The sequence below is a fragment of the Prionailurus bengalensis genome, chromosome D1, assembly GCF_016509475.1.
Source record: "Prionailurus bengalensis isolate Pbe53 chromosome D1, Fcat_Pben_1.1_paternal_pri, whole genome shotgun sequence".
Taxonomy (NCBI): domain Eukaryota; kingdom Metazoa; phylum Chordata; class Mammalia; order Carnivora; family Felidae; genus Prionailurus; species Prionailurus bengalensis.
In genome coordinates, this window is record NC_057346.1 from 55812641 (window position 1) to 55956819 (window position 144179).

The 144179-nt window shown below is 38.9% G+C and overlaps 1 protein-coding gene and 1 long non-coding RNA gene across 29 annotated transcripts; one reads left to right on the forward strand and one right to left on the reverse strand.

Annotated features, from left to right (window-relative positions):
- Positions 1 to 7459: 7459 nt before the first annotated feature.
- Positions 7460 to 95152, reverse strand: EMSY (EMSY transcriptional repressor, BRCA2 interacting). 28 transcript variants are annotated; one of them, XM_043580168.1, is made up of 22 exons: positions 94761 to 95152; positions 92886 to 92994; positions 86869 to 86968; positions 85303 to 85377; positions 83898 to 83939; positions 80175 to 80350; positions 78430 to 78582; positions 75620 to 75879; positions 66361 to 66637; positions 53946 to 54200; positions 42836 to 42985; positions 40103 to 40273; positions 33789 to 33925; positions 31224 to 31397; positions 29210 to 29408; positions 22888 to 23052; positions 21037 to 21192; positions 19947 to 19988; positions 17347 to 17498; positions 14898 to 15461; positions 13419 to 13919; positions 7460 to 9506 (listed from the first exon to the last, which is right to left on the reverse strand). In XM_043580168.1, exons 2-22 carry the CDS (start codon positions 92953 to 92955, stop codon positions 9312 to 9314), a joined length of 4014 nt encoding a protein of 1337 aa, XP_043436103.1. In that variant the 5' UTR covers positions 92956 to 92994; positions 94761 to 95152; the 3' UTR covers positions 7460 to 9311. The 28 variants fall into 28 exon arrangements, with proteins under 28 accessions (XP_043436103.1, XP_043436099.1, XP_043436100.1 ...); XM_043580164.1 differs by having other exon boundaries at positions 17347 to 17546; XM_043580165.1 differs by having other exon boundaries at positions 17347 to 17546; positions 78430 to 78579; positions 94761 to 94877.
- LOC122483314 lies at positions 95011 to 102829 on the forward strand. Its single transcript, XR_006297384.1, has 2 exons — positions 95011 to 95613; positions 100509 to 102829. It is a non-coding gene; the product is annotated as an uncharacterized LOC122483314 (long non-coding RNA).
- The last annotated feature ends 41350 nt before the right edge of the window (positions 102830 to 144179 follow it).

Sequence of the window (144179 nt, forward strand, 5' to 3'; positions counted from 1 at the left end):
AACTGAAAAGACAAATGCATAAAAATAACTATAAATCTATTATTGGACACACAATGTCTAAAGATGCAATTTGTGATGACAACAACATAAAGAGGGATAAAGCACATTGGGGCAAAGTTTTGTATGCTGCTGAAGTTGATTGGTATCAATTCAAACTAGACTGCTATAAATTTAGGATGATAAATGTAATCTCCATGGTACCACAAATATCTAAATACAGAAAAACGTTGGTTTGGGAGCACAATTTGCTTGTAACCCAAAGCACTGCACTTGTAATATCAAAGCATATTTCAAGAATCATTGGCTCAGTTGTGATCATGTACTACTCATATGGCAAGACACCACTTGTTTATCAAATTAAAATTTATTAGAAATGTTTGTTTGTCTTGCGGAACACTCACAGACCAAGTTACTCGCAATCCAAAGTTTTACTGTACCTAAAAAATGTGCACAAAGGAAATGAGAAGGAAATCAAATATTTAAATAAAAAAAATCAATTAAACACAAAAGAAGGCTGTAATAGGGGAAATGAGGATTAAAAAGTATTAGACATGTAAAACAAATACCAAATGACATAAGTAAATCTTCCTTATTACTAGTTACAAGAATGAAACTCTCCAATCAAAAAGCACAGACTGTCAGGGCACCTGGGCGGCTCAGTTGATTAAGCATCCAATTTTGTCTCAGGTCATAATCTCATGATGTGTGAGTTTGAGCCCCATGTTGGGCTCTGTGCTGACAGCTCGGAGCCTGAAGCCTGCTTCTGATTCTGTATCTCCCTCTCTCTGCCCCTCCCCTGCTTGTGCTCTCTCTCTAAAAAATAATAAACATTAAAAAAAAAATCTAAAAAAAAGAAGAAACTGCCAGATTGGATTAAAAAAAAATCCAGTATGTTCTCCATAAGAGTTCATTTTAGATCCAAAGACATAGGTTGTAGGTTAGAGGACGGGAAAATATATTCCATGCAAATGGTAACCAAAAGAGAGCTGGGGTGACTGTACTAATATCAGACAAAATAGTTTCAGTCAAAAACTGTTACAAGACACAAGGGACTATATACTGATAAAGGGGTTGATTCATCAAATAATAACAATTATAAACATGCATGTACCAAACAAAGCTCCAAAATATATGAGCCAGATATTAATAGGATTGAAGGGAGAAATGGCTCACAATAATAGGGACTTTTGGAGACTTCAGTACGCCACTTGGAATCATAGATAGAACATCCACAATGGAATGAAAATAGAAATCTGTAACAGAAGGAAAACTGGACATCTCACAAATGTGTGGAAATTAAACCACAAACTTTTAAACAACCAGTGATTGAAGAATCAATCATAAGAAAAACTAGAAAATACTGTGAGATGAGTCAAAAATAACACAAGATATCAAAATTTACGGGACGCAGCAAAAGCAGTGCTCAGAGGGAAATTTATAGATGTAAATGCCTACATTTTTAAAAAAGGAGAAAGATCTCAAAACAGTAACCTAACTTTACACCTTGAGGAACTAAAAAAAGGAAAACCACAAAAAACAAAAACCCGAACCCCAGAGCTAGCAAAAGGAAGAAAATAATAAAGAATAGAATGGAGGGGCGCCTGGGTAGCTCAGTTAGTTCAGCATCCGACTTCAGCTCAGGTCATGATCTCACAGTCCATGAGTTCCAGCCCCGCGTCAGGCTCTGTGCTGACAGCTCAGAGCCTGGATCCTCCTTTGGATTCTGTGTCTCCCTCTCTCTCTGCCCCTCCCCTGCTCATGCTCTGTCTCTCTCTGTCTCAAAAATAAATAAAAACATTAAAAAAGAAAAAGAATAGAATGGAGATAAATGAAATAGAGAATAGAAAAACAATAGAGAGAATCAATGAAACCAAAAGTCAGTTCTTGGAAAAGATCATCAAACTGATAACCCTTTAGGTACCAACAAAGAAAAGAGAAAGACACAAATATCTAAAATTAGAAATGAAAATGGGGGACATTACTGCTGTCCTTGCAGAAATAAGAGGATTATAAGAATATTATGAACAATTGTAGACCAACAAATAAGATTACCTAAATGAAATGGACAAATTCCTAGAAACATACAAATTACCTAAACTGACTTAAGAAGAAATAGAAAATCTCAACAGATCTGTAAAAAGAAAAGAGACTGAATCAATAATCAAAAACTTCTCAACAAAGAAAAGTCAAGGACTAAATGGTTTCACTGGTGAATTCTACAACATTTAAAGAATGAAGAGCAATCCTTCTCAAACTCTTCCAAAAAATAAGAGGGAACACCTTTTAACTCATTTTGTAATGCATTACCCTAATGCCAAAGCCAGCTAAAGACATCCTAAGAAAATTACAGACCAATATCCTTCATGAGTATAGACACAAGAATCCTTAAAAAATACTAGCAAATTGAATCCAATAGCACATTAAAAGGATTATATACCATAACCAAGTGGGAATTATAACAGGAATGTAAGAGTGGTTCAACATAAGAAAGTCAATCAATTTACACATTTATAGAACAAAGGGGGAAAACCTACATAATCATCTCAATTGGTGCATAAAAAGCTTTTCACAAAATCCAACACTTTCGTAATAAAAACATTCAGAAAAGTAGGAATAGCTTCCAGTTCTCTTATCTGACCTTAGATCCTACTACTACTCCCTACCTTCCTCCCCCTTCACTCTGACCCTATCTCACTATTCTCTTCACTGTTCTGTGAATATGCCAGGCACAGATCTCAGGGCCTTTGTACTTGCTGTCCCTTCCACTTTGAACACTTTCTGTAGACGTCAGTCTGGCTGACTCCCTCACTCCCTGCAGTTTTTTTTTTCCAATTCACCTTCTCAGTGGGAACTAGAACTTCCTATTCTCCTTCCCCACTGGTTTTTAGTCTTAATTATCACTAAGATACCACTTATTTTTAATTTGTATTCATTGTCCACTTAGAATGTATGCTTCATATCACAGGTTGTTTTATTTTTCCATTATTTTGTTCACTGCTATATCCCTCGTAGCTAGAACAGTGCCTGGGTCAAAATAGCTGCTTAATATTTATCCAATGACTTAATTAATTAATCCACATATAGTGGAGGTCAAAGCAAGAGCATAAATTATAGACCCTGGTGAACTCTACCATGCAAGGAGATAGCAGTTGATTCTGTGGAGAACCAAATAGGATGCTACTGTCTTGAATATGAGAGTGAATCTTACCAAGATTATCAACAATCTCACTAAACTCTGGCAAATTTGAATACGAAGCCTTGATGTTCAAGGGCATAAGAGAAAAAACCAGAAATCTCAGCACGTCTTACTGAAAGACTGAAAGAATTTAAGACTCCTCAGAATACTTGCATTTCAAGGATACTCTCTCTTGAGAGGCGCATTGTGAGAAACTACAAAGAATTCACAGTAGATAATTAATGTTAAGTAAACATGTGTTTGTACCCAAATGCTAGAGGAATGCAGCAGTGAGGTGGGATGAGTTTCTCTTGAACAGATCTGAGCAGTCCTGATGAAGGAGGTGGTTTTCAAACTGGGCTTTGAGGAATGAATAAGCTTTCTAAATGCAGAGCATAAACTGTGTGCGTGGTGGGGGAGACATGCAGTAGGTCAGGGCAGTGAAATGGGTTATAAATCTAGAAATGTAGGTTGAAGCTTTGGCTAAGACCCTTGAATGCGATTCATACCACAGTATTAGGGAACCAGTGAAGATGTTTGAGAAAAGGACATAAGGAGAGGAGATTGGCATCAAAAAAGGAAATGTTAAACACATTTTTCTGTTCTAATGGGCCAACATACCTCCAATATTTTGGAAATGTATTAATTCATGTACATTCAGGTCCAGTGGCTTAAAACTTTTCAATGACTTCTCATTGTTCTAAGAATAAAACCTCAGGCGCGTCTGGGTGGTCAGTAGGTTAAGCATCCGACTTCGGCCCAGGTCATGATCTCACAGTTCGGAGTTGGAGCCCCATGTCGGGCTCTGTGCTGACAGCTCAGAGCCTGGAGCCTGCTTCGGATTCTGTCTCCCTCTCTCTCTGCCCCTCCCCTGCTCATGCTCTGTCTCTCAAAAATGAATTAAAACGTTTGAAAAAAAAAAACCAAAAAAATATATATGTAAGAATAAAACCTCAAACATTGATCACAAGGTGGAAGATCCACATCTAGTTCAGTCTCTACTTTCTGCTCCCACCGTGCTTGCTGCCTCCTCTGGCTGTGTTGCTGCCACACTGGCCTACTCAAATCCCTCTTACCAAGTCCCTCCCTATCACAGGGCTTTCGTACCTGCTGCCCTTCTGCCTGGACAGCTGTCCCCCTTCCTTTTTGCCTAGGTACATTCTCTTCCTATCCGAGCAAAAAATTCCTCTCTGAGCAAAACCTCCCTATGTATGTATGATCATGGCACTACTTATTTCTCCACCATAGCACTTAGCAATGAATATATTTAGTTGTAATCTTTAATTAATATATCTCTTATTAGGCTGAAGCTCCATGAGCATAGGGGCTTCTTTCCCTGGCTGACAGTTATATCCCCAGTGTCTGCACGCAGAAAGTACCCAGTAACTATTTGTTGGAAGGGAAAGAAAAAGGACACCAGAAAAACCCAGGGTGGGGGTGGGGGGAGGAATTTGCTTATCTATTAGTCTTTTTAAAAGTGGGAATTAGATAGGGGCACCTGGGTGGTTCAGTTGATTAAGCATTGGACTCTTGGTTTCAACTCAGGGCATGATCTCTTGGTTCATGAGTTTGAGCCCCACTTTGGGCTCTGTGCTGACAATGTGGAGCCTGCTTGCGATTCTCTCTCTCTGACCCTCTCCTGCTGGCACTCGCTCTCTACCTCTTAAATAACCTTAAAAAAACTCTTTTTAAAAAGGTAGGCATTAGATAACATAGCATTATAAATCATCTGTCTCGTGCTATCCAAAGCCTCTTAGAGCTTGCCCAATTCACATGGCTTGTCAGGATTCAAACCTAGGCTTATTTTTCTTGTTTTTTAAAAGTAAGCACCATGTTCCACTACAGTGTGTACATGTGAGCAAAGAAGAGGGAAGAAAGCAGAGCAAGACTTCACACAAGCACAAATCTGATCCTATGGCATTTCAATCCTTTTTTCAATATATAGGTAGGTCATCAAGCTTCGCTTAAAGCCTTATAAACCTGTAAGCAGAGTCAGCAGACTGTTTTCGCACTCTTTTCTTGGAAAGGCCTTGCTTATATGGTGCTTTGTCACTCTACTTCCTGTTATCTGGGATTTGTGACACATAATTGAACTCAAAAAATAATCCTGTGTGTGAGCACCTGTGTGAAGGCACCTAAGATTGGCAAAGAGATCAGGTTATAGGCCAATGCCAAGCTCCCCCATCTTTCCAAAGGCCAATCCTGTGTTTGGTGGCAAAAACATACTCCTGTATGGAAAAAGCAACTTGGGGATCAGCATGATACCTATTAGCATTTAATCTGTGAGTTTGGATGCTTCATTTGTCTCTGAGCCCTCAGTTGCCTATGTATGTAGAGGGAATGATATAAATACTAGACTTAAAAAAATAGAGCCCCTAACTCTGTGCCTGGCATTTTTACAGGCACTATTTCATCCAGTCTTCATAATGCTCCCATGGGGGTCAGAAACACTCACTTTGTATCATGGGGAATGGTAAAGTTCATACGATCCATTAACAGAGGAGCCTGGGTCCCAAATCCAGACCACTTAGCCACTACTTCCTTGTACTATGTCTCCTATTCTAGCAGGCCATTGAGAGAGCCTCAGAAAGAAATGTATTTAAAAGAACATGATAAAATTCTATGCAGTTTTAAGAGTTAAGCACTTCGTTACATTAGAGATGAAGAAGTAAAACCTGATTAAGATTTTAAGGGGGATGAATTAATTACCAGAGAACAGGTTACTTTTCTCTCAAGAGTGGTATTCTTTCCTATATTTCAAAAGTTTTCAATTTAAATAATAAAATAGAAAAGAATTCCATTTAAAAATGGGCAAAGGACATTTCTCCAAAGATCTATGAATGGCCAATAAGCACATGAAAAGATTATCATCAGCCATCAGTGAAATGTAGATCAGAACCACAAGGAGGAACCACTAGGTAGTTTATAATTAAAAAAACAAAAACCAAATAATAGCAAGCATTGAGGAGGATGTAGAGAAATTGGGACTCTCCTATATTGCTGTAAAATTGCAATCCCTGTAGAAAAGAGTTTGGTAGTTTCTCAAATCATTAAACATAGTGACTGTATGCCCCAGCAATTACACTCCTAGATACATATCAAAGAGAACTGAAAACAGATGTAAAAACCATACACAAATGATCACAGGGGTACTATTCATAATAGTCAAAAAGTAGGAACAACCCAAACGCCCATCAATTAATGAATGGATAAATAAAATGTAGCCTCTCCATGCAATGAAATATTACTGAGCCATAAAAAGGAATGAAGGACTGAAACATGTTACAACCTTGAAAATACTATGCTAAGTGAAAGAAGCCAGTAACAGAAGATCACATATTATAGGATTCTATTTATATGAAATGTCCAGAAGAGGCGAATGAATCCATAAAGACAGAATGAATCCATAAAGAATGTAGTTTAGTGGTTGCCTAGGGCTAAGGTGGTGGGGTGGATTTCCGGGGTAATAGCTAAGAGCACAGGGTTCTTCAGGGTTATGCAAATGTTCTAAACTTGGCTGTAATGATGGCTGCCCAACTACAGTGAAAACCACCGAACTGCACACTTTAAATGGGTGAATTGTATGGCGTGTGAATTGACTCCAATAAAGTGGGTTTTTAAGTTCTCTAAGTTCACCACAAACTGCATCTGCAATACAAAGCATCTATCAAAGTTTGCTTTAAACCAGATGGGTTTTTCCTATCACTGCCTGTAAGAGTTGTTAGGATCCTAATAATTTTGTAGCATTTGCAGCATAATCTCTGATATCCTTCACAAGGATTGACTTAAAATTACATTTAATTTGTGGACTTAAACATAGGTAATACCAATAGATAGAATGCTGAGACTTTCAGGAAAAGGATACCTGGAGATCCAAATACGGCATCACCACGCATCCACTTAATCAAGAAACCCAAGAGTGGCTCGTGTTTCCTCCTGCCTTTGGCCCTTGCACCCATTCCATCAGCAGGAAGCTCTGTTTGTAAACTCCGTAAGGGGAGGATTTTCTGTTTATTTACTATGGGATCCCTGGTGCTTGGAACAGCACCTGACACACAGTAGATGCTTAATTAATATTTGCTGAATAAACAGAAGAATTCATGCTCTCCTTTAAACTAATCCCTTTTAAAGAAAAAAAAAGTTAAATCCCTCACTTGATAATTTGTGGGGTTTTGTTTTTTTTTTTAAGTATAGACTGTGGACGTTTTGTCTGCTATGCCAGTTGCTGAAACATATTAAGGCTAAATTCTCAAAGGGACACAGGTATGCTATGCTGCCAGAATGTGCAGAAGTAGAACATAATAACTTTATTCAAGTTTGCTCCTGTTACCTGATCCATGAATATTTAAAAGATATTTTATTTTATAAAAACTTACATCTGTAAGTAATGGACTGACCATAACAGAGGGCTTAACCTTGAATACATGGATAGGCTTAGGGGCCCATGAACCCCTAAAATTGTATGCAAAATCTAACGTGTATGTTGGCATGTGTATCTTTTTGGTAAGAGTTCATAGTGTAATCATATTTTCAAAGAAGCCTATGACTGGAGAGGTTAAAAAAATTACTTAACTAGAAACAACCACAAGTCTTTTAAACATGAATTTGTACAAGAAAATAAAATCCAACAGCTCCATCTATGGGTAAGTCGTTACCGCTTAGGAGAAATAATGACAACTACCAGAGATCAGTGCATCTTATGAATGCTTGTGTTTAAATCTTCAGTGTCACTCTAGTGGGAATTTATTAACTACAGTATCACAGTTTTTTTTCCTAGATATAGATGCAAAAATTAGGAGACTGTTGATGAATTCTACTTACAGTACTTCAGCACCAAAAAATTGGGCAGTTATGCTGATATATGTATGTACAGTTCAACATTTGTCAGTCTTAAAATGCTTATTTATAGTGAAATCTATATAAAACCGTTAAAAACTTCTCTATTTACATTTTTTTAAAAACAAAAAGAATTGCTTCCTTTGCCACAACTTGTCAAAACTGTTACCCTCCCCACCCTCTTACCCCTTGCTCTACTTGTGACAGACAGTGATCACAAGACCCAAACATATTGCTTAAACAAACTGTGTCCTAAAAGGCAGAATGCTTAAAAACATTACATTTAGAACTGTAAATGAATTTTTATACATTTCAAAGGGGGTTAAACGAAACTATGTAAAAGTTATTTTCAAAGTCTCAGTCCAACACGAATGTGCAATTTCAATGTTAAGAGAGCATCATATGAATAATTTCTCCTGAACATAACTGAACAAAAGCTTCCTTTGGGCCAGAAAATGTTTCTTTTCCTCTCCTTCACAATGAAACATTTTCTCTTAACTTCTCTTTAAGTTTTCTTAAAGGTGCTGGGCAGAGTGGGAGGTGGAAAGGGCAGGCAATCCTGGTTTACAGGAAATTTGTCAGAAAGAATACAGCCTGCTTTGAAATGTTTACATTTAAATAAATAGAAGGCAAGTGTGCTGCCTTGAGCACAAAGGAACAACGACACAATAAATTAGCATACAATTGGTGAGAATGTACAAGCCATCCAAAAAGCACTTTCCCACTGGTTAGGGATCTGATTTCCACCATCTAAACAAGGATTCTTTAATGCCAGTATTTTTCTAGTTATTTTATAAACTATAAACTGAGCAAATGTAAAATGTTAATCAATTCAACACTTCCAGGGATTTGCAAAAACATACAAGATTTTTTAAAAAACCTGTTCCTGACACACCGTTTCAAAATATGAACTATTCACATTCTCCTTTTCTGATGGTGTTTTGCTCAGTAGAAACCAGTTGAGGAACATTCACAGGAAAAGTCTCTTTCCACTGCACGACAAACTTTTCCATCAGCCGTGGTCCGACAGAGAAATATCAGGTCTTAATGTCACTGTAGATGCGCATCTTTCCTTTTTTTTTTTTTTTTCTTTCCTTTTTTTTTTAAAAGTACATTCCCCTGTGAATTTTATCTTGTTTTAAAACGCTGCTCCTGCAGCAGTTTTGTTGAAACACTGCTATTTTGGGGTCCACAGCCTAAGCATGGGCAAAGTGCTCTCTTTAGACATCAAAAATCAAGGGCTTCCCTGGACACTTGGTAACCAAGTAGGTTTTAAAGTGCACTCCTGTGTCCAAAACACTTAGGACCGTTCAGCAGAACTCTGAGAGGGGCTGGGCTCGGTTCCATCTTCTGTGCTACTGTCTATGTCTTGCTCCATTGCCGTCTCATCGTCATCCAACTGCTGGCTAGTGAAGTTGTTGAGCTCAAGAAGCCCACTGGGCTCTACAACCACGTTGGAACTAGAGTGACAAGGAATAGCATACTGGGGAATGGCCTGGAAGAGAAGACAGGAGAGAGGCTTTACGGTAAGAAAAAGAACCAGAAGGATGTCCCCAACATCACTAAGGAAGAATAAGAGGACACTGACATTTACTGGACAACTACTTCACATCAGGTGCTGTGCTGGGTGCTCTCACATATAATATTCTACTAAATCCCTTCAAGAACACTATAAGGAAAATAGGATTCCCATTTACAAATGAGGAAACTAAGAGGGTAAGTGACTTAACTGAGGTCACACAGTTGGTCAAAGTTAAAGTGCCAGGATTCAAATCCAAGTACAATTTAAAGTGATCTTTCCACTTCTTGATGGCACCACTTCTAGTAAAGGAGGCTGAAGTCTGTGCCTAATTCAAGAGACAGACATTAAAGGACATTTTCACTCGACCATTAAGCAAATTTTAAATGTAAATGTAGTCAGATTTCACTCATTATTATCTGCAAGATGAAGAATTAATTTGCTGACACCAAAATTTTAAAACCTTCAGTAACCCTCTACTAGTTCAAAAGGAAGTTATTTATCTGGGTCACATAGTAATACTTTCTTGAAAATGAGAGAGGACAATACTGCCTTTTAAACAATAAAAACACCAGTAGACAAACACATATTATGGCCATATTGCCTTGTTAGGTTCTTCTTTCTCAACTTTATTACCTTTTTAAAAGGTCTACCTGTTTATATCATACCCCTGCTTAAAGTTCTACAATCGTTTCCTGTCGTACTTGCTATATAATATCAAACTTCTGATCGTAGCTCCAGGCATATGCCAAACTCACTTGTACCCTGGGCCTTCCCACTAGCTCTTCCCCTCTTCCTGGAGTACTTTTCTTCCAAGTCTCTCCATGGCTGGTTCCATGCTCTCATCTGCATCTTAGCTCCAATGCTTAGGGTAAAAGGCTTTGAGAAGCCTTCCTTCTATGACCATGCAACCAGATCACTGGGTAGGTCCCACCCCACTTCTATTACATTGTTAATTTTTCTTCATTGCATTTACTGTGTTTGTTAATCTTTCTTCTCGCTTTTAGAACGTAAACTCCATGAGAATATGTATCAGAGCACATATCTTGACTATCTTTTTCCATTGTTAGATGCCCAGAGCTCTGAACAGGGATGTCATGCATTAGATGCTCAATAAACATTTGCCAAATGAATAACCTATCTTTAACATTAAAAGTCCCAGAGCAAAATCGAATATCATCATTTCAAAAATATACCTGACCAAAACAATCTTCTTTTGAGGGGGGATGTAAATTTAATTTTAACATTGTCAAGAAAATATTGCAAGATGTCAAGGCACTGAATCTAGGATAGTGGAGTTTTGTGTTATTTGTTTTTCCTCACTCTGTCCCATAGAGCTGATCCTTGTGTTCAAGTCCCAGGGGGGTCAGAAAACCTGGATTTTAGTTCAGCTTTGGTTCAGACTTGCTGTGGACCTCTGAATAAGTCACTTGACCTCACTGAGTTTTAGTTTAACCTCGTGTAAAAGGAGATAGAGAAGATACACTCTAAAGATCCTCAAGATTCTAAAATTCTATTAATTCCACACATTCAGACTCCTTCAGAACAGAAGATACATTCATCTTATTTATTCCTCTAGTCTCTGCACCTAGCACAGTGCCTAGAACACAGAGGTTAAATAATACATGTGGCATGAATGAATGAATGAATGAATGAACAAATGAATGAAATACAGATTACATGTCTACAAAGAACAATGCTTTTCACTCAAAGCACTTATTATTAAACATGTTGAATTTTCATAAAACATTTTTCAAGGGATCAAAGCACTTCTGCAGACTTTCATTCATCCCCATACTATTTTACTGAAACAGTAAAATCAATACTTCAGGTCAAAGCTAAGTATAATTAGTAAGATCTGAAAATATTCTAACAATATATTAATGATGATTATAGTAACAGGAGCTATCTTTACGGAGTATTCCTCTGTAGCAGACACTTAACAAGCTGCATTATATCCATTTTCCCACTTGATCCTCAAAACAACCTTGTGAGGTAATTGATATTGTTTCCATTTCATAGGCAATGAAATTGAAATACAGAGGTTAACTCCAAACCACAATGCTGGTAAGGGGGAGCATAGGTGAGATTCAAATCCAGGTATTTTTGACTCCAAAAGCTTGATTCTTAACCACTATACCACTGTCCCCTTCTCTCTGACATAGCTACCTAGCACATGGTATATGCTAAAAGTTAGTTGGCATATTCTGTAGAGAGCCTACTCATTAGGTACCATCCTTGATACATGAAGTATATTTTCAGCCGTGTTCCTAAAGTGCAGAAAATCATTTCCAAATAAGCAATCCCAAATAATTTCCGATTTAGTGAGTATTCCAATTTAAACCCTCAGGAGCCACAGAAAATTTTAGCAGAAATAGTAATAAATAACTACCATGTATGGGGCAATCACTAAGAGCCAGGTACTGTGCTAGGCGCTTCATCTCACTTTGGTGTAATCCTTCCATCAGTGATGTAGAATAGGCATTCCTTATTTCCGTTTTACTGATGAGGAAACTGAGGCACAGCAGGGTTAAGCAGCCCTGCCCAAAGTTAAACAGTGAGTGGGGAAGCTAGGAACTCCCTCCTTTTCCACCACACTCTAACTTCTTCAGGGGAAAAAACCCCAACAAATCCTTTGTCAAGAATTCCTTAAGGTGTGCCTGGGTGGCTCAGCGAGTGAAGTGTCTTGATTTCAGCCCAGGTCATGATCTCATGGTTCTTGAGATGCAGCCCCGAGTCAGGCTCCACGCTGACAGCATAGAGCCTGCTTGGGATTCTGTCTCTCCCTTTCTTTCTGCCCCTCCCCACCCCCTCAAAATAAACAAATAAATAAATAAATAAAAAGAATTACTTAATTCACTAACAACTATTTTTACAGGAGGAACAAATCATTTAATAATTCAATGGCCAGTTCTTTTTGCCTTTAAGCATTTCCCCCCTATATTTATATCGTATTTGGATGAATATTGGTCGGTTTGCATTCTCTCATAGCCTGGCATCACGGCAAAGGGAAAGTTTGCCACAGAAACTTCCAAGTCACACAACAGTGAATTTATGACAAGAAAACAACCCGATACCCTAACAAAGAGAAAAGGAAGTAAAACACAACTTCTAAGGGCTAGTCTGGACTCAATAATTCTTCAGTCTTGATCTATTATGCATGATGACAGATGAGTTTTAGAATGAAGGGAATGTGAGGCATAGGAAGACCTATTGCCAATGCATAATTCATTACATTCACTTACCAAGGCAGGACAGTAACCATAACAAGATTTCTCAATAACAATGATTGAAATAAAAAAGCAAAACTTTATGGCTAATCCCAACTTAAATATAAAATTAAATCATATAGAAACATTTTCTTACAACATGTTTCTCCAGATACTGCAGTTAATTAAAGTTTTATTATCCTGAAAACCATAAATCTGAATCAAGATAAAGAAGTGTGTTTTTCAAAGAAAAGGATCCCTAAAATTAACTTGAGATAAAATACAATCCAGTTATATCTCAGGAGTTTTTGAGCAAAGACCAGGGAGCCCAAAGTTTGACCCCATCAAGTTGCTGATTTTCTGGGCTGACTTTACTGAGTTAACACTGGCAAGTATGTTTTGAATCTATAATAACCAAGCTGACATATGGGCTTAGGGCTCTTGATTGTCTCTAAGGTGTGCCGTGATAATATCCACCAATTTTCTAGGATTCTCTACCAGAAAATATAAATTTTTATATTTGTAATAGGTATTAAACCAAATTTGTCAAATGCCATCTCAAAAATAATCACTTTGTCTTTTGCCATCTTGGCTTGACTCTTCCTGTGACATTCCCAAACATGCCAAACCCACAACCCCCAAGATGCCCAATGTTTCTCATGTTCCTTCCAATTCTTACCTGGATGATAATTTCTGCTGGGCTCTCTTCAGCTTTCTTTTGGCCTACATTCTGAATACGCATGAACTGGCCTGTTGTAGGCACTCCCGGTGCATCGATTTTCCTTGTCGTTAAGGGAGGGCCAACAGCAGATGGACTTGAACAGGACTCTCTACATTTCTGTTGCTGGGGAGTGGAATTCGCCATCCCTGCCACCACCACGTGGGTGGAGGGTAATGATCCTGCTTCACCAGTGAGCATACTAGTGGCAAGAGCCTTCTTTGGGGGATCCACTACCATATGCTCTACATTTGTATCAATCTGAGCTTCCATCAAAGACATTTTCAAAATGTCTGACACAGCTGTCTTCTCAGAAGCCTGAATGGGAGATATGCTTGTAACTGGTGATGTCAGCTTAGGCACAGAACTGCCACCAGTTATCTTTGTAACTGTGGGAGGCTGGCGCCCCTCAAAAGTTATCTTTGTAACAGAGGATCCTTGGGTTATAATTGGCTGCTCCACCTGAAAACAAATTGGGGTTGTGTGTGTTACAGCTACATCTCTTTGAGAAAACCTATCAAACACCCCAGATAATATGGCAAAAGAAACATTCGTGCGGTATACTAGGAGGACATTTTGAAGCTTGGTGTTTTAATACAAGGGCTGGATGGGAAAGTATCTGGTTACTTTTAAGAAACCTAGGGAAAGAGAAGGGGTTGAAAGAACCTCTGTCAAGCCAGCCAAGGTTCATAACATAAAGGAAAAAAAAGTCGCAGCAGCCTTGCTTCCCTTTGGGATTTATATCCCCATACAGTATACCTTCAACCCATTCTCAAATTATTTGTATCATCTTCAGCTTTTAAAAATAAAAAGCAGGGTTTTTCAATTTTTTTTGCTTCAAATACATCTTACAAATATATTCTCTATATATGTATTTATAACATATACACACATATATACATTACTCTAAAGCCACTGGTTTTCCCTAATATAATTTTTCTTTCGAATATCCAGATAATTCCTCTGCAATCTAGAAGATAAATCTAGAAGATAAATTTATTAACTAGAAAGTGATGATGTAAACTGCAAAGGAAGATGTCCAATGAAGCTCCTTAAAAGACTGCGTTGTTTACTTAGCATTACTACCACAGATAAAAGAGTTTACAAGCATAGGAAAAAAAATTTTGTACCTAAAAAATACAAATAATTTAGGGATCTCGCTTCTACGTGCTGCTGATCAATGCTGAAGTGATTTCATTTAAAAACTGCCTAGAAAATCAAGTTCTGAGTGCTACACTTTATTTGTCCTTCCTATATTAATGCGTGCATTTCTTCCCTAATGTCAACCTTCTGATGGGGTAAAGTAATACCAGCATAAATGAGGCTTTTGAGTTTCCTCTTGCCAGGAGAAAGCACTGCTAATCACGATAGGATCGTAATGTTCTCATTTTTTCCATCAACAGAGAAGCTTAACTTTGCATGCTACCAATATTCCGTTACCTGGCTTGCCGGCTGTTTCTCTGATGAGGCTGGGAGCGGCATTTGGCTCTGGGGGGTTTGGGGTTGCACGTAGATTTTTGGTTGGTTCGGAGCCTGCTGCAGTTTAGGGAGCTGCTGCGTGGTTTTCACTGCAAGCACCTGTACTACAGTTTGCGGGGGCTGTGCCATTAAGGTAGGAAGCTGCCTGTCTTTGGCCACCATGGGATGCTGTGTGTGCTGTACATCTGGCTTGGGCTGTGCTTGTTCTTGCTGGAGAGGGGTGAGTTTCTGATGCCTGATGGAAAGCTGGGGCATTTGCGGGAGTTTGTGCTGGAGCTGGTCTGCCTGCAGGTGGATGGTCTGCTTCTGTTTAGTCTGGAAGCACTGCAGAGTTTTCACTTGCAGCTGAGTCTGTTCCAGCTGGGGCTGGCTAAGTTTCTGCTGCTTAGCTGACTGTGACTGAGTCAGGGCAGATCGGTAAAACAGACCTGTCTGAGGGTCTAAAGTGTCCATCTCTTCAACCTCGCCCTCCTCAGTTCCAAGTTCCTCGCTGTGTTTGGTAAAAGCAGTGTGACTGCTTAATGCCTGAGTAAAAAAGGCACAAAGTAAGAATAAAGTAAAGGCACCTACATTGCTACATTTTCCTCAAACTGGAAAAGACTTGGTTATGAGATTCATTCAAAAATTTTCAGAAGAAAGAGCTTAAAAAGACCATGAAACCTCAAGTTTTCTAAATCTAAAGAGGGCTTTAAATTGAGACTCTTGTAATTTCAACTCTTAGAAATTAAATACTGCAACAACTGGTCTACTCTTTCTTATAGAAAAGTGGACCCAGAATTTATAGGTAAGAGGAATAAGGTTACCCTGCAAGCACAGCCCAACACAGAAAAAGAACAGGCTCCCTGACTCAGGACACAGCTGTCTAGCCTGGTCATCAGAGATACTGAGCCACCCAAAGAAAGAACACAGCCACCCAGGTATGAGGTGTCCAGAGAAAAGTCAAAGTTCAGAGAAGCCCACTTTGGCCATGCTGTCCAGTAAGTCAGAGTCGCTGTCTGAGGGACATGCCCGTCCAGGTCCCCACAGAGGGCCTCTCCGGTCAGAGTGAAAACGGTTCATCAGGCTTCACCAAACCCGTGTGAACCACCCTCTGTACTAGTCCTCCTCGCCCCTTTGGTCATATTCCGGGCCCAGCAGGCAACAGTTTCCCAGAGGCTCGGCTGCCAGGAGGGAAGGAGACTGGGGAGGGACAAGAGCACTCCTGTCAGCGGCAAAGGAGACTCTCCCGTGTCGGTTTTCACAGCGAGGGGAGGAGGTATTGATCTTGAGCGACGTGGTGAGGGCCAGTCTGTTTGACCTCTCTGGGTGCCTTGAAAAAGGTCAACGTCAGGACTGGCCAGGTGAGGGCTAGACTCCAGGCTGAGATCTGGTACCCACTTAAACCTCTGGCCACCTGGCTTCCCTCAGTGACACAAAATCCACCCCAACCTCATCCTTCCCACTTCCTTGTCACGTTATTCCTTCATTCTAAACTTTAAAACTTTTTGAGGTTCCACTGAAACCCTCCCTTATCTCAGAACGACCTTGCACATACAGGTTTTTAATTCAACAATTTCTTTATTGCCTTTCAGGTTAATTTGCTTACAATTAGGATCAACTGCTACCAGTCAAACTGATGGTGATTTATGTGACAACTAATGATATGTCACGCTTAAATCTGGTATCTATGATAATCACTTTGTATAGAGGCAGGATGCTTTGGGTTTAAATCCTAGCTCTGCCACCCAGAATAAGTTACTTATTTTTACTTAACTTCTGTGAACAGAGTTTCCTCATTTGTAAGAGGGATAATATACCCACCTTACAGGATCACAGTGAGATTTAAACAAATGACTGTATTTAAAGCTCAAAGCACAGTAGCTGACATAAAATTAGCTTATCCCCATTACCCTTGGTACCAGACTTTCTGTTTTATATTAACTCTTTCTCCTTCCCATTGGGTCTCTTCCTCCTATTTAATTGGTCACATATAATAAAAGTCAGATATTTATACCTACTTATTTGTAATGTTTCCCCATGAGAATTCATCATAAAAGCAAAAACCCGAGCAACACACAGCTAAAGAAGCCAACTTCTATTTCATTTACAAAAATCTCACCTACGTGATAAATTCTTCTGTAACAATAAATATATAGAAACAGTGGCCACTTTTGAAGTCACAGATTCATCTAGAAAGTGCCACCCTTTGGAAATGTTCCAAGTTTGCAGAAGATCCAAGAATATTGTTTCTTAATTACTTTCCAGTGTTGAGGCTCTCAATTCATTCCCTCTCCTCAGTCCTCACAGATGAAAGAACGACACAAATACTCTTCTTCAATTCAGTTATTTCCTTTCTTACAATAGATGAAACTAAACCTTATTTCAAAAAGGAGCAGTTATAGAAGGTAGGGAGAGAAAGAAGAGATACAACCTGCTGCATAATGTGGGTGATCGCTCCAGGGGAAGATGCCGGGATGGACTTCACCACCACCGAAGTCTGTGTTGCGGTCTGTGACTGAGCCACATGCTGGAGCAGGGTCCGCTGGGGCTGGGAGGGCTGTTGGGGCTGGGAGCGATGGCTGACTGAAAATAGAGGAGGTGATGATATTTCTCCAGAAATCACCACAGCATCTGTAACCAGTAGTCATTTTAAACAAATGTCTGTGAGATTGCGTCACAGAAAGTGTGGTACTGTGAACTAGGAGGCAGAAGACCAGAGTCTGCCCATCTATGAGCTGTGTGACTCTGAGAAAGTCACTTATCTTCTCTGAGACTCTGTGTTCTCATCTGTAAAATGGGAATAACAGAGCTATTATAAGGATGAGATGAGAAATGCGGAAGCACTTTGAAAACTGTCATCACAAAGGAGGAACAAACCCCTTAAAGTTACATCCTCCTGTGAGCCGCACTTACTTCCTCCAAGAATCTTCACCCCATTAAGGTAACAAAAACAATAATGAATTTCTGGAATCAAATCCCAGACTAGTATCTTTAAGGATACTAAGATAATACTTAAGTTACTAAGATGGTATTTTCATTTCTTGGTCCCAGTTCCAAATGCAATACAAAACCCAGAAACATTCGTTCTTTTACATGAAGTAGACACTGTCTTGCAGCCTTACAGTTCCTAAAGATATGAGAGGTCAAAATGATACTGCAGAAAGAACCGGACCAAGAGTCACACCTGGATTCTGTCCCACTCTGCCACCAACCAGCTATGCGAACTTGAAGAGGTCACTCAAATTCTATGAACCTCTAAAAAAACAAAACAAAATTCCATTAACCTCTAAAACTCAGAGGTTTTGCTTTTGTTTGTTTAATGGGACAATAAATTTTTTCTAGCTAGAAGAGGATCAAATGAAGTAACAAGCTGAAAATGTTAAGTATTAAAATATAAATTTAATTAAATTATTAAGTATTAAATTGTTAACTATCACAATATAAAGTTAACAAAAGAACAGAAAAATCGCTCTTCTTTCATCTTCTCCAATTTAGCTCATCTGACATAAACGGGTGAGAACTCAGTAAGGAAAACAACCCCATTTCTTATTCTCTTACAAAGGTACAAAGGTCCTTCTCTGGTACATAGGGCAAGAGGGGTAAACTATACACTTATGTTTATATTGATAGACAGATGTAAAATGATACATCGACATTGGTGCCAATCTATCATCTTTTACCAGCCTCAACTTCAACTTTTTAAACAGTAAAACATTCACCACCTCTTAGTGTACAGAGCTTTAGAAATGCTTATGGTTACTGGGCAACAAACTTTCTGAAACAAGAAGAGTACAATAAATCTGTAAAATTAGCTAAGGTTTTTGAGAATATAAAAATCCTCTCAATAACCCATGATTCCAGTGCTCATATATCTTGATCTGCAATTTCAAGTAGCTCCATATTCAAGTGGTTCCAGGTTTAGAAAAATCATAGTGGAATGTCCAAGGGTAAGATGATCACTACAGAAATCAATGTCACAGTGCTACTTAGGTATTATGAGTACAGAACTAAAACTACCCAGTGAAATATAAATAAGCTTTATTTATTTTTTAACTCATTCTATCTATATTCTCAAACACAGTTTTTCTACTGTTGCTTATACACACGCCTACATGTGATATAAGAGATTCCAGGCAGCATCACTGGTAAAAATGTAATGCAGGATCTTACTGCGTTTCACAGTATGCTTTATATGTACATTTTAAATTATATGAGTTAACCAAATCTTCCGTATGTGCTCAACCAAACGGAAAAAAAGGGCGTCAGTGTTGACATTAAAACAACTACTGCTGAAATCATTTATAATGTGACTGAGTAGGAGAAAAACATATCACATAATATTAAAATTGAACAAGCAAATTCATAAAGTTTTTTACTGATGGAAGCATCATCAGAAATGAATGACACTTGAAAGAATAATAAATAAAGATAATTTCTCATGAAATTATCAGATTATATGGAACATTTCTGCTGTCCATACTCATCTTCATAATTATGACATTAGAATCTTATTAAGAAATGAAATGGATTTAACAGACGATCAACTAAAATCATTTAAAAATAATCCTCACTCAAGATACTACAAATCTCTTCACAGTAATTCCCCAGCATGCAGAAACGTCAGAGAAGACTAATACCCACTCCCGGATAATACAAGAGGTCAGGGCTAGGGAGCTGGGTTCTAAGCCAAAGAAAATGCTTAATGTGGCTGAGGATATGATGGGGAGAAGATCATGGAAGGAGGTCACAGAGTGAACATTCAGAAAACAGCTGAACTGACCTTAATTGGGCCATAAAAACAGGATAAAACAGTCATTTATTTCTGTAAACAACTTTTATTTTTTCCAATGTCAAACTGCTCACTTCTGAGAAAGGATCCCACTCTCCTGAAAAAGGAAAGTCTCCTTTTCACTGAGCGGAGCTTACCTTTCCTCTACCAGATCAGAGTAGAGCGCATCCATTTCACTGGTTCCCCCCAAAACAACAATATTTTACCTTCAGTTATGCTACAAATGGATGCACACCACTTACCTAGAAGGGGAAAAGCAACCTCTGTCCCCTCATCAGTGCGTTCTGAAAAGGATAAGTAAGGGAAGAAATCATAGGTCTTTTCTTCTATTTACCATCTGATAATCTAGTCTATCCCCAGAAGTTAATACTGATTTCCCCAACATACTGCCCTCTGCTTTATTTAGCTTTTTGCTAAATATCTCTGAAGAAAGATGCTAGATGGCTTTCCATAGTCTTTAACTGGATTTTCCCTTTTGGCAAATTTAACCCGTTAGTCTTAAAAATATCTCCAAAAATGATACCATACAGTCCCTCTTCTGCTTTGGTATTTACATCCTTTAAGTATCTGTAACTTTATGTTCTCTTTTAATTACTGCTTAAGAAAACTCAAGACAGGCATTCTTTATATATTGCCTTGTAAGTCATTTCTCCTAACCCCTAATTATTCGCATTACTATTCTCTGAACTATTTCAAATCTCAAGGTAACGAAGTGTCCAAAACAGAAGGCAGTATTCCAGGTGTGGTCTCGCCAGAACACGAGAGAAAGAATCTATTATCCTTCCTGTTCCACTTTTCTATCTATGCCATGCAAAACTCTCACTAGTGTTTTGCTGCCAGACCACATTTGAAACAAATGCCTAATTTGCCTTCCACCAGAACTCCTAAGTATTTACAGGGACTTAAAGTTTCCCACATTTTTTTTCTTTACATCAAAAAAGGTATTGGATTTTATACCTCCTTTCTCCCCTGACCCATCTCCCCTCCTCTCTCCCCTCCACCAAAACTAAAAAATTTAGATGCATCAAAATATTTATTCTTCTGTAAAAGGTATTTTATCCTCTCTCTACAACTGTCACCCTATATTCACAGACGTTATTTATGGCCAACTTGCAATTTTTTATTAGCTGCCAGTTTGTAACAACTGATTGGTTTTCTTCCCTAGTCATTAAAGACAGGGTTAAGTCCCAAGGACAATGAAAATTTGCTTTCAGAGCAAACTGGAAAAAGATCTAGAAATATAAAAGCTATATTCTCCCCCAAACAACCATCCCATCAAATCCAGAAAGGTAGCTCTCCTACCTTAATACTACTTTTTAAGAGGACACCTACCAGTAGTGATGTATTCAGCAACTAGTTCTGACTCTACCACAGCAATGGATGGACTCTCAGGAGAATGTCTCTTTTCCTGGGTCATCTGAATAGGCACTGCCATCTGACTCAAGTCAATAGTGGGTTGTCTTGGTTTAGATTCCAATTTTTCCTTTACTGCACAGAAAAGGCAGGGGAAAAGTTAACTTTTGTTACAAACAAGTATCAAAACCAGAGTTGTCCATGGGAATAACGAACCAGACCTCTGGGGTGCCACAATTGGCAGTGACTAAGGAGACAGTGAATTGAAATGAAAAAGGCAGACTGCTCTATATGGTTGTATGGGCACAACTTATGCAACCATAACCAGCAGCCTAGCAAGAAGGACATATGCAATCAGACTAAAATTCCCCATTATGACTAGGCTAAAAAATCGGTTTCCCTTGTACACGCTCCTTTTAGAACATTTCCTTTACCCTTCTTCAAGGTAGTTCCTGGTATTCTGGAGTTTACCAGCCTGAAAACAAAGGGTGAATAGGCAGTATACAGCATGATTTGCTCTAGATCATACCTACCCAGAACAGACAATACAATGACTAGTTTAATTTGATCTATTAAAAATTTAAGATAATCCCCAAAGAAATGTTACCAAGTATTCAATGGCCCTTAAAGAACAAAAATCTTCAGTGTTAGGAAAAAATGACCTCTCTGTTCCTACAAAAATGTTTTATGGAGTGGTCTGGGATCAAGAATGGGCTCCATGGATAAATTTACGTCCTATCTTGTCATTTTTTCTATAAAATCTACTTACTCGGTTTTCACCCTCTGTGAGACATTAATGGAAATGGCTGAGTATGTCAAAAACAAGAAACTAAGGAAATGCCTAAGGCCAAAAGTAACACCAATAGAAAGATTAACCAAAGATACTAAGTGCTCATATTCTTTGGCTAGTGTAAGGTGGATGTTACAACAAATAGTTAGTTACCAGTAATTAAGTCCACTGAGTGATCATTCAGATTATTCCCACGAAGCATATAAAGTGACAAAATCAAGATAATCATTTAAACAAAGAAAGCAAAACCAAACCAAAATAATACCACAGTCACCCCACAAGTAGAGAGGACACTGAATTAGGAATCAAAAGACATGGAGTCTCACTCTGCCACTAACCAACTGGGTAACTTCTCTGGATCTCAGTTTACTTATGCATAAAATGAAAGGCTTGGATGAGATCATTGCTAAGGTCCCTTAAATACTCTAACAATCTTTGACTTATTGTAATAGAAAAGTCAGTAATAACTAACATGGGTTTTGCCTAGTTTATTGAAGATATTTAGTAACTAGAAATACTAGTGGGATCTTGTTAAATGAGGGCAGCTTTGCATGGAAGCTCAAGTGGTTAAATGATACAACGAAAATATAAAGATAAAACCAATTAGAATGCTAGCAAGGGCCATTAATGGTGTTTTATGACCACAAAATTGCCCCACCAATATCAAGGAGGATGGCAGGGGCCCTTCAATCTGCCTCAAATGGAACTGACATCTATGCTACATCTATCCTTGTGCTTAGAAATGATAGAAACTACTCCCTTCTGGTGAAAGAGGCAACAGGATTGCCCATTTCAAGCAGGAGACAGAAAAGAAAGGGCTCTGCCATTTTTTTTCCTCCCTAACTAGTCTATCCTTTAGTACTCCTCTGCACATCTTATTGAACTGACAAGTAAACAGACTGCAGCAATGATTATAGACCAGTCCAGAGGGGGGAAATGTGCTCAAATAATAACAAAGAAAATATAACAGTGGTAGTATTTTAGCACAACCCATCTCTAGAGAAAACATGCTTCATTCAATTGAGCATGTGAATTCATACCTGTTGTCTGTTGGAGTTCTAACAGAGCTTTGATTGTTGAAGTAGCTGATTGTGATTCACTGGATACATCCTGATAAATTATGGTGGGGCTAGTCTCCATTGCAATCTCATGTTCTGACCAATCCTGACGCCGGGAAGCAATTACATGAACTACAGGCTGGGAATCTGTTTTATATTAGTTAAAAAAAAAAAACCCTATAAACAAAGTTTCTCTTAAAAAAAACAATTTGTTGTTTTTTTTTTTAATCTTTGTATTTATTGTAAACCTCATGCTTTATCTCCCCAAGAAGACTGTAAGCCCCCACAGGGCATATCTTTCATGTCTGTATTCACTTACTCATTCATTCATTCACTGATTCAACAAACTGGGCACCTATATGCAGGAGTCTATATTTGGCATTGAGGATATAAAGGAGCTTACAGAGTAATCAGAGGATGCTCAAGAAGCACACAATCTGGTTGGGGAGACAGACATGTAAAAAGACAAATTACAATTCAATGTGACAATTGCTATAATAAATAGGTGTGCATTTGTCTAAGTAGATGTATGTTTGTGTATAGTAAGAACAAAATGCTGTAGGAGTCTTTATTTTCCCCAATGCATCTGAAAATGTGTTTTGTATTACAACCTGAGCATTCAGTCAACATTACTTATTTTTGGATGGCTGAACTACTGAAAAGAAATCCTGTCCGCCAATAACAAGAATGGATAGATGATCTAGAAGCAGGATGATATAATAGCACACGTATAACATCAGAGTTCAAAGTCTTAGGTTACAGCCCCAGCTCTATCTATTATTCGCCAAGTTGAGTCCTTGGGTTTTAGTGTCATTATTTCTAAGTTGGCAATGATAAAATTACCTATCTATCTCACAGAACTTCTGAGAATATAATGAAATAATATATGTAAAAGAGCTTCATAAACTATGAAGGACAACAGAAATGTTATTGTTGTTGTGTCCTAAAAGTTCTCGATTCTGAGATGTTGTGTTAGTTTCAAAATAAATTAAGGCCCTAATTCAAGGCTTATTACATTTATGCGAAAGGTAGGCAAGTAAATACTAAACGTGCATCAAACGAAGCAACAAATTATTGAGTTTTCCATCTGCAGAATAATCAGGTTGGACTAGACTATTATTAAGCTCCTAAACTCCTTTGTCCAGGACACCATACAGGACAAAAATTATGCAGGATATAGAGGCACAATCCCCACAGCCAAGTTTAGGTTACAATGGAGGAGACCTAAAACAAACATACATATAGCTTTGTATTCTTGGGAAAAATCAAATGTCTAGGGCAAACAAGACAAATATATAGAAAGAAAAAGACTGCTTTGAATTGGATTAGTCAGTGAAAGCATCACAGAAGAATGAAAAAAATTCATATAAACGAGAATAAATTCAACAGAAGTTCAACCTTCTTTGAACCTTGTATTTTTGAAAACCACAAAGTTGTCCAAACAGATTGGGGAAGGCAAAATGACTCTTAAAAAGAAAAAAGCCTTCCCAAAGAAAACAAATCAATATACAATAGCACTGGAATTTTTAATTACCATTAACAAACTGTATTCTCTGCCCCTCAAACACTGAGTAGAATATATGCCACACCAGGGAGGTATATCCTCCCCCCAAATTCTAGAAGACTGAAGGACACTATCCTACAATGCCAAATGTCATGTGATGCACATAACAATTTTTCTTTACTCATTCTAAGTAGACAATAGAACTTACACCTAAAAGAATTTTATTAGGGAATCATTCTTTTTATAAAACCTACGTTCTCAAATTTAAGAAATTCTCATGGCAATGTAAGTATTCCTTGGCTAGGTGAGAGAACCTACAGGCACAGAATGACTGCCACCCAATACTGTAACATTCACTGAAAATCCAAAAGAAAGCAAGGATTGCATCTGTAGAGAGATAAGGTAGAAATAGACTGAGAAAGGAAAACAAATTTCCACATGGGAGCACCTGTCAGAGACATCAGCGCACATAACATTATCCTGTGGGGAGGGACTGGGGAGATGGTTCACTCTTTCTGCCCACACCCAGAGAAGAGCCAACCATCACACAGTATCACTGCGGCAACTTCAACAGCTGAGACAAAGAATGAGTGTGTGAACCTAGATGTGAAAACCATTCCTTGAGCGATTTTCCTCTCTACTCTTGGCTTCTTCTTAGACTAGATAAATCTACTGCCTATTGAGTCTGATGCTGAGGTCAGGGTGCAATAACCGAGACACCAAGAGCCTGATCTCACAGTACCATTTGATTATGAGGATGGTGGCCCGCTAACCCTCACATGTCTTTCCCCATGGGTCATTTAACAAATATTTCCTGGACATCTACTACCTGTTAGGTACCAGAAATACACACTGTACTGTTATATGCAGAGGCAGATCAGGCATCTCTGTGGAAGAATGCCTCCTGTGACTTTACCATAAAAGGCCTATAACACACTTTCATAGAATAGTAAGACCTCTCAGCTAGCAGGGATCTAACAGTTCACTTAATGCTATCACCAATCCTATACTAAAATCTTCACATATCCCCCACCAATCAAGAAATTGCCACACCAGGGGCACCTGGGTGGCTCAGTCTGTTGAGCGTCCGACTTCAGCTCAGGTCATGATCTCGCACTCTGTGAGTTCGAGCCCCGCATTGGGCTCTGTGCTGACAGCTCAGAGCCTGGAGCCTGCTTCAGATTCTGTGTCTCCCTCTCTTTCTGCCCCTTCCCTGCTCATGCTCTGTCTCTCTCTGTCTCAAAAATAAATAAAAACATTAAAAAAAAGAAACTGCCACACCAGAGAACTCACTACTTTCTAATATAGTTTCCTTCCATCTCTGCAGTTATGACAATGAGAAAATTTTCTTATATGAAATGGAAAACAGGTCTTCCTGTCTACCCAGTGGTTCTAGTTTCTGTCCACGTATCCACAAAGATCAATTCTTTTCCCTCTTCCACGTCACAGTTCTCAGGAAAGCTGACAACCCCCATGTCCCCAACCCAATCCTCATCTTCTCTTCTCCATGAGAAATGTGCTGTTTCCACTGACCATTCCTCATATAAAATGATTCCCAGATGCCTTACGCATCTAAATCATCCCTTCTAAACTAAACCTAAGATGTCTGTGTCCCTTCTATGATATAATATATACCTTCCCTCTGAAGTACTGTCCTAAAACCCAAGGCCTTCACAGTACGTAAGTGCCTAGACAGCATCACTCAAAATGTTTCAGAGAACATTAGTTCCTCAAGATGTTCTGCAAAAGGTTCTATGGTCAAAAAAGTTGGGGAGTGTTTTACATTATATACACCACTCTTCATTTTTCACAAGATATATTAGCACATAACGGCTCTGAAAAGTTCTGTAGTAAGTATGTTTTGCCTAACCTGGATTTATTCCCCACCCTCACCATAATCTACTGAGATCATAAAGCTTCTGGAGAAATCACCCTAGAAACAAATTTGTGACCTCCTTAAAGTGATGTCTTATGTATTTTTTAAAGTGATGTCTTTTATATAGGATACAGGATGCATTTCTGTATTTACCTCACACCTTAAATCCATCTTAAATCCCTACTCTTGGTTTTCTCTCCTTGTTCTCTTTCATTTTACTTCATATAATCTTGTATTCTACCCAATCCACCTTAAAACCTTCTGGAAATAAACAAAATATAAATAATCTTTATATTTTTCTTTCTTTTTTTAAAATCTGGGGGGCACGATCTTGGGGTCATGAGTTCAAGCCCCACGTCAGGTGTAGAGATTACTTTAAAACAAAATCTTGGGGCACCTTGGGGCGCCTGGGTGGCTCAGTCGGTTGAGCCTCCGACTTCGACTCAGGTCATGATCTCACGGTTCGTGAGTTCAAGCCCCACATGAGGCTCCCTAGTGTCAGTGCAGAGCCCATTTTGCATCCTCTGTCCTCTTTCTGACCCTCCCCTGCTTGCGTGATCTCTCTCTCAAAAATAAACATTAAAAAAAAAATCTTAAAAAAAAAAAAAACATCACAGGAGTTCTTTTTAACTCTTCTTACAACATTTTTGTAAGTCTGAAATTACATTAAAAGAAAAAGTTACCAAAGCAGGGGAGGGGCAAAAACTACAAAAGCAATAGAAAGGAAAAATGAACTGCTATGTAGTGCTTACATTTCCATTAGGTTTCATCCTCGTATAGTTTGAAAACCAGCATGATCTTAGACTGACCAAAATCTTTATCCCTTTCTTTCACTTTAAATCATAGCATATATATTCCCAGCTCCTGGTCTTTGTGAGAATGCACTAAAGACAGTAGCAGGGGGGAGGGGAGGGGGGAGGAATGTAGATTATAATAACTGGCTTTATAGTCAACTATATTAGATATACCTATTCTGAACTGAAATTTTTCCATATTACAGAATATTTTTAAAAGAAAAAATATGTGATGATACAGAACAAATAAAAATACATGAAACCATGTATAATAACACACTGAACAGCAGAAAACCTTAGACGGAATTACTTCCAAAAATAGCCAAACTTTTGTCCCATTCTTAGAATGAAAACTGAAGACTGCCTAATGAAATGGCATGTTTGGGAAGTAATGATTGGCTCATAGCTCCCTCAGATAAAGACTAGCAAATTCAAAGGAGAACCCTAGATTATGGATATAAAAACATCTACTGTTCATGTTCCCCTCTTAGCACCAACTCATGAGCTAAATATTTTACCTGCTCTCTATAAAAATATTTCTCAAGGGAAAAAATGGCTAGTATTATTCAAGCAACCAGAGGCTTAAAAATAAAAGAGGGAAATGCAGCTGATGTGTTGAAATAAGAATGGAATCTGTAAATATCAAATCATTAAGAAATAAAGATAGAATGAAATAGATAATAAGCATCACTCCATGGGGACTAGTACAGAGACTAATTTATAATCAGTATAGAATGATAAACTAAATCTCAGTAAATTGATTCAGAAAATATTACTATCATTGATAATATGCTGAAGAAAACTATCTACTTTGTAAAATGAGTACCATATAGTTTGTTAAAATCAACGTTTTTATTTATTTTTAATTGATGAGTTTTCAAAGACCATTTCAAATGCTATCTCTTTTGTGAAGCTTTCTCATCCTTTTCTCACTGGAATGTGAATTTTTAGCCTTCGGCATTTTTGTTTGTTACTAATAAACTTATTAAACTACTACTGAAGTTATACACGTGTATTTTTTAATCCCCTACTCTAGATTTTAACAAGAACTATATTTTACTCAATGTTTACAGGGCCTACCACAATGCTTAGTATGTAGTATAAACTAATACGTAACTGTCAAATTGAATTAATGGATGAATGGAATAATCAGCAATATGAACCATGTGAGCAATCTGAATTTCCCACTAATCTGGGAAGACTCCTTTAAAGAATTAAAATAATAAAAGTGCATAATATGAAGAATCTGCAGTAGAAAAATGAAGATACCTAGAAAGCACTCCTGAGAGAATAATGGGGAGGTGAGGAGAGGGAATGGAGTGAGAGAGTGATGACCAGGGGAAGATAAACAGCTTTGCTTATTAGATGCATCCGAGCATACAAGCAAGCATAGGCATAAATACACCCACCACCTGACAATAAGGGCAGTTAAGGTAACTGATAGACATGAGTATGAGATGTGCAGGTCTCAAAGCTTATGATTAAAAATTTATTTCAAGAGACTTCCTAGATGAACAACATAATTAAGATAGCACTGAGGATAAAGAGCTTCCCTACTCTGGAGTCTGGCTTCATAGCTCCTTTCTTGTAATTAGGACAACCATACAGTATCATCTAAATTAGGAAACCTGTGAGAGCGGAAAGGCATGCTATTAATAATTAGGCTAGAACAGATATAAACTAGGACTTGTGCTATGCAAACTGCAATGTATGGTCACTCTATTTATAGCCCACTCATGGCCCACCTCTGGCCACTCTGATTCTTTCTCAAGGTTCAACAATAACCATTCAAAAGATACATTTACTTTCCTGCATACTTCTTTTTACCCAGAAGGAAACAAAAAGAATCACAGCACTAGCCAGTTTGATAATACCTACCTGTCAAAATCATCATCTAAAGTTTACCAATTATTTGATGAACATCATGCCATGCCATCATGAACATAACGGTAAGCCTTACCAAAAACAAAACTTCAGCTCACTGACTACGTATCAAACAAAAGAAAGTAAATCAAAAGACTCCACAAGTCAAAGCACACGTTTGTTTGAAATCCCTATACACAACTATTTCGGAACTAGGGTACTATGTCGGTAATAATTACGATAAGTCAGGAGTAAAATGGATCTTACCTTGGGAACTTTGGGAGGACTCTGTAGAAGAGGAACTACTATCTGTATAACTCTGTGGGTCTTCTTTTCCCTCTTGAATAGATGAATTACCAGCTTCTGCTACCCTAGATGCTTGCTGTAATGTTTCTGTGACCAGCTGCCTTGTTTGTTCACTAACAACTGTGGCTTGAAATGTCACTGGTTTGGGTTTAATAAGAACCTAGAAGAAAAGCAGAAATATACCCAGTTTAAATTTTAGAGCACTATTTAAAATGCTAAACTTCTAGTCATGAACTATTATTTTCCCGACATGGGAAACAGCATTCTGTACATTAATTATGCTTTGGGCACAGCACTGTTTATCAAAGACTAATTCCATCTATGAACAAATTACAGTCAAGCCACATACAACATTTTAAATGGTACATGCCAGAATGCAACAGCCATAATTCTGACAAGAGGCTCTGTCCCTGTTTTTTCTTGTCTATAATGACTTCAGAAGTCATTTACAGTCTGTTGGCTATATACTAGAATGACAGCCAGCCACCCACCATGGATTTCAGAATGCCTAGATTCCCAATGGCACAATAACAGTCCAGAATTTCTTCCTTCTGAACATTTATTTTACTTTTTTGAGAGAAAGAGTGAGAGGCAGACAGACAGCGCATGAGCAGGGCAGGGGCAGAGAGAGAGGGGGACAGAGGATCCGAAGCCCAATCATTTGGGCTCTGTACTGACAGCAGAGAGCCCGATGTGGGGCTCGAACCCACGAACCATAAAATCGTGACCTGAGCAGAAGTCGGGAACTTAACCAAGTGAGCCACCCAGGCACCCCCTGAATATTTATTAACATAATAAAAACAAAACCCTAGTTTGTTTAAACCACCATTCTTCAGGTTTCTTTTCATTAGCAACCAAATGAAATTCCTAATTGAGACACCTGTGCAAAGTAAATATGGTTGGGACATAAGTCATCTTTGAAGAAATCCCAGGAGAAACACTGACTTACACAACTATCATTAGAAGCAATACGGTACAACAGATCAACTCCTGGCAAAGGTCAAAACCATAGACACTAAAACAAATAAAATGGGAGAAAAATTTCAAACTGAACTATTCTACTTCAAAATTTGAACTCTAGGAGTTGACTTCAATTGGGTGCCTGGAATGAAAATGTTAACTCACCACAATTATTTTTATTCTCCATATGTAAGACTCTAAACCCTTCCGGACTCTTATTAAGTCACTCATTCAAGAATTCAAGAATGAAAACATGGATTATACTATGACTTAGATGATGGAGCAAATGAAAATTGTTACAGTTGAAACTTAAAGGCAATTTGGACTTATTTCTAATCACAAAACTTATTTGTTTAGATATGCAAACTATTTGACTATGATTCTGAGGGAATGCATTCTAAAAGCAAATTAATACCTTTTACAAAAATTCTAGGATACCATTTCTCAACCAAAGCTGACATTACTTCCTTTGATAGTCTCACAAAATAAATAGTACCCTGGCAATGTAAGATTAAATCCTGAGTCTCAATTTTCTAGGCAAATTTCCAGAAAAATTCCCTTATCTTCTATTGCTTGACAATTGAGCAGTTCTCTAGCTTCTTCATTATTTAGGTTTCAAGTAAAATAAATTTTATAAGTAAATAAAGTGCTTTCAAAGGCCATATTAGCTTATAAAAAATACTTTTGTTTGAGAGATTCCAAACAACTACCACTCTCTCTCAAACACCTACTTCTCAAATAACAATACCTTCAGCAAATTTTATTCTAAGGGAGTTTTTTTCTCCAATCTTTGCTTATGACATGGCACAAATATTTAGATACCCACCACCCCCCAAAAAGTACTGAAGAGAAAAACACACATTTTGAAAATAGACAATTACACACATTTGGTCATAACTTTAACAATCTTATTTTTTTAAAGATTACTGATCTTTTCATTCAAATTTCTAACATGGAATTTTATAAGTTTGAAATATACCAGAGCCAAGAAAATTCATCATATCTTACAGCATACCTGTGTTTTCCCTTGCTGCCCATAAACAATTTTTGTCGGGATGATTTTAGCTGCTGGTTGAACTGTGGAACCTATTCCTTTTGGCTGAGTTACAATCATTTTGGTGATGGGTCTTGTAGCAGTGATAATAGCTGGCTTTGCTCCTGTTGGTACCGTCTGAATAGTCTTTTCTCCCTAAATTAAAGTCAGTGAATATATGAGCTTTCTATGTATTTCAATGATAAAAACTGTCCTTTTACTGAAAAATCGCAGAGAGGTTTTACCAGGATGATAGGAACAGGAATGTAAATTAAACAGCAAAGTACAATGTTTCTAGGTGATCACAAATCCTAGACTTAGTTGAGATGGTCCTAGAAGTCCTCTGCCCAATTTTCTGTCCAAAGAAGGCATTAATCGTTTCCTGATGAGTGAATTTTAAAAATTATCTCACACGGGAATACTTACTACACCATTCCATTCATAGAATACATACATTAGAGTAGTTAGGAAATTATAAAAGAATAATTATAGAGATTATAGGTCTCCCTCACCCCAACATTATCTTCATTTTCTAATTTACCCGAAATAAACACTCATGTAACAAAAAATTACTGTGCATTATACCAGTAGCTAAATGTACACATATAAATAAGCTAAGCTCCCCAAATACAAAATTATAAGGCTAAATAGCAGAATGTCTGTGTGTAAAAGCATGGGCAAGAGAGGAAATTAGCACATATTAACAATCTTTCTGAGGTTATATGGGAAAATTAAAAAAAACAACAGTGCATTTCTCACATCTTACTATTAGCATGTTACTAATATCACTTTAGTCTATTAACTAGGTAGCTTAAGCCCATTAACTTTTCACCATTTTTTGTACTTTTGTCTGCTTTATTCTTAAGTACCATCTTCTGGTCATTTATAGAATCAATACTTGAGCTTTCTTAAATTCAAAGACAGTGATTTTACTAAATTATTAAAATTTTACAAGTTAAAATCCATAAAACTGAAAGGAAAAATGTTCACCTTTTTAGTTTGTAACTTTCAGTCATCATCATCTAAATGTGTGGCCATCCAACTTAGTAGCCATAAAAACAAAGCACCCAGGTGAGCTGGCCAAAGGTAATCACTCAATTTAGAACTAAATATGATTATAAAAATCACAAGTTTAACTATCTGCTATAATAATCTAAGGAAAACATAAAGTGCCTGTCAATCATATTATTACTTATTTTAATACACACACACCCTTCACAGCAGCTTCTTTGGGAGGAGCTCTAATTCATTTGCCAACAGCCACTAGTTTTCAAGTGGCTGTGCCTATCTATTAAACAGCTTGACGGGCTTGGTCCAACTATGACCCATTCAAAGCCTATCAAAACCAACTAGCAGGCTATTTTTAAAAAAATCTCTTCTGATGTATGTGTGTGGACATGCCCAGGTGAGCAAGCTGTTGAGTAGAGGAGAATATACATATGTGTAGTCTTATGCTCTGATCTGCTTGTTTTACTATCATTTCCTGTGCCAAACTGTTGCTCTTAGACATTATGTGGCAGATAGGATTCATACACAACTCTTCAATGTTTGTGACCACAGGACTTAGAGTACATGGCATCCCATCTTCTATATCAAATTCTATGAAGTTGCCAAACAAACTCCAAAAGGGTTCTGAAAATCTGAATTCTAATCCAGGCTTTACTATTGGCTTACCATGTGAACTCACACTAGGAACAATCTATGTTTTCCAACATGATGGAACTATCTAATGCCAACAGTTTAAAGACTGTGATGCCTAGGAAACTACCAGAGATCTGCAATGAAGTACAACATTCTTTTTTCTAGCAAAGTAGGGACATTACCAAGCCTAAATAGTTAAGCACCACAAGTAATAACAATAAGAGAAAAACTATTTATTGGTGACGTCCTATGTGCCAGGGCACTGTCCTAAGCACTTTCAAAACAGCTCCCAGTTACTGAACAAACTCACTGGTAAAGATCATAATCACCAATTTACCAATGAGGAAATTAAGGATGAGAGAAGTTGAATAAATTTGCCAAAAGTCAAACTACAATACAAGAGACAAAGCCCAGGTTTGTCTAACTCCAAACCTCTGCACAATTGCCTTCAGAACTATAAATTAATCTGTTATTTGCTATTTTTTTTAACTAGCTCAAAGAGGTAAAATGAAAGTAAAACCGTCTCAATTAATTTTCTTAATCCTAAATATCTCACTTGGCCCAGCCGAGGCCCATACTAGGCTTATGTCTACTGGCCAGAGGCAGGAGTAAAATTGTCCTCTAACAGAGGTCTCCCTGTAGTTATGGCAGTGGAATCTTCCATTTGGACCAAGCTAAGCATCTAAATCATGGTCATAAGCAACCCAGTTATGAGCAACGTGTTTTAGGAATTACTGTGAAAAATGGCATCAGTTAGTGGTGCTTTAACAGTTATTACATCACAGTAGTGGTAAATCAAGCATACAGGCCATTGTGGGGTTCTGAAGTCCTTAGGCAAATATTTGTATAGCTGGTTTTTAAAATCCTCAGTGGACTGCTGAGTCTGCAGTACAAGCTCTTACTTACTCCAGCATTTAGCAATGTTGTGACAACGTTTTTGCCCGGGAGGCCTTGAATGGTCGTTCCTTTTCCTGTAGTCTTTTGCACAACAATCACATTGGGCTTGGAAGTCATTGGGATTGTAGTGATTTTGGTAGTCGTTCCTTAGAGAAGGGGGGAGAAAAGGAGGCCTGAGTTAAGGACTAGTGATATTTGGTTATTTCTGTTTATGTTGTACACAATTAACACACGTAGTCCGTGTCATCCCGAGATGACATGAAGGCTGTCATGAGGATGAAAATGAAGGCTCGGAACAATAAGCACAAGTTGTCCTAAAATGAGAGAGTGTTAAGAATTGACTTTTACAGCGGTCATCTTTTTGGAATTTGAAAACCTACACACCAAAATCAGAATCTAAAAATATCACTGTCATTTTCCCCATCAATATTCCTCCCCTAACTAGTTAACTGAAATCTAAATCTGTATTCTTTGACAAATACTTCCCCAAACCCAGTATTATATCTATTTTTGACTGGTGTGATGGGAAAACTCTTCTAAAAGAATATAAAGAGAGAGGTAAATACTTATCAAAATACTTATCAAAATTCACGTAACATTAGACTCTTGAGAAAATTTATGAGAATAAGCCATTTATATTTGTGTGATCAAAAAAAATAAACACTCAAAGACCAAGTCACAGATTAAACATGTGCTCTTGTTATCTGCAGCACTCTGAAGAGTCTGAGGATGATATCCCAATGTGTATATTTATACAAAAAAATTTATATTTTCAACAATTAAGATCTATTTCATAGACCTATATCTACTGAGCCAAACATATTATCATGCCCTCTTCCCCACATCCTTCCACAATCTGCTTCTCTTATACCTATCAAATTTGTACCCTATATTCTTCTGACTGGCATGGCTGGAAATCCTGGTACAAATCTTGCCTTGTCTTCCCTGTATCACCCAAGAAAACAAAAGCCCCTTGCGCTCCACACTCTATCTTTTTGTATCACTAATTCCTCAGTGCTTAGCACATACTGTATGGCAATTACTCAGTAATAGTTGTTCAGTCGAGTATGTGAATGAACTCAATCTGTCACCAACACATGTTTTCTTTCAAAATGTTATTGATGTTGACTCAATAGACCCTCATCTCTTTTAGTTTCCCATATTTTCTCCCTATTGCAAGTTTCATACAAATAGATCTGAAGCTCCTGTTATATCAAACATCCTGAAAAAAATTTTTTTGTCATGTCAAGAACCCAATACATTGGTCAAATTGGTCAAAAACCTTCCTAGGGCAACTGGCTGGCTCAGCCGGCAGAGCAGGTGACTCTTGATCTCAGGGGGTATAAATTCAAGCTCCACGCTGGGTATAGAGATTACTCAAAAAAGCGAAAAGCAAAAAGCCTTCCTAATCCCTATTTTATCTAGTTCTAACTTTCCCTCTTAGGTTTCAAAATCCTGTATGAACTGACCCCTAATCTAAAAATTTGATCTTATTTGTTCCAACTCTTACCCTACAATACATGCCACACACTAGTATAACAAGTAACTTCTTCACTATGGCTTCCTATTATCTGTCACACAGAGCTCAAATTCCTCTAATGTTTCCAGGTTCTGTCAGACTTTAATTTGCAGGATTATCCAATATATACCTCTCCTTCAGTATGTTTGTTTCCACATTGATCCTTGAGCGTATGAGTCGCAATGCTACCTCTGTGTCTGTGATTTCCTCTGCCCATGAAAACAGGCAAGTCACATTGTTCTTCTATAGGCTTGCACGTCATTTATCAAATGACTAAGCACATAACAGGTACTCATTAAAAACATGACTGATTAATATGTTCCCAAGAAGAAAAGTTAAACAAAATTTTATTCTTTTCTACTGGAAAAATTTAGCATTCCTTACTAGAGTTTTAGTAATGAGACTGCACCAAGAATAAGAATATTCTAGTCAATTTTTGGCAATTTTATTACTTCATATATCATTTTAATATATTTGCCATCATCTGATGTCTTGTCAGTCCAAAGCAACAGTCAGGTTACATAAAAACGCACTTTTATCCACACACTAGCTTCACAAATGTTTTTCCCTGTATCTGTAGTTTCTGAACAGTAAGCTGTTAAGAGCCACAAAAACCACACTGCCCATTATTCACATCTATCAACTTCAACTCTTAATTAACTCCAATCCCTCATACATGATTGATTGTGATGACTCCTTCAATAATACAGCCTCATTAAATACTCGGTTAATAAGGGGTGCCTGGGTGGCTCAGTCAGTTAAGCATCTGACTCCAGCTCGGGCCATGATTTCACATTTTGTGGTTTCGAGCCCCTCTGTGCTGACAGCTCAGAGCTTGGAGCCTGCTTCGGATTCCATGTCTCCCTCTCTCTCTGTCCCTCCCCTGCTTGCACTGTCTCTCTTTCTCTCTCAAAACTAAATAAAGATTAAAAAAAAAAAAAAAATATATATATATATATATATATATATATTTGGTTAATAAAAGAAAGGGTTTTTAGAAAGTAAGCATTAAAAACTATCTCAAGAAGTGCCCCTGGGTGGCTCAGTTGGTTAAGCATCCAACTTCAGCCTAGGTCATGATCTCTCAGTTCCCAGGTTTGAGCCTCGCATCAAGATCTGTGCTGACAGCTCAGAGCCTGGAGCCTGCTTCAGATTCTATGTCTCCCTCTCTCTCCACCCCGCCTCCACTCATGCTCTGTCTCTGTCTCTCTCAAAAATAAATAAACTTGGAAAAAAAAAAAAAAGCTATCTCAAGGAAACGTTAGCCAAGCTTTAACCAAAGTACAAGGACCACTTTTTTGGCAAAACTTGCTTAACAAGTGAATTACATTTGTATCTAAGTCACCATCTAATCCTTTCCATTGCAGGGATCTATCAATTTATGAGACAGTTGCAAACCAAGTTTACCAGCTTTAACAAAATGAGGGGGGAGGATGTTAGAAAACAGAAGAAAAAGGCATAACATAAGGAAAAGCAAATACAGTGTCATTTTAAAATGGAAAAGTTTATAACTAGAATTATCAAGTTATAAAAATCTAAAGTTCCAGTGAGCATATTTCTATATTTCAATTGATAACTATGTTGTAGTTATTCATTTTTTTAAAAAGGTCTTCCTCTACACTTTCACAGTAGTCCAACTACAGTTCTCACATCACAACAGAATGTACAAAAATTCATTTGTTTAGCATTCCATAGGGCAGAGAATGCATCTCATGTGCATCCCCTATGTATCACAGCACCCGGCCCAGAATTTGGCTCATAGACTATCAGAGAACCCACTGTCTATACAGTCTCCACATAAAGACTTAAGATACAATGGGTGCAAATTACTCTTAAGTCACATTTGGATCATGGACTATGATACTGGATGCGTTCCAGGGATTTCTACTTAAAAATACAATTCCTGTAAAAATGTGAGCAGTATGGTAGGATCGCTTAAAGAAACTAATTTAATGGCCCAGATTTTACTATTCAGAGATTTTTTTACATCACCCTGACAATCTGGTCTCCTGGGTAATGGTTTATGTTGCTTTGCTCAAAGAATGAGCAAATGAACGAACGAATGCAAAAGATATATAAACACTAGCTCCTTGCCTGAACATTGTACTAAAGATCAAAAGAAGAATAAAAATCAAGTCTTGCCATTGCCAAAGGTTCTCATAATGTCCTTAGAGTCAAGGACTCAATGTCCTAATGAGTTCATCTCCAAAGGATCCAATCTTCTACATAAAATAGGCATGGTTCCTTTACCAACCAACCCTCAACAAAACTCACAAAAAAACTTACGTATCTGAAAAGCCTATCTATATTTACACATAAGTATCTGAAATGAAGGAGTTAAATAACTGAAAAAAATAGTTCATATCTTCCATTTAATTGCTTATTCTGATGAAAAGAAAAACTTGACCTTTCTAGAAAGCACTCTGGAAGCATGACCTTGCTTTCCAGAGGAAAGGAAGTAAGGACTTCACATAATAATTTATGTATAATGATGCTCATCGCAGGATTATTTATAATGACAAAAAAATTAGAAGCAATCTAAAACATTCAACAATGAGAAAATGGCTAAATATGGTGCATCAGATAAGGAAACCCTGTGTAGCCATTAAGTGGGGGCAGAGGAGGTGTCAAGATCCATTTAAAAGAATAGGAAAATAATCCTATCCCATGAAAAAAAGGCAAAAGCTGATTATATTAGATCTCAATATAATTTTAAAAACATATATATGACATATATACACACATTTATAACCAAAATAAATGAATAGAAAAAGGAATGAACAGAAATATATACACTTATATTTTAACATATTTCTCTGGATGGTAAAAATTGTGGGTTTTTAATTTTCTTTGTATCTTTCTGTATTTTCCAATTACCCACAATGAGAGGAAAGTATCATTTTTTCTTTTTAAAGCCTTCTATTCTTACAGGTAGATGTCTGGGTATATTTTAAGAAAACCATTTCATTTTTGTTCAGGGGGTAGGGGAGTGGGGTAGGCATAGATTCTAGAATCCAGCCTTTAATTATGAATTATCTAAACTCATCCAACTAGGTTTACCAGCTTACTAAGAATAGACAAGCAGGGACTGAAAACTACTATGAACTAACCTGTAATCCCACAATCATGGAATAACAAAATATTATAAAATAAGAGAACTATCTTTACAAAGAATATTGCTATGTAACATAAGGATCAGTTTAGAGCAGTCAGAAATGAGAAATTCCTTAAAATAAAAGGGTCAAACAGTGAAGCAGAGACAGACACAAAACAAGCTCGATGCAATGAACAGCACTGTTTGAACTGTGTGCCAAGTATATCTTATGGTGCAGAAAAGTTTAAGAACTCTTCTCATGTATACCCAATGTACTTGAAATACCAACTAACCAGGAGGTGCTTAATATTTACATGCAAATGTGGATAAAATGTATACATGTACAGGGTATACATCTCACCACCTCTCTAGGAAAATGTGCTTTCTTATGCTGCTCTAACCTGGTACAAAAGCCGCTAAATCCTAAAGAAGGTCTGAAAACAGCAGCCTCATGATATCTAGACATTCCTTCAAGCTGTAAGGTTATTATGAATTCATGTATGAGTAAAGAAAAACCATTACGGTCATAAAAAGTTACACACCAATGAAAAATGATCACTTTTTGAAAAATGTTTTAGAGAATGTGCTCTATACCATTTAAGATACTGTCATAATAAATCATAATTTGAATTTTCACTGTATTATTTAAAAAATCCTCTTAAAGCTAGAGTATGATTCTTTCCCTACTGGTTTCACCCTCCTCAGTTTGGCAAACGTTGGATTTTCTCACTTACACTAAAAAATAGAGCCAAAATTAGCAGCTTTAAATATAGTGCGTTACGCCAATACCATGCCCTGCTTTGTTTTTGTGGCTTTTTTTCTTTTTTTCACTCCCTCAATTATCAGCAATATCGTATACTGCCAGGAACGTCAATCCCTTCACTTTAAATTGTTAGAACAACTCACCTGGGGCATACAAAATATGGCTAGTCTACAAAAATGGCAGACAAAGTCCACAGGGCTTACTTGATGAGAGATTATTTACATCATTTTAATTAAAAAATAATAATGAAAACAGATGCTATGTTAACATTCTACTTCAGAGTCTACAACCCAAATATTCCAGGAATTAATGAGCTGATAAAAACCAGGTAAGGTTTCTGAATACTAATAAATATTAGCTTTCACTATCTGGGTAAATTGTTTTTTAAAAGTAAACTATCAATATAATGGTGAAAAGAAAAGCATTGAAATATTTTTATTTTTAATAAGCTAAAGTGACATTAGTAATTGAAATGATGAGATATGGTTCCCTCAAACATATTTAGATGAATAAACCCTAGTTCTTTCGTCCACTATGTAGCTTGTGTGGTCTTGAAGAGGTCAATTTCCTCTCTCTAAACTTAAAATCTGTCTGTATCTGTAAAGTGCAGGTGAAACCAACTTTTCGGATTTATCAGTTTGGAAAGGAGTGACAAATGGGAGAACACTTTGTAAATGAAAAATCACTATGCAAATGCAAATCATAGTATTTCTATTCTGATTGAAAAAAATTAAATGTTCTTTCTGTTTTAAAACTATCAAAAGCTTAATGTATGAAGATTTAATATTAGAAATAAAAACTATACTTAAACACTAAACATCACGACTAAAAACACAGCTCCAGATTTCTAAGCAGAAAACTGAGATCAGACAGAATCCTTGAACAGTAAAATATGGTTTTTCCTCTTACTGTTACCTATACCTTCAACATATTGCAGATATACCTACCAGAAACTATATTACTGCTAATTATCTTGCCCCCCAAGGTAGCTAATGATTTGGGTACTACTGTAATGATGCTACCACTGGTAGTTTTCACATAGGTTGCAGCTCCTGGGGTTGCAGCCATCCGACCTATGGATGGGCTCACTGTTGGCCGGGTATAGGTTGCCTGTGTGCCTATAAAAAGGGAAAAGCCAAAAGAAAAACTTGTCATTACTTATAGAAGAATGACAATTTACACAGTTTAACTATAATTCAATGTAATCTATATTGCTTTAACTTGAAAATGGAATTTCAAGGTGTCAAGACATTAAGTAACAATTTATAGCCAATTTTCAATGCACATAGCAGGAACTACAGCCAAGTCAATTTGAATTAACTTTACACATAAAATTTTGTGATGTGTCGCATCAAATTACTAACCCCAAGAAAAAATATAACTAACTCTATTCCTTTCTTCCACTACCCTTCTTCCACTAGTTTTATGCCAAAAGAAACTTAAATTTAATCATCTTTCCTGCCAGAGCGTTTTAGATATTTCTGTTATAGATTTTAAGGTCTCTGCATCTGTTTCATACTGTCTCAGTGCCAAACCCAATGTCAGCACTCAGCAAATAAGGCAGTATTGTTTGCTTAAAATTTTATAAACTTTTACTATTTTGTACTCTGCTACTCTCTAAATATATTTCCATCTTTTAAAGAGTTATTCCATCATTTTACTAGAGATTAAAGTTCAAGCTGCCAAGAGTTGCCAGGAATATTTCTTTTAGTCTAAAAAGTTCACTATTTACATATTTCCTCAACTTTAACTGACCCATTAGAGTATTTTTCTTCATGTCTCTCAAAGGATTTTACACTCTTTCCCACTATTCCAAGGACTTTTTTCTTTTCCCAAACAGGAATTAAAAACTAACCAGATGAGCCCATTGTAGTTTCCTACAAATACAGTAACTCAGAACTACTATTCCTAAGCAAAGAACTACTAGTCTGGGGGAGAATGAAGATGACTGAGATTAACATCTTCAACAGAAAAGAAGTTTCATAATAATGGTCATTGTGATAACCATTCTCAACAAACCCCACCCCACAAAAATGCTTTTTAGCAAGACATTTAAAAATTTTTAAATACAATCACTACCCAAAAAAGGCGGAGGGGAAGAATGTTAGGTAGAATTAGTTTAAATTCCTTATAAACATACATCTGCATCCAAAAAAAAAATCTAGTGCAAAGTAAACATGCTACAAATGTAAGGTGAATCAGTTGAATTATAATGATAACAAAAAATTTTCCATTTAAGCTTTTGCTCTAAAAATAGGAATACTTTTTCTAACGTAGATACAAAGGCATAGACAGACACATTATTATTTTTCACTACCTTTCGCTAATGGGAAGAATCATACATATATAACACTACTATCTTTATACCAAATGGGAAAAAGTTTTGGGGGAAGTATGATAAATGTAATGCAAGAATAGTGTTTTTTAAGCCAAGGCTTTGTAGAGACAGCAAGTAGAATCGTTGTTGGGATGAGGGGGGAGTGGGTGGAGGGGAGATGGAGAGTTACTGTTCAATGGGTAGTTTCAGTTTGGGAAGATGAAAAGGTTCTGGAGGCAGATGGTGAGGATGGTTACAAAATAATGTGAATGCAATGAATGCCAATGAACCATTCATTTAGAATGGTAAATCTCATGCATGTTCTCTATATACCACAATTTAAAAAAAAAGCACATCTGAGAGTCAAACAGATCTGACTCAGTTCAAATCCCAGATCTGCCTTTTATTGGCTGTGTGACTTTGGGCAAGTTTCTTAACATAAGTCTGTTTTGCTGCTAAAAGTGGAGATATTAAAGTCTAAGGGAAATGAAGTGTAATGTCTATACAAACCTTTACCTCCTGGCCCATAAATGGTATCTTTATAAACTTGAGACAGATACCATTTTACACTCATTAGATTCTATCATCTAAATATTGGCTCTTCGTAAAAAAATCTGGTAAGAGTTACACAAATTTAAAATAACAGTAATGACTAATTCTAATGTAAATTAATAGTAATTACTATTGAGCACTCTGCTGGGGACTTTACATCCCTGATTTCCTCTCATTCTTATAATAACCTATGGTACAGGTATTGTTGTCCCATTTAAATAGACCACGGAAAAGATTACAGGGATTAGTAACCTGCTCAAGAACACAAAGGATGGTACTATCTAAAATGTCCTACACTGTCACTTCCTTGGGCATAGCCTGGTTGCTCCCATATCTGAGCAACACGGCATCTTGTGCTTCTCTCAGTCTGAGCAATGTTTACTACATGGCAATGTAACAGACTCAACTTCTTAAGAGTAAGTGAGATCCTTGTGGGCTAGGAGACCATGTTTCCATTCCCTCAACAAATCCTGACTAAACACATACTCCAAGACCAGCTCTCTCTATATACGGTGAATTAAACAGAGATGGTCCCTTATCATGGATCTTATGGTCTAATTAAGTAAACAAATCAACAAACAAGTAGTGAAGTACTTAGAAACTGTAGAATGTGCTATAAAGGAAAAGAACAGAGGACCATGACAATAATAAGAGAGAGCTAATTTTCATTGGGGGGAAAAGGGGAGTCAAGAAAAGCTCTTAAAGAATGGTCTCATTATCTCTATATCCCCAGTGTAGCACATTGTTGCCACAAAGAAATTACTCAAAGAACGTATGATGAATGAATGGACTAATGCTCAAGCAAACTTACCAGTAGGAGTGGTTACCAGTTTAGTTGTCATAATTGCACCATTACTGCTAACCACCATAATAGGGGAATTGCTACTGGTGGGCAGAGTTGCTGTCACTGGCTTAGGTAAGATTTTACTTGGCTGTACTTGTTGTGTGATGATTTTAACACCTTTGAAAGAAGAAAGGGAAGTCTCAGTACAATTATTTTCAAAAACATATTCCTTATACCAACCCAAGAGGGCAGCAGTTACACACAGTCACTCAGTCTTGCTGAAAGAGAAGCTTTTTCCATAATGATGAAACTCTCAATTTGTATTCCTCAAATTCCCATCTTTCCTAATTTCTCATTCAAGAATATAATTAAGGTATTATAGAAGCTATTAACAACTTCTTTAAAAAAAAAAGTTTTTCCTTTTGTCTATGATTATGTCATATAAAGAGCTTTCAAACCCAATTAGTGTAGTGATGTGGATTTTTTTACACTTTTCAAATTGTTATTTAAATGTTATAATTGTTACATTCACTTTCCAAATGTAAAATACCCATTGAAAAGAAATCTTTCAAAAACAATAAAATAAAAAATAAAATGAATCTCTCATGCAAACTACAAATTTAAGTACAAATAACTGTTTGAGGAAATTCTGGTAACACTTTTCCCCTGCTAAACTTCATTGAAATAATCTACATAACAGTGTATTGCACTGGCAAATAAAAATTATATTACTTTATGGATGGTGATTGAGACATTAGAAAGCAAACAAATCTGTTCATTTAACAACCTTAAATAATTTTAAATTTCTTGTAGTCAATTAAGAAGTTAAAATTATGACACCTAGGAATAACTGGGGGCAAATTATTTAGTCTCTGTAACTCAATTTTTTCATCTATAAAGACAATATCACTATATAAATCAAAATTATAAAGTGCCTAATACATAGCAAGAATTCAATAAACTATTATTATTGTAGAGATACAGAAACTATTATTTATTATAATAAATCATAACCAGTGAAGTTGCATGGAAAAAATTTTTTATAGTATTACCCTATAAGTGAATTACAATAATGCTTAGGACACATAAAAAGAAGCCCCCCAAAATAACAGAAAAAACACAATGGAATCATTAGAGATTACATGGCTTAGTCCTATGTAAATAAGTTGAAAATTTAGATCAAACAGATAATTTTCTAGAAAAATATTGTTTATCAAAATGGACCTCAGAAAAGACAAGTATCTAAACAGACAAATTTCCTTAAAATAAATTTTTAGGAACTCCTTCCCCTTCACCACTAAATAGCAGGAGGCCCAGACAATTTCACAAGACAATTCTACAGTCCTGTAAAAAGAAGGTAATTACAATGTATTTAAAACCATTCCTCTTCAAAGTTCTCATCCTCAGGAAAAAAAAAAAAAAATTAGATGTTAACTCAATTTGTTGGGATAATATTTTATAATATATACATATATCAAATCATTACATTGTACACCTAAAACTAGATTAGCTCTGCTAATCTGCTCACCTAATGGAACCAGTAAAATGATAACCAATGAAAAGCTCTGGAAACAGTCCCAAGGACAAAAGAAGAAACATCTATTCAACATGTAGAAAAATTCAGTAAGAAAGGAGAGATCTGTGGTTTTTAAACCAAGATCTGTTCCTTGTTACCCACTATGAGTGAGGCAAAGACTCCTCTCCAGAGGAGAGAACCTGACTTGCCTTGACTGCAGAACACAAAGTTTCCTTTCACTGAAGCTCCCTGTTGGAAGGCTTTCTTCTGAGGAGCAGCAGGACTTCAGCTTACCTCATCCTGGCCCCAGGTACATATTGCTAAGTCCCAGGCAAGTGATGTCAAGAGATGGGCATTCCCTTCTTCTGACAATCCCCCAATTTGTGGAACAAAGGCTATACCTTGGATACAATGCCACTGAGAAAACTGGAGTCCTGATCACAATTGCCCTGCCTTGTGAGGTGGTGGTTCCACCAGCAGGAGAAGCAAGCCAAGAGGATAACAGGCTCCTGCCCAGCCTCCCACTCTTGCCTTCATTGAGTGCTCAGCTTCTAGAGCAGGGGTGTCATTCAGAGAGAGGCTTGCCAATGACCTTATTACCCCCAGAGCTCCAGAGCTATCTGAGGGTAGAAACAGGTAATTAACAGTTTGTAATCTCTTCCCAAAGGAACTGATTTCATTTGCAATAGAGCATGGAGAAGTTCAAGCTCTCGAGAACTGTGGAGGATGTGATGAAAGGCAACTGGAAGAAGATTTCTGAATTTAATAAAAATACAACCTAGATAATAGGCCAGACAGCTTATAGGAGAGAACTGAGACATAAATAAGCTGAGAGGAACCCTCCTATGGTCAGAACAAATACTAAAAGTAGACCCTCGGAACTATTCCTTCAAAGAAGCCACAATCAGGAGTGCCTGGGTGGCTCAGTTGGTTGAGCGGCTAATTCTTGATTTCAGCTCAGGTCATGATCTCACGATTCATGAGATCAAGCCCCTCACTGGTCTCTGTGCTGAGCATGGATTCTGTTTGGGATTCTCTCCCTCTCTCCCTCTCTCTCAATGACCCCCCCCCCCCGCCTTGTGCACTTTCTCTCTCTCCCTCAAAATAAACATTAAACAACAAAAAAACAAACAAGAATCCAATAATCAGCAAAGCTATCTTTCAGAAATGCAGTCAAAATAAAGTCTTTACCAGATAAACAAAAATGGAGAGAATTTGTTGCCAGCAACAGTGTGTTGCCTTACAACAGATTCTAAAGGAAGTTCCTTATAAAAAGGAGGAAAAAGAAACAAAACAATGATGTCCACTCTTGAAAGCTATTTTACTAGAGGCTCTAATGAGGGAAATTAAGAAGAAAAAGAAATACAAGGCATCCAGACTGTAACAGCAGCAATCATCTCTATGTAGATGACATGATCGTTTATATAGCAAATCCTAAGAAATTTACCTACAACTATTAGAACTAAATAATGAGTTCAGCAAAGGTGCAGGATATCAAATCAACAGAAAAATCAGTTGCATTTATATAAATTACCAATGAACAATCCAAAAAATGAAATTAACAATTCCATTTACAATAGCTTAAAAAAAATGCTTAGGAATAATTTTAACAAAAGAAGTGCCAAGTTTATACTCTAGAAACCACACAACATTGTTGAAATAAAGAAGGTCTAAATAAATGGGAAAACATCTCGTGTCCATGGATCAAAAGATTTAACACATCATTAAGATGGTAATACTCTTAAACTGACCTATACATTCAATGCAATCCCTATCAGAATCTCATTGGACTTCTTTATAGAAACTGATAAGCTGAATTCCAAAATTCACGTGGAATTATAAGGGACCCAAATAGTCAAAACTTTTGGGTTTTGTTCTATTAAAAAATAGAACAAAATAATAGTAGTGACACTTCCTGGTTTCAAAACTTATTACAAATCAATAGTAACCAAAACAGTGTGACTGGCATACGCAAAGACATACAAATTAATGGAACAGAATTGAAAGTACAGAAAAAACCTACACAGTGGTCAACTGATTTTCAAATGGGTGCAAGAACCATTCAATGGGGGCGGGAAATGGTCTTTTCAACAAATGGTACTGGAACAAATGGATAGCCATATGCTAAAGAATGAAAATGGGAGGCTTACATCATAACAAAATTGACTCAAAATGGATCAAAGACCTAAAGTTAAGAGGTTAAACTATCAAACACTTAGAAAAAGATACAGAGATAAATCTTTATGATCAAAGGTTTGGTAAAAGATTCTTAAATACGACACCAAAAGCACAAACAACATTAAAAATAAAGTGGGCCTCACCAAAACTAAAAACTCGTGCTTCAGGGACCCCTGAGTGGCTCAGTTGGTTAAGCGTCCAACTTCAGCTCAGGTCATGATCTCACAGCTCCTGAGTTGGAACCCTGTGTCGCGCTCTGTGCTGACAGCTCAGAGCCTGGAGCCTGCTTCAGATTCTGTGTCTCCCTCTCTCTCTGACCCTCTCCTGCTCATGCTCTGTCTCTCTCAAAAATAAATAAACATTTAAACAAATTTTTTGTAAATACTTAAAAAAAGGGGTGCCTGGGTGGCTCAGTCGGTTGGGCGTCCAACTTCGGCTCAGGTTATGATCTCGCAGTCTGTGAGTTTGAGCCCCGCGTCGGGCTCTGTGCTGACAGCTGACAGCTTAGAGCCTGGAGCCTGCTTCAGATTCTGTGTCCGTCTCTCTCTGCCCCTCCCCCGCTCTCACTGTGTGTCTCTCTCTCAAAAATAAAAACATAAAAAGAAAATTTTTAAATACTTAAAGAACTTGTACTTCATAGGGCAATCATCAAGGAAGTGAAAAGACAACAAAAAACAATGGCAGGAAATATTTGCAAATCATATATATAACAAGGGTTTAATATCTAATATATATAAACTGAAAAAAAACTCTTTACAACTCAATGATAAAAAGACAAATAACTCAATTTAAAAGTGGGTAAAGAGGGGCGCCTGGATGGCTCTGCTGGTTGAGTGTCTGACTCTTGATTTCAGCTCAGGTCATGATCTCAAGGTTTGTGGGATGAAGCCCTCTGTCAGGCTCTGTGCTGACAATGTGGAGCCTGGTTGGGATTTTCTCTCTCGCTCTCTCTTACCCATCCCTAACATGCGCACACACGTTTTCTCTCTCTCTCAAAATACATAAACATTAAAAAAAAAAAAAAAGTGGGCAAAGGATGTAAATCTTTCTTTCTTTCTTTCCTCCCTTCCTTCCATTTTCTTTCTTTTTTCTTTCTTTCTTTCCTTCCTTCCTTCAAGGAGGATAAAGGGCCAATATGCACAGGAAAAGATGCCTGACATTATTAGTCATCAAAGAAATGCGAATCAAAACCACAATGAAATACCACTTCACACAAATTAAGAGGGCTAGAATCTTAAAGTCAGAGAATAACAAGTATTGGAAAGGATGCAGAGAAATTGAAACCCTCATACACTAATGGTGGAAATGTAAAATGGTGTAGTCATTTTGGGAAACAGTCTGTAGCTTCTCAAACAATTATACATAGAGTTACCATACAACCGGGCAATCCCTCTCCAAGGTATATACAGAAGAGAATTGAATACCTAAAAACTTATACACGAATGTTTTCCACAGAATTATTCTTAACAGCCAACAAGCGGAAAAAATCCAAATGTATATCGATGGACAAATGGATAAACAAAACGGGAAATATTATTTGGCCATAAAAAGGAATGAAGTACTAATACATGTGTGAATCTTGAAAACATTGTTAAGTGAAAGAAACCAGTCACACGAGGCCACATATTATAGGAGACCATTTATATGAAAATCTAGAATACAGAAATCTAGAGTTAGTAGATTAGTGGTTGTTTAGAGCTGGAGAGGTTGCCTTAGGGAGTAATGAATGATAGCTAAAGGTTACAGAGTTTCTTTTCGAAGTGATGAAACTGTTCTAAAATCAACTGTAGTGATGGTCACACATATCTTTGACTATACTAAAATACCTTACTCTGAATGGGTTATTTCAATGGTATGTGAATTATATCTCAATAAAGCTGCTTTTAAAAATTCCAGAATATTTTTAAAAAAGGAAAACATTATCATTCTTTCTTGAAAACACACATAACATTAAACTAAAGCCTAATAAAGACTGAACGCAAAAATAAAACTAGAGACCAACTTCCCAAGACTAACAATACATTGTATTATTAATACCTCATACTAGGATAAATTCCAAAATATTTAAATATGAAAAATGTGACCTGTGACTAAAAATCTAGAAGCGGTAAAGATTACACAGATAAACTCAACTATATAGAAACAAAAAAGATCTACACAGAAGTCCCCACAAATAAAGTCAACAGACAGACAAACTTGGAAGAAAATCTCTGCAAGTCATGAAACACACAAAAGTCTTGCTAATTACCCTAATAAAATTCCCAGAAATTGATGAGAAAAATACCACAGTAGTGGTATGAATGAATGAATACAGACTGTACACAAAAACATATAAATAGTTGAAACATACAGTTGTTCAAATTCATGCTCGATATGAGAAATGAAAATAAAACAACACTGAGAAGATGAAATACTTAAGTATAAAACAAAACACGTACAAAATTTGTACTGTACTGTAAAACACTGATGAAAGAAGTGAAAGAAGACCTAAAGAAATGGAGAGACACACTGTTCATGAACTGGACAACTCAACACGATTTCAATTCTTACCAAACTGATCTACAGGTTTAATGGAATTTCTAGGAAAATCCCAGTAAGGTTTTAGTACACACAGGAACATTTAATCTTAAATTTATATAGCAAGGCAATAAAACTAGCATAGCTAGAATAATTTTGAAATAGAAAGATAAAGTGGAAGAAATCACTCTATATACGTTACAGCTTACTATATAGCTATAGTAAGAGAGATAAACACAAAGATCAATGGAACAAATGGAGTACCTAGAAATAAACCTACACATATGCCAAACTGATTTCTAACAAAGACGCTTTGCAAAACAAGAGTTTTGAGAGCCTTTTCAACAAAAGGTGCTAAAGCAATTATACCCACAGGCAAAAAAAATAACCTCATCTAAACCCCACACTTTATACAAAAATTAACTCAAAATAGATCATGATTTAAATATAAAAAATAAAACTATGTGACTCTTAGAGAAAAAAATAGAAAAATGTTAAAACCTAGAACTAGGCAAAGTTCTTTGAGTTGATACCAAAAACATAATCCATAAAAGGAAAAATTAACAAACTGGACTGAATCAAAATCTATTATGAGTGAACAACCCAGAGCTATTATTGGGATTTTGTTAATAACACATTCCTCCTATAACTATGTTGGTTAGATTTCTTAAAGCAGTCATGGCATAAGACTCCACAACTGAGGAACTGAAGACTCACGGGGAAAATAGGGTTAAAAGACTAAGGTTTGAGTCACTCTAGAAAAGCTTTTATATTAAAAGCATTTTTACATGAAGTAAGAGAATCCAAACAACATAATATATAATATCTTACAGCTTTTATTAGCCATACTAGATTTTGTATAATTAACCATACCTTGCTCCCCAGAAATTTTTTAGTATCTCCCACCACTCCTATTCAAAGAGATGATTACAAATTCACTTTTGGGATAAGATAAGCATTACCCTGATACCAAAACCAGGCAAAGACACCAGAAAAAAAATTCTGATGAACATGGATGCAAAAATCCTCAATAAAATACTAGCAAACTGAATCCAACAATACATTAAAAAAGTCATTCACCACCATCAAGTGGGATTTATTCCCTGGGATGCCAGAGTAATTCAACATTCGCAAATCAATGTGATACATCACATCAATAAGAGAAAGGATAAGAACCATATAATCATCTCAAAGATGCAGAAAAAGCACACCATCCATTCATGATAAAAGCCCTCAGCATAATAAAGGCCATTATGTGAAAAACCCACAGCGAACATCATCCTCAGTGGGGAAAAACTGAAAGCTTTCCCTGTAAGGTCAGGAACAAGACAAGGATGTCCACTCTTCCCACTTTTATTCAACATAATACTGGAAGCCGTAGCCACAGCAATTAGACAACAAAAAGAAATAAAAGGTATCTAAATCGGTAAGAAAGAAGTCAAACTTTCATTATGTACAGATGACATGACCCTCTGAAAAACTGCACCAAAACAACAGCTAGAACTGATAAACAAATTCAGTACAGTCACAGGATACAAAATCAGTTTATAAAAATCTGTTGCATTTCTAAATACCAATAATGAAGCTGCAGAAAAAGAAATTAACAGAACAATCTCATTTATAATTTCACCAAAAACAGTAAGATAACTAGCAACAAACCTACCCAAAGAGGTGAAAGACCTATACTCTGAAAACATAAAACACTGATGAAAGAAACTGAAGACACAAAGAAATGAAAAGACGTTCCATGCTCATGGATTGAAAGAACAAATATTGCTAAAATGTCTTTACTACTCATAGCAATCTGCACATTTAATGCAATCCCTATCAAAATACCAACAGCATTTTTCACAGAACTAGAACAATCCTAAAATTTGTATAGAACCACAAAAGATTCCTAATAGCCAAAGTAGTCTTGAAAAGGAAAAAAAGCAAAGCCAGAGGCTTCACAATGAATTCATAACTCAAGTTATATTACAAAACTGTAGTTATCAAAACAGTATAGTACTGGCACAATAGAGACACATAGATCAATGGAACAGAATAGAAAACTCCAAAATAAACCAACAATTATATGGCCAATCAATCTTTGCAAAGAAGGAAAGAATATCCAATGGGAAAAAAGTCTCTTCCACAAATGGTATTGGGAAAACTGGACAGGAACATGCAAAAGAATAAAACTGGACCACATTCTTAAATCATACACAAAAATAAACTGAAACAAATTGAGGACCTAAATGTGACAACTGAAACCATAAAAATCCTAGAAGGGAACATAGGCAGCAACTTCTTTGACATCAGCTATAGCAACTTTTTTCTAGATAGGTCTCCTGAGGCAACGGAAACAAAAGCAAAAATAAACTTGGGGACTACATCAAATTAAAAAGCTTCTGCACAGTGAAGGAAACAACAAAACTAAAAGGCGGCCTACAGAATGAGAGAAGATATTTGCAAATGACATATCTGATAAAGGGTTAATATCCAAAATATATAAAGAAGTTCTAAAACTCAGTACCCAAAAATCAAATAACCCAATTAAAAAATGGGCAGAAGACATGAACACTTCTCCAAAGATATCCAGACAGCCAACAGACACATGAAAAGATGCTCATCGTCACTTATCATCAGGGAAATGAAATATCTCCTCACTACAATGAGGTATCACCTCATGCCTGTCAGAATGGTTAAACTAAAAACGCAAGAAACACCAACTGTTGGTGAGGATGTGGAAAAAAGAACTTTTGTGCACTACTGGTAGGAATGCAAACTGGTGCAGCCACTGTGGAAAACAATATGCGAGTTCCTCAAAAAATTTAAAAAAGAACTAAAAAATTAAAAGAAGAAAATAAAAAAAAAGAACCCTAGGGTCTAGTAATCACACTATTGGGGGTTTTTAACCAAAGAATACGAAATCCTAACTGTAAAAGGATACATGTACTCCCTCCCATGTTTACTGCAGTATTATTTTCCATAACTGTGGAAGCAGCCCAAGTATCCACTGATACATGAATGGATGAAGGAAGTGTACAAACACACACACACACACACACACACACACACACACACAGGAATATTATCCAGCCATAAAGAAGAATGAACTCTTGCATTTACAACATGGATGGAGCTAGAAAATATAATGCTAAACAAAATAAGTTAGTCGGAGAAAGATAAATGCTGTATGATTTCACTGAAATGTGAAATTTAAGAAACAAATCAATAAAGGGAAAAAGACAAACTAAGAAACAGAGTGTTCATTATAGAGAACAAACTGATGGTTACCACAGCGGAGGGAGGGTAGGTGGATGGGTTAAATAGATGTTGGAGATTAAAGAGTACACTTGCTGTGATAAGCACTGGGTGATGTATGGAACTGTAGAATCACCATATTATAGACCTGAAACTAATATTACACTGTATGCTAACTAACTGGAGTTAAAATAAAAACTTAAAGAGGGCACCTGGGTGGCTCAGTTAAGCGTCTGACTCTTGATTTCAGCTCAGGTCATGACATTGTTGTTCATGAGATTGAGCCCCTTGTCGGGCTCTATGCTGACAGTGAGGAAACTGCTTGGGATTCTCTCTCTCCCTCTCTCTGTGCCTCTCCCTGCTATCTCTTTTTCTCTCTCTCTCAGAATAAATAAATACACTTTAAAATAAAAAAAAAACATAAAACCTCTTTAAAAATAATAAAAACTTAAAAAAAAAGAAATCCCGCCACTTGCAACAACATGGATGGACTTTGAGGGCATTATGCTAAGTGAAATAAGACACAGAAAGACACACACTGCATGATCTTACTTATATGTAGAATCTTTTTAAAAAAATGGATTCATACCTATAAAGAATATTGGTGATTGCCAGAGGCAGGGGGTGGAAAGTTGGCCAAAATGTAGTCAAAAGGTCTAAGCTTCCAGTTATAAGGTAAATAAATCCTGAGGATGTAACATACCATATGGTGACTGTAGTTAACAATACTATAGTTACTGCAGTAACTATACCGTAGTAACTGTACTGTATTTGAAAGTTGCTTAGAGAATAAATCTTAAAAGTTCTCATCACAAGAAAAAAATGCGTAACTATGTTTGATAATGGATGTTAACTAAATTCATTGTAATCACTTTGAAATATATAAATAAATCATTATGTTGTATATCTATAAGTAATACAATGTTATATGTCAATTATATCTCAAAAACTAATAATAAAATATTCCCATCAAAAACCAAAACAAAGCTGAAAATGTTGGCATCTTCCAAATGCTTCTTCTACCACCAAATAAAGTCCAGATTCATTAGAGGGAAAAAAACCATCCACTTTCATTTCTTAAAGATGTACCTATTAACAGTCTTTTTAATTTCCCTGTGTTTGAGCCTCCACCCTACCTGCCTTTTTATTCAATACTTTTATGATTCAATAACTTCAAATAATTGATTCTTACTTCTGAGTTCCCACTGCCCTGGAGATGCTTTCAGTAAACTGCTAAACTGTTATTCCACAAACCACAAACCTCTTCTCTGTACACAATGTCCTACAATCTCAGCACCTCTGCTTGTACAATTTTATGCCAAATTCATAAAATGGCATTCTAACACAGAACTCTCCAGACTAATTTTTCAACTGCCTAGTTTCTATAATCCCAATGCATCCAGAGTATAATTCTAAAAACTGGGTTGTTTCCTCAGCTTCTTTATCTCCCTGGAGAGTCCAGGGGAAATAACTGCTACGGCTGAGCAAACTGCTTTTTTTCCTCATTTCTATGCCCAAGCTCCAGTTCTTTCTACATATGTATTTCCAACAGGAGGCTCTCAAAATATATTTTAGAATTAAAATTCTGGGGCTTGAGGAAACTATATCCATGTAAACAAGCAGTCTTCAGAGAAGTAGCGATTGGGGAAGAATTACATATTGTAAACATTTTCCAGTTACCTGACTCCTGTTTGATTTGAATGGTAGGCTTGATACCAGGTGGCAAAGGAGACTGCTGAGGCTGTTGCTGATGAGATACTGGAGCAGGCTGGGCCACCTGCTGCTGGGTCTGTTGCTGCACTTGATGTAACTGCTGCTTAGGAGACTGTTGATGCTGTTTAGGAAACTGTGCAAGAATCTGAGTTGGGGCACCCACTAAACTTTTGGGGGAAGGAAGTCTGGTCGATGCCATTTTGATCGCTGATGTAGATACGCCTGTAGAAGAGTAAGGGGAAAAGAACTTATTTAACAGTAAAGCATACTTAAATATACTTCTTTTTAAAAATTTTTTTAATACATTAAAAAAAAATTTTTTTTAATGTTTATTTATTTTTGAGAGAGAGACAGAGCATGGGCAAGGGGGAGGGACAGAGAAGAGGAGACACAGAATCTGAAGCAGGCTCCAGGCTCTGAGCTGTCAGCACAGAGCCCGACGCGGGGCTCGAACTCACGAACTGTGAGATCATGACCTGAGCTGAAGTCGGACCCTCAACCGACCGAGCCACCCAGGCGCCACTAAGATACTTCTTATACTAGGTAAATCGATAAAAACAATGACTTATTAAGCACCTATTAAATGTCATATATAACATATGGTATTTTATATATTCGCTGTACAGTCCTCAAACCTTGCAAGGGAAAAACTGATTTCCCTTGGTGGACAGTTAGAATGAAAGAAACACAGAATCAGGAAGGATATTCACACATGTCTCTCAGGAAATTTTCTGTTAGAAAATACAGGTTCTTAATGTGAATAATAAAAGAATAAGTCAAACTAAGTTTTGAATTTTATTTGTAATACATTTTTTTTAAATATTACTTTTCAAGTTCTGGTAAGTCAATTTAAACAAAACATGAGAAAATATCTCACACTGAAACATTCACCTTTTGGACTTTTCAGCATGACAAAGTAGTTTTTCTAGGTCTCATTTCTGATAATCTATAAATTAAAGTCATTTCTTGAGAACTCTGTCATTAAATAATCTGTGAAAATTACAAGTGGGCGTACTCAATACATCCACAGAAAAAAAATTCTTTTTTGTCACATTTATTTATTTATTATTTAATTTTTTTTTTTTTTTTTTAATTTACATCCAAGTTAGCGAATAGCGCAACAATGATTTCAGGGGTAGATTTCTTAACACAGCAACAAAATTCTGATTGATATAAGGTAGTAAGACATTGCTTCTTAGTATAATGCTAATATTAGCAGTATGCATAGGTAAGGAGTACCAGTAATCAGTAATTTTCTTATAATTCTTCAACAACTCAACAGGACTTTTATCTGTAAATGAATTAATTTTCCTAATGATCTGGAATATAACTCATCTTATCAACTTTTTGAGCACTGCTGGAATGAAATGAAACTCATAAATAGCCGAATTATCAAATTCTTAGGCTATTTCACACCTTCTTCTTTCACACCCCCAACATGACAATTACTTTGTATTACAGAAAAAATTTTAAATACCACATTCTTATGTAAAATGCTTGTGGAGAATGATAAAGACAGAAAAGATACCTTGAAAAGTCATTCTGACTCCTAGGACCTCAGCTTCCCCCATTTGTTGAATTGTCTCCAAGCAGGAGACTGTTGCTGTGCATATCAGGTAAAATCACAGATTGAGGACTGACAGGCAAAAGGTGTAAATAGAATCCCCTGGAGGGCTTAACCACATTACTTACACATTCTCCCACCTCACTCAACCCTATCCATCCCCAAATACTAATATTTTGGTGACATATGTGTGTTATACTGCTTAGTTGTGCTGAACTAGATTATCTCTGGAGCCCCATTCAGCACCAACATTTTATGATTCAAGGAACATAATGTTTTATACGAGTGATAGATAACTATTTTTAAAAGCTCTAACCTTTATATTGAATTTATAATGAACTCTTGTATTAACTGTGGTAAATTGTGCACATGAGAAACTCCCTATGTTCTCCATATAGTTTTTTATGGTAAAAGTATCTGGTATAAAAGTAGTCAGGATAACTTTAGAATCAGAGAATTATGTTCACATTGTACCTTCAACTCACAAACACATTAACAGCTGTATGATCTGATTAAAGTACTTAAACTCTCTGAGTATGTGTTCATTCAGTAAAAACTTACTGAGCATATACCTTATGGTAGATCTTCGGGAAACTAAATTGTATCCATGAAACAGTCCCTACCTTCAGAAAGGTTACAAGAGAAGATAATCAAATGATTATAAAGATTTACCATTACAAACTGTAATAAATGCTATTTTTGTTTTAACAAGTAGAAAATTCTCTTCATTTTGTCCTTGCTTCCCAAACAATTCAGTGCTAAAGCCATCAGCTGGTACAACGCAGCTAAGCAGAAGAGTGGCTTAGCATGAAATGTCAGAGCCCATTGCAGAAACTGGACTAGCATGGAAGTCAATAAGATGAGGAGGGTGTCAATGCTGGGGAAACTCAGGGGATACCATGCATATAGCTTTAGAGCCCAAGTAAGATACAGAGGGGTTCCATGACTGTGAGCCACCTAATAGTCTCAAAGCTTGAGCAGAATGTCCACAGGAAGGGGTGGCTAAGGTAAGGTCAGAACCCAAACTAAGTGAAAAGGTCTTCTGGATGGGAGGGCAGCCTGCCATAGGTGTCAGCCTGCCTTAGGTGTCAGTTGAGTAGGGTGAGAGTGGCATCCATACAAAAGGGTGACATGGGCAGGGTGTCAGAAACAGGTGTGGTGATGCAGGACTTTGCAGAATGTCAGAGCCTGAGTGAAGATAGGAAGGCATATGCAAAAGCATAGAGGTGGGGGCAGTAACAGCAATGACAGACTGGCTGCATACTGGGAAACTGACAAAATAAGTACATATATGAAAGATAATAGAAATTAGGTTTTTTACTATCAAAGAAGGGAATGGAGAAAACTACAGTTGTTTAATTAAAATTAGACATAGCAATATGAACCCATAGTTTTCCATATATAGAAATAAATATAGATGTAAACGTGAGTGTGAATATAAATGTACACACAGGTGCTTTTGCACATGTACACATACACACATGCCCATACTTGCACACACACACAACATAGTAGTAGCATATCTAGCACCGAGATTTTAGCTTCTAATTATCACTTTCCATGAAAAGGAATCATGGTTGGCTCCTTGGAAAAATGGCTCACCCAGGGCTAGAGTAGGAAAAGTACAAGACGCGCTTGCTAAATATAAAAGACTTTTTACTCCTTGTATGTAATTTCTTTAAAAGAAAATTGTTTAAAGCAAAAATAGTCAACAATGCAATCTGGGGCTTATAACATATAGAATTTAAATGTAGGACAACCATAGCACAGTATGAGAGAGAAAAAAAAGTATACTATTCTAAGATTCTAATACAATATAGGAAGTGGTATATTACCTGAAGACAGGCTGTTATAAATTAAAAATCCATATTGTAAGCTCTAGAGCTCAGTTCTCAACTAAGGGCAGCCTGCCCCCTCCTACCCCCAAAGCTGGCAATTACTAAAGACACTTTTCACGGTCATGACAGGGGGTGTGCTTAGTATCTAGTAAGCAGAGGTCAGAAATGCTGTTAAACATCCTCTAATGTACAGGTCAGCCTTTCATAGCAAAGAATTATCTGGTCCAAAATGTCCATAGGTGGAGGTTGAGACCCAACTCTAGAGAAACTATTTAAAAAGTATATATTAAAAAAAGTAAATATACACACATGTATATTTAAGAAGCCAACAGAGGACATAAAATGAAATCCTTTTTTTAAAAAAAAATCAATAAATCTAAAAGATGAGAAAAAAGGGAAAAGGAAACAAAGAACAGAGGATGAATAAAAAACAATTACCAAGACAGTAGACTTGAACTCAATCATATTTATAATTACATTAAATGTAAATGGACTAAATAATTCAATTAAAAGGCAGAGATGGCCAAATTGGATTAAAAAAAAAGACAACTATACAATGTTCATGAGATGCATTTTATTTATTTTTTATATGTTTAATTTTGAGAGAGAGAGAGAGAGAGAGAGCGCACGCACGCAAGAGAGTGTGTGTGAGCAGGACAGGAGCAGAGAGAGAGAGGGAGAGAATTCCAAGCAAGCTCCACACTGTCAGCAGAGCCCGATGCAGGGCTGGATCCCACCAAGTGTGAGATCACAACCTGAACTGAAATCAAGAGTAGGACACTTAACCAGCTGAGCCAACCCAGGCACTCCAAGAGATGCATTTTAAATGCAAAGGGCGGATGGGTTAAAAGTAAAAGGATGAAAAAAGATATATTGTGCAAACACTAATTATAAGAAACCTGGAGTGGCTACAGAAAAGGTAGACATCAAAACAAGAGGTATTACCAGAGAAAAAGAGCAACGCTTTATAATAAAAAGGTCATTTCATCAAGATACCAAAGTCAACTACACTTCAATAATAAAATTTTTTTTTAAGAAAGACAACAATCCTGGGGCGCCTGGGTGGCTCTGTCAGTTGAGCAGCTGGCTTTGGCTCAGGTCATGATCTCACAGTTTGTGAGTTCAGGCTCCACTTTGGGCTCGCTGCTGTCAGTGCAGAGCCTGCTTCAGATCCTCTGTCCCCTTCTCTCTCTGCCCCTACCCTGCTCACTCTCTCTCAAATGTTTCTTTAAATAAACATTAACAAAAAAAAAAAGAACAACAATCCTAAATGTGCATGCATCTACCTAATAGCAGCTCAAAATACAAAAAATAAAAAAATGACAGTGTTAAAAAGAGAAATGCACAAGGCCACAATTATAGCTGGAGATATTTACACTCCTCTCTCAGTAAATGATATTATAAGCAGACCAAAAAAAAAAAAAGATAAAAGATTATTTGAACAATTCTATGAACCAATTTAATCTTATTGATGTGTGTGACATAAGACCAAGTGAAAAACTAATTGTTCTAAAATCATTTATTAAATAATCTAATGCAATATACATGCTTGGTTGTCTGATTAATTTTTTTTCCTCCTCCTTCCTCTTTTCTAACAAAAACCTATTTCTCCTCTCAAAAGGATCTACCTTCCTGGGCACTGGAATGTATTTTTATGGAAGGCTGGCCCCACGCCAGCTCTAAAGGGCAATTTCTAATTGATCTAATAAGTCAGTCATGATGGCCCCATTCCTCTCACCAGGGATTACTTTAGGCTAGGTATATGACAGTTGTGGCCAAAAAGACATGAAGGGAATCTTCTGGGAAAGGTTTTCTCTTTCCTAAGAGAGACTCACAAAAGGGGACTGTCTCTTATTCCTTTGCTGGTTTTTATATATGCATGTGGTACATGGAATTGCTGCACTCATGCTGCAACCACGATATGAGCTACCTGAGAAAAAAGCTGATACACCAAGGAAAGAAGAGAAGAAAGGTGAAAAGAAATTTCTTGATACAACCTAACTGGAATTTCTCTGCTTCTGGACTTTTACTTTTATGAGATAATAAATTTTCTTCTTTTAAAAACCACTCAGTCAGATTTATGTAAAGTAATTTAATTACTTATCGAATTTTGTAATTCAACTTATATATTAATAATCCAGGGCTCTGTAAAATTTATTAAACATCTGAATGCGAAAGAATATAGACTGCTGTGAATACCACTGACATAACAGTCCACATTTGGAGGAATTAAATATAGTTCAGGCCACACTGGTAATTCTGAATAAACATGAAATACTTAAGAGTCTTAACATGAGCCCCAAAGAAAGTGAAGCCCAAAACACATCAAAATACCAAAGTCATATAAGTGAAGGGGAAAGAAGATACATAACTGTAGGAATATTACCTGTGTTTTGTCTTATAGAGATTAAAGGGGAAAAAAAGGTATTAAACAACTGGCTAGTTAAATATTATGCCATTCAAAAATTTGTTTAATCTTAGCAGTTATACTCCCTCGCCCCCATTTAAAAAAAAAATTTTTTTTTAACGTTTTTAACGTTTATTTATTTTTGAGACAGAGAGAGACAGAGCATGAAGGGGGGAGGGGCAGAGACACAGAATCGGAAGCAGACTCCAGGCTCCGAGCCATCAGCCCAGAGCCTGATGCGGGGCTCGAACTCACGGACCGCAAGATCGTGACCTGAGCTGAAGTCGGACACTTAACCGACTGCGCCACCCAGGCGCCCCTCGCCCCCATTTTTTATAAACAGGAGGAACAAAAACTTAATAGTGGACACATACTAGTGAACTATTCCAAGAGGATATAGTTCAGGGAGCTAAAATATAACACTTAGCAACCTCTATAAAAAACAAAACAAAACTGCAACCTTCTGATTTGGTAATCCTGCTCCTGAAAGCTGGTTCTGATAAAAGAGAGGGTTCAATTAAATTCACAAAGGTGTATAGGTAAAAAAGGCTATAGGTAGATCTCTAACATCAAAATCTGGAAATACACCAAATATCCAACATTAAAAGAATAATTTAATAAACTCTAATAGTAATAGAAATATTAAATAGTATTGAAAAAAATTAGGATAGTTTAGAAAAATAGAAGAATGTTATATGGAAAAATGTATGATTCCAAATGGAATACAGGTTTTTTATTCCAAATAAATAAAAAATATTATCCAAATAGGTAAAAAGGCATTAATAAATACATAAAATGGAAAGTGCTATTGTGATAGAGTGGTAGGATTACTGATGGACTTTTGTTCACTAAAATCATTTAATCCATTAATACTTTTAGGTTTTAAAAAATTTAAATGATAAACGAGGACCACATTTGAATTGACGGGGTTGAGGGATTTCCTAAGGAAAGGGTTTCATGAAACAGAAATGGAAAACAGGATCTGCATTCAGGATGAGTCAAAAGAAAATAAATACAGTGAAGAGAAGAGCAGTATTTAGTGGATACAATTGAAAACAATATGTTATTTAGGTTAAAGTGGGGTCAAGGACAGAAAATAAAAGGTCAGTGGAAGACAGACACAGTATTGGGTAAATAATTCATGAAGTCCACAAAAGAATATGAGGAGAAGAATGAGACGAAAGAAAATTTCTCTCACCAAAATATGAGAAAAGACAATGGCAATAGGATTTAACTGAAAAATAGGTAGAATAAAAGGTAGAAAGGTCACAGTAATCAACCTGTGTAATAAACAATAGCCTACTTTGTCTTAAGAGGAACAAGATTTTAAGAGATATAAATCATATAGATTTAAGAGATAACAAAAAAAAAGCTATGCAATCTACAGGAGAAAAAAGGGGAGGAATCAAATATGAAGCAGTCATCTAAAATAAACTACTTCATTCTATACACATAAGGCATATTTTAACTACCACCTTTTTTGGTATTACCAGCACCAGACTTATAACTACCAAATAAAAATTCTCTCTCCCAACACTAAAGTATCCAGGTGTCTATATATATGTTACCTTTTATCAAACAAAGAGGGAATATGATATATACAAATTTGCTTACATATTTAAAAAATGGAAGGATAAATAAAAAACTAACTAAAGGAAAAAAAGGTTACCAATCAGGGAAGGACAAAACAGGGTGTAAGAACCATAAATAACAGACAGATTTCTAAAAACACACCTTGTTTTGTGGATTTGACTCTGGAACATAAACTTCTATGCAATTATAAATTACGGAAAAATATTTTAAATTGCAATCAGTAAAAACAAAACAAAATGAAACATATTAACCTAACCGTATATTAAATTAGAGGTTAAGTATAAGAAAAAAGTCATTTCAAGTGACTTTAAAATATACTAATTTGACTATATATCCTTAGTGAGGATATCCTAAGAACCAAAAGAACCATAATAATCTTAAATTCTGTTCAATGATTGTATTGTTAGTCATATTGATTTTGTTATTCTGAAACTATTATATATTACAGGATAAATCAAATATATAACTTTACTGTCAGAAACCAGGATTTTCAGTAAAAGGAGAAAAAAGATACAATTATACAAACAAAAACAAGTTAAAAATCCTTAATTCTAAATTGGAATTGATAATATCAGTATAAACTGATGATGTATTTCCTCCTTAAAAAAAGGACTCTAGTTCTGTCCACAGAAAAGATTTAGAAATAATGACCAATCCAGTAGCAATGATCATCCCCATGGTGCCCAGACTATGGTATCTAAACACCATTTCTCACTAAGAAACGAGGGCGCCTCAAAAAATGTGTAATTCCAAATCTGGGGCAGAAAATGTAGAAGATGAACCCAGAGAATCTTGTCATATCACAAAATAAGGGCTATTAAGGACTACTGTGGTTGTGTCAAAAGAATTTAGGAAGCAACTTGAAGAAATTCCCACTGTCATGATGGGAAAATTTGAGCACCAAAATTTAATATCTGCAACTGAGGTGCCTGAGTGGCTCAGTCGGTGGAGCATCTGACTTCGGTAAGGTCATGATCCTGTGGTTCGTGGGTTTGAGCCCCATGTTGGGCTTTGTGCTGACAGTAAGAAGCTTGCTTTGGATTCTCTGTCTCCCTCTCTCTCTGCCCCTCCCTTGCTTATGCTCACTCTCTCTCAAAAATAAATAAGTATTAAAAAAAAGAATATCTGTAATATATTAATAGACATGAAAAATCTTAACATGGAGAAAAAAAATTTCACTGATCACTGAACCTACTCATTTGAAAACAAAAAACAGAAGGAAATACTCAGGCATTTATCCTGCTTTTCCTATATGAACTATACTCAGAGTAACCAATGGTAATAAGGCAAAGTTCTTCTTTAAGAACTCCACCTAATAAATGAAGAAAATAAAGATAAAATACATTTTGCAAATACCAATAAAATAATGACTGAGGCAAAGACTATCAATAGCTGTTTTAATAAACAGTTGGTAATACTTATACCTACTGATCAATGTTAATATCATTAAAGAAAGAAATCAGACATTACGTGCCTCCTAAAGGGATACAACAGGAAGTACACGATACCACTTATAAAATGTTTAATCCCCCATCTCCAAAACCAATCAGACTTAAATCTGATCAAGCTTCTGGATTAACTACTAGTTTTATAGAAATACATGGAACAGGAAAACTTTTTGAACCATATCATGGGGATAAACATCAGCAAAACCCAGACTATGGGAAACTCTCAGGAAAAATGACCGATTTCTTCAACAAATGAATTGCAAAGGAAAAAAAAAAAAAGAGAGAGACTTATTAAGTTAAAAAAGACATAACCATATCAATCAATATGTGGACCCTGTTTGGATCCCAATTAAAATTTGGGGGGGGGGGGGAGCGCTTGGGTGGCTCAGTTGGTTAAGCATCCAACTCTTGATTTCGGCTGAGGTCACGATCTCACAGTTCATGAGTTCGAGTCCTGTATCGGGCTCTGTGCTGACAGTACAGAGCCTGCTTGGGATTCTCTGTCTCCCTTTCTCTCTGCCCCTCCCCTGCTCATGCTGTCTGTCTTCTGTCTTTCTTTCTCTGTCTCTCTCAAAATGAATAAATGAACTTAAAAAAATTTTTTATGACATAATCAAGAAAATTAGGAGAGGAATTGAATATTTTATTGTATCAAGAAATAACTGTTAAAAATTCTAGGTGACAGTAGCACTGTGAGTTGTGATCTTTTTTTAGGGATACATCAGTAGAATTTATAGCTGAATTTATGTAATATCTGGGATCTGCTTCCAAACATTCCAGGTCAAGGGTGTATGAAGAAAAACAGTGGATTCAGGTGAAACAAGACTGACCATATTCTGCCCATCTCTGAAGCTGGGCAATGGGCACATGCAGGTTCATTTTACTAGTCTCTCTACTACAATATGATTGGAATTTTCCATAATAAAAAATGTTTTAAATTTTCCTTTCTTCTAGATAACAAAATCAAAATAACCATTCTAATCAGAAGAATTTTCAGAATTCCCATATTATAAATATTAAGGAGTTCCTTTTCCTTCCCAGAGCATAATCCAATCATACACAACCCCCCTACTCCCTACCTTTGGAACCACCTCTATACTTATAAACGTGGAATCACCCGCCAAGTTACTGCTACTAAAACTCTTACCCACTCCACCACCAGCTGCCTCTATAAGAATAACCAGAGACAGATACATCAACTCTAAAACAGCCTGTCTCCTGTCTCCAGTCTCCAACAGAAGCAGACACTGAATGCCCTTGTCTCCCAGGTACACACAGAGAAGCTGCTACAGAAGCCCTACAGAAGCCCTATAGTTTGAATGACAACTCCAGTCTGTATATTACCACTTCCACTAACATTTATCTTTTTTAAAAGAAAATGACAACTTTTTAGCACTAATAAGTAAGTTAAATATCTCAAAGGCTCAAAAGAATCATGTAACTATATGATTATCTACATCCTTGAGTATCTACATTCACATAGTTTACTTTTATAGCTCTCATTATCTATTGAATTTCAGTGAATTTCCAAGAAATCTCTGAGAAGCCCTGTCCAGCTCCCCTATGACTACTTGAAGCTCAAAAAGATATAGGATGCTAAGAAGCAAAAGAGAAAACAGGAAGTCCAAAATTCCCAAGAGTTTCAGAGGATACCTGAAAAAAACAGAGTGAAAAACAGAAGCATGGAATATTCATTTTGCCTAAAGACATTTTATTAGTAGCCAAGAGAAATACCCCTTTTATTTAAAAAAATAACATGTTCCTTTGAAGAACAGTAATATTTCTAACAGTACAATAAAACTTCAGCAAACTGTGTGATGAGTACTGGAAGAGAAAAATGTTTATCATTGGATGACAGTTTTGACACAGGTGTCACCCAGGTGCAGAGACAGGTGGCCTTTCCTTCTCTCATCTTCAAATTTTAAAATAATGAATTTGGATCATGTGTGCAACCAACATTTTCAATAAATTTTCTGTATAAAAATTCTTTCTATTTTTAATAATGCTATATTATAGTTTACTGCTGTGCAAATAGAGAGGTTGGAATTTTTTTAATTACTTAAAGTAACAAAAGAAAACTTCAAGCCTGCTATTTTCCTATTGTTGATGGAGACATTAAATAGGTGTTAGAGCCAGGAAACAATGACAGATAATTTCATATCCTAGCATTAGGGCTGTAAAGAATACTGACTGCATCGCATCTACAGTATAGCCTCTTCCTTGCCTACACAGTTATACAGAACACACTAAACATTACTAAAACAATTATGAAAAATACTTGTGTTTTTCCTATTCTAGTGCTTATATTCACTACTAGTTCATAAGCTAGGATATTTCCAAGTCCCACTCTATCTTAGGTACGTAATGTTCAAGTAAAACTTAATGTTTTAAAAATTAAAAAAAAAAAACGAATACTAAGTCCCATTCTGTATTGCTTCTGTGCTCCCCTTGAGAGATTACGATGATGGGTATGAATTCTGTACAGTACATGCTTCTCTCCCATCCCCACTTTAAGATTCATTAACACTAAGAAGAAAATTTCTGACAGTGTGCTATTTGCCTTTCATAGGGAGAAATACAAGGATATGAAAGAGAGCCAAACTTATTTAGGCTAACATGGAATTGAGATTTCTACATTTCCTTTCCTCTGCTATTGTTAAGCAGCAATGGTCCTTCAGTTCAGTCTTAGTTCCCCTTAATATCTCCCATCATCCACCAATAGAGAAAAATTTAGGAGACTGGAGAAAAGGTGAATGCCATGTCCCTGAAAATATCCTCTTCCTCCTGCTTCTTATCACTGGGTAACTTACTCGTAATGTTCCTCTGAAAAACCTTGAGTAAAATATGGTTGACTTAAACAACAGAGGTTTGAACCTCATTGGGTCCATACACATAGAGTTTTTTCGATAAATACAATATAATATGATAAATGTATTTTCTTTTCCTTATGATTTTCTGAATAACATTTTCTGTTCTCTAGCTTACTCCGCTGTAATACAGTACATAACTGTGCCTCTAACCCCTACGGTACTCAAAGGTCAATATTGCAATTTCAAGTTCTTCTTTTAAAAATTTCATTAGAGGCACCTGGCTGGCTCAGTCAGTACAGCATGTGACTCTTGATCTCAGGGTCCTAAGTCTAAGCCCCACGTTGGTTGTAGACATTACTCAAAAAATAACAAAACTCTTTTAAAATAAATAACAAATAAAACCTTCATTCTATTCAAGATATTTGCTTATTATGCCTTTGAAATCTGTTGCGACAGAGTTAACCTACATTTTGTGAATGTTAATTGCCTAGGTGACTAGGTACTATGCATGTGAATAAAAATATCTTGGAGTAAGCATGTTACTAAAAGAAAATAGTAAGCAACTATCTTGACATTCTCAAACTAAGGGAAGAGGAGTGGTAAATTTCTGATATAAAAGCAGGGACCTTCATACCCAAAGCAGAAAAATACACTCACACGGTTTTCTTCAAAATTCCCATATATACCACAGGGACAGAATTACATGGTGGATCACCACTCACCTTGTGCTACTGTTGACATGACCACTGATGGTGTGGAAGAAACCACAGCTGTTACTGCAACTGTACTAGGAATAGGTGATGGTGTAGAACTGCTGCTGCCACTGCTGCTACTACTGACCAGGGAGGACTGTGAAGCAGTTATAACCACTGGTGGCTTCTGGGTTGTGGAAGCAATGACTGATGTCGGTACAAGCTTAGTGACTGCTGCATAGTTATGGGATTTGGAGAGAATGTTGGGCACGAAGGTTGAACTTGGTGATGTGGTCACTATAATAACCTAAGGAAGGAAAAATAAGTTATTTTCATGAACCTACTATACTGCTAATGTATCTACGCCCATAGTTACACATAATTCAAAAATAGCTTATGAAATACGAAGAAACAATTCATCAAAGAGAAATCTACAGCTAAAAATACATGAAAGCTTTTCTTTACTAGTAATCATCAAAATAAATGTATTTAAAAGAAAAAAACAATTTTACCAATGAAATATTTTTAAAAACAACATTCAATGCTGTAAAGATATGGTGAAATAAGCATTTCAATATACTACTTAGGGAGTATAATGGGCACAATCTTTCTAGAAAGTAATTTGGATAATCATTCCTTTATAAATATTTGTTGAGCATCTACTATGTGCCAGGCATGGTTCTAGATGCTGGGGATAGTGGAATGAACAAAACAGACAAAGCTCATACTTTCATGAAGCTAAATTCTAACAAGTAGGGAGGGAAACAATAAACAAATTAGAAAAGTAAATATATGTCACGTAGAAAATGGAAGAGACAATAAAGCAGGGTGGGAAAGAAAGCATATTGGGAGCACTGTGTTACTTTTTATAAAGTGTTCAATAAAATCTCTCTGATAAGGTAATATTTGAGCAGAAACTAGAAGGAGTGTGAACAATGTTGCCACCTTGAGGAAGTGCATCCAATGGCACAGAAAGCAGCAAATAAAATGGCCCTGAGGCATAAGCAAGCTTGGTATAGTCAATAAACTCCAAGGACCTAATGAACAGGATTAGAATTTATGACAGAGAAAGTAGCAGGAGATAGAATCAAGGAAGTCATGGGGGACTAGACGATGTAAGCTCCTGTTGATACTATATACCCTTGGTAGATTATGATGAAAATGGCACTTTATCTCTATAGTCTCCCTTCCGAAAACCCAAAACCCTAGTCTAATCATGAGAAAAACATCAGACAAATTCCAGTCGTGGGGCATCCTACAAAATATTTGACCAATATTCTTCAAGACTGCCAAACAAGAGAAGTCTGAGAAACTTTCACAGCCAAGAGGAACCTAAGAAGACATGACAAGTAAATGTACCGTGGTATCCTGGAAGAAAAAAAAGACAATAGGTAAAGAAATCTGAGTGAACCATGGACTTTAGTTAATCTTAATGCATCAATATTAGTTCATTAATGATAACTAATGTACCATGCTAATATAAAATGTTAAGAGTAGTAGAAACTGAGTGCAGTGTATATGAGAACTCTCTGTACTATCCTCTCAATTTCTGTAAATCTAAAACAGTTCTCAAAAATATTTTTCAAAAAGAATTATTACTCTATCTGCTAGATGCAAAGTACAGTAGGGAAGAGGGAGTAGAAACAGGAAGATAAATAAGGACATTCCTGGTTTAAACCAAGAAGAGAGGATCACTGGCTGCAGAGGTGGTGAAAAGGAAACAGATTCTAAATATATTTAAAGGTAAAACCAACAGGATTTGCTCATATAGCTTGATACAGGAAACGGAGGGGAAAAAAGAGGCAGGAAAGAGACTTCAAGGTTAGCCTGTATTGGCTGGAAAAGTTTAAGACATAGGGAGGCAAAGCACTTCAGATGAGAAAGAACAGGATGGAGCAAAGGAGAAGCAGCTTGATGTATTCAAAAACAGAAAGAAAGCCAATGTAACAAAAAGCATATAGAGCAAGGAGGGGCTGGCAAAGGAAGTAGGGGCCAGATCAAATTTATAAGCCATAGTAAAGGATTTAAATTTTATATTAAGTACAATAGGAAGCCATAGGAGAATTTTAAGTGGGGAAACAACAAAATATGATTTATATTTTAAAAGATCATTCTAGCTGCTATGCTATTCCAGCAAGAATGGAAGCAGTGAGACTAGTAAAGAAACTACTGCGGTAGACCAGGAATAATAGAGGCTGCTTGGACTGGGGTGTTAGCAGAAATAAAAAGAAGTGATCGCATTCAGATTATTTTCAGAGGTAGTCAATAGGACTTGTTGACGTAGGGAAATGGTAGGCCTAAGGAAACTAACGAAATCAAGATGAACTCCTAGAGCTAATGTGCACTAGCTAATTTAAATCTCCCCCAAATCCTATGACACGGATGCTATTATTATCCCCATTTTACAGTTGAGGACACAAAAATAATTTACAAATCTATAGTATCACAGTTTTATTCTGGGGGACTATAATGGTGGTATGGTGATACCCAAAACAGAGCAGAGTGTCTTTTTCTTCTTTCACCAAAATTACCTCTACCTACCTAGGGCAGAAAATTGTTTTAAAAAATCCAAAGAAATTAAGGGAGAAATTCTCTTTTATTTTCCTATTAATCCTAAAGAAGGCCCAGTGTTAAATCAGTCAAAATTTACTGAGTATGTCCGTACTCAGTACCTACATATCAAAGAAGCTTTGACTATATCATCATTATGTATTTGTAGTATCACAGAGAATTATAAGATGTAACTACATTAGCAGTTTGTTAATTATTTGACGAGTCAAGAGAGATATCTAAGTCTTGACAAGCAAACACCTATACACAGTTGACTAGGATACTTCTACACAGACTTGATCAGCAAATACCTATATAGCATTATTATGAAAACAATCATAAACCACCACATACACTGAGAAGAAGTAGACCAATATGGTAAAAAGTCCAGAAGTTTAAGAATCAGATGAGCCTGAGCTTAATCCTGCTGCGGCCACTGACAAATGGCAGGCCCCTGGACATGTTAAAATCTCTAGGCTCCAATTTTCATCTATAAAATAGGGATAATAATACCTACCTTGCAAATCATTACAAGGATTGAACGAGATAATGATGTGAAGCATCTAACATAGTGCTAGGCACATAGCAGGTGGTCAATATTTGGCAGTCAGCAAGCAGTAGTTATTAGCTTACTATTACTACTTAATAAATGTTAAAAAGATATTAGTAAAGGTATTATAGATCAATTCAATCTGGAAGTATATTGTAATGTACTCTATTTTTGTTTCATTAAAAAAATGTTACATAGCTTTCCCTCAAATTCTGATACCTCGAAGAATCCAAAGAACTCACAGCTACTACCACAGTCAAACCAATTGTAGTGGTAATGGCAATCAGGATTCACATTTGCCAATTCTGAACTAATAGTAGTAGCTTTCTGGAACAGTGTTTATAAGGACTCTGTGGCACAGATAAGGATTTACCAAGGCTTGGCAGGAAAGTATGCCACAGTCAATTAGCAATGTCTGTCATGGATAAGGGAAGGGGAAGTATTCACCCTTGTGTCAAATATTTCCCATTTTAAAATTAGAGTATGCATGTAGGCTTCCAACATTAAGACAAAATTTCAGCAAAATAAATCTAGAAGTCTTTAAGAGCATGTTTTAGGTTATAGATACAAATGATAAAACATATTTTGAGATTTCAGTCTGAATGTTCATTTCTGATCTGAAAAGGGGTTATCCAAAATTAAAGATCCACCTTAATGAAAATTTACTTGTACTTTTAAAGTTACTTATTACAACAGGGGAAATAAAGGGATTTTGAAACCAAGTGAACCAAACAGTGTTTATTCAGGCCATAATTCAAATTACTGACCTTCTAGCACTCACAAAAACTCCTTAAGAGTGCTGGGACTTGCACCCTAAGGATAAAATGAAAAATATCAATCAAGCACGTGAAAGCATAAAGCTATATTTTGTTGCTTTGTTTATATAAGTGCTGTACCAATGTTATACTTAAAATGAAGGCACCACATTAACATAGGTGGAAATTTGTCTATCCTGAAAATATATGACCTATTTGAATTTGAATCAAGTCCACAAATTCATAAGTAATTATATTTAATATAAAAGTCACTTTACCTAAAATAATTCTTAAGTTGACTTACACAGGATTTATGAGAAATCCAAGGTGAATGCAATAATGAAAACAGCCTTACAGAGATTTCAAAGAAATCCAATTACCCAGCAGAAGGAAAAGAAAAAAAAAACACCCAAAATCACAAAGAATATCTCTTAGTGCTACCACACGCAGCTTGTCCAAAAAGCAACAAAACTAAACAGCATTGAGTATACATGAAGTAAAAGAGTAGAGTTTTGCCTCCAGAACATAGTAGATACTCAGTAAACATTTGTGGAATGGATGAGTCTTATTTTTAATTTAATTTGTTTTAAATACTTATTTTTTAGGTACAGTAGGACAAATCTAAGGTTCTGAGCTTGGAATCTCATGGTATGGTTTATACAGGACTTTGGAGATAAATATGCCCTCTAACAAGCATCATATGTCTGATGACCTCAACTATCCATTCTCACTTGGCAATTCAGAAGCAAAAACAAAAATAATGAGAAAGTCATTAAACAAAAAAAAAATTGCCAACTTTACTTACTGGTGAGCCTTCCATCTTTTACAAGTATTTTTATATATGTCTACCAAAGAAGATTGGAAAGTTAGTAATGTTAGGTGACATTTACTAAGCATTCATCATATACACTATGTTAAGTACTTTCCATGAATCATCTCATGTAATTATCTTGATAACTCTAGGAAGTAAGTTCTATTCTTTGTTTTTTAAGAACCTGAGGCTCAAGACAGGTAGCAGAGCCAGATCTATTTATTCATTTTTTCATTCATTCATTCAACAAACATAAATTAAGACCTTCTATATTTCATAAACTATTCTAAATACTAGGGAATACAGTGATAAACAAGATAAAGTCCCTACCCTCAACAACCTCTACTCTATGGAAGAAACAGAAAATGAACAAATATGTAATATGATATTAACGAGAAATAGAAAATGAACAAATATGTAATATGATGTTAACTAGTTATAAGTATAACAAAAATAAAATAGAGTAAGGGAACAGAAAGACATGGATGGGAAATGGGTGCCATTTTAGCTATAACTCTGCTACACTATTTCCCAAATACCAAATCAAAAGAATAGATAAGAAGGGAGAAGATAGAAGAATTACTGATAAAATAAGTCCCAGAAAAAAAAGGCAGTAAAAAATTATAATAAGTAGACTTATAATCTCATAGAGTATAGCAGGCTGCTAACACTTAATACAGGGCTAACCCAGAAAGCAATAACTATATTATAATATTGTATGAAAAGTGATACTCAGAAGGATTACCTTGGAGTCCTCATATACAAATGCAAAAAGTATGTTCAGTGTTAACATTCACAAAGGTATCAAAAATAGTCAATTTCTATATATTAAGGAATAAGCTTCAGTTAACTGATGAATTCACTTTTTGGAAGAGCTCATTCTCAACAGTGCAAATAAATAAAACACTGCTTTACATAAAATACTGGCAAGGGAAGGAACCTAATTTTTTTGAGTATATACCGATTACTGCACTTTAAAATATACAGTCTCAGGGCACCTGGGTGGCTCAGTCAGTTAAGCATCCGATTCTTGGTTTCAACTCAGGTTATGATTTCACGGTTTGTAGATTCAAGCTCTGCATCAGGTCCTGCACTGGCAGTACAGAGCCTGCTTGGGATTTTCTCTCTTTTCCTCTCTCTCTCCGCCCTCCCTGACTCATGCTCTCTCGAAATAAATAAACTTTAAAAAATAAAATAAAATAAAATAAAATAAAATAAAATAAAATAAAATACCCAGTCTCATTTAATCCTTACAATAACTTTTTAAGATTGGCATTATTCTCATCTTACAGATGGGAAAACAGATTTAGAAAGACTAATTTAGGGGCGCCTGGGTGGCGCAGTCGGTTAAGCGTCCGACTTCAGCCAGGTCACGATCTCGTGGTCCGTGAGTTCGAGCCCCGCGTCAGGCTCTGGGCGGATGGCTCGGAGCCTGGAGCCTGTTTCCGATTCTGTGTCTCCGTCTCTCTCTGCCCCTCCCCCGTTCATGCTCTGTCTCTCTCTGTCCCAAAAATAAATAAAAAATGTTAAAAAAAAAAAAAAAAAGACTAATTTATCTCAGGTCATACTGGAAGAGCTGGGGTTCCAATCCAGGCCTCTTTGACTATAAAAATCCTTGCTTGATTTTAACACTATACCATAATGCTTCATCCTAAAACTGAAAATAGAATTATATTCCACAGATCAGCTCACTATCACTCTAGTTCACTAAGAAAATAATTTTTCATATATTAGGTAATGATATCTTTCCAGGAAAATTCAAGGAGGTTCTTTAAATGGAAGTTACCATGAATCTAAAGATTCAAAAGTGGTAAAGATCACCTGCTGAAGACAAGAATGTACCTCCATTCCTTCCCCAAAATGCCTCTAAGACATTATGGAGAGATTTTTTAAAAGGGGAAGAGGCACATAAACCCATAAGGTCAAAACAGAAAGAAAATAACAGCTGTGAAGTTTTGTAAACTAGAAAACAGACAAGTAGTAATCAATCAAATATACTCTCAAAGGTGGAAACTAGAGAATCCCAGAAAGATTAAGGAATAGAGAGCAGATAAGTCCTTTTTTTTTTTTTTTAAAGTAGACTTCACGCCCAGTGTGGAGCCCAACCCAACGCAGGGCTTGAACTCACGACCCTGAGATGATCAATGCCCTAGCTGAGATCAAGAGTTGGAGACTTAACTGATTGAGCCACCCAAGCGCCCCAGAGCACGAGATACGTTTTACGTGGGAATAAAAGTGGCACTAGAGAGAGGAAAATTAGTTGAAAATCTATTTACGCAGCATTTAGACCCACAGCTATCCTCCCCCATCCTAAAGGAAGACTAGGAATTTACTCTCTTGAGGGAGAGATTCAATCCAAAGGAATCTTAGAATACTGGGCTGGGGGGTAGAGGGCAGGGGGTGAGTGCTGTGCTACAAACAGAGGGGTTCGTAAAGTCTATATGTACTGAATGGTGAGACTATCCAGCCCAGTCCCTCCATTTACTCCCCAAATCCTGGCAGACTGGCTTACTACTACTCTAGAAAGGAGACTGGAAAATTCTTCTCTGAGGAAATCTGACTAGTCCATGAAAATGCCCTACTGAGAGTGATAACTGATAGAGGTAAAAGGGTAGTGGGTTTTTCTCAACACAACAGCCGAGCTAGCTCAACCTACAATGAAAATCACCAGCCAACATGCCCCACCCTACACATACAGCTTTCTGTCAATTTTTAGCACCCACGATCATATACAAGAAGACAGCCAGCATTTATTTCTGAAATGAAACAGAGATCAAAACAAATAAATAAACTTACAGGTAAGAGAGAAAACATGAAAGAATAAAACATCAAAAAAAAAAAAGTCATGAATATCATCAGAATATAGTGATTTTATGAAAGAATAGGATGCTATTTAAAAAAAAAAAAAAAAAAAAGGAACTTCCAGAGAATAAGAACTACTAGAAATTTAAAGTATGACCACAAAATTGACAAATCCAGAGAAGTAGTGAAGGATGACATTAAAGGATAAAGAAAATAATACTTACAGAGCATTTACTATGTGCTAGGCTCTATTCTAACAGTTTTACATTTATTATCTTATTTACACCCCAAAACCCTATATTGTTTTCCCTATTTTTCAAATGAGAAAACTTAATTCCAGAATTTAGTTTTCCACAGTCACAAAACTAGTTAAGTGGCAAAAACTGGGATTCAAACTCAGAAAGTCTAGTTCCAAAATCCAGGCTTTTATTTATTTTTTTTTAATGTTTATTCATTTTTGAGAGAGAGCACAAGTGGGGAAGGGGCAGAGACAGAGGGGGACAGAGGATCCGAAGCAGGCTCTGCATTGACAGCAGTGAGCCCAACACAGGGCTTGAACTCATGAACTGTGAGATCATGAGCTAAGCTGAAGTTGGACGCTCAACCAACTGAGCCACCCAAGTGCCCCCAAATCCAGGACTTTTTAAATAGTATATTATAGCAGGAAAAAAAAAAATGGAAAATGGGAATGAGAAAAGATAGGAAAGCTAAAGGATCAATCCAGGCAGTTTCAACATCCTGAATAGTTGATCCACAAAGAGAGAACATAGAAAAACCTAGGAAATAATTCAAGAAATTTCCCAGAACTGAAGGACATGAGTATCTAGAGTGAAAGCGACCACTGAATGTGCAACCCAATGGATAAAATAAAGACTCACACTGAGGAAAATTACCTTGAAATTTCAGAACTCTGAAAGTTACCAAGAGTTTTCAAAGAGAAAAACAGGATATTAGAATGGCATTGGGGCTTCTCAAAAACAGTACTGAAGCCAACAGCCAATGGAGCAATATCTTCAAAATTCTCAGGAAAAATTACCTCCAGCCTAAAAAATGCTTTAAGCGATCAAGAAAGTGGGAGAGTAAAATAAAGAACTTTTCAGTCCACCAATGCAAGGTCTCAAAAAATTTACCTTCCATCCACCCATATACCAAGAAGCTACCAGAAGATGTTCTAGCAAATGCATAATTAAACGAAGGAGGAAGATCAGAATGATGGTGAAGGGGAATCCCAGGTGTGCAACAAGCCTAAGGTGCTGTCAGCATCCAGGTCAGTGTGGAAAGTGAGAGGGTTCTAGTAACATAAAACTGAGAATTCTGATGATCTGAACATACTGAGAAGAGTTTAGGAAAGAACTATTCTTAGCATACAAAGAATAAAAAAACAAAGCAACAATAATCACGTAATCATATCTTTCCCTTCTTCTATGAAACACCCAATTCTGACAACTTTGTTACTCTGGCAAAGAAAAAACTGAGTTCCTAACGGTAAAATTATCCAAACACAGGTTAAAAAATCTTGTATTTTAATTTTCTCCATATGGCATTATAATAATAAAATAAAACAAAAGACTTAGAAGTATGAGAGCTGCTGTGTCATATTAGACAAGTCATTTGACATCGCTGAGCCTCATCTACAAAAAGTGAAATAATAATGCCTATCCCAAAGTTTTCTGTGCAGAATTAAAGTAAGAGACCTGAACATTCCCAGCATAATGCCAAGCACATAGTAAGCACTCAGAACATGTTTGTTAAATCTGAATCATACTGCCTGAAAGAGATGGAAACAGCAATTGGCAGACAGACACTCCCTCCCCCACATACCTTCTGTGTTGTTGTGTTTGTCGTCTGTGTTGATGGTTTGGTGAAGGTTATTTTCACAGGAGACATGTGGGGCGGTAAGGAGTTGGCAATGCTCTGCATGATGTTGCTCATCTTGGGACTGCCACTCACAGGCACAGTGATCGTCTTTGAGACCGGAACAACAGCCTTTGGAACTTCCTTTAGGACAACGGGGGACGAGCTAGAAGAATTTGTTCGCCTTCGTTTTCTGGGTTTTTCATCTTCATCTGAACAGCTAACACCTGAAAGGCAATGAAAATTTTGATTTTTAGATCACAATCTAACCTCGCATTTTATACTTCATTTTAAATCTCTGTGTCATCAGTCATCCTTGACTTCTCCCTCTGCCTCATGCCCAAACAGTAAGTCCTATCAATCTTCCCTCAGAAGTTTTCTCTGAATGCCTTTCCTCCTTTCTTTAACCCTGTGGCTCTATCAGGCCTTCTTATCTCCTGCCTATATTTTAGCAAGTTCCTAAACAGTGTCCTTGCTTCCAATCACTCCACTTCTACCCTCCATCCTACTGCCAGTTATAGAATCTCGTATCTAATTGTGCCAATGCCTTACCTTAAATCCTTAAGTAGTTTTTATCTCCCTACAAGATGAGGCACTTAAGTCATCACTACATCATTCAAGGTTCTGTATCTTTCTAAGAGCACAATACAGTTGACCTTCAAACACAGGTTTGAACTGTGCAGGTCCACTAATATGTGGACTTTTTATCAGTAAATACAATAACAGTACTGTAAATTTTTCTCTTTTCCTCCATAACATTTTCTCAGTAACATTTTCTTTGTCCAACTTACTATATTGTAAGAAAACTATAATACATATACAAAATACATGTTAGTTGACTGTTTATGTTATCAGTAAGACTTCTGGCCCACGATAAACTATTAGTAGTTAAGTTTTTGGGAAGTCAAGTTACATACAGACTTTCAACTGCACAGGGAGTCAGTGCCCCTAAGCCCCACACTGTCTAAGGGTCAACTACACCCTGTTCCACCCAACCCTGTGCCCTCCTATAATCCTCCTATAATCCTCATACACCAAACTGCTCATCACTCCCCAAAGCCACCTTACCACATTCTATCCATTTAGAGTCTCTATATATTATTGGTCTACTATTATACCACCTACCATCAATGACCTCTTCATCATCCTACAATTATCACCCTGCAAACCATCTCCTCAGTGAAGCTTTCTTTCCCTTACTCCTCTAAGTAAAGCTAATCCACATCCTTCTGTTTCACTTACCCCATGGCAATGTGGCCAATCAGTCTGCACATCTCCCCTTATTAAGGGGCTTCCAGAGGGCAATGACTAAGACTTATTGGTTTGTATCCCTAGTACACTGCCTTGCACATATGAAGATAGATTAATGAATAATTCTATCTCAAACTAATGTTGTTTGTGTGACTTCTCAAAATAAAGCAATAAACTTCCTATTATTTGAAACTGTATATTATGTGAAAAGGTTTCTTCGTGTTTGAGATTCACTTTCAGGTTTTTTTTAATGTTTAATTATTTATTTTTAAGAGAGAGAGAGAGCACGTGAACACATGAGTGGTGGACGGGCAGAGGGGCAGAGATCTATAAGATCATGACCTGAGCTGAAGTCGGAGGCTTACCCAACTGAGCCAGCCAGGAGCCCCCCACTTTCCATGTTTTAAAAAATGATCAAAAAACAGCTCTTGGGTCACCTGGCTGGCTCAGTCAGAAGAGCATGTGACTCTTGATCTCAGGGTCATGAGTTCAAGCCCCACGTTGGGTGTAGAGATTATCAAAAATAAATAAACTTAAAAAATAGAATAATTAAAAAAAATAGATCTCTTACAGTCACCTTGGCTAAATCTGCAGAAATCAGATATAACCTTAATAGTTTCAGATTTTGGCTTTTTCTTTAATGAACTAAAGCCTCAACTGTTTTTGTAGACTTTTTAAAAAAAATTAAGTGAGAAATGTAAAACCTTGCAACATACATAGGAAATCTCTAGAGAGCAGACATAAAAAAAAAAAGTGTACAGCATGACTCATGGAATTGGTAATAAAACAGAACTCACACCTTCAATTTTTAGACTTTAATTTAAACAAGGTTGACAATGACCTAAAATCATTCCTAAAACAGCAAACTCTACATCTAAAAGTTACAAAGAAATCAAGTTTATAACTATGTTGAGAAAAATGAAAATCAAATATTAATAATCTCCAGTTGATAAAACAAAAACAAAAATAATATTGGAATAACAGGCATTAAAACCAAAAAATGACCTGGTCATTAAACTGCTCCACAGAATAGAACCGAAAGGTTAAAAAATGCAAATAAACTTCAAAAACTTATAGTCAACTAGAAATATAAAAGATGGGCTCTCTAGAATGTATCACTGAATCTAACAGTTGGATGATATGTTATATAAACAATTTTTAAAACAACATTACAAAGATTACAATTATAGGAGTAAACACTGAATAAATCACCTAAGTACATTTTGTCAGTTTCCATTCCCATTTCTATTCCATGACAATCAAAAACAAGTATATTCCTGAAAGACAGTTCAAGGCAGATTTCCCACAGAGAACAAAAAAGAAGTAATTTCTCAACCCCCAGAACTGATTAAAAAGCAATAAATACTAGTCACGTGTAAAGAAAGGAATTCTTTAGAACCTTCAAAAACTAACCACTGCTAATAGCCAGTGGACCGATGATTTAATCCAGGAAGGAAGATCTAATCAGAGCCTATGTTGCAGCATTTAGCCAAGATGGCCCTGATAACACTGAGAATATCACTTACTTTTGACATAAACAGTACTTCCACTTGGCAAGACAACTACATTGGAGGCAGGACTGGCAGGTCTTGGAGACTTAACCGTTGCTATGCTGCCACTTGGAACAGGGGTAGAGGTTGGGGTTGACGTGGTACTTGTGTAGGAATAGCAAACCACTACTGAAGAACGATAAAAAAGTTTGCTGTTAACTTTCACCAAAACTGTCCACGCATATACAGAAAAATTATTTTTTTACTGCAGGCCAATTTTAACATTTTCATGTGATCAGAAGTTAGAGGCCATTAGGTCCATTAAATTAAAAGGTATAATAACCTTTCCTGAAAATCATCATTTCACTGGGTTTTCCTCAAGTATTTAATAGCTGTCTACAGGTGACATTGCCAATGGAGAAGAGCACAGTTACAAAGAAATCAAGTTTAAAACTATACTGAGAAAAATAAAAATAATTTTTTATTCATGGAAGGAGTTCGACAAAAGGCAAATACTTGTATTCCCTTTTAATAGTGATAGCAGCACCAATGATGGAGTGATGGATAATTTTTCCCTAACCATAGCAATTTCCAACTTGGCTACTGGGGGGAACCATGGCAAGATTACTTTATTGTAAAACAACTTACTAGTCCCTTGCCATTGAAGCAGTGCAACACTAACTCAATAATGACATCATATGTCAATTTCTTGAATAACAACAACAAGCAAGAATAGTTCATAGGCACCATTTACTGAGTTGCATGCACTATGCTAAATCCTTTCCATATATTATCACTAATTCTCACAACACATGCTCATTTTAAAGATGAGAAACCTTAAGGTTCAGAGTTGCTGGACATCACACAACTAGGAAATGGCTAACTAGGACTCCAACACAGATTTGACTACTGGAAATCCTATATTCTTTTCACTCTACCACAAAGTAGGTGGATAGAAAAAGTAAAAGTGGGAAGAAAAGAAAGATACCTCTCCTACAACAAAGGAAACAAACTCAACACAGGCCCAGGTTGCATATTAATACCTGTCTCTCTCTAAATACAGCTTCCTTCAGCCTAAAACAGAGCCTGGCATGCATGAAGAGTGTCTTATCCACTCCAAAACCCACTGCCAGTCAAGAAAAGACAATTCCCCAAAGTAATCTGACAACTGCATATTCGGGGTTATTTTCAAGCAACACACAACTAATCTACTAGAATCAATATGCACTCTTGAATTTAATATTACTCTTGGTGACTTCAAGAGAATTCAAGAATTTTTACAGCATGTGCCAATTACTAGATTAAGTAACAATGAGAAAGCCTTCTCCATCTGCCAGGCAATCCCTAAAGGATTTAGAACCCTTGACTAGAACTGAGAAGCACCATATAGCATTGATTCCCGAAGATAAAAAACAGAGTTTTATTTTCGAAGTAATCAGTTAGGCATCTTTCTCCAGCAGGTAAATGACTTCTATCATTTATTTTCCATGTCACCCATCAAGCTCTTTTATCCACTTCTAACAAGACACACTGATATCAAGAATTCATTCCAAGAAGGCTTTTTGCAATTTTGTTATTAATATAATTCACATTTTGAACAAACAGATTTTTTTTTTGGCTGAGACTAAAAACTTGGCAGTTTCTAGTTTCAGAATAAGAGTTGCTCACTATGTTTTTCAAGCTTCATACAGTGGGATTAAAAACAGATGAAAATCAAGACAACTGTTCTTGAAGAATCTGAGAAAAGTCTTCTTTACACACAGAAATAGTTTTCTACTCACCTTCCTTGCTTCCTGTTTCTGCAGGCACTGGAAGAGATGCATTGTGCTGGATAGCTGCATTGGCAACAGCATTAGCTGTTACAGTGAAGGCGGTTTGGGGAACCAACCGGGGCATCAGTGGGACCAATCGACGACCTTCAATGGACCATTCTGAAGAGCTATTAGGTCCAGACATACTAAACAAAAAAGAAAACGCTGCTACAAGGGTTCTCAATCACTAAAAATGAATCAACTATTTTCTCAAACAAATATAAGTTTTGAAATTATCAAAAGTATCCTGAGTGAATAGGAGAGGCTTAACTTTAAGCAAGCAAAATCAAAATTATGGATAATTATCAGAATTCAAGGGATTTCACATACACTTAAGTTTTTACACATTTTATTCTATTATCTGAATCTTAGAATGAACACAATGAACACAAATGAAACTATGAAAAATTTTCCTATGCCTTCTAAATACTGACATCATTTTCATTAGTTTAAATCTGGTATTGCTAACGAAAACTAGTGTATCTACTAACTTTTAGAACTTAATTTTGTAATTCAACTAAAAAGGTAAAACGTACAAATTTATTTTTAAAATCAGATTTTCCTTAACAATTAAGGATAGAATTCACTGAACCTTTGCAAAATTATCTAACTGCCTGCATGGCCAGAGGTTCTAAGGCTTTCAAACAAGGGAAACTGAGGCAGTAAACGAGGGAGACCAAGTATGGAGGGATAGAAAAGGACTATGTGCATATATACATACATATATAGATATATAGATATATATCTATATATACACATCACTGCATGTATCACTGACAATGTGTTATATTAGTATGCTTCCTGTTAAAAAACAGACTAGATCTGAGGTTACTGGAAGAAACCTGTCACTATTTTAATTTTACTTATACCACTCTTCACTCTAAGAAGTATTTGAGGCCATTGAACTATACCCCTAAGCAGACACTATTCTGTTTCTCCACTCTAAACTTCTTGAGCAAAATTTATCCCAGGAATCCAATTTAAATATGGTTGAAATACGAAAGGACAGTTGTGTCACTTCTCTTGGTTTGACTCCACAAAAAGTAGTTGTGTCATTTCTCCTAGTGATTAGTGTCAAGGTTTAAAATTCACCCAGAATCAATTAATCAATCTCTTTACTAAGTCAGAAATATTTCTGCACCTTTTCCAAACCAAAGATTCTATAACCCAATCTAGGGCTTAAGAGTCTGAATGTCCACTGATTCTTCATATTTAGACAGCATACACAAAAGCCCATAATGGGATGATGATGATGATGATGATGATGATGATGATGATGGTGGTGGTAGTGGTGGTAGTTAACATCAACTAAGCACTTACTCTATGTCAGGCATTGCTTTAAACATTTTCTATGCATTAACTCATATAATTCTCTCAATAAATTGGCAATTATTATCTCCATTTTGTGGATGGGGAAATTGAGTCACTGAGAGGTTAAATAACTTCCCTAAGGTCACACAGCCACTAAACGTTTCCTTCAACAAGCATACATCACACTACTGACATTACTTGCCATACAACAAGTAGAAGGTACACAATTTTTCAAAAGGGTTTTATGCCTAATATTTGCTTTGACTTATACTAATCGAGTACTGTTGTCTAATTACTACCAACCTTCACCAAATGGAACAAATAAATTACAACTTGAGAAAGATTTACATTCAGTTCAGAAAGGAATCTCTAGTAGGTGATGAATCTAGTTGGGTTACTACTACAAGAAATCTGCAAGTTGTTTAACATAATCCTACCTAATAAAACAAGGGAAAGAGGAATTCCTAAGATCCCAATTAACTCCACAAATTTGTTATATAATGCAATTTATTGTTTGCATAATCTCCAATTTGACAGTAGTTCTGAAACAGAGAATGGTATAAATAAGAGAAACCGAAATGGGCGACACTGACTGTCAAAGGAAAAATTCTAAGAACTATTTAGCATTTTCTTGGCTTACTCCTCTTTTGGTATCATTTTATTAGAATATCACCAGTAAATTTGCTTGGTGAGTTTACACACAAATAATGTCTACACTTACCTGGTGCATTGTTTAAATGGTGGCAGAAATTTGGAAGATTAGTAATTTGAAACACACGAATATTTGCTATCGAAAAGACAGAATTTGCAGTGCAAAAGATACAGCTGCAATTTTTTTCAAAATCTAGAAATCTTCCAAATTTCTACTCATGCCATCATGCTCAAACTTTTTTTTAAGTGAGTGAAAAATTATGTTAGAATTAGATTAAAAATTCCTATTTGCTTAGTAATGAGGGTGTGAATATGCATTAGTTGCACAAATCATTTAAACTGAATTTTACAGATTTTTGTAAAACTCTCACTCCAGGACTTCCCTGGAATTCCTAAGTTTCAACGTAAGGATCACTTCTCTATTTATATTAAGTATGGCAAGGGAGGGTAGAAACCTTGCTCTAGCTCCTTTCCTGAGAAATCTAACATGATACTAATGAAACTATCTTGGCCTTCACATCCTGTGGTGTGTAGGGCACCAACAAAAACTCCTTACTCTCATATAGAAATTCACAAAGTATCCTATGAATGTTTTTGGCTTATGGGGAAGGAGTTTAAGAGCACAGTAATTCCAGACAGCCACTTTTTTCCAACACTAGAGACAATGCTGGCAAGAATGGTGCAATTAAAAATTTTGGAGCCCCTTGACACTCCAGGCTTTGCTATTATAACATTCTGACATGTTTCAAAACTGGATTAGGGTACCAAACTTAATAAATGATATGGTGCCAAATAATAAACGCGTGTTATACTTGGAGCCATAAGCAAGGCTTTTCTTTGATCCCAGACACCCTGCTCCTTTTGTTTCCACTTCCTTTGTGCTCAGTCTTCTCGGCTTTCTCTTCACCTTTCAACCACATTCCTTCTGGCCTAAGCTGCTGTTTGGAGTGGGGGAGGGACGGGAGAGGAGAAAGGGAATGCAGTCAGTTCAGATGCATCCCTCTTGGGCTCCAGTTGCTTTTTTCAGGCTCAGGGTATGAAGACTTCCTATAAATAATCTTTGGATCTAGGTTCTGGTGCTACTTCTGAGGGAAAGAGGGCAGAGGAGATGTCGAGAATAAGGAATCCATGCCTTCCTCACCAATCCACACTCCCCGACCCTTGGGCTCAACAAGTAAAATACGACACCTAGTCAAACTAAAACCATGGCATAAAATATTAAAACAGGAGTATGGAAAGACCTAAGAAGCTTAAAATTATACGCTGAAGGAAACTCTTCAGAAAATTAAATTCACGTATTAAAGAAATCAGAAAGGAGAGAAAAAAAGGAAACAGGCAGATAAAAGCCAACTCTCAATTATCCATGCTAATAGAGAGAGGAGGGAAAGGGAGAGGTCAAACAGATTAAAGAAATCCACATATTATCCAAAAATACTTTGGCATACTTGTAAATTCCTCCACCAAACCATTTTCAGGATAACTAACAAGTAGTAAAATGACTAATTACAATTTTCACCTCCTCTCCCTTCCCACCCTCTGGCTAGAGGTACTCCCAAGCAGCAAAATGGCTAAAAGGTGGGCAGTATTAGGAGGGGGAGGAAGGGAAGAGAAGGGAAAGCAGAGGGCACGGTTAATTCGTAAATGGGAACATGTGCCCGTGAATAATTGAGAGCTTCAATTTTGAAATAAATACAAGAAAAAGCCTGAAATAATAATAACCTATTTGCATACCTGTAACTTGGTCTTTCACCCAAATATAAGGATAAATTCATTCTTTAAAGGGGAAAAAAGGAAAAGGAGACTAAATAAATGTTATCCTTTAAGTATGAAACTGATGCATCAACTTACAACTAATTGTCCCACAACACTGTTCCAATGCTTTTAAAGTACTAGCTTTGCCTCTAAGTGCCTCTGAATGTAAGCGATTGTTTACTACTTTATTATCTAGCACGTAAGCATCCTATTACCTTCTCAAACTAGAATCTAGGCTCAGTTATTATTTTGAGAGCATCCCAATTCAAAAGTTTAGAGCAAATTAAAGAAGGAACACATTAATATTTGAATGTTTCAACCATGTTGGCCTGACAACTAAATACTTAGCGTCTATAGTGGAAAAATTCCAAACTTCTACAGTGCATACATACCTACCACTGAAAAAAATCTCAAAATTCAAATACCTAATCCTTCAAACTACACAGTTAAAAAGGTAGCACCCCATTTTATAAGTTAAATAAAATGAGGAACAGTAAAGCACAACATGAAGCTAATGGATCTACAGGGCCAATTCAAATACTGCCAATTGGTTTAAACATACCATTTATCACATTATGGAAATGCACTGAATTTTTTCCTTTAGTTTTATTTCACATTAAGACATAAAAATAAAAAACAAATGAGTTATACTCTAATGTATCTTATTTTATGAAATGTTCCTGTCATCCTGCATAAACATTTAAAGGATAATTTCTGCTCCTCTCTATTCTGTAGGAGGCACTGTCTCCATAGGCACTCTCCTAATGTTTGATCCCTGCCCTTCGTCCTCTACCACCCTCCACCCCATCTATCAAATAGTTATAATGATCTGAAAACAATTTTGATAAGAATTGTTTATAACTTTATTTTGTTGGCTTTTTAACGTAAACTAAGTAAGATGCATTCATAATTCTTAAAAAATGCAGAACATAAATTTTTACAATCTTTTTTCTGAATCTCAAAATACATGAAATATTAGTCAGTTATAAAAAAATTTATAATGCCTATTTACAAAGCAATATACATACCAAATACCATTACAAAGAACCTCTAAGGGGCTGCTGAATTAGGGGAGCATACTACTTTATTATTGAACTTTGCTTCAAGTTAAGTGAATCATCTGCTGAACTGTGGTGGCCTTTAGTTATGCAGAGATTACACTGTAGTGGGATTTGACCTCAGTACTTAAAGCTTGCCTGACCAAATGCAAAAACATAACCAAGTGAATAAACAGGTAACACCTCTATGGTCAGGATCCCTGAGTACAGAAATAATTACTATTAAGATAAAAGACTCAGGAATCTGCTATACAATCAGAAGACTGTTTCAAAACTATGTTATACTACGTAATAAAAAATCAGGGGTTGTATGACTAATGGCTTACTTATGTGCAATTGTTGTTAACCGTTCATCGTTTACTGCTCTCCGAACTTCAGCACGGTGGCGCTCTGTTGAGATGCTATGAAAAAAAATAGCCATTATAGAACTCTGCCAAGCAGGCAGCTCTTTTCTATACTTTTATTAATGTTCTAAGTCAACATTCTGCTTGGGGAAGAGGGGGGACAAGATTGATTTGTGAAAAGATATAGACAGGGGCCTAATATACACCTTCAGATGCTTTAATTAAAATCACAAGGAAGGGTTCATAATGATTCGGTGTAACTGCAGGATTAGTTGCAAATTAGGAATCATAGGAAGACAAATCAGCTTGATATCAAGTCATTACTTCCAAAACTCAGAAATGTCAGACCATGTTCAAGATTAGCAGAGGTTCCTGTTATCTAAATACGCAAACAGCCACTGAATGACCCCTAATCGTGGTTACTAAGAGGATTCTGGCACTTGGAAGAAAGTCTTCTGAAGTTTTTTCTAAAGCTTAAGAGTCTATAATTTTATGTTCAGTGAATATAATAAAGAAACAAAAGTGGCAGGATAAGCTATCTTTTTCTGGTGGCTATATGCTATGAAATTTGACACCAGGACATTACTCCCTTATTAACTCAACACTTCACCTGTATGTCTTCTACCTCACGTTACCATTACAGTAAAAATGTGCTTATATTGACCCTGATTAAATACATGTAAGGTTAACACTAAACAAGTGAAAAAAAAGTTATCCCCATTCCATTCATAAATACTCAATGAAATGAGTATCACTGTTCAATTGTAATCTTTGCTGCTTAAACTAAATCCATAACATGGGTTAAAATATTTAAAGGGCTAGAAAGCAGATTTACGAGGAAATATAAACAACAAACAGAAAATATATAAATTGTTAAACATGAAGACAGTAAGATTAAGGATTTCACTTAAATTAAATTTAAATCCCTAAATTAATGGCAACTAAATATAGGAAAAGCCTCTTCTCTATTTTCATTTAAAAAAAGAATAGGACAAAATGGTTTTATATGTAGAAAGGTAACTTCCATTAAAACAGAGTATTTTCTGAAAAAACTCAAGATGTCAGAATGGATCAAGACAAGGTATCTAAGAATTCCATTCACTAGAATTTTTTAACAAATTTAAAGTGCCATTCTAGCAGGAAGCTAGGGGGTAAACTATCCTTAGGGCTATGACTATATAAAGCCACCCATTTCTCTAAATTAAGACAACAACTAAGAAGTCTCCTTCTTCCCTCCCAACAAATGCCACTGGGCCACTCTAGGTCTTCAGATCTTGTTGCTACCAACCCTTCTTTCCTTCACCCAGGTCAAAACTACCTCCCCTTCCCAGGTGACCCAAACCTAAAACTGTCTGCCTTAAACCCTTTCTGATTATAGAATAAATGATAAATTATATAACTCTCTGTAACAAAGCCTCCACAACTGGGATGGGATACCTAAGCACCAACAACTTGAATACCTGTCTTCAACTTAAGAGTAAAAAGTACTAAAACCCCTCAAAATGAAATTTCTAGAGTCATGTCTCACAAATTTTTATGATAATTTACCTAAGAACTTTTGAGAGTTCTCCAAGAAGATCTTTCTTTTCCTTGGTGAGATCCCCCTGTGCCCGAAGTGCACTGATAACTCCAGCATATGCCTCCAATTCTAGAAGAAGAAAATTATTTTATCAAGATAGGCCTTCAATATTTTAAAACTATGGCTACATATAGTGAAACTTCAGGGCAAAAAAACCTAGAAATCAATAAAAAAAATCAATATGCAAAATTTTAAAAATTCCTCTCAAAAATCCTATCTAAGAACGTAGATTAAAATGTGGCTTTTATAATGTTTGTATATTTTTTTGCTGTTGTTATTATCTCACAGAAGTCACATATATAAGATGCTTAGGTAGAAAAATCCAACGGTAAATACTATCTTGCACATTATCACTGAAGAACACTTAACTCAGATGCTACCAACAATTAGGAATAGGCTCCAAGTGATGTAAGGCTGATAAGATAAATTTTTAGCTTTACTGACAGGTACCTACACTGACCAATCCTTAAAACAATTCCTTAGGCCTGCCTGAAATTCAAACTACATTCTACCTCCCTCCTGGGGTTGAGAATATCATGAGCACTGTCCAGTAGAAAAACTCCTAGAACAAGAGTCAAATGACCAGATTCTGGCTCCAGCACTACCACTCACTCACTAGTTGTGTGACCTTGGACAAGTCTCTTCTCATCTCTGAACCTCAATTTCTTTATCTAGAAGAGACTCTGAAGTTATCTTCCAGATCTAAGATCCTCTGCATCTACCATCAAAATGACTAAGGCAAGTTAGGAAACATGAGTTGCTCTTATAGCAACAAGGATATAATACACTGAACCCTAATGCCAGACAGTTTGGTTTCACTATTTTTCCACAACAACAACCATTATGAAATGAAACTGTCAATCTCTGACACTGGTTAGACTCTTGATATCATCTCAGGTCATGATCTCCTGGTCCTCAAGCTGTGATCTCAAGGTTGTGAGATCAAGCCTTAAACTGGGAATGGTGCCTGCTTGGGATTTTCTCTCTCTGCCCCTTCCCCTACTCTTCCTCAGTCTCTGTCTCAAAATATACAAATTAAAAAAAAAAAAAAGACAAGGGCGCCTGGGTGGCTCAATCAGTTAAGCATCTGACTTCAGCTCAGGTCATGATCTCACAATTCGTGGGTTCGAGCCCCGCATCAGGCTCTGTGCTGACAGGTCAGAGCCTGGAGCCTGCTTCAGATTCTATGTCTCCCTTCTCTCTCTGCCCCTCCCCTGCTCTATCTCTCTCTCCCTCTCTCAAAAATAAACAAACATGAAAAAAAATATATATGGGGCACCTCGATGGCTCAGTTGGTTGAGCATCCGACTTCAGCTTGGGTCATGATCTCACGGTTTGTGAGTTCGAGCCCCACATCGGGCTCTGTACTGACAGCTCAGAGCCTGGAGCCTGCTTCAGATTCTGTGTCTCCCTCTCTCTCTGTCCCTTCCCTGCTCATGCTCTGTCTGTCTCTCTAACTCTCTCAAAAAATGAATAAATGTTAAAAAAATTTTTTTTAAAAAGACAAAATAAGATATACAACCAAAAACTCCTCATTGGCTCCCAATAAGCCATGCCTGCCTCCCAGCACACTCCATGGAAGTTGTACTACTTTGTATAGTCCTCTCCCACACTGACTCTGGGCTTGGCATGTGCCTTGCCCATGTGCCTTGCCCAGGTGGAACATCAGCATACCTGATGCAAACAGAAGCTCAATACGCATTTGCCCACAGGGCCTTGCTACCTTGAGATAACCAAGATGCAAAGAAGCCCAGGATGAAAAGCCACATGGAGAGACAGGCCCAGCCATCTCAGCTGAGCCCAGTCAACCATCTAAGCTACCAGTTGAATACAACCACGTGACAGAATTCAGAATTCGCTCAATCGGTTAAGTTTGTTAAGTGTCGACTTTGGCTCAGGTCATGATCTTGCAGTTTGTGAGTTCAAGCCCTGTATTGAGCTCTCTCTACTGTCAGTGCACAGCCTGCTTCAGATCCTTTGTCCCCCACCCTCACCCCTCCCCTGCTCACGCTTGTTCTCTGTCTCTCTAAAATAAGTAAACACACACACACAAAATAAAAGAAAAACCCCCAGCATCCATAGCATCAAAAATAATAATAAAATAGTTGTCTTAAACTATGAGACGAGTATACCTGAGCAAAACTGAATGATGGGAAATAAGTGTCCAAACTACATTTATCTTCTTACTCAATTCAAGTTGCTACTAGTTAGTATTTGCTACTTCCTAATGCCGGACACCCAAATAATAAAGGCATGCATATCTGCATCCTAAGTACTACACCAATAATAAACTAATAGCCTCATTCAGTTCATGTTATTCATAGTTCTGACAATCAAAAAAAGACCTTTATATAGTAGAGTAAGTGAGTTGACTATATTAAACAGAAATGTCTGGTCCAACTGAATTATCCCATGTGTAAACACCCTGTATATTCAATCTATGCTGAATACTATGTAGATGTTTCATGGGGTCTCTCTGGAAGGAAAAAGCTTTCCCATTCTGGAGAAGTGAAGAAAATACTTAGTCACAGGAAATGTGTATTTCAGCTTTTATCATGACCCAAAGTAGAGTTCAGAAAGGCACTGGGGATAACCAACTAAGAAATCACTATACTAAAAGTTTATGCCTCATTTATGGAATATTTTATTCAACAAATCAGTACTGAGTCCTATTATAGATATCAGATAGTATGCTAAATTCTACCTTCAAGGAGTTAACCTTAGAATAAAGCTACAGTGAAACAAGTCATCAGACAATTATGATACAGTTTATAATACAGTGGTAAAAGCACAGAGGGGAAACACATCATCTGATCTAGAAGCATAAGCTTTAATCAGAAGTGTGCTCTAAGCAAGCAGAGGAGAAAAAATGCAAATGTGCAAAAGGAATAGGAAGAGTAAAAGCAAATAATATCTCATATAGACATTAAACTTCCAATAACAGTCAGTGACCATTTTCAGAGTTTTACTCTAGGGAAAGTAAAAACATGTCTGTACTCGGACAGTCATTAATTCAAACCAAACTATTAATTGCACATGACTACTATTACAAGGTACCATGGAGAATGATTATATAAATAAAACAAAGTGCCTATCTTCAAGGTAATTAAAATCCAACAAGAGATACATATACAGGAATAAAGAAAGATAAAAATGGAAAAGTAGTTTGGGGCCAGACTAAGCCTCTAATTCCAGGCTAAAATGCTTTTATTTGATAGGACTCTGTAACTGACTGAATGTGGAAATGACAGCAGAAGGAAAGGAACGAAGTTTTACTGTCTGCAAGATATTTAGGAGAAGGGCAATACCATACAAAGAAATGGAGAGGTCAGAGAGAGGAAGTGGCATGAGGACAAAGAAAAAGTTCACTTTTGGCCTATGCAGTTTATGGTGATCAAGATACTACTTCAAAAAGAGTGAAATTAACTAAAGAAATGTGGCAAAGATTTTTGACATTTCAAGTGTCATTCCAAGTCTAACTAAAAAATCATAGACAAAAGTATGAGGTGGCAACCTCACACAAAACTGGGACTCAGACAACAGTTATCATAGGTACACGATTCGAGGCACTTCCTCCCTCCTCCAGAAATTCACTCATTGTAAAGAACCTTCACTGGCTTCCCAACCTCCTTCACATTTGATTTCCATTTTGATGGGTATCCTCAGATCCTGACAAATATCAAACTTAGTTGAATTTCTGGCATTATTTTTGGTGCCATTCTACTGTAGTGCTAACTCTAATGATACATAAATATACGCAAACACCACAGAAAACAAAAAGATTCGCCAAACCACTTTTATAAAGTCCTCAACCCATTCCATTTAAACAAATCAGTCATAAACAACATAGTCCGTAAAGCCCCAAGTTGGAGTTGTAGCTCAGGAATGGTTTTAAAAAAAATAAGGCAGAGGAAAAGCAGGCTAGAAGGAGGGAAGGAAGCATTTATCTATTACTGGTCTGTTAAACGTATCATAAAAAAATTCTCTATCCCAGTTTCTTTTTATTTAAGTAAAATCTCAATGTTTAACATTTTATGTTATATGATTTATAACTATTTTTGGAAGGACAAACCTAATTCTTAAAATATTTTAAGTTAATTCCTAAAGACAGTACTTTCTCTAAACTTTGGACCTAGAGCTACTATTTGAAGGCAATTCAAAGGTTTCATTGTTATGATAATAGGCCAACGGGTGGGGAGGAAGTCTTTCTGCAAATCACTACCAAGGCTCACCTCCCAAAGTGAAGGGTCATTGAAGACGACATTACCCTGCAGGAAGGCTGTTTTCTTTTGTACAGAAACAGCTCTCTAGCAACAGTACCCACACAGCTCTGGCTAAAGTTAAAGATAAATTTAGACTTAAAAGTTACCATTTTTATATTTAAACATAATCTCTTGACTCAAGGCCCCAAAAGCCCAAAAACTCTAAACCAGTCTACTATACTTGGGATCTGTTCCTCCGCAATTATTTTAGCTATGAAATTAATACAAGTCCAACTTTATAAATGGTAGCTAGCAAATTATAGCAATTGCATGTAAGTGTGTAGAAAATCATCCTCAAATTAGTACTAAAAGTTGGATGTAAGGTTAAAGGAAAAATATGATAAAAGAATGATTGCCTCAAAAAACTCTCTAAACATGCTAAAATACAATGCAAAAAGGTAGTTTAAAATAAGAGAAATCCTCGTAGTGCTCTGAGGGAAAATAAAAAGGGTAAATGTTACTAGCAGACAGCGCCAGGGCAGCTATGATTCAGATTTACATATAGGAATTCCCAACAAAAATTTCCTTTGAAGATTCACCTGCAACTACATTAACGTCTGAAAGCAACTGCTCTAAAACACTATACCCTCAGATGTCAAGCACTGTGATAGGCCCCTTTTATATACAACAAATCCACATAACAAATCTATGAGGCAGATATTATTATGCTTCTTTTACAAAAATGTCAACAGATTTACGGAGATTAAATAAATTGATCTTGCGGGTCATCAGTGATAAGACAAAGACCTCAGGTCTCTGAAATCAAAGCCCACACTTTACCCTTCAAAATTACAGATATCCAAATAACTCATATCCACTTCCAAAACATTTAATGTTCTTTTTTCAAATAATTTTTTCATTTGATGAACATCTACTATGTGCTAGCCTGCAACGATAGTGGTAAAGAAGACAACAAGGTCCTTCTTGGACCTTACAGGCTAAGGCGGCAGTTCTCAGCCAAGGATCCTCATCTGAACCACAGAATACAGAAAATAATTCGAGTAACTTTTTTTCTCAATTTTTCCAAGAACAGTACATAACGATTACAATTCTAAATGCATAAGTTAGTTCATTACATACAATGGATTAGGCTCAGCATTAGTACTTAATTCTCTCCCTAAAATGCTAGTTGAGAAAGGCTGCTCTAAAGGAAAAAAAGCTCAAAATAATTAATTATAAATACAAAGAATGTCTTATTACTGACAGTAAAATATAATTTAGAGAAGTCAGCATAGCTAACATTTACTTAGAATTTAGAAACAGTATGTAATTCACACATACATTCATGAAGGTTAAAAGTATGCTAAAGTGATATTGGAATCATATTCCCTGGGTTACAATCCTGACTCCAGCATCACCTTGGGCTCTAAGCTTCAGTTCTGTCATCTGTAAAATGGAAACAGACAAAAAAGAAAAGAAAAAAACCTACCTTTTCCATTTGAGTGAGGATTAAATGAGATGCTGAAAGAGTAAAAACCTCACAACAGCCCAGTACCCCTCGAGAACTCTTAGCTACTATTTTTATTATTATGGTTCATGCACCTACTAAGTACAGAGCACTATGCTAGGCACTAGGGAAATAACGAGTAAGATGGGGAATACATCTCCAAAAAATTTCTAACGCAGCATGAGATAGGACATCCAGGCAAACAGCCATGACAAACAAAAAAAAAAAGAGAAAAGTATCATAGAAAGTCATAAAACATCAAAAATGAAAACCGTACCCAATTTTCGAAGAATCCTTTTGCATTCATCCCTGCTGAGATCCAAAAGGGTTGGCCACACAACAGGCATTGCTGCTTCTTTTTGGTAGCCCCAAAGAGCTTGTCTTCCCTAACAAAACAAAACAAAACAAAACAAAACAAAACAAAAATCAAATTAACCAAGTACATTCAAAAGGCCACTTGCCTGGAGATCCACACCCTAAGAAGTAAAACCAGTAAGAACAATCCTATTTCACCACCACAGTTTTTCAACTTTTGACAAATGAAGAACTAAACAGCCATTCCGGAGCTTATGATTCCGGCATAAGACAGTGGAAAGAGCACAGGCTTTAGGGTCAGACACCTCTAGGTTCTAGTTCTAGCCTTCAACTCACTGGCTGTGCGATCCTGGGTGAAGGGGCCTATCTGAGCAAAAGTTTTCCCCATCTGGAAAACAAAGGTATTATCATCCAATTCGTCATGAGGATTAAAGGACAGTATGTGAAGTTCTTACCACAGTGGCTGGCATGTTGTTTAATAAATAGGTGCTACTACTTGATTTGGGCAAGTCACTTGATTTCTGTTGGCTTTCTCATTCAAGACTTACAAGAGAGAAAACACATAAAGCTGCCAGCTCGTTACAAGGGCTAATGGAACTTCAAAAACTGTCTTCTCAAGTCTGAACAATGAACGACGAATTTACACCCAGGAGTCCTTAGACAATCATTTACCAAAATTTCAGATGTCAGGAATTTACTTTGTACTGGGAATTGCCTGGTTCAGAGGATAAAAAGACAACTTAGCGCTGAGGGCTTGAACAATACCTGCTTAGCACACAGCAGATCCACTGTAAATATTGGTTAAGTAGGTGAATGAAGACAGAGGAGAGTAGAATGAATGAGTGAGTGAGTGAGTGAGTGAGTGAATGAATGAATGAGCGAGCTCACTCCCCAGTTGAGGAGTCAGGCACCGAATCGTAATAACTGCTATATCCCGTTCCAGGCACTGGGGCTGCTAACTCCAACTCTGCGCCCGGAGTTGACCGTCCCCCCCCCCCCCCCCCCCCCCCCCCCCCCCCCGCCCCGCTCCGACTTCCCATAGTCCTCTCAGCTACGAACCAACCCAGAGCTAGGAGAACTGGACTGCGCGCCCCAGCCGGCAGGATGACATAAAGAAAAGGGGTGGGGAGGAGGAAGAAGGGGCAGAGCCAAAGGAATCCGCTCCCTCCACAAGCCAGTCCCCGCCTCCCGACAGGATCTTGGAGGCGGCCGGCGACCGCCCGAACAAGCACCACGTCACGGCATCCCGACGCGTCCCCGCCAGCGCACCCCACCGCGGGGACGCAGCGCACTGGAAATCTAAGCAGCAGTAGCGGGAGCCCGCTCCGGCAGCCGGGATCTCGTGCAATCCTTCCCCCACTCAAGTGTCAAGGAGGCAAGCCCGCCCCGCCCCCTCCCCAAACACGCACTCTCTCACAGCACCACAACAAGAGCAGCCCGCCCACCCTCCTCACTGGTGCCGCTCAGCGCCAACCCCAATGTCAAGCCCACTACCCAAGCCCTTCAGGACCAGTCGCCGGTGTCAGGGGCCACGGTCGGCATCAGCGCCTCGCTCCCTCCTCAGCGGAGAGGACAACGGAGAGAAACTAGGCGCGCGGACAGCCAGGCAGACGACCGAGACTCACCGGGAGGCGCCCAGAGCTGGACCCCCAGGATCCCAGCACCAGGCCTGCCAAAGTCCCCCTCAGCCCACCTCAGGGAGCCCCACGATCCCGTTAGGAGACAACGGAGGATGGGGCTGGGCGCCCCAAGCCGGGGACCAAATGCTTGGCCCGGCGCTCCTCCAGCCCGGCTAACCTGCCAGCTCTTCCCGGCACCCTGTCCGAGAGTCACCCACCTGCCCGGCCTTTCGGGGCTCATCTAAAAGGCTCCTCCGCCAAGACTAGGGAACACCAGGAATTGGGTTTGTTTGCGGTGCCTCAGAAGGGGCAAGATGGCGACAGGCATCAGGGCGCAGGCGCAGCCGCGCGCTGCCAGTCGGGAGGTGTAGTTCGCCTTTCCCGCCTTTCGGAGAACAGGCTCCAGAAGGCTTCCATTCTCCCAGTCCCTCTTTTCCTCCGCGTTTTGAAAGGAAAGAAGAGACATCGCGGGAGGTGCTGGGAGTTGTGGTCCCGACCCAACTCCCTCCTCTTTCGCTGTCGGTATGCTGTCGCAGGCGCAAGGAAGGCCGGGATTGTAGTTTCCCTGGCTTCTCCTCCATACCCTCCTTCTCCGGCTTCGCGCGCCTCTCCTCCAGCTGCCGTCTCCCAACCAATCGGCTGCGCTCTCTGCTACGTGTGGCGTCACACGTAGAGGCCAAGATGGCGTCGGTAGCTGGAGCTGGGGCTTTGCCGCGACCTTTACTCTAGGCGAGGTTAGGGACGGTAGGAAAGCAGCTTTGTCCCTGAAGCGCTGTTGAGGATTAGGATCGGATTCCTCAGAGTCATGGGAGCAATTGTCAGCGGCCTCCACAGCCCCCACCAGACGCAAGTCAAGGAGAGAGAATCCACGCTACGAGAACCGACATAGCGGACGTTGCGATTGCCAGAGCCCAGGCTGGCGGTTGCCGAGTTGCCAGTGGAGAAGTGGAACCCGAGCGTTCTTCACTTCGGGTCTCTCTCCACGTGTGAAGTGGGAATGATAGTGATATCTCGTGCTTTAGCTGTCAAAGGCAAGAAGGAGAAGGTATTTGTTAGAGGCCCTACGACGTGGTAGGTTCATCCTTCAGCCTTTGTTCTTATTTAATCACAGAACAATTGTGGGACGAAGGTATTGTTGCCCCTATTACACGTATGAGAAAGGGGGCCCAGTGTGTAGTTACTCGCGGCCATAAAACCGAAACCAGTGCTTGGTATTGTTGAAGAGTCAATCAAGTGTTGTGATTGCCCTTCCTCCTAAATTGTGTACTTTGGGAAATCTCGGATCTGGTAAAAATGCCCAAGTCAAAGGGGGTTTTTAATATGCTTTCTGGTATTGACAAAGTTTTCTTGTAAAATGGGGTTGATACCACCCTATGGGGATATTGTGATACACAACATAGGGAAGAGTTATTTGTGGATTGCGAACCTTTGTGCAAACGTGTGAGACTGGTCATATCCTTGAATGGAGCAGTAGATTAGGAAGAGAAAATAAAGAACAGCATTTAAGTTTCTTACTACTGTTTACTCATTAGCTAAAAATACTCTGTAAGGTCCCAGAAAATTGTTATTGTTGAAACCCAAGCCTGCCCCTGCAGAAAGTCTTCAAGTGGGACAGATGACCTCCAGGCCCTCTTCTCCCTCCCTTATCTTGTAATGCGTTCTCTTCCATCTATTTCCCAGTAAATTTAGGTGCCACCTGTTTTCAGGTCAATGACTCAACTTTTGGAAAGATGGTAAAAGAAACTTTTAAATATTTTGTTGTTGAACATACTTTCTTTGATTTGAGCCTTATAGTATCTGAGGTAGATATAGTTTAGATCTTCCCTACCCCCCCCCCCACACACACACACTATGAATGAGGAAAACACAGAAATTGAAGAACTCACCCAGTTTCACAAAGCTAGGAATTGAAGGGAGCTGGGCTTTTTAACCCCAGGTCTTCTGACTTCCAAGTGTCTTCTATACAATAAATGTCAAGGTGACAGGTAATGGAGTGGAAATGGAAAGCCAAGCTGCTTATAAAACTGGCACTGACCACCATCAGTAGCATATAAGTCAAGAATTATAGCTTACTCCTATGCTTCCTTAATGTTAAGTATTGCTGTAAGCGTCTCACATACTAATTCATTTAGTCCTTAAAATTTTATGAGGTAGAAACTATTATGTCTAATTACAAATGAGAAAACTGAGGCAGAGAAAGGAGGTTAAATAGCTTGCCTAGAGTCACACATTATAAATAAATGGTAAAGCCAGGACTTAAACATAAGCAGCTTGACTCCAGTGTATGCTCTAGACTAGTGGTTCTCAAACTTTCATGTTCAGTAGGAACCCCTGAGGATCTTGTTAAAATGCATCTTGAGTGTTTCTGGATAGGTTCTAAGATTCTATATTTCTAACAAACTCTCAATCTTCCACACATCCTCCCTTTCTTCCTAACTATATTTGTATTTTGTGACCAGAATCTGCCTTCCCCGTACTGCCTCTGATTGCTCCATATTCCTGAATATTCCCAATATTAAATTCTCTTCCTTAAGGGTCAGAGTCATACTTCACCCTCAAGAAGTTTATCCTGCCCCTGACTTTTCCTTCTAAGACAGGCATTCCTGCCTCTGCTTCTACACATTGTATTACAAAATTCAGAACATTTGATTTATGGTCATTTGTTTGAAAATCTTTCTGACTAGACAATGGGCTCTTCAAGGAGAGATCTTTGCACTCTAGTACCTAGCACATAAAAATAATAGCTAATACTTATCCAGGGCTTTCTCTGTTCCAGATACTGTTCCAGATACTGTTTTATACGTTAACTTGTTTAGTCTGCACAAAACCCTTTGGAGAATACTATTACCATTTTACGGATGAAGAAACTGAGGCACAGAGACATTAAGTAGTTTCCCCAAGACAACACACTAGTTAGTAGCAGAGCCATGATTTCAAGTTAAGGCACTTTGCACTTTGAGTCCATGAAATGTGTGATAAATAAAATGAGAGCCATCCTCCAATTCCACAAAAGAAAAACCAAGACTTACTGTCCTACTAGACATAACTACCTCTAGTCTAGGGAGATGTATTGGAGTACAGTATCTGTCTCAAACTTTATTCCACTATTGACCAAGCAGGTTTCTTGAAACAAACTTCTTCAAGGGGCCTACCATCTACCATTCAAATTTTGTAGTGCTATATTGGAGAAGGTGGATTTCACCATTATCATCAAAATAATCTATCAGAAGATCAGAAGTGCTTTGAACAGCTCAGAAAGGAGGTGAAAGATCTGGACACTGCCTCGTCAACTGACAACTCCTCTCCCTCATTGTCCATGAAACGCTGTAGTCTCTACTTCCTAAATAGCTGGCCCCATTGTTTTAGTGGGATGATGGTGAGGCCTCATCACCTGTGTGGAGTGGACTTTTTCCCAGCCCTATTCTTCCAAAAGCACCTCTCCTCACTCCTTGCCTAGTACGTCTGTCATACTGCCACTGCTGTCAGGGTGAGCTTACAAAAATTCAAAGCTCACCATGTCAGTCGCCGGCATAAGACTTTCCAGTGGTTCCCAGTTGCCAATAGAGTAGTAAAGTTCCAGCTTTTTTACAAGCAAACCCATGCCAATGCAAAGAAATTTCCTTGCATACCTAATATTTTCCTAGAACACTGCCATCACTTCTTTATCTTGCCAAAAATCTGATCTTGTCCTAAAGTTAACTGTTCTCTCTTGAAGCCCTTGCAAATGGAGTTCTTCCTTCTATCCCCATCTTCAATATCTTGAACCAGAAGGAAAGGATGGTATTCTCCTCACCTTGTAACTACCAACTTCCAGACCGGCTACCCTTGCAGTGAGGCTTTCAAACCCTGCAAACTCCATTCAGCTGTCATTCCATCTCTCTAGGGATGATGGGATTTTTTTTAGGGAGAAGCTTTTTAAGTCTGCTATCATCAGCTTGTGTTGCCCTGTTGTCCCTTCTGCCCTTGTCCTCACCAGAAAGATTTTAAAAACCTTCCCCCAGCACTGCCATTCCACCACCCATTTCTTTGATCCTGTGCTTTGTTCTCCAGAACTATTCCACCTCTGAAATCAGTAACTAAGGTATTCCACCTTCTAAACAAGACCTTCTTTTATTCCAGAGTTTTTTTACTCCTTTACCCTCACCAAACCTGTTCTTCAACTTCAGTGAAATCTACAGTTTACAGTCTACCAGTTCCAGGTTTGTTCCCTCCTCTAGCTCTATTTTCTTCTCTTTCTGCGCAGGGCCCTGTGATCATTCAAACTCTGTCTCATTGGCACTTCCAACTTCATTCAGCTGTCTCTGTCCTTCCACATAGACCCTAAAACAGCCCTCTACCTTGGATCAGTTTCTCCCCTATAATCCTCCCCATGTTGATGTAGCTATTAGTTAACTATTGGTACATAAGAAATTATCCCAAACCTTGGCTTTAAGACAAAATAAGGTTTTGGTGGTTGTGGTTGTTGTTGTTGTTTTAATTTCATACAGGTTTTGCAGTTTCTGTGGGAATCAAGTTAGCTGATTCTGGCTTGGAATCTCTAAGAGGTTGCATTCATGATGTCAGCTAGGACAGCTATCATCTGAAGACTGGGGCTAAAGGATCAGCTTCCTAGGTACAGTAAAAACGTGGTTTGCGAGCATAATTCATTCCAGAAATGTGCTACTAATCCAAAGCACTTGTATATCTAAGCAAATTTCCCCCATAAGAAATAATGGAAACTCGGATGATTCGTTCTATAACTGAAAAATATCCATATAAAAATGATTACAATACTGTTATATAAAACGAAATAATTAAGAAAAATAAAAACCTGCACTTACCTTTGAAAACCTTTGTGGCTGGTGTCAGGGAGACGAGAGAGGAGGATTATTGTGTAGGACGACTTTCAGTATCACTAGCAGAATCACTGCTATGTCTTGGCTCAATGGAATCTTTTTCTGCCTGAGGGCCATTGTATACGCTCACCTGGATGTTGATTACAGTAAAATATTAATAAACTCTTGTCATATAATGTAATTGGCAATAAGGCAGCAGAGGAAAGGGTCTATATCTGCAGGCAGCCTGACCTAGAATGAAGCGAAGCATTCTTAAGCTTACTCGTGTACAGAAAGGCAAAGGACTGTCCATAGGTGCTTTGAAATACAAAAAATACACCAGTACCAGTTGTGGGCACCTTCCAACCTTCTGAAAAATCACTGATTTCTGCCAAACACCATGGCCTGAGACTGAGCATCCAAGCATGGGAGACGATAACCCACAATCCTGCAGAGAGAGAGAGAGAAGAATCATTGGCTCAGTTGTGAGCATGTGATGCATGTGACATTCAGCGTCATGTACTACTCGTATTGCAAGACATCACTTGTTTATCAACTTAAAATTTATTAGAAATGTTTGCTCATCTTGCAGAACACTTGCAGAACAACTTACAATCCAAGGTTTTACTGTAGCTTGTTCACATGGTTGGTAAGTTAGTGAGGGAAGAGGTCTGTTTCTTACTCTGTGGACCTCCCTATAAGGCTGCTTGAGCATCCTCACAACCTAAGTGATGGGAGGGAGCACTGTGGAAGCTGTAAAGTTGCAATGTGCCTATCTGTTCGTGTGTGTGTGTGTGTGTGTGTGTGTGTGTGTGTGTATACAAAATCAGGTTTTAGGAATTTATACAAAGCAGCAAATCTAGGACAACTTGATGGAAGTAAGTTGAAATAATATTAAGTAGCATTTATTGAAATTCCATTATAAAAAGCACCTGTGTGCGTTATCTCATTTAAACTTCACAACATTCCCATGGTATAGTAATTGTCCATTTCATAGCTGAGGAAACCAGGGCCTAGAGAGAAAAATAATTTGTGCAATGTCAAATATCACAAGACTCTTCCCAGGAACACACAGATATTACAGAGTTCTGGTTATTTGTGGTTGCATATCAAAGCATTGCTATAGCTTAAACAATTTATTTTTGCTCACAGATCTTCAAATTGGTAGGGCTTAAGAACACAGTTCATCTCTATTCCTCTGGAGTCCACTGGGACAGCTTGATGGCTAAAATCTGGAATCATCTGAGGTCTCATTCATTCATATGACCAGCAATTGATGTTGCTTGGAATCTTTGCTGGGATTATCAGCAGAAACATCAGTGTGTGGCATCTCCATGTGGCCTTTGCTTCCTTACAACATGTGGCCAGATTCCAAGGCAAGGGACTAGAGAGAAAAGAGACAAAAGAAAACTGGAAGTTTTTGTCATCAAACTATGGAAACCATGCCATTATTTCTGCAATACTCTTGATTGGAACAGTCAAGCCCACCCAGGTTCAAGGGGAACCTAACAGAAGAATGGTAGAGTTCTGAAAGAACACATGGAACCAGAAATACTGCTGTGGTCATTTTTGAAAAACATCATCTGCTGTAGTCAGTCTTGGTCACAATTCATATCTCTCTCACATGGCAAAACATATTCATTCCTTCCTCCCCAAACCCCCAGTCTCTTCCCATTGTGATAGCAGAATCAGGCTGCTAAGAGGCTAAGAGGCTGCAGTCAAACTGTGAGATTCCATTTATATAAAGTTCAAAAGCAGCAAAAGTAATCTATAGTGCCAAAAGTCTGGATAGTAAATAACTTTAGAGGAGCAACTACTTGGAGCAGGTAGGAACCGTGGAACTATGAATGTTCTAGATCTTGATCTGGGTAGGGGTTACATGAATAGATAGGCCTAAGTAAAAGCTTATCGAGCTATACGTGTAAGATTGTATCCTTTATGTAGTTTATACCTCAATAAAAAGTAAAAAGGTGCTGTAATGGTGGATACACATCATTACACATTTGTCAAAACCCATAGAATGTATGGGTTCACCCACCAGGGGTGAACACTTACGTAACCTTTAGACATTAGGTGATAATGACACATCAGTGTAGGTTCATCACTTGTAACAAATGTACTACTCTGGTGTGGGATGTTGATAGATCATATATGAGAGGCGGGAACTTTTTATACAGTTTGAACCTAAAAGTGCTCTAAAAAATAAAATTTATTACTTAAAAAATGCCAGTAAAAAGGATTTTTAAAAATCCTATTTGTACCAGTTAGGAATGTGTGGGTGTGTGGGGATGGATGGATGGATGGATGGATGAAATGGTTTAAGGAATAATGAAAGTTTGGGGTTCACTTTAAGTCCTAGAGTAGTTCTGGCTACAGGCATTACTGAATCTAGAGTATCTCTCCATCCCTCAGCTGTTTTCTACTGTGTTGGCTTCGTTCTCATGTTCTGTGTGTTGGCTCCCAGCAGTTCCAGGCTTATATCATCCTTCCTGCTTATAGCCCCAGCAGAAAAGAGGCACATGCTATCTCTTTTACGATCTTATTAAAAGTCTCACCCTGTTGCTGTTGTCTCCATCTGGGGCATGTGCCCATCCCTAAACTGTGGCCAGGAGAATGTAATGCCCTGATTTGCCTTATCCACATGTTACTCTCTGGAAAGGAGGAAGCTGAGTGGTAAAGTCAATTATTCCAAAGTACATGGAGTGGGGGTGGGGGTGAGCTTGGCTTCCCTTAGGAAAATTAGGGTACTGTTGTCAGAGGTCAGTGAAAGAATGTTACACAGCAAAATCAGATGCTTACTAAAATAAGCCAGGGCACTGTGTGAGTCATAAAAATGTTCATACCCTTTGATACAGGATTCCCATTTGTGGGAATAATCTAAAATATGAGAAAAGTTATATTTACAGAAATTTTAATTTCAGTGCTATCAAAAAATTGACAACCTAATCATCTTACAATAGAAAAGTATTTACATACCCCACATATCTACACAGACTAAATGTAATTTAAAATGAAAATTACAGGGGCACCTGACTGGATCAGTTGGTAAAGCATGTGACTCTAAATCTCAGGGTTGTGAGTTCGAGCCCCATGTTGGGTGTAGAGATCACTTAATAAATAAAACTTTTAAAAAAATGAAAATTCCGAGTAGTTAACATTAAGGAATATGTTTATGATAAGTGGAAAAACCACATACGTATGTGTATATACATACCTTTATGTAAAAGGACATATATAAATATGAAAAAAATTGGAAGAAAACATGCCAAAACAGTAACTTACTAGAGTAAGTTCTACCCCTAGAGTGGTAGAACTATGGATGATTTTTTTTCCTTTATTTTTCAAGTTTCCTTTTTGGTATTTATATTATTGTTATGATTTATTAATGCACTTTGTAAAACTTAGGATCTTAAGAATAGTCCCTTCTCCTAAGTACTATGGAGTAAAACCAAATAAACTTTTACATCAGTTGACTAATGATTCTGGTAAAGGTCATAAAACATTAGCGTTAGAAGAAATCTCAGAGGTATTCAGTTTAATCTCCCATTTTACAGCAGAGATATCTGAGATCCAGAGAGTCAAAGTAACTTACACAAAGTCGCACAGGAACCAAGGGCAGGTCTCACGATTTTCAGGCTAACATTTCCTATACTGATTGAACCAATCAATTAAGATTTGGATTTTTGGGGTACCTGGGTGGCTCAGTTGGTTGAGCGTCTGACTGTTTGGCTCAGGTCACAATCCCAGGGTTGTGGGATCAAGCCCCGCATTGGGCTCTGCACTGAGCATGGAACATTCTTAAAATTCTCTCTCTCTCTCTCTCTCTCTCTCTCTCTCTCTCTCTCTCTCCCCCTTCCCCCCTCCCCTCTCCCCTGTTCTCTCCCTCTGTCTCTCTCTCTCTCTCTCTAAAAATTGAAAACTAAAAAGATTTGGATTTTTGCCTGCTTTCCTGAAAACACATCCTCAAGTTCAAGTTGATATGCAGCCTTTCATTACTAATTCAAATTAAAGCAGCTATTGTCACTTGCTGGGAAAGTGATATTTTTAAAAGGATATTAAAAACTAACATTATGGCCCTTTAGTTCCTTGCCTTGCACATCCTTGCATATATTTTTTTTGTGAGCAACTTAGTCAATAAATACCGAGGACACCCAGATCTGGCTAAATTAAATGGACCAGTGTATGGTCTACTTCTTTTGGGTGTCAGCCTCCTCATTTATTCTTTGAATGAGTGTTGGGCCCCATGCCGGGCTTTGGGATAAGAAGATGCACAAGGTTCCACCATTATCCTCCTGGAGCTCACAGTTGAGTGGGGAGGTTAGACACATGCAGATAGCTCTATATACCATAGGGGAACATGATAACACACGATGTTCATTAAGGTGTTTAAGAAGATGCTATGGATCAAGGAGAAAAAGGTTGTCATCACAGAAGGGTTCATAGCAGAGGTAGCATTTGGGCTGGCCTCTTGAGTGAACAGCCATTACCAGGCAGAGAAGTGGGGCAGGAGTATCAAGGGTATCACAGCAGAGGCAATAAGCAAAGCTTGGAAGTATAAAGGGGCACATAGAATGGCCTCAAGGAGTGAAATGAGGGATGTTAGACTCTTAGTGGTGCTCAACTAGAAGTGCTTGTTGGACTAACTTAGTGAGCTCCATCAAATTTCAGAAGATTATAATGTATATCTTTGGCTAAGAACCTTAGATGTCTGCTGAGATCTTACATATACCCTCAAAGTTTTGGGGTCTGTGGTTGCCACAGTATCTCATGAGAGCACCAGACCTAATGACACAAGTTATTGCCATTTAATCCACGTTGGAACCCAAGTGGCAAAAATACCGTCTTTGCTCTGTATGATTTGACACTGATTGATGACTTGATCATTAGAAAACCAAAGGGAATTGCAAATGAAAATAGAAATAAAGACATAATCTCACACACTGAGTTTTCCCTAGTTCATTTTGGGGGGAAAAAAGTCTTTTCAGGTTCACCCAAATGCTAAGGCATCTCAGGTGAGGAGCTGATGATAATCAGTAATTATCCAAGGTGAGATCCAAGATATTTCATAAAGATGGAAATAATAACCCTGTCGGAAATGGAAATCAACTATCATGGGGGAGGGGGCTATAAATCCAAACATAATATTCAACTTGTCTTCACCTCAGAGAGTTTCCAGCTGTTTATGACGTTTTGCTGTGATTCGCCAGAGATGAGATGCATTTTTTAAAACTCTGCTCCAGCCAGCTGAACGAAAGGCTTGGGAGCCACATTCTCTTCCAAGAAGTGTTGAGCACTTGTGAAGTCTGCAGAGAAATGGTAGAAGGTGTATGCTTTCTTGTCAGTTCCAATGAAGATTTTTTCCTTGCAACCCTAGGATTAATCATTATTTTCTAAGAGAACTAGAGAAGACCAGGTCTCTCTTGGGTTGAAAGGGTACTTGCTGCGATGCTATGAGCTTTAAACTTACCACGTCAAGGCCAGCGGTTCAAATCCAAGCCTTGCTAAAGGCAGAGGTAATAAACGAACGCATGCTTACTGAGAGCCTGGGGAATGTATTTGTTGAGAAACGATTGTGGGAAGGAAATGGTCCAAATGATGCTTGTGTGAGTATGTGCCCGTACACACACACGCACGCACACACACACATCCTGAGCTGAAGTGTAGAAGACAGTCTGTGGTGAAAGCACTTAATCTCACCAGACTGATTGGAGACTTCTTGAGAGCAAGGACAGAGGTTGATTTCTAAATTCCCAGCACTGTTGACTAAATTACTGAATGACATGTTGAACCTGAGAAGACAGTGGTGTGGCCATGTGGCAGTGTCTTCCCACAGTCACTCCAGATTGCCTAAGCTTCCCCAGACAAACCTTGCACCTTCATGTCCTGCCCTGGGGCTGTTCTCCTCCCATTCTTCCTCTGTCTGGAATGCTTTTATGCCATCTCTTCTTCCACGCCTCAGCTTTTTGAAGCTTATTAAAACTGTCATTCTTTATAGTCCATCTTAAATGTCTTTTAAAAATAATTTTCCACACACAGATGGGAGCAGGGAATGTTCCTGGACGTTAAAAAGATCTGGGTTTGAATCCCAAGTCTACCTCTTTCAAGTTCTGGAGCAAGTTACCTGTTTCCTCTAGATGGGTTTGGGTAAAGTTTAATGTGATAACATAAGTACAGGGCCTAGCTCAGTGACCAGCATTGGATAGACGGTGACTGAGTGTTAGCTCTTTCCATTCATTCACCTTCCTCCGTGAAACCCAGCTCTGTGCTTAAAAGACGTTGCCTCTCTCTGCCTATACATTCTTTAACACTTCTTCCTCTCGCCCCACCACCAATTCTATCCTCAGATATAATTGCTATCTCCTCTGTCCCATAGTGCTTTGCTTAATGCCTCTTTTCTAGCACTTATTATGGGCTGACTTGTGCTATAACTCATTGTGTTTCTCTCCCACTCTGGCTGAAAACACCTCAAGAGCAGTATCTCCAGAAACTAGCATAGGGACTAGTTTAGGACGGACATTCCATACGTGGTTGTCTAATTGAAACAACATTTAACCCAGCTTTCCAGGAGGCAAAGTGAGCATGTAACATGTCTTCTCCCAACAAGTGCTGAATGGTCTAAGTAGCAAGGAGGAAATAACCCTACAATTAAGTGGTTCAAAGTTGATTGCTGTCTGTCCAGCCCGTGAGCAGAGCCTCCATTTCCAGATGTCTTTGTTTCCCCCACTTCCAACTCAGCCAAGCCAGAAGAGTATTCCCATAAGGGTAACTCAATATATCTTTTTTCACTGATTTGATTAGGGTGTGAAATACTTTCTTTGGAGAAAATGCACAAGAGTGAGGTTTTTCTCTGTTTTTGCAAGGGACAGAAGGTGAAGGAGAGAGAGGGAAATCGAAGCCAGAGGAAAATCTATTGTACCCCAGGAGATGAAGAACACATGTAGCCAACACAACAGATATTGTCCTGGGAAGGAACTTAAGAGCCTGAGCCATAAATGACTCCATATCTTACACCGATCTTAGGGAAAGAGTTAAAAAGAAGAAAAAAAAAACAAAATAAAAAAAAAATCTTCTTCCCCAGAAACTGATCTTTGCAGTGATATACGTACTAGTGAAGAACTGGAAGCAACCTAAAAATTCAATTCAATGAATATTTACTGAACTACTAAGTGCAAGGGGGCACTGGAGTTACGGAGATACTGGTGAAGCTAGATTTCTAAACTCAGTCTCTTCACTCCACTCAATTATTTTCACCTTTGGGGAAAGCACGCTCTATCAGTCAGCATTCAACTAAAGAAGCAGAGGTGCTAGGGGTTGTGGGATAGGAGATTTATTATAGAAATTAAAATTTATACAATCGTGGGAGGGATTGGAGCAGTGCAGCTCTGAAAAGGGGGGACGTTCAATGGAGTCACCAACCAGTCGATCCCAAAAGCCAAGCGTACCAGCTGATTCGGAGCTGTGAAGGAGGAGCTGATGGGAGAAGCCTACAGGAGAAGGCTGTGAGTCCACAGCCGGATGGCTGGTGGTGGGCTTAAAGCTTCGACTGGCCAGCAGAGTTAGCCGTTAGGAAGAGCTGGGTGTGGAGTGGAGGAGAGTGAAGACACGCTGGAACCCGCTGGCCCCTCCACGTCTCTCCATGACTTCAGTGGTCAATGGCTGCTGATTCACTTCTGCTTTCCAAATCTCAAGCAACTTTCTTTTTAAACCAACTGTAACCTACAACCATGCAATTGGCAACTTAACCAAACTGACACACATAAATTTCCTCCATCGCCATGAAGTCATTTCTGTCTCCTCCCAATTTCCTACAATGGAGAATGAGTGGGCTTTTAAGTCTGACAGGCCTAGGTTCTAATCCTGGGTCTGCTCCAAACTAGCTGTATGACCTCAGATAAATCACCATTTCCGGACCTTAATGGATTAGGAGTCCTTCCTTTGTGCTACTGTAGCCCCTGTGCTTCTCTTGGTGGTATCCTTTAACCCCTTTTCTTGTCATTATCTATTTATGTGTCCATTTCCTCCACCAGACTACAAGCTTGAGCACAGGGATCATATCTGATTCTGCTTTATAGTTATGGTGCCTAACAGTGCCTGACACAGAATGAGATGCTCAATAGATGCTGGCTGAGGATGATGAATCCTTGAGATGGAGAAGAGAAACTCCCCAGACTATCAAGCTAACAGTGGAGCCCAATACTAAGACATTACGGGAGTGAGACCCACCTCTGTATAGATGTACGCTCAGTACCCTCTATAAAAACAGTCTCCAGACACCCTTACCTCATCTATAGCTTCTATCTTAAACCATTCCACTTTCCAACCTATTGAAATCATCCTTCTTCCTGGGTCTTGGGCTTGTCTTCTCTTTATCATCTGCTATCACCTCTTGGACCTATTACTTTAAATGTTCGAGCCCCTGGCTCTCAATCTTGCTTGAATTTTTATTTTCCCTTTGATTAAACTATTTTCCCTTTCTTGACATATTTCCCACCCTGCTCCCTGAGGTTCTTATGTCAGAGACCACAAAAGTCCCTGCCCTCAGGGAGTTCTCAGGCTGGTGAACAAAAGACAAGGAAACCAGCAATTCCAGGACAGTGTGGTAAGAGGTCTGTTGAAGTATGTTCAGGGTACTGTGAGAGCGTAGAGAGGAAGAGCACCTAATCTTACAAAGACAAGGAAATCTATATTGATCTGAGTTTGAGAAATTGTTTAAGAGATTCCCAGGCAGGGGGCACCTGGGTGGCTCAGTCAGTTAAGCATCCGACTTCCCCTTAGGTCGTGGTCTCATGGTTCGAGAGTTGAAGCCCCGCGTCGGGCTCTGTGCTGACAGCTCAGAGCCTGGAGCCTGCTTTGGATTCTGTGTCTCCTTCTCTCTCTCTGCCCCTCCCCCGTTCATGCTCGCCCTCTCTCTTTGCTCTCAAAAATAAATAAACATTAAAATAATAATAATAATAATAATAATAATAATAATAATAAAGGAGATTGCCAGGCAGAGAAAGGAAGGACATGTTTTGCAGACAGAGCCAAGCAGAGGTGTGAAGACAGGGGAGACAGGGTCCAGGAGGCTGCAGGTGGGTTGGTGGTGGAAAAGCATGCAAGCACAGTTGGGAAGTGGAGGGAAATGAGCCAACATTGTAAAGTTGGGAGCTTTCACGTGAAATTCTGGATCTCCCATTTCTGTTGAAAACTCAGAAGATCTGGCCATACTGAGCTCACCCTCTCGTATGAGCTGAGAGTTCTTCATCCTTGTTAGATGCCATATGTGCTTTTTGCTGTTGTTTAAAGAGTGGATCGATTATTTATTTATTTATTTATTTATTTATTTATTTATTTATAAAGTAAGCTCTAGGTCCAAAGTGGGGCTTAAACTCACAACTCTGAGACCAAAAATTGCATGCGCCACCAATTGAGCCAACCAGGGGCCCCACCATATGTGCTTTGTAACTTGCTTGTCTCCGCCACACTCTTTTGTCATCATACTTACACTCTTGTTTTTCTTTAAGGAGAGAAATATTTCTTGGTACCTGGGTCTCTGTGAAAAGTGGGGAAGTGGCATTTAGACACAAGAGGCAGGCATTCCAAAAATTGGGAATAGCATGTTTCTTGTGGACGTGAAGAAACAAATGTATCCGTTGTAGGACTGCACCTTTCACTTAAACTTAGTCCCCTTCACTCATTTATGTTACCTGCAAGGTTTGCTCCATAAAGAGTGATGACTTCATGAGGCCGCCTTACTTTTCATAAAGCCTTGCAGTGTTCACAGACCATCAAGAAGGAATGTGCCAGGGGCGTTAGTCTTAAAGAAGGTGTAGGAGACATGCACATGTCTGGTTTGTCGAAGGGACGCCAACGCTGACTCTCAGAGCCTCAAATAGGTGATGAATCAAGTAGAAAGAAATTGAGAGGACTCAGAAAAGGGCTTGTCCGTGTCCCCAGAGCAGCTAATGGCAAGAGTTCTCCACAGCCAGTCACAACATGGAGAAAATGTAGTGCAACCCTCCCTTCCAGATCCAGAGCCAAAAGACCAAGGTGCTCCCAGTAATGGTGCAGAACTGGCCCAGCTTCTCAGTAAGAGAGTTACTTTAGAAACCCCCTTGGTTCTCACATCATAGGATAGATAGCACTGCACCGTAGCTAAGGCCTCCAGCCTTCCCAGAGCCTAGAAATCCTGCTTCGAGGTCTGAGCTCCTTGCAGCTGGCTGAGTGAGAAGAGGCTGCCTTGGGCTCCTTTGGGGCCTCTTGTTTTCACTGATGATTCTCTGCAGCTCGGCTCTGGCAGTCTTACCTCCCCCCCCCCCCCCCCCCCCCCCCGTGTAACTGATCCCTGTCCTCTGGCTCTGTCAGCACCTCGGCTATGTACACCATGACATGCGGGAGTCTCGAGCCAGGCAGGAGCCCTCAGAGTGAGGTGTAAGTTTCTTTGCAAGCCATTGAAGCTGCCTTTTTGCAGTATGCTAGACATTTGGGCTCTGCTAGTCAGAAAGCAGTGCCTTCACTAGGTGATCGGGGAGAAGGGATCCCCGAAGTCTTCACATTGGAGTCCCCATTCCCCATCTTTTCCCACATCGATTCTGCATGTACCTACCTGCTGAATTCACGTACATTAAAGCATAATGCTAAGTATGTTATATTTCTGATGAAAAGCTTTCATTGGCTCCTCATTTCCCACCAAATTCAAACCAAGTCACCTGCCCTGGCATTTTGGACCTTTCCTAGGAAGCCCCTAAATGCTTTTTCTAGGCCTGTCTCCCACTATAAACACCAAATACTCCAGCCAGAATGATACTTGCCTTTCTCTGCAGACACAGAGTTTTCTTGCCTTTGTTCTTCTCTTCCTTCCTCCCTGATCATTTCCACCTGCCCAAAGCCTACCCATCCTACAGATCTCATCTCAAGGCCACCTTCAATGTTCCTAATGGCTCCAGTCACATGTCACCTCTTCTTGCTTGAGGTTCCTATCACACATTATGTTTTTCTTGTTAAACTCTGGGCATAGTGTCCTTATTTTAATCACATGGTCCCATGCCTCAGCCTTCTTGCTTAAACTGAGATTAGATGGCAGGGGTTATGTATGTTCCTCTATATCACCATGTCCTAGACAGGGCCTGGTACATGTGATATACTCAGAAATACTTATTTGAATTGATTGTGTAGATTGAATTGAATTTGTAGATTCAGAAAAGAGCCTCCTGGTACCTCTCATGGAATCCTAGACTCTTCAGCAAAGGAATGGATCTTAGCTGTCATTTTTCTCAGTCCTGAATTTGATGATAGGAATTTCTTCTTGACATCCCTGCCAGGGGCTAGTACCAAGTAATTTTCCACTGGGGCAGTTGGACAGTGATTAGGTCCACCCCTCTGGAAATAAATACCTGGGCCAAGAGAGGGATTTCATGTATAAAAGCACCAGCTTTGTGTCTCACTGGGAGCCAGGCTGTCCATTTCAACAGATGTTCTCAAGCCCTAGAGAAGGCCCAGTCTCTAGTAATAGGGGACCCAGGTCAAACCAACCCATGTGCCTGGGCCCCTCTCACTTGCAACAATCCTTCTGTGCATCCTGTGGCTGCCCCTCCTCATCCTAATGGAGGCCATCATTTTTTAAATGCCATACGTCATGGAGTCCAGTTTCTGAGAATTTCTTTCCAGAAATGTGGAGGGGCACCTGAGTGGCTCAGTTGGTTAAGTGTCCAACTCTTGATTTTGGCTCAAGTCATGATCTCAGGGGCATGATCTCAGATCGAGCCCTGTGTCAGGCTCTGTACTGAGTGTGCAGCCTGCTTAGGATTCTCTCCCTCTCTCCTTCTGCCCCTCCCCCACTTGCACTCGCTCACTTGCTCTCATGTTTTCTCTCTCTCTCACTCAAAAAAAAAAAAAAAATTGTGGAGGAAAGATATGATCTTTGGAACCAGCCATACTAGGTTCCATTTTCATTGTCTTGCTTAGTATGATGTGGTTAAGAACTTTGGCTTTGGAGTTACGCAGAACTAGGTTCAAATACTTTTCTGCCATTTCCTGTCTCTGTGACTTTAGACAAATTACCCAACTTCTCGATGAGTTCACTTTCTAGTATGTAAAATAGGGACAGTAACACCATCCTCATTGATTTTTTTTTAAACAATTAAATAATAAAATGCATGTGTATCAGCTAGAATGTCTTCAGCTGTAAGTAACAAATAAGAACTGATTTGTTAATAATAAGGAAATGTATTATCTGAAATAATAAGGAAAATGTATTATCTCATATAACAAGAAGTCCAGAAGTAGGGAAGTTTCAAGATTGGTTAATTCATTAAGTGCCTAAATTCATTCTGTCTTTATGCTCTTCTAACCTTAGCTTGTAGGCTCTCCTAGGCTGGCTTTCCTCGTGATCCTAAGATGGCTGCCATGGTTCCAGGCATCACATCCAGACACTTTCTCTTGTGTTTTTTTAAGAATGAGGAAATATTTCCCTGGTGTTCTCACAGAACACACTGTCTCTCCCCTCACTTTACATATGCTCACTGATGACCCTCCCACATCTTTGGCTGGAGCTGATTCACAAGCCCAACTCCATAAACCTGCAGGAGCTGGGTCACAAGTGATTTAGTCCAATCACAGACAAAATAGAATAGACTACAATGATCATCTTGGGCAGTCATACTGGAGATAGAGTCCTTTTTCTTGAGGGATGGGTATCTGAACAAAATTAGGATTCTGTGAGCAGAAAGATGGGATGGTTGTTGAGTGTGTAACCAACAGAGTCTGCTGCAACATGGAATCTAGCACATAGTAAGCATTAAATACATGTTAGGTATTGTTGTTATTAACTCTTACTAGCTATGTGAACTTACTCAAATCACATATCTCTTAGAGCCCCAATTTCCTCATCTGTAAAATTGGAATAGGATTATCTAATTTGTTGGATGGTTATACAATGAAATGAAATGACATAGGTAAAGTCTTAGGTGCTTAGTAAATGATGACTATTTATTATAGTTGTAATGATTATTGCCAAAATACTGGGCAGCAGGTTGAGGTCTTCAACAAAGACTGAAGTTTCCTAAGATTAACCTCAGCCTGAAAAGGTCAAAAGCATGAGCACTAGAAGCAGTTCATACTCAATGCTCTATAGTTGTGGTTGTGAGTATCAATTTGCCAGACCCTAATAATCCATCAGGACACAGTTGCCACCACCCAATAGTTCCTTGGTTTCAGGAGACCCAGTAAGACAAGGATTCCTGCTAGAGGGCCCACTCTCCTGGTGCTCTTGCCCCTAGAGGGCATTAGACGCAATCTCACCTCCCCTGCTGCAGGGATTTGATGGCCTAAGACCAACAACTCATCCAAAAGAAGATGTCACTTCTTGGCCTTTGAGTCCTCAGCTTAGGATGGGAGATTGATGGGTTTGAACCATCTATAGCCTCTTTTCCTTCTCCACAGCACCTGGGACTATAGCTTTGTTAGATCCAGGTTCCCATCTAGCTCTGCCACTTACTTGTAGTGTGGCCTTAAGCAAAGTTCTTTATCTCTCTTTGAATATCATTTTCCTCACCTGTAAAGTAGGGATGATAATATCTACTTCATAGAGTTATATTAAGGATTCAATTAGATGATGACTATACACAATGCTTATCAAATTGAGCGACCCTCAGTAAATGGTGGCTGTGTTCTCGTAGTTACCTAGCAACTATTTGCTGGTTGATTGTAGAGGGTGAATTCATGTACATAGGCACTTGAACAAGACAGTGGTAATTAACATAGATCCAATGCTAACACTTTTACAAATTAAGTTTTTCCCAAAGAAATAGAAATTAGCCTTATCCTAATCTTTACACATGATGATACTGAGGTTCAGAGGATAAGAACTTGGCCCAAATTACACAACAAGTTAGTGACAGAGCAGGGATTTGAACCCATGTATCTCTGGTTCCAAAACTCCGTACTCTTCCACTGACCCCTCTTTCTTTCTTAATCTGCTCATTTAACATCTTCTCTGAAATCAGAGACCCTCACTGACCACACCTCCCACATCCTTTCCCACCGTGGTCTCTCTAGCCTCTGAGTTCCTAGAGCACATGCTTGAACCTCTCATTGGTCCATACTTAGGAGCACATCCAGCTAGCCATGCCATAAAGCTGAGCTCACCCTTGACCCTTCCATCTCTCTCCCTCCTCATGTCTAATGGGCTAATAAGGTCTGTCAGTTCTACCTTTTAAATAACCCTGAAATTGTGACATACTCCTCTCTTCCTACTATTGTCACCCTGTTTTAGACCCGCAACATCTCTTGGAATGATGCAGAAGCCTCCTAATTGATCTCTCTGTCCCCAGGTCACCCTCCAGAATGACATTTCTCATCAAGAAAGTTGACTGTGCCATTCATGCACTTGAAACTCTTTCAGAACAGGTGGCCCTGCTCTCCTCCGCAGCCTCATCTTTAGTCACCTTCCCTTCGAGTTCTGCTCACTGGTCACTTGGAATGACCCATTGTGTCTGTACAGACCACACTGTCTCTCCCCCCCCCCCCCCCCCCCCCCCCCCCCCCCCCCCCCCCCGCCAAGCCTTTAAACATGCTACTTCCTCTGCCAGGATCAATGCCAGGCCCACTCCCATCCTTGCCTGGAAACCCCTCCTCACCCTTCAGGATGGGTTCAGGAAAGTATCTCCTCTTTCTCTACCTCTTACCCATAGCTCAGTTGATCCTGAAGCCCATTATTTCTTCCACTGCACTTCCAAAGCACTTATTTCTTCCATTGCATTTCTGTTGTTGCTGGATTATAACTGTCTTTTACTTTATCTTTACCACTAGATTATAAGACTGTGAGTAGAGAGCAGGGTCCCCCAATATATTCACTGCTCTAGCTTCAGATATATAGAGTGTTAAAGCATTATCACTACACTGAAGTCTTATCAATGGAGGGAAGTTCTGCCATTTCCAGTGAAGTTGCCATGGGTGTTGTGTGGAGTTCCAAACAGCACCACAGAATCATTCACCATCCCTCCCTCTGTACCCCCCAAATCCCAATCACAACAAAACAGCATGATGACTTAGTTCTTTGGGAGACTTCCAGCAAGTGGAGCATTTCAATAAACAAACAATAAAAGTGTGGGACAAATGGTAGAAGGAAATGTAGTTCCCCAAGAGGAAGATTGGAATTGGACTTGGCAAGAGACTATGAATGCATCTAAGGCTGTCAGATTTATGATTGAGAATTTTGTGTTTCAACATGGACCTTCTCTGCCTTTAGTATACTAACAGGCAGGGCTGGACATGGAGTCAAAGTGATTTGGAGGACATAGGGACCCTAGATTCATTTGACTTGGAAAGAGCTTTGAATTTTTATATTCTGTCTTCAAACATGGAGGTGCCGAATGGGCCTAGTTGGGTACAGGTGCCTTTACGCACATATGTGCTTGCTCTCTGCTCTCCCTCTCTTTCTCTGTCAACACACACACACACACACACACACACACACACACACACACACACTTCTGTATGTGAGGTTTTTTTTTTTTTAAATCTTGATCATACTTCCATGTTTCTCCAAGAAATTAGGTAGATAGAAAAAAGCCCCATAAGCTTCTTTTATTTGTCTGCATCTCAAAGATTTAGGCATTCAGATTCTCCTGTTTGTCTGTGTCAAACCAAGTGTCTCTATTCCAAGTTCCAGGGTCCCATTTTTCCCCATTCATGCCTTAACTTTCATCTAAGAAGTTTAGGAACTTGTGAATCCTACTAACATTATAATTCTGCAGCAACAGTATCAAAGCTTGGGTGTGATGTTCAATTATATTAGTCCTGAAGCTATAATAGGTTTAAAAAATATTTTAGAGCTATAGTAGAAACTCTCAGATTCTTGGACTGTGCATAGAACTTGAGAGTTTCAAATTCTGAACTTGTCATTTTCTTCCAATAAGTCCTCCAGTGCAGTCAGAAGCAGCCAATCCCTCTCAGAATCTTTGTAGTCAAACTTCCTACCATAACAGTCCATTTCAGCAGCAACTTGATTCCCCAAAGACTTGCTTTTTGATAAACATACCATCCCAGGCATCCACAGGTGATACTTTCTAAGTAACTCTTTTTCCCTTTTGCTGTTGCATTTCATGGATTACTAGTTATTGGAAGAGGCAGTCCACCAGAGACTCCAAGTGCCCTTGTTGAGTGTGCCAAACTATAAGACTTAACCATGCTCTGACCCGGAGTCATTTCTATAACTAGTCTCAAAGACAATCAAGTAGGTCAAGGTGATCACAGCATGACTAGTGTATAACTATTCACTCCCCAGGAGAAGGAGACTGGCCTGTTGACTGCTTGTTATAAAAGGTTCTGAGCCCTTGGCTCAGGATTCCTCAGCTATGGTGCAACCACATTATATGGGTTGTAACCACATTACATAGCTGCCATCTGGGCCCGTTGCATTGCCCCCATGGGACTTGAGGGCTAGGAGTCCAGCCGTACCATGGTGTTGCCCCTGCTGTTGGTGGTGCTGTGAAATAAACTGTCTTTCTCCAATCTGCTGAATCTTGTCTACTTTCAGCACCTATAGAGTGTGGCAAGCCAACCTGGAGTCCTGTTACTCTTTGCCATCTTCCATGAGGTTGGGGCTCTTCCCTGACACAGTATCCTATTTTCTACTGGCAGTGAGGTCACTGCTGAATTCCAGGCAATCAGGTCATATAACGGTCCTAGGGTTCTCTCTTTGAGGATCAGTTTCCCACAGTTACTTTCCATATCAACTACTGTATCAGTCAGTGTCCCGTGATATGAAAAACAGATAATTTTAGATATGTACTGTTCGGTACAGTAGCCGTTAACCACACGTGGCTATTTACATTTAAATTATTAAAATTAAACATAATTAAAAAGTCAGTTCCTTAGTCACACTAGCCACATTTCGAGAGCTCAGTAGCCACATATGGTTAGAAGGCACTGTTTTGGCCAGCATGTTAGGACATTTCTGTCATCACAGAACATTCTATAGGGCAGCACTACTCTAGATCTTTCTCTTTTTTTTTTTTTTAAGTTATTTATTTATTCTGAAAGAGGAGACGGTGAGGGGAGGGGGCAGAGAGAGAGAATACCAAGCAGGCTCCACACTGTCAGCACAGAGCCCAATGCAGGGCTCGATCTCAGGAACCGTGAGATCATGATCTGAGCAGAGATCTAGAGTCAGACGCTCAACTGACTGAGTGACCCAGGTGCCCCTCCTCTGGATCATTTCAAGAAGAAAAGGATTTAGGGGCGCCTGGATGGCGCAGTCAGTTAAGCGTCCGACTTCACCAGGTCACGATCTCACGGTCCGTGAGTTCGAGTCCCGCGTCAGGCTCCAGGCCGATGGCTCGGAGCCTGGAGCCTGTTTCCAATTCTGTGTCTCCCTCTCTCTCTGCCCCTCCCCCGTTCATGCTCTGTCTCTCTCTGTCCCAAAAGTAAAAAATAAAAAAACGTTGAAAAAAAAAATTAAAAAAAAAAAAAAAAGAAGAAAAGGATTTAAATCAGGCAATTGTTTACAGAGATGTTGGGCAGATGGGAGTAGCCCAAGAAAAAAAAGGCTTAGAAGAGTTAGAAGACAAAAAAGGAGGTTACAAAGGTGCTGCTACCCTGAGTAAAGGCCAGCCCACAATAGGTACTGATCTGTTAGGGGTGCTACTTCTGAGAAGGAACCCAAGAGTCTGTGCTTGGTGCTGCCGCTGGACACACCACCAAAAAGCAAGACAAAACAACAGCTTCTTCCCACCACACATCCTTCAGTCTCCTGCCACACTTTCCATCTGGCAAAAGAGTCTTTAACAATGTAATTTTCAAGTTTCCATATGTCCTGTAATACTACAGAGAGCAAAGACTGTGGGAATGTATCTTAAGACAGACAAATTACTGAAGAGTAGGGATTTTTATCAATAATAATATTATTAAGGGTGGTAGGGCTCCCACTCTGTAGCTTACATCCATTCTCTTATTTCTAGCAACTGTCCCTTGCCCTGTATGTTCCAGCCATATGGAACTACTTTCTTTTTCTTTTTTTTAATATTTATTTATTTTTGAGAGACAGAAAGAGAGCGTGAGTGGGGGAAAGGGAGAGAGACAGAGACACAGAGTCCAAAGCAGGCTCCAGGCTCTGAGCTGTCAGCTCCAGGCTCTCAGAGCCCCATGTGGGGCTTGAACCCATGAATTGTGAGATCATGACCTGAGCCAAAGTTGGATGCTTAATGAACTGAGCCACCCAGGCGCCCCCAATATGGAAGTCCTTTCAATTCTGCTCTGAAACCTTACGCTCTTTCTCCTCCTCCAATCTTGCAGATACTGTTCCCTCTGCCTGGAACATGTCTTTCCTTGCTTTTCACATAGTTGACTATAGATATCAGATCAGATGTCACCTTCTCAGAGAGATGTTTGGTGACCTTGTCAATCTGCCTAAAATAGCTTAATCTCCCTGACCTCCTGCCCTAGTCATTCCCCATCAAGCCACCCTGTTTGTTTTATAGGTCTTGTTTCTGTTGAAAAGTATCTTCTGTGTTTATTGTCTGTCTTGCCTCACTAGAATGTAAGCTCAAGGAAGGGAGAGGCCTTGTCTGTATTGTTTGGTGCTGTGTTCTCAGAATTTAGAACATGTCCTGGCATGTAAGAAAACTTCAGTAAATGTATGCTGCCTGAGTGAATAGTTTCTATCAAGTTTTCAGGTCTGATCTTTCCTGTCTCTAACTGGATGAGAGTTAGAATCCATTCTTCTCCCATTGTGACACTTACAGCAGCTATAATTACTTATATCTGATCCCTTGGTAGACTATAAACTCAATGGAAGCAGGGACCATGTCTATCTTGTTCACGGTTGAGTCCCCAGTGCTTAGCACAGTGCCTGAGATAAAGCTGGAATTAAGAGATTATTTGATGGCTTTGGTGATCATATTATTCTATCAAAGAGTTTGGGAGATGATTTAGTGATAAGTACATTGAAACCAAGCAAAAGAAAACAATGAGGAAACTCTAGGAAAAACTAAAATGTTAACAAAAATGCAAATATAATCACAAAGCCCTACATTACCTGGCTGTGAATGATATTTACATAGTCATAATCAGGACCAACAGGGCTGTATTAGTTATATTAGACTTTATGGGTTGTTGTCATTTTTCTATACTGGTTAATAAATAGTAACTACCCCCAAGTTCCCTGAGTACCCCATTGCTACAGTTCCAATTGCCCTAGCTCCCCAGCTTAGAACTCCCTGAACCTTCCCAGGATCAAGCAACTAAAGAGACAATATATGGCATAGCCAGGGGCTCCAGAAACCTGCTGGAAAGGCCAGCATCTCTTTGGATCAGTTAGTACTTGTGCCAACCAGCAGCCTCCAGCCCCTCCTGGGCATTGCCTTTGGCTCCCCCGAAGGTTGACCTCAGCCCTGCTTGCTATACCTCCCTGGGCCCAGGGAGCCAGCCCTACATGGGAACCATCCAGAGACACCAGGCTTCCCGCCAATGGCTGGCCTGCATCACCTCCCCCACATCAGCCCCTTCCCCAAGTGTTCTGCCTTCCCCCAGCAGGCTCTGACCTCACCAGGAGAAACAACAGTCCTGGAAGCGGGCAAATATTTTTAATGGTACTTCTGGTCATAATATGTAAGCACCATATGATGATTTAACCCAAAACTGATACAATTATATCAGAAGATGGGGCAGGGAGGTCGTATTAGAGAAATCTTCCATTTCTCAAAGTCAGTAGGTAATGTCTAAACTTAAAAATCACAAAACAGGGACTCCTGGGTGGTTCAGTCAGTTGAGTGTCTGACTCTTGGTTTCAACTCAGGTCATGATCTCACAGTTTGTGGGATAGAGCCCCATGTTGGATGCCTCACTGACAGCACAGAGCCTGCTTGGGATTCTCTCTCTTCTCTCTCTGCCACTCCCCTGCTCACACTCTCTCTCTCTTTCTCTTAAAATAAATAAACTTAAAAAAAATCACAAAACAGCAGTATAGGCTGTTGGAGAATTGTTTGGAGAATGAAAATAAATACCAAAAGCTGGAAGAAGTGAAAGTGGCTAGTTGAGTGTGAGGAGCAGGGCTTGGGGTGGGGACGGATGGGACAGGAATCTACTTACAAGCCTTGGAGAAATTTTGACTTTTTTATTATTTTAATTTTTTTTTAAGTTTATTTTTGAGAGAGAGAGAGAGAGAGAGAGAGAGAGAGAGAGAGAGAGAGCGGGGGAGGGGCAGAGAGGGAGACACAGAATCTCAAGCCTGCTCCAGGCTCCGAGCTGTCAGCACAGAGCCCAACGTGGGGCTCAAACTCATGAGCTGTGAGATCATGACCTGAGCCAAAGTCAGACACTTAATCAACTGAGCTACCCAGACGGTCCAAGAAGTTTTGACTTTTGAACCATGTGCATATTACTCTTTTATTATTATTATTTTATTTTAGGAGACTATTGCAGGAATCCTGATGAGAGGTTATGGCCAATGGTGATGGCAATGAGAGAGAGATAAGTGGATCCAGCAGTATGATTAGATTATTGATTCGCGTAAGTTGGTAACTGCCTGGTGCAGAGAGTGAAAGGGGGAGAGAGAGAATCATACAGATTTGGGCATGTAGCTGGGGTTAGAGAATGACTTTCTTGGTGAGCACTTGGATGCCAAAGGTCCCTCCAGCAGGAGAACTAACTCTGCGTGGGAGAATTGGAATTAGTTCATGGACAAAGGGGTATTTAAGCTGGGTCTTGAAGATAGTATGAAAGTTCCCAGTTCCATAAAGGGTGAGCTCTATGGTGAGAGGGCATGTTAAGGGAAGAATATTCTCTGGCCAGGGTGATAGAGAATAATAGAAAGTACAAAGGCATGGGGATATAATTGTGGGGGTGAAAATAATGAGTTGTCCCGTGTAGCTGCAGTATGGGAGAGATGTTGGGGGAGAAAATAGTGGGAAATGAAGCAGGACCAACAGTTTGTGAAGAGCCCAACAGCCTATAATGTAGTCCAAGTGGTCCTCTCCCTCGAGTTGGTGGCAAAAGAATAGGTAGAAACCTTCTGAAAAATAATTTGGAAATGCGTATCAGAAACCATTAACATGACTCTAACCTCTGTCCTAGTGATCCTGATTCCTGGGGATTGTTCCCAACGGATTACTTTTTATAAAGGATCAAGTGAGCAATATTCATTAAGGTGTTTGTGGCATCATTATGGAAACAGTGAAAAATTGGAAAACAACCAATGTTCCCATCAAAGGAGAATGCTTAAGTAAAAGATGGTGTATTCGTCCAATGAATAAGAAATATAGTATGTCTGTCAGAGTTTAGATGGGGTAGTGCAGGAGGCCTGGTGGGCTCAGGGAAGGGGAGAAGGTCCAATGTGGTCAAGAGAGGAAGGGTGAAAGCAGAGTGGACCCTAGGTCAGCCCCAGCAAACGTTCAGGAAAGGGAGCTACCATTGATTGGGCATTTCCCTTTTGGTATCCCATTACATCCTCCCAGCAGTCCTATGAGGTGGTATTAAATACAATCCTTATTTTTCAGTCAAGGACCTGAGGCTCAGAGAGATGCAGTGATCTGCTCAGGCCACCTGGCTTTGAGACTGCAGTCAATTTCTATGTGATGACACAGCAGTCAATATTTTTCCTCTGCACCATGATGCCAGTTGTCGATGATGATAATGTTATGTATGGGGCATCCCTTATTCATGCCCCAGGCGTCTTTCTTCAGTCTTGGGGAAACTAAGCCAAGCCTGTGTGGACACCAGGAGTTGGCAATAAGTAGCAAAATGGAAAAAGCTGTATGATACAATTCTGAGCAATAAAAAATAGAATATGTAATTGTATCAGCAATGAAAGCAGCCAAAAAAACCCAAACCAAAACAAAACCCACACATTCACACGAACAGACATCAGCAGGAAAGGGCAAGGAGAAATGGAAAAAGATAACCTGTGAGCAGGTGTTCTTTCCCCGTTCTCTTATTTTTGGGGTTTCCGTTCTTATCACTATATTATTTGCACAATAAAAACCAATTTACAATGAAAAATGGAAAGGCTGAGAAAATATGAGCCCCTGGGGTGGGCCCATGGCCATGCCTTAAGTCCAGCTGCAGCTCCAAGCCTTCCAAGCCATTCTGACGGCAGCACTCATAAAAGAAGATGCTGGCTTCTTCTGGACGAAGGAGGAAAGGAGAGAAACTTAGCACGTGACCATGCCAAGGGGCTTTGGGTCTTTGCCATCATGCTCCAGATGTTGGTGTCATTGCTACATCCCGGGTAGAACTTTCCCCTGAGTTGGGGAAGTGTGGCTGTGACCAGCATTTTCCAGCCCCAGCCTCTTTGCATCTGATGGCTGTTGTGGTTCCCTGTTCCTTCGCAGTTGGCTCTCCTGGCTGGGGGTTAGGTTCAGCCTCGCTGGAGGAAGGGCTAGTATGGGATTTCACTCTGATTGAGGGACAGAGGCCAAGGTGACCTAGCCAACAAAGAGAACAGTGAAACAGCAGTGTCCATGACTAGGCTTCAGAGCTCGGACCCAATGATTTTTCTTTTGTTCATGCTCACATCCCATACCTCACTTGATTTCACTGTGACGCCTAGACCACCATTCCTTTCAGAATTCCATGCATTTGCCTGTGCTGTTCCCTCAGTCTGGAGTGCTGTTTCTTCCGCTTCCTGACAGAGCTAAATAAACCCTGCCCATACTTTCATACCACTTCCTTGATGAAAATCTTCCCAGTTTCCTTTTAGGGAATGAATCGTTCCTTCACCTGCCTCCTACAGCAACTGACTTGTATCTTTCCTTTGGCAGGTTCTTCTTCTGTAGCAGGTTATAGTTTTTTGTGTCCACATCTGTTTCTCCCACTAAATGGTGAGCTTCTCAAGGTGGCCAAGGAACTTGTCTTACCCAACTCTGACTTCTCATACAGCGTGGCCAACCTCTGTCATATGGTGGGTGCTCAATAAATGCGTGGAATGACATGAAATTACAGTGGCTAAGTTCTTCTACTTTCTATATCGTGACTCTCTGGGAAAGCAGTTGAGATGGTAGGCAGATGACCAATTGGTTTTATATTCATTTCTCTCCTGTGCATCTTGAAAGGGGCAGGAAGAGGAAGAGAGTTAAAGCTATCTGTGGATGCATATTCTAGAGATTTCAGCCAGGGATCCTGAGAAGGGGTAATAATATATATAATAGCTAACATGTGCAGACTCTTACTTATACTTTCACACCCATTAACTCTGCTGGGTCTCACCAGGACTCTGGAAAGTAGGCTGGGTGGCAGCATTTGGCTTGTCCCCAGAGTTTCAGTTGAGAAAACCAAGGCTCAGAAAAATGAAGTGATTTGCTCAAGATTCCATCAATTCAAAGTAGAGCTGGGACTCAAACCCGGACCTGTGGACTGCAAATGCCATGTTCTTGATATCGTAGAGGTGACAAGGACACCGGCTATCCTCCTCTTGATAAACATTTGCAGAAGGAAACCCATAGCTTAAGCCTTGATAAGGTGTATCTGCATCAGGCCTCAGTTTTTACGCTCATGAATGTTTCTCTGCTTATCTAGCAGTTTAGCTCCTCGAGGGTAAGGGCCATGCCTATTCCTTTATTTCTTCCCCCCCCCCAAAGCCTCCGGTCTTTGGCAAACCCCACACCGTTGCTGGATCTCGGTTTCCATGTCTGTAAAATGAGCTAGAAGTTTAAATTGGGTCACACTCCCACCAGTGCCCAGGGCAGAGCCCGGCCCACAGTGTCCAGCACCTTCTTGGTGGACGACTCCCAGCTCCAACACTAGAGGCCTCCAGGACTCCAGCTGACATGGTGGAGTGTGTACCCTGCACGTTGTAGCCTCTTTCCAGGCTGGCTGCGGAAACTGAGCCTCCTCCAGACAGCGGGGCTGCTCCGCTCACACGGATCAAGTTGGGAGCCTCATTAGTCATGTCAGATGACATAGTTAACACTTGGGGCCGGCACAGCCAGTTCATCAAAAGCTCCTATGTGCCTGGCTCCATCGCTGCAGCTGAGGAACTACTGTATGTGGAGCAGGCAGCACATCAGAGGAGCAGGGCCAGAGTGCTTCCAAATTGGTTTTGATTAATTGCATAGACATGTCTTTAATTGGTGCCAGGGTAGCAGCCAGAGAACTTATGGGAAAGCAGGATGTTATGCTTTCATTCCCTGAAGTCCCATAAAGCAGTGAAAGATGAGGAACAGAATCACTGCTCGTTGAAAATTTATTGACCGTGCAGACCCAGAAAACACAAATAACTATCTGAATCGAAACCTAACCTCATTTTCCCAACTCATTGGAAGCCATGCATGTTCCTCTCTGCACCCCCGCCTGCCTGCTGAGATGTACAACTGAGCAAAAGGTGTGATTTCTAAGAAGTGAGTGCCTTAGTACAGGGACAGCACACTCAGCTTTCCCAGATGGGCGCAGAGGTACCTGGGAAGGCCCCTCCCCTTGGAAATATCTCTCCCTCCAGCCCATCATCATCCTAGGAACTGAGATTAGAGGCTGATTCACTTTGGATGACACATTCGTTCACATATTCATTCTTTCTTTTCCACCTCTTGGAGATTTAAGTCACATGTACTGAGTGTGTACTAAATACAAAACACTTCTGGTGCCAGGAGGACTATAGAAGGGAGTGAACTAGAGACCTTCTGTCAGGGAAATGGTCACCCAGAAGAAAAGAGAGGACAGATCCCCAGACGAACTAACAACACTTGGTGAGCGCGTCACATTGAAGATGAAGCTTTGGGCTTTGGCACCAAGAGGACTTGAGTTCAAATCCTAGCTCTGATTCTGACTACCGAGACACCTCACAAGTCACTTTTGATGCTCTGAGTTTTAACTACAAAATAGGATAATAACACTTACCATAGATGGCGGTTGTGAGGCTTATGAGAGCAGAACTGAAAGGCCCCAGCACAGGGCCTGGCACTGATCAATAAGTGGTCGCTAATTCTGAAGAAGTGTCACCAGGGAGGTTCTGACAGAGTACTACGTGAGCGTTCATATATTTGAGGAACACGTAAATGTTTACTGATCACAGACTCTGGGCCAGGCTCTGTCCTGGGCAGTAGGAGTTTAAACAGGAAGCTCTGCCCTTGATGGGACTGAGGTCCACAAGGGAGTAGCGATGCTGTAGTATGGAAGGAATGGCAAATTGTTACAGGTATGCTGACAGACACGTACTTGGACTTGGCGTCAATGGGGAGGAAAGGAGACAGTCACTTTGATCTGGGAAAATTAGGGTAGAGTTGCCTAAACACGAGATGCGTGAGCCAAGTCCTAAAAGATAAAAAGATTTTCATCTGCAGATAAAGCGAGAGCAAGTATTTCACACACAAGGGCAGTTTCCTTTTGTTCCTAGAGCAAGCAAAGGTTATCCCCTTGGATCTTGGAATCAGCTGCTCTCTTTGTATGGAAAGTTCTTCCCTTAGATATTCACAAAGCTGCCTCCTTCTTGACCTGGTATTTTCCTATTTGTTCCTTTGTTTATTGTCTGTCTCCCCCACTAGAATGACAGGTCCATGAGATCATGAGATCTTGGCTGTCTTTTTCTCCACTCTATTAGAACATTGTTTGGCATAGTGTAGGTGTCGAATATATGTTTGTTGCAGGAATAAACAAAAGGACGCAGAGGAGGGCATATTGCAATCAAGGAACTATAAGCGCCGTGCGTGGTGCACAGTGGACACTGAATTCTTTTCTCATAAAGTTGAACAATGAGGAATGCCTGCAGCATAGCCCGCAGGAATTGAGGTGGGGGGTAATAGAAGAGGTGACCTCTGAGCTGTGCTCTGACGGCAGAGAAGGATGGCAACGTGATGGGAATGTTAGGAACAGGATCAGCAGGATTAAATCAGATAACTTACAAATCTTTTCCAACCTTGAGCCTCTAAGGATTTCTCCCAAACAAATAATCTCCTGCCACCTTTCCTGGTCCCCTCACCCACACCCCTCCTTTCCACTCCACCCTGTCTGGAGGCTGTAAGGGCATCTGACACACCATTTCCTGCCAATGTAAATCATGGACCGATGTATGATGCTCATTCTTGGTTTTTACCATCCCCCAGGTGGAGATGGTCCCATAACTCAGGGTGGAGGCCACAAGCAAAGCCAGCCTTTCCACAGGGTGGCAAATAAGGGGGGACTGTTTACCCACCAGCACCTTCCTGGCCCTGCTCCCAGATAATTTTATGTCCTCTGGTCCTGGATCTGCTCCTTAGTTGGATGCACCCCAGTTCACTTGCTGGAGCACTGATGTGTGACTGTTTAACTGCTGCTTCCTGTCCCAGGGATCCTGGGCTTCAGGGAGCATGGGAAAGAGACAAGAAAGGGAGCTTTATATGAGGTAAGCTTTGACAGTAATAACAAAGGCCAAAAACCTAACTTATGCTTACATAGTGCTTAACAATTTACAAAGCCCTAGAGAACTCCTATTCATCCTTCAAGACCCTGCACAAATGTTACCTCTTTTCACCAGCCTTCAACTTTCCCAGGCAGAGGTAATCCTTCCCTCCACACTTTGTAAAACCTCCATTATACCCCTAACTACCTTGTAATAAATTTATTTGTGTACATGTCTCATTTCCTCCATTAAACCATCAACCCCTCAGGGGCAGATCTCTTCTCTCTTACTAAAACCCATTTTTTTCTTTCTTACAAAGTAATTTTCATTGCACATATTTTTCTAATTATAAAAGCAACACTTATAGTAACAATGATCAAAAATTGTATGTATAAAAGTATAGTGAAGAAAATTTTAAATCACCTGTAATTTCATCCAGATAAAACCACTGATAACATTTTGAGTACACCTTGAGCCTTTTTTTTAGCATATAGAAAGTAAAAATGGGAATATAGAATGCATGTAGTTTTACAGTCATATTTGATCACTTATTCTATTGTGAATGTATTTATTTATTTATTTATTTGTTTGTTTATTTATTTAGAGAGGGCGCAAGTGAGCGAAAGGCAGAGAGAGAGAATCCCACAAGGGGCAGAGAGAGAGTGAGAAAGAGAGAGAAAGAGAGAGAAATGGGGCTCACCTGAAGCAGGGCTTGGGCTCACCCGAAGCAGGGCTATTGTGAACATCTTTAAACATCATTGATGGGGGCGCCTGGGTGGCTCAGGTGGTTAAGCGTCCAACTTTGGCTCAGGGCATGATCTCACGGTTCATGGGTTTGAGCCTCATGTCAGGTTCTGTGCTGACAGCACAGAGCCTGGAGCCTGCTTCAGATTCTGTGTCTCCCTCTCTCTGTGCCCCTCTCCAGCTCATGCCCTGTCTCTCTCTTTCTCTCAAAGATAGATAAACATTAAAATTAAATTTAAAAACATCTGATGATTCTTCAAAAACATCATTTTTAATGATTGCCTTATTTAATTTAGTGAACATACCACAATTTACTTGGCAGTTTCCCCATTGCGGGACATTTGGGCTAGTGACTTCTTTTCACTATTTTGCAAATAAAATGAATAGCCGTATACGTAAATCTTTGTCTGCATCTTTGACTGGTTCCCTAAGAAAGATTCCTAGAGAGGGAATTTCTAGGTCAACTGGTTTAAACTCCTTAAAGCTTCCCGATGCTCACTGCCAAATTGCTCTGAGAAGGCAATACCAGTTTACAATTCCACCATTACTTGGAGTGGACCCATGTCTGGTGCCTTAACTTGCATTAAGTATATCCCATTGGTATATATTTACCAAGTCTAGTGGTCTTCTCACAATGCCTCTCAAGGTGAGTAATTTTTAAAAAAAAATTTTTTTAATGTTTTTATTTATTTTTGAGAAACAGAGAGAGACAGAGCACGAGTGGGGTAGGGGCAGAGAGAGAAGGAGACAGAGAATTCGAAGCAAGCTCCAGGCTCTGAGCTGTCAGCACGAACTGTGAGATCACGAACTGTGAGATCACAACCTGAGCCAAAGTCGGACACTTAAGCGACTGAGCCACCCAGGAGCCCTCCTTTTTCTTCTTCTTCTTCTTCTTCTTCTTCTTCTTCTTCTTCTTCTTCTTTTTTTTTTTTTAACGTTTATTTATTTTTGAGAGAGAGAGCAAGAGCAGGGGAGGGGCAGAGAGAGAGGGGAACAGAAGGTCTGAAGCAGGATCCTCGTTGACAGCAGTGAGCTTGACGTAGGGCTCAAACTCACAAACCGCGAGATCATGACCTGAGCTGAAGTTGGGCACTCAACTGACTGAGTCACCCAGGTGCCCTGAGTAATTTTTCTTAAACACAGCAGAAATGATACAGCCAAACTAAGAGTTGTCTTCTTCTAAGATGTCAACCTGGGAGGGCATATTTATTGCAACAGTGCTTCAGCTATTTTAAACATTTCTGTAACTTAATTTGAAAATTGCCTGAGGGGGCACCTGGGTGGCTCAGTTGGTTGAGCATCCGACTTCGGCTCAGGTCATGATCTCACATTTCTTAGGTTCGAGCCCCGCGTCAGGCTCTGTGCTGACAGCTCGGAGCCTGGAGCCTGCTTCAGATTCTGTGTCTCCCTCTCTCTCTGCCCCTCCCCTGCTCATGCTTTGTCTCACTCTGTTTCTCAAAAATAAATAAATGTAAAAAAAAAGAAAAAAAAAAAGAAAATTGCCTGAGAAGCTGACAATCCATGCTTTTACATCTAAATTGCAATATAGGGGCTCCTGGGTGGCTCAGTCAGTTAAGTGACTCTTGATTTTGGCTCACATCATGCTCTCACGGTTTGTGGATTCCAGCCCTGTGTCAGGCTCTGCATTGAAAACATGGATCCTGCTTGGGATTCTCTCTGTACCTCTCTCTCTGTCCCTCCTTGAGAGTGTGTGCTCTCTCTCTCTCAAAATAAATAAATAAACATAAAAAAAAATAAATTGCAATACAGTTGTCTTTGGGGCATGATTTAATTTTAAGTTTATTTATTTTGAAAGAGAGAGAGAGAGCAGGGGAGGAGCAGAGAGAGAGAGGAAGAGAGAGACTCCCAAGCAGGCTCCACACTGTCAGTGCAGAGCCTGATGCAGGGCTTGAACTCACAAACTGTGAGATCAAGGCCTGAGCTGAAGTCAGATGCTTAACTGACTGAGCCACTCAGGCGCACCTGGGGAATGATTTTTAAAATTTTTGGCATTAGTCATAAGTCATTAGGAACTGATGGTAAATGAGACGAGGAGCTGCGGCTAGGGTTGGGGTCAGAAATGAGGTGTAATTTTACAGTAATGATTGAGGTCTTTTTATGACTTGTGAAGGCGAATCCCACTGGAATCCCGGGCAGTGGTGGTATCATCAGGACAAGTGCTGAGCCTGCTGAGGCTCCCAGCGTGACTGTTCCAAAGTGACTGCATTCAGGCAGAGGCATGGGTCTAGCATGTGGAATTATGGAAACTTTTCCCATGACTTCATGGTTGCTCCACGTACAGCCCCAGGGTTAGGCATCAACTTATTTAAAGCTAATCTCTTTTCACCTTCTCTCTTCATCAAGCCCACTTGGGCCTGATGCGTCTCCAAAAGCAAGACCTTAAGGGCTGGTTTAGTGGGGAGGGGGTGCATGGCGAGAGAATGGAAAGAGCCTCAGAATGCCATCAGAAAGTCTGCATTCTGGGTCTGAGGCCTGGCTCTGCCTTTTACCAGCTGTGTATTAGGTCTCATTTGTAAAAGATCCTACTTCACAGGATTGTTAGGAGAAACGGATGGGTGCCTGGGTGGCTCAGTCAGTTAAGCTTCTGACTTTGGCTCAGGTTATGATCTCACGGTTTGTGAGTTTGAGCCCACATCAGGCTCTGCGCTGACACCTCAGAGCTTGGAGCCTGCTTCGGATTCTGTCTCCCTCTCTCTCTCTGCCCCTCCCCTACTCACTTTCTGCCTCTCTCTCTCTCTCTCTCTCTCTCTCTCAAATATAAATAAACCTTAAAACACTAAAAAGAAATGAAGAACACATATAAACCACACACAGATATACAGAGGCACATACAACATGCATTGAGCACCTTTACTCTGTGCCAAGTACTGTGTTTTATATGCATGCAACACCCCCTGTCATTGGCCAGCCAGAAGCCATTTCTCCTATGTTACCTCCCACCACCTCTCCCTTGTTGTTAGGAGTGGCGGTGTGGCCCAGTTCTGGTCAAAGAGATTTAGGTAGAACTGGGAATTTAGGTAGAACTGCCTGGGAATTAATGGGGGAGATTTTGCTTTCCTAATGAAACAAGACAGCTGAGTCTGAACTGTCCTCTCACCTCAACCCTTTCTTGCCTTGAACTTGGAGGTGAAGGCCAAGCATTGCAGTCATCTTGTAATTCAGACGGAAAGGGCAAAGGAGCACCTCTGGAATTCTTGGTATGCCAGAAAATAACTACCTATTTGTTCAAGTCATTGCTCATTATCATTACTTGCAGCTAAAAATATTCCAATGGGCATCCACAGAAACTATCCATACATAATAGATGCTTAATAAAGGGTTTCTATTAAAAAAATTTTTTTTTAAATCTTTATTTTTGAGAGAGAGAGACAGAATGCAGAGTGTGAGCAGGGGAGGAACAGAGAGAGTGTGAAACATAGAATCCAAAGCAGGCTCCAGGCTCTGAGCCGTCAGCACAAAGCCCGATGTGGGGCTCGAATTCACAGACTGTGAGATCATGACCTGAGCCCAAGTTGGACGCTCAACCGACTGAGCCACCCAAGCGCCCCAAGGATTTCTATTTAAACTCATGTTTACCTATATTTCCTCCCTCTAAAGCACTAATGATATTAATGATGGTTATCTCATATTTATGCATTACTTCACAATTTTCATAAGCTTTTCACATCCATTTTCTCATTTGATCCTCACAACTCTGCAAGGAAGGCAACTTTTTATCCTAAAGACTTTTTTTGTTTTTTAAATTTTAGTTAACATACAGTGCAATATCGGTTTCAGGAGCAGAATTCATTGATTCAGCACTTATATACAACGCCCAGTGCTCATCACAAGTACCCTTCTTAATACCTATCATCCATCTAGCCCACCCCTCACCCACCTCCCTCCATCAACCCTCAGTCCGTTCTCTATTGTTAAGAGTCTCTTGTGGTTTGTATCCCTCTCTCTCTTCCCCTCCCCCAAATCCCCTTTGTTCATCTGTTTTGTTTCTTAAATTCCACATACGTGTGAAGTGATACAGTATTTGTCTTTCTCTGATTGATTTATTTTGCTTAGCATAATACATTCTAGCTCCATCCACGTCATTGCAAATTTCATTCTTTTTGATGACTGAGTAGTATTCCATTGCATGCATATATATATATATATATATATATATATATATATATATATATTTCACATCTTCTTTATCCATTCATCAGTCGATGGACGTTTGGGTTCTCTCCACAGTTCGGTTATTGTTGATAATGCTGCTATAAATGGGGTGCATAGACCCCCTCAAATCAGTATTTTTGTATCCTTTGGGTAATTACCTAATAGTGTAATTGCTAGATCGTAGGGTAGTTCTATTTTTAGTTTTTTGAGGAACCTCCATACTGTTCCACAGTGGCTGCACCGGTTTGTATCCCCACCAACAGTGCAAGAGGGTTCCCCTTTCTCAGCATCCTTGCCATCTCCTGTTGTTTCTTATGTTGTTAATTTTAGCCATTCTGACAGGTGTGAGGTGGTATCTCATTTTGCTTTGTTTTTCCCTGATGATGAGTGATGTTGAGAATTTTTTCATGTTTCTATTAGCCATCTAGATGCCTTTTTAATTGCACAAGGATATGTAAAAAGTATTCTAGAATGCTTCTATGTTACATATAGGCTTCTCTCCTCTCCTCTTCTTTCTTTTTTCTTCTTTCCTGCCCACCTTCCCTGCCAGTCCTGGGCCTGTTTTTCCTAGACCGATTCCCTAAGCCTTCTCCTGCTCTGTTCTGTTTTGTAACACAGGGAAGTAGATCCATTCAGCCTGTGAATCCAGGCTCTAGGACATTTGGCTTCCAGCTGAGTTTGGCCAAAGTTTGGGCCTGATGTGTCTCCAAAAGTACTAGTCAGAGGTTGGGAGTAGGTATAGGGGGAGAGGCCAGGGTGTTTCTTTTCCTCCCCATCTGCCTCAGGTGGCATCTCCATTGCTCCTGCTCCCATGGACAGGCCTGCTAGGGCTCAAGCTGCTCATCACCTGGCTCCTGGGCCCTGGTGACACTGGCTTCCCACTCTGCCCCTTTGCCTTATGCGTGGCAGTGGTTCCTGCTCTTGCTAAGTTCTGGGATGCCTCTCCATCCCCTGTCCCGCCACCCGTGTAACCAATCCATCTCATTAAGGCTCCTCTACTGTAAATAATTGAAGTGTCTTCCTTCTGCTCAGATCTGAACTAATCCGCATCAATCTACCAAACCTTGGCTGGGTGCCCACTCATGACCGGGCTCCGTGCAGTATGCACAGGGAAAGAGGTGCTCCCAGGTTAAGGGAGCTAAGTGAAAAGCCTCAGAGTATTCCCAAACCCAGCAGAACTTACAGGGAAGTTCTGCCATGACCCGGGCTTCCTCCTTCTTTCAGAGGCAAGCCAAAAACAGTGCACAAGACCCTTGGTATGTCCCGTTCACTGTCCATTGCACAAGTAATTTTGGGGATGCTTCTGGATGGAGAGGGAAATGCCTGTTGGCTTTCACATTCTCCCAGCCAAATGCTACTACCAGGGGTTCTCAGGTTTAAGAAAGCCCAGCTTCCACAAATTGTTTTTTACTCCTTCTTTTTCTCCCCCAAACAGCCTTACCTAGGAAGCAGGAGGAATCTTTTCCAGAGTATTTGCTTCAGCAAAATGCCATGGGTGAATTGCCCATAAAGGCTAACAATGGAGAAAAGTCAGAGGTACCAAGTGCCTTCTAGATGCCTAGATATCTTGCATGAGATTTGGAGACAACTTGAACACAAAACCTATTTCCCCACTTAAAAGTTTATGGCTTTGGCAATTTAGACAATTATTCTGAGCTTCACTTTTCTTATGTGTGTAATGGCAACAATAAGTGTCTTCCTCGGGGAATTATTGTTTCTCATTATTGCAACATCCAGAAACATGACCAACTATGTTAACATCGATAGGTGCCCCATCCCACTCCCTGCTACAGACACATAGAGATGCTAGATGAACTCCAGCAGAAATGTTGTATTTTTACCACCAGATCTGAAAAATGTGAAGAGAAGGCCCAAGATGTCAGAAATGAAAAAGAAATGAAAACTCAAAGCCAGAACAGGGTACAGGTGATGTGGCTTAGCAGCACACAGGGTTTTCACACTTAGCTATCGATCCTGCGGGCTGCGGGCTAGGGTTCCACCATACATTAAGGAGTGGGAGATGAGGTTTCAGTCCCAGCCAGGTGAGGAAGCTGGAACAGAGACCCCTGAATGAAGCCATGACATTGGAAGATCTGCCCCCTTCCACGCAAAGGACTGGGAAACTGTACCCCAGCGTTAGCGAACTTGTAAGGAAGCCTCATGTCTAAAGAGGCTGTAGGTGGGGGAAAAGGACACTCATGAGAAATGAGAACCCTAATCTCTGCCAAATGCATATGGGAGAGGTGTTAAATTTACTTTGCCTATATGCACAGGCACCTACTGAGATAAAGTGACATAAAAATTGGTCCAGGCCATTAAAATTCTTAGGTTAGGACTGAAGTCAGACCTATTAAAATTCTTAGGTTAGGGCTGAAAGGTATATTCAAAATAGCTCTGTGGGGATGCTTAACAATCCAGGGCTTGAGGAAGTCACTAGGAAAAACAATCCCTGATGAAGAGACTCACAAAATATAACAAACCACATGTGGAAAGAAATGACCAAAATGGAGCATCAAAGCATATAACAAACTAGATAGAAAAGGGGTAAAAATAGAACCATCTGAAAGAGACTCTGAATTAGGATGATTAAAATAGAGATAAGAAAAGGAATAGAAGCCATAATAATAATAATAATAATAATAATAAAACAGAATAGTAGGAGAAAAGAGTTGGGAGATTTGAAAAACATCCACATAGAACTTCCAGAAATGAAAAGCAGCCCCTGAAATTAAAAACTCAACGGATGAGTCAAACTCATATTAGATGTAGTCAACTACATATTAGATGTAGTTGAAGAGGTATTCGAAGAGAGATTTGAGGAAATCACCCCAAATGGAGTAAAGACAGAAAAGGATAGAAGCCTTCAATAAGAGCTTAAGAGATATGAAGGATAAAAAGAAAAATTCAAGCATAGGAGTTCCAGAAAGATTTAATAGAGGGAATGGTAGAAAATCATTACTTAAAATATTATAGCTGTATTAGTAAGGGTTCTCCAGAGAAACAGAACCAACATATGTGCGTAGGGATATGTATCTGTGTATACATGCACACACACACACATACACACACACACACAGAAATTCATTATAAGGAATTGGCTTACACAACCATGGCAGCTGACAAGTCCCAAGGTTTGCAGTTGGCAAGCTGGACACCCACGAGACCCAATGGTATATTTCCAGTCTGAGTATGAAGGCCTGAGAACCTTGAGAGCCAGTGGTGTAAGTTCTAGTCTGGAAGCCAGCAGGCTTGAGACCCAAGAGAAGCTGATGTTTCAGCTTGAATCTGGAGGCCAGAGAGGGCAAATATCTCAACTCAAACAGCTAGGCAGGAAGAGTTCTTTCTTACCCGTCGGGAGAGTCAGCCTTTTTGTTCTAGTCAGGACTGATCTGATGAGGGCCACCCACATTAGGGAGGGCAATCTGTTATGTGTCACCCCAAAATGCCCTCACAGACACACCCAGGATAACGTTTGACCAAATACCTGGGTGCCCCCCATGGCCCGTTCATACCCTGATGAAACTGTGAAACTGCAAGGCCAAGAGAAAAAAAAATCAAAGCTCTCCGTGAAGAGGGGCAGATTCCCAATGTGTTAATTGCAATGAAGGCAGCCTTCTCATCAGCAACAGCAGAAACCAAAAGACAGAAGGATAATATTTGCAAAGCATGGAAAGAAAATAAATCTCAACACGGAATTCTATACACAGTTAAATTCATAAGTGAGAGCTAGCTTTTCAGGCTATTTCAGACACGCAAAGCCAATGAGTTTACCTCACACAAACTCTTGCTGAAAGACCACTAGGGGATATGCTTCAGTGAGAAAATTCAGTCCAGAAAGAAGATGTAAGGAGTGGGATACAAGTGAGGTCAGGGCTCCAGCCAGCTCCCCCGTCAGCCCGGAGAGCCGAGTATGAACATTCCAGGAATTTTGAGATCTGGCTGCTAAATATGGTCATCGTTGAACATCAAATTATATAAACTTACAGTTAAATGAATGATTTCTTTAAAAAGGTAAAAAAAAAATCCTCACAAATGCATCACTTCTTAATTATTTTACTACCATGTTTCTACTATCTACATTCTTGGGGTTATTCATATTTCTTGTATCTAATGGTAGAAGGTGCTACAAAATGGTGTGCTAGTGTGTATTTCTCCTCATCTCTGTATTTCAGTGATGTCATGTTGGCAACCTGAGCATTTATACCCCAGAGATCAACAAATGCTACAAATCAGGGCTCCCTTACCCAATACCACGTAAGAACTGGCTGTTAAAATATCTATCAGCACACCACTGGATACAAGAAATAGTGGTTTCCACTTCCAGGTATGTATCCGAGAACTGAAAACATATATCCACAAAAATACTTGGACACATAAGTTCACAGCAACCTTATGCATAACAGCCAAAGGGGGGAAACAATTTAAATGTCCATCAACTAGTGACTAGCAAATAAAATGTTGTTTATCCATACAATGGAATAGTATTCAGGCATAAAAAGAACGAAGTACTGATACATGACCCAACATGGATGAGCCTTGAAAACATTATGCTGCGTGAAAGAAGCCAGACATGAAAAGCCATATATTATATGATTCCATTTATTGAAATTTCTAGAACAGGCAAATCCATAGAGACAGAAAGTAGTTTAGTGGTTGCCAGGGGCTGGGGATAGGAGGGAATGGGGAGTGACTGGTAATAGATATGGGATTTCTTTGGGGGGTGATGCAAATGTTCTAAAATTGGATAGTGGTGATGGTCACACAATTTTGTGAATATACTAAAAACTGCAGAATTGTATACTTAAAAAGGGTGAATTTCGTACGTGAATTATATATTTAAAAAAATTTTTTTAATGTTTATTTATTTTTGAAAGAGAGAGAGACAGAATGTGAGTGGGGGCAGGGGGCAGAGAGAGAGGGAGACACAGAATCCAAAGCAGACTCCAGGCTCCAAGCTGTCAGCATAGAGCTGGATGTTGGACTCGAATTCACAAACCGTGAGATCATGACCGAAGCTGAAGTCAGACGCTCAACCGACTGACCCACCCGGGAGCCCCACGTGAATTATACTTTGATAAAACGAAGGGACTAAAGAAAGGTAGGCAAAGAAATTAATACTCAGGCTTGTAAATATAAATAATACTGGCTGTTAAATCATCTAATGGGGAGGGGAGGGTGGTTAAAATAAGTTGGAACCAAAATACTAAAAACCAAATTACTGGAAGATGGAGGGGGTGGAGATTGGAAATAAAGAATTCTAAGGATCCTGAAATCTTCACAACGAGCTAGAGATAGTGACTGACTTAACAACGTTATTTCAAGTGTGCACATTAATAATGGAAGAACTCCCACTGAAAGAACAGAATTAGAATGTATAACTTCCAAACCATTAGTGAGAATAAAAAGGAAGTAGAGAAAACACCTAAATCAAAGACATCAGGATAAAAGAATAAAGCAAACATGTGGCAAACAAACAAAACAATGGAAAAAATCCCCGATATATCATCCTAATAAGAAATATAAACATGACTGAGACAAGACAAAGATTCTCAGATTCGATTTTTAAAAATCCAGCTGCACGTTGATTACAAGAATACATTCACAAGGTAATGAACCAGAAATGTTAAAAGGCTGGGGGAAAATATACTGAGTCAACACTAATGAAATAATGCAATCATAATAGATTTTAAGGCAAAAAGCATTGTTAGAGATACGGTCATATACTTTAGTGACAAAAGGGACAGTTCATCAGGAAGATATAATGACCTAGAACCTCTCTGTACCAACGGAAAACACTGCCTCCAGATAAGATTATGCGGAGACAAGGACAAATCCACATAGAGATTCTAACACGTCTTCCTCAGTAGCTGATTAAGTTGATGAAATATTTGTAAGGCTGTAGGAGATTTGAAGACCACAACAGTCAAGCTTTTTCTTTTCATCTTTCTACGCACACACACTCCCAGGCCTCGAAAGTTCCTCCTCCCTGTAGCTGCGGAGTCCACTGCCAAAATTTGTGGATTCTCACAGTACAGTGGGGTTGGTTCTGTGCCAACCCCCTTTCATCCTATAGCTAGTTCTTGGCTCAGACTGTAGTTGCCTCTTGCCTGAACCACTATAATTGTCTCCTAATTGACCCCCCTGTATTTATGGAGGATCGCCCAAATGACATGTGGCTCAGTAGTTTCATTTTGATGCTATATATTTTATCTTTGGATTAGGCCAGACTAAAGGTATTATGATATTTCAGTCACAGTGGAAGTACTTTTACTAAACTGAGTTCTAGTGTGAAGTTATTGGTTATTTGGAGGGATGGTAAAGACAGAATCCTAGGGAACTCCCTCTGGCTGGTATATTATTCCAGGTACATACAGTTCTCTCTCTATGAGGAATCTTGTGGGGGAAATATTCTGAAATCTATGCTTCTGTCCAACCAACTTCTATATATTTTATGGACACCAAATCATGCAACGGATATTTCCACTTTGCTAGGGTCACTAGGAAACTCAGTCAAATTGGTAGGCCACTTATTTTTAATGGTTTTTAAAATTTATTCTTGGGGGCGCCTGGGTGGCGCAGTCGGTTAAGCGTCCGACTTCAGCCAGGTCACGATCTCGCGGTCTGTGAGTTCGAGCCCCGCGTCGGGCTCTGGGCTGATGGCTCAGAGCCTGGAGCCTGTTTCCAACTCTGTGTCTCCCTCTCTCTCTGCCCCTCCCCCGTTCATGCTCTGTCTCTCTCTGTCCCAAAAATAAATAAACGTTGAAAAAAAAAATTTAAAATTTATTCTTGCGAGAGAGAGAACACGAGCCGGGGAGTGGCAGAGAGAGACACACACAGAATCTGAAGCGGGCTTCAGGCTCTGACCTGTCAGCATAGAGCCCCATGCGGGGTTTGAACTCACCAACCGTGAGATCATGACCTGAACTGACGTCAGATGCTTAACTGACAGAGCCACGCAGGTGCCCCTGCAGGCCACTTTTAACAGGTATATAAATAACTAATATTTATTGAATACTTGCTGTGAAGCAAGCACTGCTCCAAATGCTTTACATGTTTTAATCTATTTAACCCCCATCTCATTCCAATGAAATCTGACCACTGAGTCTTCAGCATGCATGTGAGGAAAATACCTGAGACCAGAGAGAGAACTATCCCAAAGAACTAGAAGGAACGATTCCCAAAGATCACCCAGGCTCAGTTCCTGTTCCAACATTCAGAGTGGCAGGCATGTTTCACAAGGCATCAGGTTCATCACAATAGTGGGGCAAAATTAGCCCTAGACCTATATTGCTCTGGTTCCTTCTAACAAGGTTTAAAAGTAATACCCAAAAGTTATTTCCAGAATTGCAAAATCCTTTGATTGAAACTGACCAAGATAAGTAGAATGAGTAGATAAGAACACTAAAACAGTTACAACTGAAGTCTGTGTGTTCAAGAAGCTACAGAAAAGACTAAGCTGTTAATTAGAGGCATAGAAGATACAAAAAAGATTCAAATCATAGTAGCAACAAACACTCAGTGCCCTATCTTGGTTTCTAAATACCATTCTCCAAGAAAAGAAACAAGCATCTTTTAGAGAAAGGTTTTGATTGATGATCTAGAACAGGGAAAATACAAGATGATTCTGGAGCACACTGTAGTACCAGAAAGTAAGAAAGTGTTTAAAAACAAAGGAATGGGAGCATGTCAGAGAGACACAGAAGTCAACCTGAAAGAGCATCCAATGGCCAAAACTGGAACAATGTGAGCAACAAAATAAATAACATCGCGTTGGATTATAATGCAAAATATCAAACAAATATACATGAGATATAAATAAATATATATCCGACTGAATAAACAAATTGGGGAGAAAGATAATTATTTCATACAGAACTCCAAATAATATATGCAGATACTCCCCTTTCGCAAGAGGTGGAACTTAATCACTCCCCTTCCCTGAGTGTGGGTTGAAATGGGTGATTTGCTTCCAAAGAACAGAGTATGGAAAGGGAAAAACTGTATCTTCCCTGTAGGAAAATCTATCAAAACTACCTACTCAAGTGATTAAAGTGAATGTCACCAAAGAGGTCATGTGGCTCTCACGTGCCCTCTAATTTGGTGTAGTAACAAGAACACTTTACCTCCTATTCTTTCTCAAAATCCATAACCCAAGTCTAATCGTGAGAAAAACATCAGACAAACCCAAATTAAGGGATGTTATGTAAAATACATGACCAGTGCTCTGTCACTGGGGACTGGACCAGTGTTCTTTAAAACACTCAAGGTCATAAAAAACAAGATAAGATTGAGAAACCATTATGGGTCAGAAGAGACTAATGAGACATAACAACTAAATGAGATTGTTCCTGGAACAGAATAAAAGACATTAATGGAAAAGCTGTTGAAATCTGAATAAAATGTGGGGTTTTGTTAATAATCCTGCAACAACATTGGTATCTTAGTTTGGGGATAAGTGCACCCCAGTGATGTCAGATAACAACATTGGGAGAAACTAAAACTGGATGAGGGGAATTTGGGAATACTCTGTGCCATCTCTGCAAATTTTATATAAATCTAAAATTATTCCAAAATAAAAAAAATATTTAAAAAACCAAGTCAAATTTCTTGAGATGGAAACTGCCATATTTGAGATGAAGACACAAAATGAGATTAAAATAGAGTGGATGTTTCCGAAGAAAGCATTAGTGAATTTGGGGACACAGCAATAAATACTAGAAGGAGGAGAAAAAAAGGAAAAAATTGAACAGAATCAGTGAGCTGTGGGACAACTTCAAGTAGCCTACCTTTCATGTGATTGGAGTTCCTAAAGGAGGGAGGGGCAGAAAAATATTTGAAGAAATAATGTCCATAAATTTTCCAAATTTGATGAAAAGTTTAGGCCCACAAATCCAAGAGGCTCAATGAACCCTAAGCACAAGGAACATGAATAAAACCCCCCAAAACAAAAACCAACTATACCGGGGCATATAAAATCAAATCGGTAAAGTCAGTAATAAAGAAAAGATGTTAAAACAGCAAAAGAGGAAAACAGTACATATGCAGGAACAAAGATAAGAATTACAGCAGACTCTTCCTCAGAAATAATGCAAGCCTAAAGACAGTAGAGCAAAATATTCAAGGTACAGAAAAAAAATGTCAACTTATAATTTGAAAATATCTTTCAATAACGTATGTGACAATGGGAAAAGAAAAGTCTTTTCAATAAAAGAAGCCTTTTCAATAAGCACAGGAATAACTTCAGTCCACATGCGAAAGAATGAAGTTGGGACACTTACCTCACACCATATACAAACACAAACTCAAAATGGATCAAAAACCTAAATATAATAGCTAAACTATAAAGCTCTTGGGAAAAAACATAGGGATAAATCTTCATGACTTTTGATTTGGCAACGGTTTCTTAGCACAAAGCAACCAAAATATAAGTCAATAAATAAATTGGACTTTCTCAAAATGAAAACTTTTCTGTACAAAGGACACTATCAAGAAAGTTAAAAGACAATCCATAGAATGGCAGAAAATATTTGCAAATCATATGTCAAATGAAGGTCTAGTATCCAGAATATGTAAAGAACTCTTCCAAGTCAACAATAAAAAGACAACCCAAATAAAAAGTGGGCAAAAAGGCTTGTGTAAGAGACATTTCTCCAAAGATACACATATGGCCAGAAAGCACACCAAAAGACGCTTGACATCATTAGTTTTTAGTTTTTAGGGGAAAAACAATGAGATTCCACTTCACATTCACTAGGATGGATATACATATATCATATCCATCCTAGTGAATATCCATCACATATATATACATATATATGTACATATATATGTATATGTATATATATGTATATATATATATCTCCCACTATATATATCTCCCACTATATATATCTCCCACTATATATATAAAGGGAATCCACTATATATCCACTGTACATATAAAGGGAAAATAATAGGTGTTGGCAAAAATGTGGAGAAATTGGAACGCTCACTTCATACACTGCTGGTGAGAATGTAAAACGGGCAATCACAGTGGAAACAGTCTGGCGGTTCCTCAATAAGTTAAGCATAGAAATGCCATATGACCAAGCAATTCCATTCCTAAGTATATACCCAGGAGAATTAAAAATGGGTGTTCAGGGGCGCCTGGGTGGCTCAGTTGGGTAAGCGTCTGACTTTTGATCTTGGCTCAGGACATGATCTCACAGTTTGTGAGATCGAGCCCCACATCTGGCTCTGCGCTGACAGTATGGAGCCTGCTTGGGATTTTTCTGTCCCTCTCTGCCCCTCCCCTGCTCGCACTCTCTCTCTCAAAATAAATACACATTCCAAAAAATTTTTAAAAAATAGGTGTTAAAAAAAAAACTTGTACACACACATTCATAGTACCACTATTACTATTCATAATAGTCAAAAGATAGCAACACAAAAGTATATCAATGGATGAATGGATAAACAAAATATGGCATATCAATACAATAGAATATTATTCAGCCATAAAAAGGAATGAAGTACTGATACATGCTACAATATGGATGAATCTTGAAAACATTATGCTAAGTGAAAGAAGCCTGGCACAAAAGGCCACATATTGCATGACTACTTTTATATGAAAATTTCAGAATAAGCAAATCCATTGAGACAGAAAGTTGATTAGTGGTTACCAGGGACTCCGGGTGGGGTGGGGGGGAGGAATGGGGAGTGTCTGCTTAATGGATACAAGGTTTCCTTTTGGAGTGATGAAAGCCTTCTGGAACTAGATAGTGGTAGTGATTGCACAACACCATAAATATTCTAAATGTCACTGAAACGTACATTTTAAAAGGTCAAAATGGTGAATTTTGTTATGTGAACTTCATCCCAATAAAAAAAGCAACTACCATTGAAGTCTCTTCTTTTATTCACCTATCAAACCGTTGTTGAACAATGCCAGGCAAGCTTTAATCTGGATGCGGGGAATACGGAGACTAATTAAATGTGGTTTGGCTCTTGGGGAGCCAAAGCCGGTAAGGTAACGGAGGAAAAACATTCTGCAAACAATTCAGTTCTTAATTAAGTGTTAAAGTTTCCTTGACCTAAGGATGTGTATATACACAGGGTGGTGGCTGCTTTCCCATTGCAGAGAACAGCAAGGATAAGGTTAAGGCTTGAGTTGCTGAGTAGGAGTTTGCTGGGTGGATTGGGGGGGGGGGGGCGGATTCCAGGCAGAGGGCGGGATCTGTGGAAGCTCAAAAAGCTGGGGTCCAAAAGCCTCCGGTTTTCAGTACACTTTAAACCATACAGCACGCGTGCGGGCAGTGTGGAGGATGGACTTCAGGATAGTGAGGTGACAGGTTGGTAACCGCCTTCATCTGGTTGCAGTAGGTGATGCCAAGAAATGTTAGGGGAATGACATGGACCTCACTGAATGTGAGGGTCCAAGAAAGTAGGACTCCAAGATCGGGCCGCTTGGTGGGTGGTGAATCCCGCAGGTCCCTAAAGTTGGTCTGCAAGACTTTCTGTTCTCAGAGCACATCAAACCAGATTCACACCCCTCTCCCCCATCGTATATATTCTACTTTTTTAATGATTTTTTTTTTTTGCATTTTAAACCTACTTCCCTTTTCCTTAGGCTTCCTCTGTTTTCCTGTTTGAAATATGCGTTACTATGGAAATGTCGTGGCACAGTATAGTGGCATTTACAAGTGAAGTGTAAAGAATTTTCAGAACATCTCGAAACGCACCAAGCCTATGGTTTAGGAATATAAACCCTAATGATGTGAGAGCATTCACGCCTTCAGACACTGTGTCATAAATATAAACACCCCCGGAAATTCGAGAGGGCAGAGAGGAGATAGCTGAGAACTTTATTAGGGTTTACGTGTCCAGATTTAAAAAACGTGTATGAGAAATATTAAAAACATAAAACCCAACACACTACTTGAAAAGGACATCTGGAAAAAATGAATGACAGAATGCCAGCATTTACTTGTGAATACACACCTTTGGTAGAAGGACCAGAAGGCCTGGACACCCCACGGAAACTTGGAAAAACCTTTGTCCTACTTCTGTGCTATAAATATGTTCCTTAAAAATTGCATATAAATCAACGGTTGGTAAATCATATATTTATCAAACATAAGGTTGACTGCTGTTTTAAAGATACCTTCCCAATGCACACATCAGTAAAGGCAACTATTACCAATGGAGTAATGGAAAAAAACTCACTGCACTGAGTGAAATTCAAGGTCCTTCATTATTATCCTGGCTCCGCCACCAGCTGGATGTGTGATTCAAGAAAATCACTCAACCTCCCTGGGCCAATTTCCTCATCGAATCTGATTTGTGGTTCAATGCATTCCTCATCGAATTCCTCATCGAATCTGAGTTGTGATTCTGAATTTTCTCTTAGTAGGTTCCTAGAGCAAGGTATAGGGGTACTGGCCTCCAGCCTAACATCTAGTTTCTTCTGAGAGACAATACCTCACACTGAATCCTGGGGATGGTACAGCCAGCAGGCCACTTACCACTGTTCTGTGTATTTTGTCTCTCTGTACCCCACTTTCTCATTCCTACAATCACCCTGTGTATGATCATCCTAACTTTTTGCCCCAAATTCTGTGTAAAAGCTTGTTCCTTACAGTCGTCCTCTGGAAAAGACTGACAGTTGAAGGTGGGAGCCCATTCTCAGTGGTCTCTCCACCTCTGGCCCTGTCTCCATGCCATGAGGCCGGGCACAGCCTCAGGGCAAGGGCTGTACCCTCTGTGCCTACCACAGGCCCAGACCTGAAGAAGAAATTCAGTAAATGAATGGATGTTTCTGGAGGAGGAAGATGAGCCAGGGAAATGGGTCTGGTGAAGTACCTGAACCCCTAGGGGTGAACTTTTGGCTGCTATTTTCCAACATTCCTTGAACCTTCCAAAATTTCCACAATGGGGCAGAAATATAAACATACCACAAGCATTAAACCCGCCTTTTCCTGGCTTTTTGTCAATGCCCTGGTATCCCATAAATAACGCAAACTTTGCCTGGCTCACCAGTACTGGGAACAGGGCATAGGGCACACAGCTTTAACAGAAACAGCCATTGTGGTCTGTGCATCTGTTTTACTTAAACACCAATGACACCCCCGCATTTGTCTTGGTGGACCTAACACCTGCCATCTAGCCCGAGGCAAAGACCCCTGCCAACTGGCTTCAGAAAAGGCCATTTATCAACAGTGTTTAGGCACCACCTTGATTAATCTGCCATACAGGAAGTACAAAACAAAACTGTAGGAATTCTTTGTCTTCTTAAGCAAAAACAGGTTTAGGCCTTATTAACTGGCAAGAGCTAGAAGGCAGAGTCAGGATTTTTGCCGATTACTACCATGTTGTAGAGTAATTCAAGAGCCATTAGGAAGACTAAAGAAGCAAAGGAAGAGGTGCCTGGGTGGCTCAGTTGGTTGAGTGTCTGACTCTTGATTTTGGCTCAGGTCATGATCTCAGGGTCATGGGGTCAAGCCAAGTCGAGCCCACCACCCCCGCTCTGGTGCTGAGCCTGCTTAAGATTCTTCTCTCTCTCCCTCTACCTCTCTCCCTTGCTTGCACTCTCTTTCTTTCTAAAAACAAAAGCAAACAAAAAACAAAACAAACAAAAAAAG

Bases quoted from the DNA above. Each gene is read 5' to 3' on its own strand.
- EMSY (XM_043580164.1), bottom strand. From the start codon at position 92,955: ATGCCTGTTGTGTGGCCAACCCTTTTGGATCTCAGCAGGGATGAATGC. The intron at 75,880-78,429 runs GTAAGTGATATT...ATTGCCTTTCAG, and splicing joins AAGTACTGTTTATGTCAAAA to GTGTTAGCTGTTCAGATGAA. The intron at 13,920-14,897 runs GTAACGGAATAT...ATTTGTTTTCAG, and splicing joins AGAAACAGCCGGCAAGCCAG to GTGGAGCAGCCAATTATAAC.